Raw genomic sequence first — 137,254 nt, 5'->3', positions numbered from 1 at the left:
GCTGACCTGTGTCAGCTCCTCGCTTCAGCCGCGTTATGTGCTCAACTCAGATCTGCGTCCTCTGGACGCAGATCTGAGTTGAAACAGGACATATAATGACTGCTGCCGGCGCCAGGGGGCCCGGTCCCCTCCCATTTTAAAATTTGGCCGGGCCCCTGATGCCAGTAGCAGTAGTACTGGCCTATCGGCGGCCCTGACTACTGCCTCCAATAACTACTATACTACTGCCCCCTATGTGCAAGAATATAGCTACTAGAACACTGCCTTCTATGTACAAGAATAGAACTACTATAATATAGTCACCTATGTACAAGGCTATAACTACTATAGTACTGCCCCTTATGTACTAGGATATAACTAATTCTAAAACTGACCGCTATGTACAAGAATATAGCTACTATCATACCTCCCCCTATATACAAGAATATAATTACTGTAATAATGTCCTTTATGTACAAGAATATAACTACTATAATACTGCCTACTATGTACAAGAATATAACTATTCTAAAACTGCCTTCTACAGTGTTGGCCAAAAGTATTGGCACCCCTGCAATTCTGTCAGATAATACTCATGTTCTTCCAGAAAATGATTGCAAGCACAAACTCTTTGGTATTAATATCTTCATTTATTTTGCTTGCAATGAAAAAAACACAAAAGAGAATGAAAAAAAGTCAAATCATTGATCATTTTACACAAAACTCCAAAAATGGGCCGGACAAAAGTTTTGGCACCCTCAGCCTAATACTTGGTAGCACAACCTTTAGACAAAATAACTGCGAACAACCGCTTCCGGTAACCATCAATGAGTTTCTTACAATGCTCTGCTGGAATTTTAGACCATTCTTCTTTGGCAAACTGCTCCAGGTCCCTGAGATGTGAAGGGGGCCTTCTCCAAACTGCCATCAAGAGATCTCTCCTCCCCCACAGGTGTTCTATGGGATTCAGGTCTGGACTCATTGCTGCCACTTTAGAAGTCTCCAGTGCTTTCTCTCAAACCATTTTCTAGTGCTTTTTGAAGTGTGTTTTGGGTCATTGTCCTGCTGGAAGACCCATGACCTCTGAGGGAGACCCAGCTTTCTCACACTGGGCCCTACATTATGCTGCAAAATTTGTTGGTAGTCTTCAGACTTCATAATGCCATGCACACGGTCAAGCAGTCCAGTGCCAGAGGCAGCAAAGCAACCCCCAAACATCAGGGAACCTCCGCCATGTTTGACTGTAGGGACCGTGTTCTTTTCTTTGAGGCCTCTTTTTTTCCTGTAAACTCTATGTTGATGCCTTTTCCCAAAAAGCTCTACTTTTGTCTCATCTGACCAGAGAACATTCTTCCAAAACGTTTTGGCTTTCTCAGGCAAGTTTTGGCAAACTCCAGCCTGGCTTTTTTATGTCTCTGGGTAAGAAGTGGGGTCTTTCTGGGTATCCTACCATACAGTCCCTTTTCATTCAGACGCTGACGGATAGTACGGGGTGACATTGTTGTACCCTCGGACTGCAGGGCAGCTTGAACTTGTTTGGATGTTAGTCGAGGTTCTTTATCCACCATCCTCACAATCTTGCGTTAAAATCTCTCGTCAATTTTTCTTTTCCGTCCACATCTAGGGAGGTTAGCCACAGTGCCATGGGCTTTAAACTTCTTGATGACACTGTGCACGGTAGACACAGGAACATTCAGGTCTTTGGAGATGGACGTATAGCCTTGAGATTGCTCATGCTTCCTCACAATTTTGCTTCTCAAGTCCTCAGACAGTTCTTTGGTCTTCTTTCTTTTCTCCATGCTCAATGTGGTACACACAAGGACACAGGACAGAGGTTGAGTCAACTTTAATCCATTTCAACTGGCTGCAAGTGTGATTTAGTTATTGCCACCACCTGTTAGGTGCCTCAGGTAAGTAACAGGTGCTGTTAATTACACAAATTAGAGAAGCATCACATGATTTTTCAAACAGTGCCAATATTTTTGTCAACCCCCTTCTTATGTTTGGTGTGGAATTATATCCAATTTGGCTTTTTGACAATTCTTTTTGTGGTTTTCCATTGAAGACAAATTAAATGAAGATAATAATACCAAAGAATTTGTGATTGCAATCATTTTCTGGAAGAAAATGAGTATTATCTGACAGACTTGCAGGAGTGCCAATACTTTTGGCCAACACTGTATGTACAAGAATATAACTATTATAATACTGTCACTACAGTATATACAAGAATATAATAATTCTAATACAATTTCTATAATACATCACTGTAGGTATAAGAGCATAACTATATAAATCTGCCCTATATACAAAAATATAACTACCATAATACCATCCCCTATATACAAGAAGAACATGCTGCAATACTGCCTCCGATCTACAAAAATAGAAGTACTATAATATTGCCATCTGCATACAAGAATATTAGTACTAAAATACTGTCCCCTATGTACAAAAACATGAGTACTCAGAGGTGTAGCTAGCAGAAGGGCAGAGGGGCGGCAGTCCCAGGCCCACCAATCTTGTGGGGCCACTCTGAAGCCGCTTGAAATACACAAATATTTCATCTGCATTGGCCTCTCCATAGTAGAGCAGGAAAAACAACTTCCTGCTCTACTATTCTGTTAACCTGGAGGCCGCAGGCCTGTAGGAGCTTGTGGCCTCCAGGTATTCTTGCAATGCTAAAGACGTCAGCGTCCTGACCCAGGGCGTACTGACACCACTACTCCGTGCCTCCTGAGCCAGGACGCTGACGGTACCTGGATGAAGTGACGGTGGCAAGTCCGTGCATCAGGAGATTGAAAGCAGGTATTTTTTTTATTTCTTTATTTTTGGTGGGGTGTGGGCAGGAGAGGAGACACCGGGGACAGGTGAGTGTGTTTTTTTCTTTTTATTATTTTTACTATCCCTGGCCTCCTTGCCAAAAATGATTTATCCTGGTCAACACCTTTAAGGGGATATGCAGACACTTCATTAATTGATGGGCACTCTTAATTTAAAGGTGTCTTCCCAGATCATAACTTTTAATGCAGACAACAGAGGAGGGTTATAATGTGTCGTTCCTTCTATACCTGTGTTGGGTCGACTGTCACTTTGTATGAATACAGAACAGCTGTAGTGGTGAAGTTGTCAAGACCAAGGACAGCCAAACACTGTATGCTGCTGAATTCCTGAGCGCAAGGATTGGCTGTAGTGGTCCCATTGGTGTCACTGCTGCAGCCGCTCCGTATACAGCAGGGGTAGGGAACCTTCGGCTCTCCAGCTGCTGTGAAACTACAACTCCCAGCATGCTCCATTCACTTCCATTGGAGTTCCAAGAACAGCAGAGCAAGTATGCATGCTGGGAGTTGTAGTATTGCAACAGCTGGAGAGCCGTACGTTCCCTACCCCTGGTATACAGAGTAGTGAAGGTGACACGTGGTCCAGCACAGGAACAGGGCAGAGCATGCAGGTCAGTGTCAGTGCATTTTTATTTTCTAAGTCTCCTCTGCTGCTTGCATTATAATGTCTTTTCCGGTCAAAACTCTAATAGGGCATACAGGAGGCATTATTAACTGAGGGGGCACACAAGGGCATTATTCATTTACAGGGAGTTTTTGCACTATATATTTTAGAATTGGGGCTAATAGCAGGATGGGGACTTTATGTAGGTGAGGATAATGTGGGTAAGGTGTCTGGAAAAGTGAGGAGCCAAAGATGTCTGTGCTGCAAACTTAACAGAGACAAGTCACAGAAGTAGTCATGGTGGTCCAAAGGAAAGAGAAGGGAAATGTGAACGATCAGTCAGAGACGTCACCTGTAAGTCAATAAATGTGACTGCACTGTATTCACCTAAATGTTCTGTAGAACCCTGTGTAGAGCCGATATCTACCACCATATTGTCACTGTATGATAATAATATCTGTATAACTGCATTGGGGGGCCCACTTGGATAGGTTTGCCCCCCCCCCCCATGCCGAACCCCTAGCTACGCCTGTGAGTACTACAATAATTCCTAAATACAAGAATACGCATACTACTGTATCATTTTGTGCCCTGTGTACAAGAATATAAATACGATAATACTGCTCCCTATGGATACAAATGAGATTGAACTAATTCCTGCAGTCGTAGAATTAATGCTACATTGAAGATTATCAATTATCATTAATTAGTTTATATTTTATGTTTACAGCAGAAACAGAGAATTATTTCTGTACAAAAGAAGAAAATTGTTCTCATCTATCAGTCGGATTCTTCGGGGTTGTCGCTGTTTCTTGTCTCATTTATCTGCGGCTTCAGCCTGTAATAACTGTTTTGCATCAACTGCACTTTGCATTGGGGAGATGTAAAGTGTTTGTGCATTGGGATGAGACAGTAAGAAAATAAGGAGCCAGGAATAGACGCATAACCACAATGGGGTCACATCACCCTATAATGAGATTTGGAATGTACCGTGTACTCTAATTTAAAGGGACGGTACACTTAATATAAAATGCATAATTAATTAGCAATTCCCTAATACATACCTGTTGTCGTAAAAATGCTGTCTGCAGACATTCCTACTTTGTAATTGCCCCCATAAAAATATTTGTGGGTGCACCTCTGGTTCCCTTTACAAAAATGTTAGCTTGGCACCTCTACTCCAATTCACTTTACACTGGCATATCCGCTTTAATTTTGATCTCTCCTCTATTCGCTGTATTTAGGAACTGGACTTTCTAAACAAGTGTACATAGAGGAGTCTATAGGGAGGTTGTCCAGGATAAGGGAAGGGATGCTGTGTATCATCTCATACAGCATACTCAGCTATTGGCTTACCTCTGGTTCACACTGTGCCGTTCTGGATTCTCCATGCTGCTGCTCTTGGTTCAGCACATAGGACGGACGCGCCCTCGCTCTAAGCAGTTTGAGAGTTTAACATGCACATGTGCGGATTCTGCAGCCAATCCTATATTGCACTGGTCTATTTCTACCTGCTTAGTCATTTGAACTGTGCCTGAGAAACATAGGTTCGTGGCTAGCCAGTTTCTGCATGGGTGTTGTGTTTCTGATTGATTATCCATTATTGACCTTGGCCTGTTTCCCTACTCTACTACTGATTCTGTTGTTGACTTGCTGATCTTCATTGTATGTATCTCTACTGCCTGCTCCTGACCTTCAACTGGGCTCAACTTTTTTCTTGCTTAACCCTCTGGTGCTTCACACCAGCATCTCTGGCCTTAGGGTCAGATGCCACCAACAGTGGGACTACTCTAGAAGTAGTGACCTGGTGGTCTCATTCAGCGAAGACCAGATCACTATATAGGGGTAATGGGTGAAAGCCAGGAAACACCATCATAGCAACAGCACTAGTGAGTTATAGGAGAAGAGATCTCTGAAGCATAGTTTAGTTAGATTTAATCAGTTTTATACAGATAAAGAGGCAAAAGACAGAAAAAAACTATTGTCACTCCACAAAAGCAGTCTGACTGTAAGAGTGTGTGTTACACTAACTTTCACTGATCACCCTTGCAATGCTAATTTTCATCTTCTTGTTACCTCCACAGGTAACCTCCACAACACTTGTTCCTCCTATAGGTCCGTGGTTATACACAGTCCAGTCATATTAATGTGACCACCGCCTACTTTTGACGTCAACGTTAAGTAACCAATCGCAGAAGGCACATGTCATCAGCCATCTGAGTGTACTCATCATATTGGAAGGCACGATGGATCAACACAAGTATGCATCTATCCTTGCGGACCATGTTCACCCCTACATGCGAATTGTTTTTCCTCAGGAATCTACCAGCAGGACAATGCGATGTATCATAAAGCTCACAATGTATGTGCATGGTCAGAGGAGCACCAGGATGAGTTTACTGTACTCCCTTGGCCAGCAAATTCCCCGGACTTGAACCCAATCGAGAATCTATGGGACCACCTCAATCGTGCCATGTTCGCGCCATGGATGCTCAACCGCGTAACCTAGCACAGCTGGCCACGGCACCGGAGTCTTCCTGCACGTCTCGCAGCGGCCCGCTCTGCCAAAGGTGGTTATTCTGGATTTTGACAGGTGGTCACATTAACGTGATGGTGATGTGTGTCAGGGCTCTTTATATCACTGAAAGCAATTGCAGATGCCTGTGCTAATTAGTTTGGCAGGTGTGTCCAATTAAAGGGAAACTACTTAAGAAGGCTGTCCCACATTATTAAGCAGCCTACATTTTCTGCCAAAATGGGAAAGAAAAAGGATGTGTCGGCTGCTGAGAAGCAACAAATTGTGGATTATTTAGGTCAAGGAATGACTACAATCAACATTGCCAAGACACTTCATCGTGATCATCACACAATCAAGAAGTATGTAGTTGATATGGGAAAATTGAGGACTCTTTCCAACAGACAATTACGTCAGGTTAAAAGAGCAACTGCAAAAATGCCTTGTCATAGCAGCAGACACATTTTTGAAGCTGCTGGTGCCTCCAACGTCCCCCGAACAACAAGATGCAGAGTCCTTCAGAGGTTTGCAGCTGTGCGTAAGCCATCCTCTCGACCTCCTCTATCCACTGCACACAAGCAGAAACGGCTCCAGTGGGCCAAACAATACATGAAGACTGACTTCAAAACTGGTTTGTTCACCGATGAGTGCCGTGCAACGCTCAATGGTCCAGATGGATGGAGTGGAGGATGCCTGGTTGATGGACACCCCATGCCAATACGGCTACAGCACCAACAAGGAGGAGGTGGAGTAATGTTTTGGGCTGGAATCATGGGGAGAGAAATTGTTGGCCCCTTTAGGATCCCTGAAAGGGTAAAGATGAACTCCATAATGTATGTGGAGTTTCTCAAACAGCACTTCCTGCCATAGATTAAGAAGAAGAACCGTGCATTTCGCAGCAAGATCATTGTCATGCATGATAATGCACCAATGTCTCATGCTGCAAATAACACATCTGCATCTCTGGCTGCTATGGGCATAAAAGGGGACAAACTTATGGTGTGGCCCCCATGCTTCCCTGCCCTCTATCCCATTAAGAACCTCTGGAGCATCATCAAAAGGAGTGTCTATGATGGCGGAAGGCAGTTCACATCTAAGCAACAGCTCTGGGAGGGTATTCAGTCCTCCTGCAAAACAATTGAAGCAGAAACCATCCAAAACCTGACAAATTCAATGGACAAGAGAGTTCAGAAGCTCCTTTCGAACAAGGGGTCCTATGTGTAAATGTAACATCACCTAGAATAAAGTTTTGACTTGAAAACTGATTTCAGTTTGTAATAACCTGCTAATGCTTAGAATTTCACAAATGGGCATTTTTTTTGTTCTTTATAAAAATATAAAGGTTGAAAACTCTGCTGTGCATAATAATTTAGAACATGCATTTTGAGTGCATTTTGTGTTTTTTTTTTGTTTAATTAAAATATCCTGTTATCATAGGCAGTTTGTTCAAAAACCTTTCAATTGTACTCTAATAGTTGATGACTGGAAAATTACAATGACTGCAATTCATATATGTAATTTTTGAAAATATGAGAAAATATGATTTGCATAATAATTTGGAACACAGTGTATATCGTGTATCTCTTCTTTTGTACATGAGAGAAAAGCGGCAAATGACACACTGTATTAAAAGGTAAAAACACATTACTCCAAGACATAAGTACAGTGGTCACACATGGAGCAGCGAACTGAGTGTAACACTGAATGTAACTTGCTACATGAATAATGCTAACCACCCACAACAGGACAGTAACACACCACAAGTTTTTCCTGTGCCTTTTGGTCTTTATAATTGAAACTCCTTTGAGAATGTTGCAACTACCTAACCATGAAGCTCAATTTAGAGCCCGGATTGTATTCAAAGACTAGCAGAGCAAACCTAGCATGGAATAAATCTCAAGACACTGGAATTAAAAATTCTAAGCTTATGCATAGCCAGTAGTAATAAAAATAGTCTTTATTAAGAGTTAAAGGGATCCTATCTTTAAAACTCAATTTTTTTCTCACTAACACGTTGGAATAGCCTTAAGAAATGCTATTCTTCTCCTACCTTTAGATGTCTTCTCCATGCCGCTGTTCGGTATAATCCCAGTTTTCGTCAGTATGCAAATGAGTTCTATCGCAGCATTGCTCAAACAGCACTAGGGGCATCTTCAATGCTGCGAGAGAAATCTCCAGCGCCGCCTCCATCTTATTCAGGAACGTCCTCTTCACGCGTCTTCTTCCAGTGCAGTCTTCAAACTTCTAAGCCTCAGGCCTAGGGCAAAGCTTACTGCGCATGCCCGCTGGCCACAAGAAAATGGTCGCTTATAATACTGTTTGAGCGCTGGGGCCCGCCCCCAGTGCTGCGAGAGAATCCATTTGCATTCCAACGAAAACCGGGATTTATACCAATTAGCGGCGCAGAGAAAACATCTAAAGTTAGGAGAAGAATAGCCTTTCTTAAGGCTAGTCCGACGTGTTAATGAGTAAAAATTGAGTTTTAATGATAGGATCCTTTTAAGCTGAAAACACGTATCAGGGTCAAGCCCTTTCTTCAGATCAAAAATAAGACATGGATAAAACAGGTTAATTTCAATGAAGACTATTGGCAGCACATGAACCTAGAATTTTTAATCTCGGCGTCTTGAGATTTATTTTTATGCTTTGAAGTTGGATATTATTCCAAGATGGACTGTAACACCTGCAGGAGATCTAGATATTCCTAAACACTGTGTGTTTTTTTTAGTGTTTGGAGTCCATCCAACATCAGGTGAGAGACACATTTACAGAGCACACACAGTTTACCTGGTCCTGCACTTTCCTATGGTGCACTTGGCACAGTTTTTTCTCTTTCTATAGACAAACCTAAAGTGTCTTATCAGGACCTGCAGGAGCTGGGCACAAACCCCTGTGAGATGTGGACAATCTCTGTGTGTTGCCTCTAATGCTGGGAATGGCTGATGTGCATTCAAGTGATTTTACTGTCACTCTGAACTGCTATTGTTGATCCTTGCTATAAGTGAGAAACTGCTGGTGACAACTTTGTGGCTGTACAACCTCTACCTCAGTAAGGCGCTTGTGACAATAAACCCTGCAGAAGATGAGGTTGTATCTTTAGCACTCAAGTAACAGGGATCCAGCTGCCCTGTCCTTGGGTAGGTCAGTGTGAGGGTGCAAAAAGGGTGTACTTGGCCTTCTACAACCTTGTGATGTTTTCAGTTAGTGCCCCGACTTCTTACATATACAGGGTGAATATCACACATCATAGGTTTAGTTACACACGTCATAAGCTTAGATACACCAGGACTGTATTGCACATAATAGACTTATACATGTGAGAAATAGATACACTGCAAAGCATCATACTCTCAACAGAGATTATTATATAATACTGCATGTTGTACCTGAAGCTTATTCACAGCTCCCCGTGTTACATGAGACCTTCAGTTTGTGACGGTTTTATTAGACGTAGTAAAATGTATGGATGCTGTATTAAAGGACACTGCCCAGCCCTGGCATTTATAAGGGGTGAGGCCTACTTCTGGCTGGGAACCTACTTGTTGTATGATAGCTAATGAATGGTGCAGCATTTAGTGCCTCTATTCACAGTATTCAGTATAATAACTCCCAACTTTCTAAGAACTGAAACAAGGACAAAATGTCTGACGTGCTATGCGCACCGTGGCAAATTTAGCTCCACCTACTTCTGTGTTGACCGTTGACTGTGTCCGCCCATTCTCATCCATTTTTCTTTGTGCCCCCACACAGTATAATGCTTCTACAGTCACCCTAACATCAACCCTAACATGCCCCCACATTATAATGTTCTTCTCCAATTTCCGCAAGGTAAGAAGTCCCTCTCCTTGTGCCCCAGTTTAAACTGGAGAAAATACGGGGAATATTAAACTGGGGCATCTGGAGGGGGACATTAACAATGGGAGTAGTTGGAGGAGGACAATAAATTAATGTCAGCTCGTGTGGGACATTAAACTGGGGGCAACTAGAGGGGGATATTAAACTGGGGTAGGTGATAGGGGACATTAAACCTTGGGGTAGCTGGAGGGTGACATTAAACTGGGGGCAACTAGAGGCGGATATGTTGTCCCCAGTTTAATGTCCCTTTCCAATGGCCCCCAGCTTAATGTCTCCGTCCAGTAACCCCCATTTTTTAATGTCCACCTCCAGCTGTCCCCAGTTTAATGTCCCTCTTAATCTCCCCCTATTTAATGTCCCCACCCTCTCCATTTGCTACCAGTTTGATACCCCCATTCATCTGTCCCCAATTTAATAACGCCCCTCCATTTGCCACCGGTTTCATGTCCCCCTTCATTTGCCACCAGTTTAATGTTCCCTCTCCATCACTGCCACCAGTTTCATACCCCCCTTCATCAGCCTCCAGTTTAATGTCCCCCCTTCATGTTCCCCCTCAATTTGCCCTCACAGTTTAACATAAAAAAAATACTGATATTCACTTTACCTCGCTCCCCTATCACTGTGTCGACGGTCTCTTCTCCTGGAGCGTTCTAGGAGTTGTAGTTGTGATGTGAGTGACGTCATCACATTTCGCCTACAGCAACCCGGGACAGAGTGCACGGGAAGCACAGCGGAGAAGCAGGAGCTGTCCATGGATAGCTCTTCTTCATTCGCTTTTGAAGTCCCTACATCCTCCGGATGCAGATGAGTTGAATCCGGGGCATACCTCCCACCGACTGGGACTTTGGGACACAACCCACAATCCAGGATTGTCCCGCAGAATCCTGGATGGTTGTGAGGTATGATCTGTATATATGCATATAGCTGAGCCATATTCACCTGAATGACATTCGGATCCCTCAGATTCTGCTGACCCTGCACTAACTGCACTTGTCTTCTCATTTACATATATACATATTATATTATACTGTCCACATATCTCAGCCGACATAATATTGTCTTCACCTCTGAGGCCCTCTCATCACTCCTGAGAATCAAATCTATGTCTTTAGATATGTGCATAGATTTACAGAAAATTAATGCATGCCGTCTCTTCTGTCTTTTGTATTATTAGAAGATGATGCTTAGATTATACCAGCTGTACATATATAACTATGTCCCAGAAAAAGCACAGCTTATACCAGCATAATTCATATCACTATATACAAAGGGCTATAGAACTTATACCAGCTGTGTATATATACTGTATAACTATATACCAGAAGATGGCCAGGTGATACCAGCAAAGTGCGTATCATTTTATAGAAGAAGCTTTATGGGAGACTTGGGTGCGACCCCAATGCATAAACCAAGGTCCATAACATAAAAGCCCTGACCTCAATCCAATTGAACTACTCTAGGATGAACTTCCACAAAGATTACTATTATGGGTAGTCAAAAAGTCTCCTGTAGGTGTAATGTGTAGGTGCCTCAATACTATATAATTATATACTAAAAGATATCCAGGCTATACCAGTGTGATTCATATATCTATATATCACAAAATGCATAGCTTATACCAGCTGTACATATATAATTATATACTAAAAGATGTCCAGGTTATTCCAACATGATACATATATCTATATATCACAACATGCATAGCTTATTACAGCTGTATATATAATTATATACCATATATTCAGCATTTCTCTATATATCAGAAGACGTATTTCACTGTATACAGGAGGATTTATAGCCTATATTTTACTAGTACTAGTGATGACTCTGTAATAACCAGTGTTATTTTTCACACCCGCCTTACACCAAATAAAGGACACATCTCGTATATAGGTCATTACAGCAAATACTTCATCTTTCCAGCAATTGCGTTTTTTCTTCTGACAATGTAACTCACTTTGTGCTGGATACCCTGGGGGCAATGCCAGGAAAAGATGAAGACACGGCAACTTCATTACTGCTGAGCAGCGGCTGAGGGGAGATGTTGAGGTCGCTTAGTGGATCGTGCTTGAAACCTGTTGCTGCATGAACTTTACCCCAAGTCATTCTGTCATAGTAGATTCCTCTTAAAGGGGGTTTCCACACTATGGGAGCTTTTCATTGTAATTGTTCTACCTTTATTACTCCTGGAGGCCTCCATAGTTCTCAGCTGCTAATTCAGTATTTGATAATCATATGGTCCCATAAGAAAAAAGTCTGTCCTATTTCTGTGGGAAGGACCTACAACTCCTCAGTGCCCCCTAGTGAGTGGACTTTGACAGGATGAGCAGGATATTGATGCATCCATCAATAGGCACAGCTCCATTTATTCCGCCATTGTTGCAATTTTTCTCTCTAGCTCCCACCATTCATTTCTGTTAGTTTTAGCACCCAATATGCTAATTGGACTCTCTGCTGTCAAGTTGGCGGTCCTTGTCATTCTGTTCCAGACCAGAACCGCCCACCTGACAGTACAGAGCTGAGCTAGCAAGCTGGCAGTTGAAATTTACGTAAATCCTCAGGAATGTAAGAGCTAAGAAAAATTTCAAGTGCCCTGAAATTGGTGGAGCAGAACCTCTTTAACTCCTGCAGTGGGAGCCATTGGTGGTTGCTTCTCAACATTACTAAATACAGAGAGAGACATGGAACGGAACCTGAATCATCTTGGACACTATGACGCAAAACTCCATGTTTTAAAACACTATATAGATATCATTTTACATCAAGTCTTTTGTCAAGTCTCTCCAGTCACATCCAGAGCTGCCGTTACATTTCATCTGGTTATTCTTGGAAACAGGCAGGGATTAGTAGCCACCCAATGAGAGATACCGTATATGACTTTACAACTTTACCAGGATCTAAACTCCCCAGCCCATGTTCTCTATCAAGCATAAATCAGATGAATTCTTAATGCAGCTTTGTATGTGACTGGAGTGTAAAATAATAATCTCCTTATGAATAGTTAAGCTGAGGAACATCAAAATGTGAACTGACTCTTTAACTGTTCATCAGAGGTGTGATTCTTGTTTTCTATCACTCACAGCATTTTGCTGCCTTCTCCTTCCCAGGCTAATAAATTAATAATCTGAGGATGGCATCAAGCGATGTACATGGAATTCAATATTAGACTATGCGTCTAGCTATAACCGCAGTAGTCTGTAACCTTTGGCTGTTCAGCTGCTGGCTGACTACAACTCTCAGTATGCCCTACCAGCTATGGGCTATAAGAGCATGCTGGGAGTCGTAGTCTCCAGCAGCTAAAGAGTCAAACTTGGCAGGCTACTGATATAAATGAGGCACTGGCTGTATGTATGTTAGCCACGACAATTCAGATTATTTGCCAAAAATAAACCTGTCATCTCCATGCGATACTAATTCCTTTTCTTGGTAAGGACTTGAGCATTGATGAAGATGACAGTTTATAAGAAACACAGAATTATCTCTTCATTTATTTTGAAAATGTCAGATCTGTGCTACGATACTGCGGAGGAAAAGTAAAAGCGTGACAAATACGAATTCACATGGCTATACATGTACAGGCTGTCCACACACTCATGGTTTTGGGTTAACCTGAGCTGATATGTCAGCTTTTAGTAACAGTTATAGCCTATAGCAACATATTGAGTCATATAATTTCAGGCTTGACACAGCAGAGCTGCAGTGTAAATCATAGCGGTGGCAGATTGGCTGTCTGACTAAGACGACGTAATTTTAAGACTACCTCAGACTCCAACTGAAACTGCAGCAAAGCTGGAGTCACTGATCAAAGCTGTGTCTGCAATGAAAGTATACTAGAAGGATAGATCAGTGGTCAACATTGAAGAAAAGAAACCGCTGTTACAAGGAATGTATTGTCATTTTATTTCAAATCTGCTAATATTTTCTGACTATAGATTTTTTTAATTCAACTTTTGTTCGTGGGAGCTGCCATCTTGCTTCTCCTATGCTTTGTTCACAATATTTAGTGATATGCTTTCTAAAGGTCTCATATCCATAGGCTGCAATCGACTGGAGCCGGCTCATAAGTCTATGGGTAAGTTTTCTAGACAAGCTCCGTGCAGGGACAGGGAGTATATAAGCTTTGACATCATATGTTTTCAGTAGCAGATACAATGATGGGTCTGTGGTCTTCCCTACAAGAAGTATTACCTTCTACTGTAATTCTGTCTGTCTTGTCTGTAATGAAAATAAGGGGACAGAAAATGTTTTAAAAAGTATCAAAAAATATGTTTAACATTAAAACCTGGCTTAAACATAGGCCATTTTCGGGTAATATATTCACTTTGAGTATTGAAACCTCTGTGGGAGAATAAGCACTAAAATCCTACAGCCAGCATTATACTCAGACTCAGTGCTCCGTACTCACACTGTATAAACACTGACAAACAAAAGGGTAACAATGTTTACAACTTGTGACTTTCAGGCTCCATATATCACCATCCACTACAGCGTCAGCGTGAGACTACCATCATTTTATAGACAACCATCTTGGCTATCTCATACATAAATCTCACTTACAACTATTTAGCATAAGATTAGTTATGCAGATATGTGTCATGTAACTGCATTGTTACTCTTTTTCTCCTAAAAGTCTAAATTTTATTTTGTATTACATTGTAAATCCACCTTTCAACACAGCCTGAATCCTTCTGGGCATGTTCTCGATTAGATTCAAGCAAGTCACATCCGAAATCTGATCCCAGGTCTGTTCTACATGTTCCCAATGTTGATGTATACTGGTTGACTCACTTGGGTACAAAGCTTTTCCTTCAACTCTACCCAAAGAATTTTGATCAGGTTAAGGTTTTGGGACGGTGGGGGCCAATAAAGCACCTTTACTTTATTGTCGTTGAACCATTTAGGTGCTAATCTCGAGGTATGCTTTGGGTCATTGTCTGGCTGGGGCGCTATATCGTCTTCTTCATACCCATAGTGCTCAAATGTAAAAAGTAACTTGTCTTGTAGGATATTCACATATATCCCAGCATTGAGACCACCATCAGTCTTGATCAAGTATCCAACATCTTTGGCTGTGAAACAACCCCATATCTTCAGGCTTCCTCCACCAATCTTGACAGTTCATTCAATTTCTCAATCGATTTGACCTCTTTCCCCTTGTTTCTTCCAGACCCATTTTGCATCAGAGCCCAGTCTATTAACTTTCCTCCCATCACTCCAAATCAACTGTTTCCAATTTTCTACTGTCCACTTTTTGTAAACTTGAGTTGGCGCTTCTTATGACGATATTGAAATTGAGGCTTCTTCGCCTTTTTTGGGCCATTCCAGACTTGTGTAATACACATCACACGGCGCCTTCATGGATGTTTTTGATCTCACTATTATGAAGCATACGAGCCACCTCCATTGCCATATTTGTTGCATCAGAACTGTTAGACTTTGTGATGAGCCCATTTTGTGACTCTGATATTTTGCCAGGACATTCCCCTCTTGACTCTTGAATGGATAGACAAACTTCATTTCATATTCTTCCAACTATCATGTCACTCATATGATGCAGTTTGGCGATTTTCTTGACCAAGGGACTGCTATCATTAAGCTAAATGATTTTTCTCTTTTGTTAGGAAACCTTCTTCATGGCCGATCCTCTCTTTGAACCAGTGACCTTTTGCTTGGGAATCAACTTAACAACCCACTGAGCTATTAGAGAATGTGAGAAAAGCTTGTAATTTGTGGTATACAAGAAGAAAATAATTTTTCCATGCTCCAGGGACAAAGCAGTAACAATGCAAATGTATGTATGAGATAGCCAAGATGGTTGTCTATAAAATTATGGTAGTCTCACATCAGAAACTGTAGTGGATGGTGGGATAAAGAGCCTGAAAGTCAAAAGTTCTCAATATTGTTACCCTTTTGCTGGCCAGTGAAAATGTAAAGTTAAGTGTCAGCTGCATTAAATCTGTATGAGGTGAGCTCCCTCTAGTGGTGGCTTCGGGTGGCCAAGTAACTCTACACAGAATACCTGTCATATAAAAAAAAGAAAGAAATTGTCTTCTTTCCTGACATATTTGTTTTTTTATAAGTACTTCTATTCCCCAGGAAATAGCAATTCCAGAACATATTTTCTTAGATATTTATCTTGTGCCGTTCCTCTGTTATTTCTCTGAAAAATTCATGAATAAATTGACAAACTACAAGAACACTCTTTGACAAAAAAAAAAAAAAAAAGAAGTTGTTGGAATTGAATAAAACCTTCTATGTGTGAGTGTAATGGTGATATATGCCATTGAAAGCTGTACAATTGAAAGGAGGCTCTAGTACTCTGCTGGGTTGCCTCTAGCCTGAATGCAAGATAACATACAGTTGTTCATGGAGGTATACGGGTTCTGTATGGTATCCTGCAGCACATTTGTACAAAGATGTTACAGCTCCTGTAGATCTTGCACACTTGTAGGTTGCCAAAGCTGGTGTACCAACCAGTCCCAAAAATTCTTGATTGGCAATAAATTTGGAGACTGGAAAGGCCAATGAAGTGTTGCAATTGGGGTGGATACATTCATGGGAATCCTTGCTGTGTAGGGGTGAACACTATCCTGCTAAAAAATGCCAATTGAAAACTGTGTCATAAATGTGGCCAGTGGATATCTTGCACATATCACTGGGCTGTTAGTGTCCCTTGTATCGCTACTAGGGGTGATTGACTGTCGTTTGTGATGGCTCCCCAGATCATCCCATTCCAAGATGGGGCAGTCTGTTACTCCTCAGCAAAAGCAGGATAAAAGAGCTCACCACAAGGCCTCCATAGTTAAACCCAACCATTGCTGGATCCCAAACGTAATCTGGATTAGTCAATATAGACAATATGGTTTCAGTTGGTAGCCGTCCAGGCTTCTAGTTCAAAACATCAATGCAAATTAAGGCGACAGACTGGCTGTCAATAGCAGGACATGCAATGGTACCAAATTTACTTCTCCTAAGTGCTTGGAAATCGCAGAGAACGGGTATATAATGAAGGAGGCACCAGTGTCTGAAAGGTGGACAAGAAATTGTGAGAGATTTGCTGATTCTTATTGGTGAATCAAATGCTTTTCTCTATCAATGGCTTGTCAGGGATCTCCAAAACCTGTTCGCCATGTGTGCATGCTCCCACATCATCCCATCATCCAACTTCTCTTAGTTCAATGATTTGCACCCTCTAAGGGTCCATTCACACAGAGGAAAATGGCGCTTTGTTTGGTGCAGAATTTTCAGCGCTGAAAAAAGCCTCCCATTGATTTCAATGGGTTCTGCTAGCTTTTTTTCCACTAGCAGAATTTTCTGCTAGCGGAATTTTCCACGCTGAAAAAAAGCGTCCCATTGATTTCAATGGGTTCTGCTAGCTTTTTTTCCGCTAGTGAATTTTCCAATATGGGAGGCTTTTTTTTTTTTAGCACTGAAAATTCAGTGCCAAATAAAGCGCCATTTTCCTCTGTGTGAATGGACCCTTAAAGTCTGTCAACTGGGCAAAATGTCTTTGAGTGCATCACAGGGCATTTGTAGTAGTCAGTGATCTCTCACCAAGAGGTACACTAATCCAAAGAAACCTCTAAGACCTGGTTCACATCTGCGTTTGGTATTCTGTTCAGGGAGTCCCCCAAACGGAATACAAATGCGTTGACAAGAGGTGAGCTTATGAAAGCACACGGACCCCATAGACTATAATGGAGACCGCGTGTTATCTGCTCAGTGAACGCATGGAACATGCGTACAGAAAAGTACTTCATGAACTACTTTCTTGTCCACATGACTTGTGTAGACTCCATACAGAAAGCACACGGACCGCATTATAGTCTATGGGGTCTGTGTGCTTTTAGTGCTCACCGCTTGTCAATGCGTTCGGTATTCCATTCGGAGGGTCCCCATGTGGACTCCCAGAACGGAATACCGAACTTAGATGTGAACCTGGCCTTAGGGCCTATTTATAGGGCAGCAGAGGAAGCACTTTCATTCCCTACACCACACCTATAATAATTTCCATATATAGCTGAGACAAAACTGCATGCAAAATTTTGATGCAATCCTACATTACTATTGGGGTGCGTTATTTATTTATTTATTTTTGTCAATGAGTGTATTACCTCAAATACATTATAAGAGTGATGAGAGGATATATTTAACCCCTTTCTGATATTCATAGATTTATTACAGAGGATGTCAGGTATTTAAATATAGAGGCACCTCAGAAGCTGAGCAGCCGCCGTAGTCGCCGTATCTCTGCTGTACTTTACTGCAAAGACCTGGAACTAATGCCCACGATCATTGCCATTTTGAAGAGAATTGCCTTCATCCAGAGTGAGATATGGGACCATACATCCATTGCCATGACAGCCAGGAACCTATTGAAGGCTCCAAGGCTTGTCTGGCATTTACTTCTATTACAGACTGCTCTATACAGCCAGTAATAGAAGCGTCAGTAATTTGCATTGCATTAGTGATCAAAACCTCAAGGTTCAAGACCCATAGGGGGTCTAATAATTAAAGGTTAAAAAAATATATATATGAAAAGAATTTAATTGAATCACGCCACTTTCCCAAGAACACATAAAAAGTGCTTAAAGGATGGGGCCACACGGTGGCTCAGTGGTTAGCACTGCAGCCTTGCAGCGCTGGAGTCCTGGTGCTCAAATCCCACCAAGGGCATAAATCCATCTGCAAGGAGTTTGTATGTTCTCTCCGTGTTTGCATGAATTTTCATCCCATATTCCAAAAAGACATACTGATAGGGAAAAATGTACATTGTGAGCTCTATGTGGGGCTCACAATCTACATTTAAAAAAAAAAAAAAGTACTTAAAGGGGTTGTCCAGGCAAAAATGGCCAACCTTTTTAAAGTTTAAATTAGCTGGGGTCAGTGGAAAAAATTTGAAAAATGCATACTCACCTGTCCTGTTGCACTGGTGTCCTCCCACCGTAACACAATCATTGTACATTAGTACAACCTGTACTAGAGGACTAGAGGTTATTGCAGTTCACTGGAATAGGAATTTAAGAAATCAATCAGTGAAAAATTGCGGACCAAACTGTAAAATAATGGTTTCAAGTTACCTTGTTTATAGGGGCGTCACGATCACAGTCACAGGGGGTGTGATCATGACTGGACCTGCAAGGGGTAGCGGGAAAACGGCATCATGACAGTGGACAGGGAATGCCTAATTACCAGACCGTTGTCTCCTATATAAAGCTAATACACCTTTGGCAGTAGAGACAGACAGTCTTCTCTACTTATGGAGGTCACTGTACTGAACTCTCCGGGCTGCAGAGATGAGTGCCAATCTCTGTTACCAGAGCTGTATTAGCTTCACATAGGAGATATAGAAAACCATTGTCATGAAGAAGGAGTGGGGACCCCTCAGTGAATAACCCCATTAAAGGGGTATTCCAGTGACCTGTTATCTACCCTCAGCATAGATCATCAATAAAAATTCAGCAGGGTTCCAACACTAGCGATTCTTGCTGATCAGCTGTTTAAAGGGAACTGTGATATGTGTGTGAGTGAAGTGAACCCTTCATTATTTACATCACACACCATCTGTTTTAAAGTGATCATGGGACATTAATTTAGATTTTATTTCATTGCATGGTTTCTATAAAATAAGATGGCATGCAATAAAAATAGTGAAGGGGTCACGGTGCTTACACAAGTGCTGCTGTCCCTTTAAACAGCCAATCAGCAGGGGTCCTGGGTGTTGGATCCCCACTGATCTCTTATTGATGACCTATCCTAAGGATATAAATACAAAAGAAATAAAAAGGATCAATACAAAGAAACTAGAATAACCCTTTAAAGGGGCTATCCAACTGTTAAAATTTGATGGCCTATGATTTAGATAGACCAATAATTTTAACTCAGCGAAGGTCTAACTGTTAGGAACCCCAAAGATCAGCTGTTTCCCAGAGAATGCAGCTCCCAAAATTGTTTACATGCCGTGCACTGCACTGCTCGCTCATTGTATTCTTGATAACAGAAGTTATGAGTACTATGGCTCTACAAGTCTTTTATGCAGTGAAAACTGTGGTCACATAACAATCTAATAGAGAGCAGGAAGTAGCTTTGAACGTGTCCACCTTAGTGTAAGTTGACATCCCCCAAAATTCGTAGCAGAATCCACTACAAAAATTCTGCCACTTATCATAGAAAAGATGTCCAAGAGTTGGGAAAAGTTCAAAGGAGGGCCACAAAATTGATGAGGGGCATTGAGGACCTCAGTTAAAAGGACCTTTCATGGTCCGGGGTACAGGCAATTCTATATACTGCTGGAAAGCCAACAGTGCGCTGCATTCAGCGCACTGTCGGCTTTCCCGATCTGTGCCCTGGGTAAAGAGCTTTCGGTCCCGGTATCGTAGCTCTTTACAGTCAGAAGGGCGTTCCTGACAGTCTGTCAGGACCGTCCTTCCGTACAAGCAGCGCCAATCGCACTGTACAGTGTGAGCGGGGAGGAACGCCCCCTCCCCTCCTGATAATACTTATCTATGGGCGAGCACTGTGAGCAGAGGGAGGAGGCGTTCCTCCCCGCTCACACTGTACAGCGCGATAGGCGCTGCTGTGGAGAAGGACGTACCTGACTGACTGTCAGGAACGCCCTTCTGACTGTAAAGAGCAACGGTACCGGGACCGATAGCTCTTTACCTGGGGCACAGATCGGGAAAGTCGACAGTGCGCTGAATTCAGCGCACTGTCGGCTTTCCAGCAGTCTATAAAACTGCATGTGCCCAGGACTATGAAAGGTCCTCTTTAAATCTGGAGTTAAGTCTGGAAAAGAGGTATTTAAGGAGAACTATGATAAACCTATATAAATATATAAATGACCCATACAAGTGATATGGGGAAAAGCTGATCCATGTAAAATCTCCTCAAAAGATAAGGGGACACTCCCTCTGTCTGGAGAAACAAGGGTTTAATCCCAAGAGTTAACAAGGCTTCTTCTCTTTAAGGACTGTGAATCTGTGGAATAACCTACCCAAAGAGCTGGTTGCAGCAGTCTCAACTGACAACTTCAAAAAAGGATAAGATGCCATTTTAGAGCAAAATAGCATTGATTGTTATGGAAATGTGTAGAATGTCATGACATTTCCCATCCGCTGGTTGAACTTGATAGACATATGTCTTTTTTTCACCCATGCTATGTAACTATGTATTCATTTCCACAAAAGGTAGATGCTTCATTTTCTGCTAACTGAAAAAATCAAGTAGTGAAAAAAAAGCGCCTTTTCCAATCTTAGGGTGAATTTCATCTGATCTTCTCATTGAGGTGAACGGGAGCAGGAAATCTATCCACCGATAACAGGAAGATTTCGGCAACAGATATTTCATGGTGGATACCGTTTCAAAATTGGTCACGGGAAATTACTTGAAGCAGCTACAATTGTTGCACATATGGTGTGTCCATCCCTAGAGACACATGCCATTAGGACTATAGCAAGCTGAGTGACAGCTTTGCCCCTATGACCCTTATGGTTAAGGTTTTTTTTTTCCCAGAAATGGTACATATAAAGAATTGTAAGAGACAAGATAGGATAAAAAGGGTTTATTTTATTGGGGTCTTGTGTTTGTGGCAAGGGCAGATGACCCTGATAGGGCTGAGGTGAGCAGTATAAAGCAACAGATGAAGAAAAAGATGGGTTGTGGGGTAGGGTAGTGGCTAGGTAGATATCAGAGAGGATACATGTGAATGAGAAGTGGTGAGAACAGGGGCAGGTAGGCACAAGGCATGGTTGTGGACATTTTCCTGTCAAGTGTGTTCACAGTGTCTTGGTGGGGGACATGGAAAGGGATAGAAAATAAATGGAAAGAAATGGGCATTTTGTTGGGACAGAGGGTTAGTGTCCAGGTAGACAGGCAGAGGTGTTGGGTGGGCACTATCTAGGTAGGAGTGTAGCTATGGTGGTGGTAGCAAGGTAGCAAGCACTACCGGCCCTGAGTTTCATGGGGCCCAAAAACCTCTCTAAAACATAAAAAAACACTGAAATTACAAATGGCACATGGTAAGTGGGGGCCTCATTACATATTTTTTTGGGGGGACAGGAGCATCATTTTACTCCTATGAGTCCAGGTAAGATGGGAAGGCAGGGAAGACACCTATACAGGGGTACAGTACAGGTATTGCTGGGCAGGGTACTCGGGGACATTGTGTCAGGTGGACACAAGGGTAGAGTATTATGGGAGCTGTCCTGGTCACATCCAGTTACTGAGCAGCTTCCTGACAGGTGAGCAGGGTACACAGTAAGGGGAGGACTGTTGGGACTTAAAACACCATTCAACCAAGTGATGACTACCTAAATGTATAACTTAACAATAAAGGCACAAACACTGTTTTCTGGCTAAAGCTGAGATTGGCCACAGCATTTATTAACACTTTTATAAATAACCAGAATTTGTAAACATTAAACAACAAAAAACAGACCATCTCCATGTCCCGCCTCTTCCGTCTTGACCTTTGACCGTAGGTTGCCCCGCTGCCCCCCAAAATTCCTCCACGGGGCATGGACCTTCCGCCATGGAAGAGGAGGTGTACCACCTACACCTCCCTCTGACCAACCCCATTAGCCAGAAACAACGCCCTCTCAATTCCCTCTCAAAAACCAGCCAAAAGCATATCCAGACCTATCGGATTAAGGTGCACGCCGTCACGGAGCAACAAATTTCCATTATCTCCCTCCAACTCCGTATGACGAATCACAATCCTTCCCAAGGCCTGAACATGCCTAGACACTCGCAGGTTAAGAACTGTCCGGGAACGCTTCAAAGCTGCCATATCCCTAGCACCCCTCCAGTACTTCCTCACCACCATATCAGACCAAACAAGGACCACTCTATCAAAGAGGTGAGCAAAACGTCCGAAGTCCTGTTTCATAACAGCTATCAAATCACCAAGTTTAACTTTGCCCAAATCGTTTCCCCCACAATGCACCAACAATACTACTGTACCTGACACCAAGCGGCTCATCACCGCAACCTGCGGCAGGATATCCAGCCAGCAGAGACCACAAATGCTACACCAGTGAACTTGTACACCTGTAACGCCCATACTCGTTCCACCAGGGCGCACCAAGGCTCTCCGTTTGGCCCGATAGACATATGAGTGACCCACGATTAGCACCGGAACCACCGCATCTACAAGAAAGAAATACAAAGGACATAAGGATGGGGATGGGGGGTGAGGAAAACAACAAAAACAAAACAAAGCTATAAACAAATTAAGAGGTTAGCAAGTCCGGTCTAATATACGACCGATAACATTCCGAACGCCATCGACCAAGTCGCTTCACTTGTTCCCCATTGAGGCCACAAACATCAGCCATAGTCGCAGCACCTATGCGAAATGAATGAGACCCAAAATCAAATGGATTAAGACCAAGGTTCACCAAACAGGACTTAAAAACCGAGCAAAACTGAAATCTAGTGAGAGGAAAACCCGACTGATGCACCAAGAAGCGATCACCAACCGCTCTGACTTCCAAAAAGGAACCCACAACCTTCACCGGACAACACTCCGAACCAACAATATTCAACGTGATCCAACAGCCTCTCCCATACACATCAGTCTTGGACCTACGTACGCACACCTTAACGCTCGCACCACACCAAACCACATCCTTATCAGACAGACCTCCTTTACCCAAAGAACTAGGTGGAACAACACGTAAAGCAGCGAAGAAAGAAAGAGCAAAGGCAGCACGAAAAAGTCTCACCTCATAAACATCTTTACAAACCACTTCAGTCACTGCAACCAAGCGTTCCAACAACTGCAGCGAAACCGTCCTACGCATATCACAACCCACTCTTTCTTTCGACCATCCTTTCAAAATCTGTCATATCATAAACAACTTAGTCACATCCGGACGTCCATACAATTTCAGCATAAAAGCCACTCCCGCTAAGTTCTTTTTGGCCATCACAACCGACACACCCCAGAGGTGCAAGTGGCTCAGAAAATCCAAAGTAAGAACCAAAAGGCGGCCCTCCTCTGCGGGTACAGAACCGCCAGAGAAAGAAAGCCATTCACTCCACGCTTTCTCATGACACTTCCACGTAGCCGACAACACTGATCCCCGAAGCAAACCAATCAAGCATCCTCTACTATCTTCCATAAGTATGCTGGGCACTGGATTCCTTCCACTTCAGCGGTCAGCAACAAAGACCGGAAAACCTGAAATTGTGAATGAGACAGCGCATCAGCAACGGAATTATCCACCCCTGGCACATGCCGCGACCGGAACCATTTGTTGGCCTGTAGACAACGCAACACCAAATGTCTTAATAAAGCTAAAACCTCCAAAGAGGAAGACGTTTGCCCATTAATTGCCTGCACGACCGACATATTGTCCGACCAAAAACAAACCCTCCGATTGCTGAGACGCTGACCCCAAATTTCAACTGCTACAATGATGGGAAACAACTCAAGTAGCGTTAAATTCCGAATCAACGAAGAAGACCGCCAAGCAACTGGCCAAGAACCTCTACATCAACTATTCGCGCAAACAGCGGCAAAACCATCACTGCCTGCAGCGTCTGTAAACAAAGCCATCTCCCCATTAGATAACTCATGTGACTGAGAAATCGCCTGACCGTTAAAAGCTAGCAAAAAACTCTGCCAAACCAACAAATCATCACGCAACGGACAAGTGACCCGTATAAAGTGCTGAGGAGAAGAGACACCTTTTGTAGCTAAGGACAATCTACGACAGAAGGCTCTACCCATGGGCAGAACCCTACAGGCAAAATTAAGCAAACCTAAAAGGACCTGCATTTGGTGCAGAGTCAACTTCTTGGCACAAACCACTTCATCAACAACACCCTTCAGACAGGACACTTTATCCTCAGGCAGACAAAAAATCATTCGCAATGAGTCAATCTCCACACCCAAGAAGGACAACCGTGTAAGCACTGACGGACGGACCCACTGTCTTGTCAGGAGACAACGGGACGCCAAAACGCTGCATAATCCGACTAAAAACACCCAACAAAAAAACGCAAAGAGGAGAATCCCTCGGCCCCACAAACAGAAAATCATCGAAGAACGGAAGAGTGACCCGACTCGTACCTCACTACCCACTTCAAAAAACAGCTAAAAATCTCAAAGAAATGGCACGATATCGAGCACCCCATTGGTAAACACATATTTACAAAGAACTTGCCGGCCAAACTACAACCAAGCAAGTGAAAACAATCGGGGTGAATAGGCAACAAACAAAAGCAGCCTCGATATCCGACTTGGCTAAGAGAGCACCATGGCTAGCATTCCTAACCAAATCCACTGCCCTGTCAAATGAAGTATAAGACACCGATGACTCCTCCCGTGGTATACCATCATTAACAGACTCCCCCCCCGAGGGAAGGAAAGGTGATGAATGAGGCGGAATTTCCCTTGCTCCTTCTTTGGAACCAAACCAAGGGGAGACACCCTCAAATTTTCAAACGGCATCTCAACAAATGGGCCAGCCATACGACCCAATTCCACCTCCTTCATCACTTTTTCCCAAGCCATAACGGGATTCTCAACCACCGACTTAAGGTTCGAACTCAGAACAGCAACCGATGATGGAACAAATGGTATAAAGAAACCAACAGAAAAACCCTCACGCAACAGGTCTGCCTCCCGCCTCCAGGGGTACAAGTTTAGCCACGGTTCCAGGGCCTCCTTTTTCACCGGGGTTCTCCGATGCACTGGAAGAGCCCACTTTGGCAAATTGCTTACCTCTTCGGGAACACTTAAAGGCCTGGTGAGCTCCACCGCAAATGGAACAATTGTGCCTAAACTTGCAAGCCCCGAAAAACCGGCAGTGACCCTCGTTGTAGAGCCAACAAGAACTGGTGGCCCTATGCTGCGCTGACCCTTGGGACGAGCCTCCCCCTGCGGGTCCACTATGAAAGGGACGCTGCGACCTCTGGGAAAGAATCAATTGCAACCAAACATCAGTCGCCTTCGTGGCCCAACCAAGGGCTGGAGTCATGGCCAAACGGCACCTAAACTCCTCATCATAGCGCCACCAAGCTGCACTTCCGTGCAACTTGTAAGCGCTATGAATTGTGTCCCAATATGTAAAAAGCTCTGGACCCTTCTGAGGATTATGCTGGCACAAAATATGTGCTATAATCGAGAAGGCTTGCATCCAGTTACCAAAAGTTTTGGCAACTCGAGGCTTCCTATCTGAACCTTTTTACCTTTTTCAAACGTACGCTCTTTATCAACTGTAACTTGATCTACAGACATAAGGGACCAAATATCAACGTAGTCACACTTCACGATCTTCTCCCGGATGTCCGCCGGCACGTGTGTCTCAAGCGGTGCCACCCCACAGAAGATCGAATCACGACACGTCAAACCCTGAGGTAAACCCACAGGAGGAACAGAAGCCGCCCCAGATCCCGTAAGCGAACCGGGGTTGCTACCTGACTGTTCTAAATGAGCTAAAGCTTTTCTCAAAACTGACGCTAAATCATCCTGAGATGCTGAAGCGTTAAGGGCAGACCAAGGTAACTCGCCAGTCGACTTGGCCCCTGTATCCAATGCAGGCGGACGACTCGGCGTAGCTGGGTGATGAGGCAGGTCAGCAGATGCACGAAATTCCCCCGGATATGTTCTGCAAGATGACTGACGACTGGACCGACTACGTGCCGGAGAAGAATCTCTTGAACAACGATGAGAGGAAGACCGAGAAGGATGCCGTGAGCCACGATGAGAGGGTTCCTTCCTTCCCCGGTCAGACCGCCAACTCGATGCCCGAGAAGGAGACCGGGAGTGATACCTCCTTGAATACCTTGAATCTCCACGATGACGACTGCCACTGCGACTTCCACGATAACAAGGAGAAACCCCCCGCCGTCGACGGTCACTGCGAACACGGTCGTCACAACGGCGGTCCACAGGACCTGGAACAGACAAGGAAGCAGAGGCAGGACAAGGGGCATGCAGAGGAGGCGACACAAATGGCGTATGTATAGAATGCAATCCCCCCCCCACACCCCCCTGTACCAACGGCAAATATGAAGCCCCCCCCGCAGGATCAGACGACACAGCAGACCCTTGATTCTCCGGGGTAATTACCTGGGACACATTAAATACAGCTGCAGGAACATCAGCAGAGACAGAACAGAGGGCACATTAACAATTTCAGCATCAGCCCTCTGCACATACAGCGTATTCACTTGACCATTCTGTGTGCAGATAACATCCCTGGCTTGCCCCCCTCCCCCACCAGGCTAGCATGCACAGACAAACCTTGAGGCAGTCAGCAGCTAAGAGCTGCCTCTGGATCTAACACGGCAGCAGCAGGACTCTGTAGATAACTATCTGTAGATAACCATAGAATCTATGCAGGGCCAGTGTTGTGGGCACAGCTGGCAGAGGAGGCCGGGCACACGTGGAATCTCTCCTCCTCCTGCCCACTCGGGAGGAGGAGCCGCTCTCCCTCCGCTCTGCTCTCCACTTCCTCGGTGAACTTGTCAGCTGGAGAGTCTCTGTTGCTGCTGGGTGCGTTACACACATCGGAGGGACCCTCTGCTGCACCCCAGGGGCTGACCCCATCAATGGCCGGCCACGAATGGGACTGGTTCCAGCGAGAGGAGCTGATAGGACAGATCAGTGACATCAGGGTACAGAACCTGCAAGGTACAGACCCCCTAATCCGCAGGGTGGGGGTGAGGGGCTGGATGGAAAGGGGCACATTATCCCGCCCCCCAATAAATGACTGATCTCATGCATTAAAGGGGGGAGGGCTGTCCACCATCATCATACACAGAACTACACAGAGTTCATGGGCACAGCTGCTGCAGAACATTCATAGACACCGACCTGTCAATCACCCTGTCACTGCCACTCTCATCCTCTTCATTCATTTTCCTTCTATCGGTCTTACAACTCTGTAACTTCTGTATATTGCCAGGTTATGGAATAATCAATTGAATACATATATCATTTTAATCTTTGGCCACCTGTGGCTCTACAACTTCCAGCAGTGCAATATTGTCATTCTGGGAGTTGTAGTACTAGTAAGGGAGGCTGCCCTCTCTACTGATACATATACATGTGTGAGTATATATAGTTACATTGTCTTTTGTTATTAGGTTATCCGTCAGCCACAGGTGTCTGAATAACTTTTACACAACTTTGTTGTCACCTGGGACTGGTCATGGTTTCTGTTCAGCTTAGCAATAGCTGTCCATTAGCCCATAGTTAACCTGTCATTGAACTACAACTCCCATCGTGGCAAAGAGACATGATAGGAAAATGTGGCTGTCTGTTTCTAGCTCGAGGTCTGGTCTTTCTAGCTGCCATTTCTATCACAGTGGTACCTGGCATCACGTTGGCATACCCACCTGTGACTGGTGCTTCACATTACTACAATGAGTCACATATATTGTGTTATATCTATGCCATGATGGGAGTTGTAGTTCCACAGAAGTTTAATAGCAGCAGGTTTCCTAGACTGATTACAAAGTCAGGTGCACAGACAGAAGTCAGTCAGCACATTTGCAAAGTTTCTGCCCCCGGGCGTCGTGTTTACATGAATCTGATGCCAAGTCTATAATGCAGGTAAGGAGAAAACATGAAGTTATTCTAGAGACACCAGCAACTGCTTACAAAGCGCTGATAAGATGATATCATGTGATCTTCAAGTCCAGAGATGTCTCCGATGGTGGAGTCATCTGATTCTGTCAAGCTGTTAAACTGTACTTTGAATAATTTCTTAGTTATATCTTTGCATGGGAAAGTTGAGTGACAACCAGTATGGCCACCATTACAAGGGTTGCAACTTTACATTCTGATACCCATCAAGGGAAAAAAATGTATGAAAGCCAGTATAGCCTCTATTAGAGTTCATAAAGGGGGTAGACACCGGATCTGGATATTTTCCTAAATAGGAAGTGATACGTTATGTGTTTCTTTATTTCTGCAAAAATATATAAACTTGCTATTCAAACATATGGAAAAGCTGGATGATAACTCCCATAGATGCTGTACTGATGGCCATGACACTGACCACTCTACTTTTCATGTGCTACACTGGCTACTACTGCGTTCCATGCTTACCCAAGGACAGTGGGCAAGAAATTGTATGGAAGCTGTAATGGTGACCCAGCTTTCCTAGAAGCACAGACAAGTTGAATGTGTAATAACTTAGTTAGTATTCTATTATTTTACCAATGAATATGTGGTGCATTGTTGTGTCATCTGCTCCAGACCTTGCTGCAAAGGGTTAACCAGGCCAGGACCTTTACTATCTATTTGGCATAGCTTGTTCCAAGAGACATCAAAGAGCAGAGGGTTGTGGGTGAATGTTACAGGCTGGGTGTAGAGGGATAGACATCCCACACCTAGAGTATTACTGTCTGACCAGGGTTATAGGGCCGCAGAGAGACCTGCAAGTGTCTGGGCTGATGAAAACCGATCATGGATGTGAAGGTTTTACTCCAACGAGATGACACTTGTTAGGGGACATCATAAATTGTATTGTACTTAATATTGACTCATATGATGTGCATTGCATAAAAATTAATTGCCATAGTGTACTCAAGATTCTATAGGAAAGGAAGAGGGCGTAGTCTAGTTTGGGGCCTTGTTTTCACAGACCCCAAAGCATCTGGATGGTCTGAATGTACTCTAAATACTTCTGAATGTAGTTGCTGGAGTATCATGAACCATATACAACCTTCTTCATAAGGACATCTTAGGTTTCCGCTCTGTGACTTTGTCACCTGGTGTGGGGTCCCTTCACCTTCTTCCCCTGGAAGTCACGTGATATTTGTTTCTGGAGAAGGTCAGTGTTTTCCATGTGGCCCATTACTCTTTTTACTTGATGTCCTTGGTATTTTATCTTTAGGCTGATCTTACATGACCGTACGGTCCACAAGTTGCTGATCAGCAACACTAGTTACTGATCGGCAACATAGACTCCGCAGATGTCCGTGTCCTGCCGCACTCGCCCATAGAGTTCTATGGGTGAGTCTGTGCAGTGCCGCAATTCATGGCCATTACGGACATGTCCTATAAATTGCGGACCACGGTTGCGGCCCGGCCACACCACAGATAAAATATCCAGTGGTGTAAGAGGTCACATTGAATATAATGTGTCTGCAAATGGTCCGCCATTGAAAACCCTCAATGGCGGACCATTTGTGGACTTACATTACGGCCGTGTAAGACCAGCCTTACCTGTGCAGAATTGGTCTCTGGCCCATTCACTTTTGTAAAAAGGGGCGAGCGAGGCTCAGAATCAACAATTTGGTATATTTTTTCCACAAAAAAGGACCATGTGCCAAAGATGCACCACAATTACACCCATTAAGAAAACTGACATATGCTAAGGTCCCATGTTGCAGAATAGTAGCTTTTTTGTTGCAGATTTTGCTCCGTTTTTTTAAAGGCAATATTGAATTTAGCCGAAGGGAGAAGTATAAGAGCTTTCTATATATTTCCCATTCCTTTTATAGGCACTCTTGGCTCCAAAATATGCAGCAAAATCTGCAGCTAAAAAAGCTGCATTACTGCAACATGGGGCCTTAAAAAAACCCCAGTGCAAATCAGAATTGTGCACTATACCACCCAACATGTCAGAAAGGCTGAAGATGGTTTGTGCACACTGGGACTTGTAGTTCTACAACAGGTGAAGAGGACACACTGCTAATTCTTTCTGTAATTTTAGTGTTGTGACTAGTGATGAGCGAGTAGTATTCGATCGAATACCTCGCTGGCATAGGAATACGTGTAATCGGCCAAACACCAAGGGGTGAAACGCATCGAATATTTGAAGCGTTTAACCCCTCGGTGTTCGGCCGATTACACGCATTCCTATGCCAGGCGAGGTATTCTATCGAATACTACTTGCTCATCACTAGTTGTGACTTTTCCAACCACAGACCAAAAAAAAGCAAGGTGACTCTGTGACTGTCTAAGACCCCATATTGCAGAAACTCAGCGCTTTTGTCTGCTGTGGAAAACACAACAGAAAAAAAAAATGTTGTGAATTCTGGTTAATCTCATCCACACATTGCGGAAAAAAAGGCTGCGGAAAACCTATATTTTCAAAAACGTAATATGTTAGATGTAGCTGCGGAAAGTGAGCGTTTTCCCTATAAATTTAATAAGGGAAGATAAAACAGCAAAAACTCAATAACAATCGCTGTGTTTTCACTGTAGTTTTTTTTGTTCTGCAGCGGTTTTTAGTTGCATTTTGCTACTTGTGTCCTTAGCATAAAGATTAGAACCATAACACATAGAAATGCAACTGTAAAAGTTAGCTACCTACTAGACCTCATACCTGGCACAAACAGAGATTCTGTATTACCTTCACTATGTTGGGAGGGGTTTTCCACTCGCTATCAACCACTGCTGAAAAATATAGAAGGAATGAGGGATGGGAGGTGACAACTTCTCTGAACACATTCCAAGCTCAATAAAAACCACACTTTATGGCAGTCTGTACTCTGCTAATTCTGTACTGAGGATTACAATGCATTATGGGAGAGCAAATGTTTTATAGGCTGGTACAATATAAAATATGTGAGTCATGTTGAGCCTTCTACCTCATGTATGTTACCAGTGCTCCCCAATTAAGAGGCAAAATTTCAGTAATGACTGTAACCCCTTCATAGCCAGACTAGTTCCATTATTACTCTGGAATAACATTATGTAATGGGTTTCCTTACACAGAGGCTTCTTTTTGTATTGGAACTCATCTTATTATATTGGGTATAAAAATAGATGGCATCACGTAGGAGCTGTTCCTTAAGATTACAGAGGCTGAAGAAGCCTGACTTCCTTATAATTACCTATAGATTAAAGTGTACACAGTGTAGCACTTTGCTTTCCCTTCCAACCAGCTACATCCCCTCCATGGCCTGCTGGATTCTGCTGGATCTTCAGGGTAGGAAACAGTTACCTAAGATAGACATCCCTCTCATCTATCTAAATCATCCTCGGGGTTTAAAACCCAATACCTCTCCTATATTCTAGTGTAAACTAATTTTATATTAGGCTGGATTCATACATTTGGTCAGATTTACTATTGTGGTTATGATAAGACTGGAGTAAATTAAGCTGCATCTTGCACATCTTTGTTGCATCTTTGTTGATCTGGCTAAGATTAAGGCCAAAGCCCCACATGGCTTCTAGCGAATCCCTTCCACACATCGCAGAAAAATACCCACAGTGGAAATGCTGCGATTTCCAAAACCATTGCGTTTTTGGAAATCGCAGTATGTCAATTATACCTACAGAAGTGCTAGCAGTTTCCCTATACCTATAACTGAGGCAGAAAATCAGTATAGGAAAACTGCAGACTTTCTGTGAAAAGCGATGCGAGAAAAACCGCAATGCATTTCCACTGCGATTTTTCCTGCCCACTATGAGGGGCCTTAGCCTAAAAGATTTCAAAGCTGCTAGTAATGTGGACCTGGATTCTTGGAAAAGGGGCAAGGCTTAAAGAGGACCTTTCATCAGATTGGGCACAGGCAGTTCTATATACTGCTGGAAAGCTGACAGTGCGCTGAATTCAGCGCACTGTCGGCCTTCTCGATCTGTGCCCTGGGTAAAGCGCTATCGGTCCCGGTACCGTAGCGCTTTACAGTCAGAAGGGCGTTTCTGACAGTTAGCCAGGGACATCCTTCTACCCAGCAGCGCCTATCGCGCTGTACTGTGGAGCGGGGAGGAACACCCCCTCCCCTCCTGATAATACTCGTCTATGGACGAGCACTGTGAGCAGAGGGAGGGGGCGTTCCTCCCCGGTCACACAACATAGCGCGATAGGCGCTGCTGGGCAGAAGGGCGTCCCTGGCTAACTGTCAGAAACGCCCTTCTGACTGTAAAGCGGTACGGTACAGATTCGGAAAGCCGACAGTGCACTGAATTCAGTGCACTGTCAGCTTTCCAGCAGTATATAGAACTGCCTGTGCCCAAACCCATGAAAGGTCCTGAGTCAAAATTTTCCCAGTTTGCGCCAACATTTTGGTGTAAAATTTTGGTTCAAAGTAATAGGTGGTATAATCATAGTCTAGGCAGTCTAACTATATGCTGGGCTTATTATTCCACATCAGTCACTGGCGTATTTTACACTGCTTGTCTGAGTTTACACTATCTATTAATACATGTAGGCCATGTTTTTTAGTGGTAAGTTTGCTGCTATTTTTGACACTTTTTTGCAGCATAAAAAAATTATACATCCCAGTGAAATATGGTAGGCAATAGAGAATTATAAAACAGAGTACAGGCTGTGATTTTCAGAATCTACCGTGTTTCCCCGAAAATAGGACGTACCCCGAAAGTAAGGCATGGCAGACATTTTGCTGCCTTGCCTAATATAAGGCGCTCCCCCGAAAGTAAGACGCAGTGAATAGAAATGAATGGAAGTAGCCGGCAAGTGGGGGGTTAATCGGCGTGCCGGGCGCTTCCATTCATTTCTATGGGAGCGTGTGTGGGCACCGACTGGAGGCATTAGCGCTGGATGTCTGCTGACACCAGCAGACACCAGGCAGCTATGGTGTGGGCATTAACCCTTCTGGCGCCGGTGATCGCCGGCACCTGGAGCATGCTCCAGGGCCGACGTCACGGCATGACAGCCGGGAGCCTTGTAAAGGCTCCCCGGCCTGTCTGCAGTGCTTTTCTTTTGCAGGATGCTCTATGCAGCCTGCAAAAGAAATTACGATTTTTTTGCAATGCAATGCAATTGCAAAGGTCTGATCACTAATGCATTGCATTGCATTAGTGATCAGACCTTTGCAAATGCAATGTAATTGAAAAGATCTGAACACTAATGCAATGCATTGCATTAGTGATCAGACCTTTGCAATTGCATTGCATAAGACACCGTCTTATTTTCGGGGAAACAGGGTATATGTCCACTCTCCAGTCATTTTATTATTAATATTATCATATTTATTTGTAGAAAACCATTAATTCCATGTACTTTACATTTGAAGAGGGTTTACGCACAAAACACAAGTAAAAGCATCGTATGCAAGCTGACATGGCAAAAAAACCTGTCTAAATCATAGTCCTGCGGCCATGGTGGGATTTGTGACTGTAATATGGATTTATTATAGTCATGTGAACTCAGCTTTAGTTTCCTTCTGGCTCTAAGGGCTTATTCTCATAAGTACAGGTTAGAATGAACTCTATATACTGTATATTTCCTGTATGATTCTGCTGCTTAGTGAGAGAAAGAGAGTTGTACAGCAGATTCTCCTCTACGTTCTGTGTACAGAATGTGGCAACTAGTCTTACCTTACCAGCATGGAACTAGAAATTAGAGACAGCACCTACAGCCTATGGAGAAATCAGTAAAAATACAGAATATAAGTCATATGGCCAGAAATAGTGTAATTCCTCATGTATATGTTCACTACTCTATTGATTTATGCAGTTTGTTGAAAGGTTAGGTACGCTTTACATGCAAATGTAATTGTTTCCTGTGGTGCTTTTACTTTACAGATGATGTGATCCAAAATAACACTATAAAAAAAAGATAAAAACGGAAGGTTACATTTTAGAAATGCTGACATTTGGAAATACATTTGTTCACGCATTGTAAAATGCCAGAAAATAAGACTGTTAGGAAGGCTTAAATCTGGCATTAAGTGATTAGCAAATATTCTAGGTTATTGGATGGCCATAGAAAAATCTATCACATTTATTTTTTAGCAAAGAGAACATTGTGAAAGACCAGGAAGCCAGAATGGTATCACTAAATTGTCTGCAGTCACAATGAACTTTTTCTATTAACCCGCTGCTACCTCTTGTGTCACCCCCTCTTCCTTATAGATTGTAAACTCTTACAATCAGGGCCCTCAATCTCATTGTGTGGATTACTCTGTAATGTCTCTTTTTGTCTGTACTTGACCCCTACAATTTGTAACGTGCTGCAGAATATGTTGGTGCTATATAAATAAAATGTATTATTATTATTATTATTATTATTATTATTATTATTAATAATAATACCTGTGGTCTTATTCGTCAAAGGATGAGAGCAATGGACTAATGCTCGGTGCACATTAGCGTTCGGGTTTCCGTTTGGGGAGTCCGCTTGAGGACCTCCCGAATGGAAACCTAATCCACATAAAAAAGCGGTTACATTATGAAACCGGTGAACCCCATAGATTATAATGGGTCCGTTTGGTTTCTGCTCGGTTTCCGCACGAAAAAGCAGCACTTTTCCCTCCCCATTTTTCATGCGGAGAGGGAAACAGAATGGCCCGAATGCAGATGTGAACCAGGCCTTAAATGGTGCTGGAATGACTGATCCAGATAAAGCCCCCTCTGTCTGCTTTCACTCCAGTTTAAAAAACATGAAGAAAAAGTCATGCGGGGCTTTTTTTCCATCTGAAAGTAAATAAACATTACGAAGTAAAGCTTCCATCATGTTTTTACATTGGAGTGAATGCAGATGGAGGGGAGGGGGCTTTGCCTGTTCCAGCTGTCATTCCAGCACCATTTAAGTTCATTGCTCTCATTCTATTATGGATAAGAGCAACGCTCTTCATTAACGTTAACCTTACTGTGAGGACTTTCTCTATGGCTTCTCTCTGTTCAGTCTTCTGCTTCCCGTCTTGGGGCAGTCCACATTATTACTATTATTATATTACAGTTCTGTGCTGGATTATCAGTCTTTCTGGATGGCTGATTAAAGGAATTTTCATCAAGTCACAAGTATAATGTAAAAATGAACTAAACGCGTCTGCACTACAAGTCTCTCTCCTGCAGGGGCATAACTTGAGGGGATGCAAAAGGTATTGTTGTACCCAGGCTAATAAGCCTTAAGAGACCGATAAGGTGTATTTCCCAAGATAAGAAGACCATTCAGATCTATCATTATAGTTGAGAGGCATGGTTCAGATTTTGCACCAGGGCTCAGAAGCTTCATGTTATGCCTCTATTGTCATGTCCCAGTTTGTTACAATGTACCAGTGTGGGTAAGACTTTGTGCACATCAGCATTGGAGCCTCTGATACAGATATTTTTTTTAAAAAATCATGTATAAAAAATTCCTGCATGTATGACTGTTTGTTCAGGCAATATGATACCTATATATGCCACTATAAGGGAACCTGGGAAGAATATGCAAATCTGACTTCCATGATGTAATTAGAAAGCCAGTGCCTCAAGTATGCACACCAATAGAGGGCGCTAACTGAGAATGTGCAAGTCTATCTTACATGATGTAATTAGGAAGACAGAGTCTCAGTCAAGCAAACCTATAGAGGGCGCTCCCTTTAACATCATAAGGAGTGACTCCACACACCTAAATGGTGGTTCTCTCCCTATGGAGTGACGATATCCCCTCAACCCTGTCTAAGCCTATCACCTCTGCTGGATCAGTCCTCTCTGCGCCAAGCTGATGAGATGCAAGTACATCGAAACAGCTGTCCTTGGCTGAGAGACTGTATCTGGTAAAATCCCAACATCATTGCAAACAAAGGCCTCTGAGAAGGTCGGCATGATGTTAAAGGGAGGCCCTCTATAGGTTTGCTTGACTGAGACTCTGTCTTCCTAATTACATCATGGAACATAGACTTGCACATTCTCAGTCAGCGCCCTCTATTGGTGTGCACACTTGAGGCACTGGCTTTCTAATTACATCATGGAAGTCAGATTTGCATATTCTTCCCATGTTCCTTTGCACAGTGGAGCGCTCATGGCTTAATAAGACTCCACACACCTAAATGGTGGTTCTCTCCCTATGGAGTGACGATATCACCTGAACCATATAAGGGAACCTGACAGACTATTACATTCAATGGGGCCCATAGGGATCCTTTGTATTTGTCATATACCAGATATGTCCCTGTGAGGATTTTAGTTTTTTTGTTCCTATAAGACATGTATATGGCAGTGTTGTACATGACAGTGTATCGGTTTCTGCTTGCATCATGTTGTTATTCCACTCCTGTATTGTTTCCTGGGTGGTTGCAGAGAATGTTTGTATAAGACAGAGCTGACATCAGTCTGGGCCTGGAGGTCATGAAGGAGTCAGCAGTCCTCTCTACTAGGGGATCATCCTTGTCTGCAACCTCACAGTACTGCACCAAAGCGGGAAGTCTATAGAAGTCAGTGACCTGTGACCCCAGCGTCTATGGAGGAGGAAAGAATGAGAGTAGGAGTAGGAATGTCCCCAGTAACAATGGAGTCTGTCTGTGATAGAGGAAGAGCATGTCCTAAATAGTTCCCATTGTTCTAGACCCCATGGCATACAGTAACTACAGGTATCAGCTCCTCGATCACTCTGTGACTTGTTTGCAAATCAGATCCAAAAACTTCAGAATTCATTAAAAGCTCATTTGTCGAGTAATGATGGGATCTGTACAGGCGGCATCATGAGCAGGAGGCCCAAAATGTGCCAAGGCTTGTGGAATTTTCAAGTATTCTGCATGCTGGTTTTTGGGGGATGAGAGATATTTAGCATGGCATTAAAATGGGTAGCGTTTACCTTCATGAGCTATCAGTGAGTGGCATTATAAGTGGGCAGCTAAGAAATGCAGTCACACAATATGCTCAATGCACAATGATGTTCTTAACCTGCTAAGGGGAGAAAATCCCCTTATACCTAAATAATAATAACAATACATTTTATTTATCTAACGCCAACATATTCCGCAACACTGTGCAATTTGTAGGGTTTAAGTACAGACGAAAAAGATATATTACAAAGAAATAGTCAATTCACACAATGGGACTGAGGAACCAGCTCGTAAGAGCTTACAATCTATGAGGTAGAAAGTATGTGCACCCTCAAACATTATTTCACTTATCCTGTACTGATACTGAGTTACATACTGAATTGTGCTCCAGAGCTGCAATCAGTATTCTGCTGGTGGACTCACTTATAGATACTTTACATAACTTATCTTGTATTGATCCTCAGGTATATCATATTTTATACTTCTGCATCTCCATTCTATAGGATAAGGTCCCACATAGCGAGCCACAGCAAATAAGTGAAGCAGGAAAAAACGTAGCAACAATGCATCGCAATTTCTCTCGCAGTGCGTTTCACAGAAAGTCCACTAAGGTTTCCTTTGCGGACTTTCTATTTCAATTATACCTATAGTGAAACCGCCAGTATTTACGTAGGTATAATTGACATATTGTGTTTCGCTGCGTGTATTTTTCCGCAATGTGTGGATGGGATTTGCTAGAATCCCATCCACTTTGCAGAGACTGTAAAATGCCACAGATGCTTTTGCCACATGGGGCCCTGGCCTTATAGTCAGTTCCCCTTTTCCTGTAGTATATGATCACTCAATGATATTTGGCATTGTAAGTGTTGCCTGTAATTATTGATCTGATTATTATTGATAGTCTTGCTGTATAGTTGAAGACATCAGGATAGTATTATCACACACAGAGGTCAGAAACATGGACTAGATGCTCGTAAAAATGTTTCATGTAATTAAAAGGGTTGTGTTTTTATAGATACTTATCCCCTATCTACAGGACAGGGGATAAGTGTGTGATGACTGGGAACCAGACTGCTGGATGCCCAACCGTTGGGTGCCCCAGTGATGAGGTGAATGGGGGACCAAAAGTTCAACAAAAGCCTCTTTGTGAATTAGGTACCAGTGTGCTTGCATGACCAACTATCCATTAACTGGTATAGGGCCACCCAAATTGTAATGTCCGTCAGTGCCCACAGCCCCATAAAAGTGAATGGAATGAAACGACGTTCATGCAAGTACATTGACATTCCATTCATAGGAAGGCTTTCAGGCAGTCCCCTCACCTCCTGATCACTGGTGGACCTGACAGTGTCTCCCAGTCATTGGTAGATAGAGGATAAGTGTCCTTAAAATGGTCGACCAGGAATTTTATTATATAAGTCTGCGAAGGTGAAAAAAAAAACCCAAAAAACATACTCGCCTTTCCCCGATGTCCTGGTGTCTCCCAGCATGGTCAGGTCCTGCTACTCCAGTGTGTGTTTTAGCGGAAGTCCCTCAGTGGCTTAAGGAGCGGAACTGTTGTGTAAATCTAGCCTAAATTGAAGGAATAGGAATGTGCTACTTAGGACTGGACTAAAAACCTTATGCAATTCTTCAACAAAAACGTGCCGTGTAAACCCAGCCTTAACAGGAGTACAAACAGCACATATAATACCAACCTGAGAGATCAGGGAGGGTTTTCAACCTGTGGATCTTAGGCCAGCTGAAGAAGACTGTGCTGCAATCGGCCGGCTGTGAATTAAAAGCATGTGCGGCATATGGGGACACAGGGATGTTCCAGTGTGCCACCCGTGCACGGGCCATGTTTCTGTGGCTCCTTTCATTAAATGACTAGGAGCCACTGAAGCAATGGCCGCAAAATTGGATGGGAATAGGATCTGTTCTATATTTTGCAGCCTGGACTGTCACGGTCATGTTTATGGGCCGATTGAAATGAATGGGCCAGTGTGCTATCGGTGAAATACACGGATAGCACACTGAACACGGCCACGATCGTCTGCAACTGGCCTAAATAAGATTGCCCCATTCACTGTCATCAAGCAGAGACCCTGATAATTGTATTAAAACACAGAAAAAAAACAATTATTGATCATATATCTAAAGTTTTCTGGCGTAAAAAAAAAGGGTCACTAACAGCTCACCATTACATTGATTCACTTGTAGACCCAGCGATACATCCATTCCACCAGTGTCCTCGGAGCTGTTTTACTGTTTCAATAGTTTTTATTATTTTCAGAATTAAGAATATGAACTAAGTTGAACATTCAAATACAGTAAAGCAAGTATAGCAAACCTTTGTTTGACAAAGTGGAAGGTTGTAGCAGGTTACGTTGTGTTAAGAAATACCACATATGGTACATACAGCAGATTTATATGGCTCACATTAGTGTTACCTACAAGGATAAATAGTGCTCAAATGTTTGACAATGTAGCGTGTATAGCAATCATAAAACAATCTAGTTAGTAACACTAAAAGAAGAAAAGGGGGAGGGGTCGGATGTCTGTGAATGAGAAATTGACATTGTTTTAAGGTCGGGGCCCCACGTGGCATAAACATTGTGAAAAAACAAAACGTAGAATTTTACCTCTGCAGACTTTCTATGAAAGGCGCTGCAGAAAAAAATACGGGGTATTGCTGCCATGGTTTTTCCTGCATCACTTTTTTGCTGTGGCCCGCTACATAATGTCTTAGCTTAAAATGGTTTTAAAATGTTTTAAAAAGTTTTAAAATGGAAGAGAAGAAGCAAAGTTGGATGATTTCCAGCAATACCAGTTGACTAGGAATTTCTGGTGTCTATGTTGGTTACAAGCATGTATATATCCTTAAGGGTAATTTATGTTGATTTTCTGTACTATACTTGTGAGGGGAAGGATATGACTCGTTTTCCAATTAGAGGATGAGGCAGATACATGGGATAGGAGTGAATGTGATAATGCTTTTCTATAGGGTTTCGGGATATCGTCTATCTCCAGTCCTAGTAGCCCCAATTCGGGTGGAATTTTAATGTTGAGGATATTTAGTTTTGAAACTAAAAGGTATACAGTGCGTGAAAGTGGCTGAATTATTGGACATTCCCAGAAAAGATGCAAGACAGTACTCACATATCCAGAACCTCTCCAACAATACAGGGATGAAGATGGGTAGGTTTTGGACTGTACGTAGGGAGTATGGTACAATGTATACAGAATCTTGTAGTGGAGTTCATGGTGGTTGGTTCATGATGTCACATTTGGTATAATTTTAAGCGCTGCCAACCAGTAACGTTGAGATCTCTGTGCCATTTTGCTTTATTACAGTGTCTTTCAAGGGGTTAAAAGGAACAACCCAAGAGCACATGTTGCGTGTGTTACTGTGAGCAGCCTCCATGGCTTAAACATAACTCCTTGGCCTCCAGACTTGTCACCCATCGAGCATATCTAGAATGTCATTGGTACACAATTGCAAAGGGAGTGGCCAGTAGCCAATCTTGATGACTTGCGTGCCCAAGTGCCTCCAGTGTGGCATAATATTCCTCAGACAAGTATTAAGAACCTTACTGATACCATGGCTAGGCGTGTAATTGTGTGTATTTCTGCGTATGGTGCTCATACTTGATACTGAACAAACTGAGATGTTTTCAATATTATTTTTTATCATTTGCATATCATTAACATGTCCGTCAACCCTGTGATTTTCATCAGTCTCAGGCTTTCTTTCTTGGTCTTGCAGTTTCAGTGTTGAGGAGTGTATATTCTGTGTACATCTTATGAAGTTGTGGTATGGTATGTATGCGTGTATATTATGTAGCTGTGTGTATGTATATTATGTACATTCTCTTGTGTATGTGTGTAGTGTATGTATCAGTTATGTACAGTATGCATATATGATACACAGTTTCCTGCAGAGTGAATTCTGCTCAGTGATTTGGAAGTGAGAGCAGCCCTTCGGGGAACGTGTTTATTTTTAGTCTGCCTCTGGATCAGTCACTATTGCCCAGCACCGCTCTCCTCTCAGCCATCACTATGCTCTGTAATCCTGGGAAAAGACAGATTCACAGGCTGGGAGCAGCACAGGCAGAGCTGACAGCCGCGGAGGCCGCCGTTAATTGGAATATATTTAGGAGAAGAGCTTGAATAACATTTAAGTCAATAGGAATAAAACTGCAGAGAAATAATAAACTGATGGGCTAAACAAGGTCATCCGCCTATGAGAGGCAAAGGGGAATCTGGTGGTCATCTAATTTCTGTTGGGGTAGTCAGTTTCCTAAAAATAGCTAATCGGACTGGACAGACTGGACCTTTCTTTTCTGATCCTAATGTTCTCTAGGACATAAGTGGCAGCAATGGTACCTGAGTCAACTTCCCCTCGAAGCTAAACAGGCATGTAAGTTGAGTAGGGGGCTATCTACCTAGATACATAATATATTAGTGGCATGACATGGTTAAATGCAAAAGCCAAGTCAGTGGCCTCTCCATCAATTACATAACAGTAAAAAATCATCTGTTCCCCCCGATTTCCCAATCCTCTATGCCTATAGGAGGGAACATTTCTCCATAGATGGAGATTGTGTGACCTTCTTGGGGAGCGATTTCTAATCTGTGGCTCTGAAATTGCTGATAAACTACAACTCTCAGCATGCTGCCAGAACATACTAGGATTTGTGCTTTTACACAGTTGGAGAGTAACAAGTCTTTTTTAGTCTACCCTTTGTCTGTCCCTCTTCGCTCTCCTATAATAATGCAATTTTACCATGGCTGAGCGGATCAATATTTGCTTCCAAAGTCCAATCCGGCTGTGCCTTTAGATACATATTTTGTCATATAGTCTTTTTTTGCCTAAATGGCTGTAAGAAAAGAACAAATCCTGTAAAGTCGATCAGGTCTTCTAGTAATGTTGTAATGTGGAACAAAAACAGGACATTGTAGGTTATATGTATGCAGCTCCTGTGCAGACCTTAATGTTTCCATGGTTCCAAACTACTAACAAACCCCTATGTGTGATCTGATTATGCAGTTATGGTTTACCCTAGTGTCTGTGCTACCCTCTTCTTTATATCCTACAGAAAGTAACTTAGCACAGGATGGTAGAAATACAGTCTACAGTCATGAAGACACATAGTGCTGCATAGGAGCTGTATCCACAAAACGGTAGATTTTCAACATCTTGCCGCACTGCGTTGTATACTATTTAATTACATTAACGCTCAGCTTTATATGATGCATTGATATAGCAAAAAAGGAGTTCTATTTCAGACTTCCATGACACTTTCCCAAAAAGAGAGCATGTTGAGGGAGTGCTGGAGGTGGGGCCATTTTCCCTGCCAGAAGTATAATTATGCTGGTAAATTTAAAAACCCATTCTGAAGGATGCATAATTATGTACAAAAGGACACATAGGGTAGAATTCTAGGAGGAAGGGGGGGGGGAGGTAGAGGGTTATTAGTTATTGGTAGAAACAATGTAAACAATTCCAGGTTCTTATAAGTTCTCAGGGTCTCAGGTCACTGATTTCTGTAAGATGCCATAAACCCATGTGACAGATTTAACCCCTTCTCTTGTGTTTGAAGCAGGTTCATAAGTTTATACTCATAAAAAAACGGTACGAGAACAAACATTTTCCTTACACTATGTGCTGGTGTAGATTACTCTCTAGGTGCAGGACCCAGTGGAGGGTGTATCTCGTAAATGAGGCTTACCCTCCTCCGGCTCAGGGGTTATGAAGACTGGTATTCATAAATCTTCACCTTAGGCAGATTAATCCTTCAGATGCCACTTATCAAGACATCTGGGTGGCTGGAAGAGAGAGCCCCTTCTTAGCCCCTTCACCCGCGCTGAGATTGTAGGGTCCAAGGGGTTTCTGTGACAGTCGGGAGGTCAATGAACAGCCTCCTAACTGCCATGTACAGATGTGTAATAGACCTTAGCCTAATACACATTAGCAGTAATGTGCAATATGCTGTAATACAGAAGAATTGCAGTATATTGAACATGGTATCAGGCTATACCAGGTTCAAAACCCCTGTTGTGGAACAGTTAAAAAAAAGATTAAAAAGTGTAAAAAGTTTGTATAAAATATACAAAAAATAAATAATGAAATTTGAAAAACATCTTTTCTAGTTTTAAAGATAAATAGTGTAATTAAAAAATAAGCAGACATTAGGTATTATAGTGTGCATGAGAGTCCAGACTATCCAAATATATTATTTATGCCAATGGTGAAAATTAGAAAAATATTGCAGCTCACAAATATTGTGTTTTGGTCACCTTGCCTCCCCAAAAAAAGCAATAAAAAAAGTGACACCAATAAAAAAACGACAACTTGTCCTGTAAAAAAAGAATCCAGATAAAAATAAAGTAAAACACATATGGAGATCAGAATATGGAGCGATATGGTGCTGCATTCAGTAAAAGTGGTAAAACATAATAAATCTCCTGTAATATCACATAATCATAATGATCCACCGAAAAAGTTAGCGTGTCATTATGGTCATAAAAACAAAATGAAAAAAATAATGACAGAATTGTAGTTTTTTTCACGCAGACCCAACTTTAACGTTAATAAGGCTAATGAAAGTGTTACATGTACCAAAATGGTGGCAACTGAAAATACAACTTGTTGTGCAAAGAATAAGAGTGTTATGACCCGGTCTCAGCAGTCTCGGCCTGTTAGGTTCAGGCGCAGAGTGTCCGGACGACATTCAGTGCGTGAACCACCTGATGCACGGCAGGGGAATGTTCACACCAGACATGCAGTTTCTGCTCTGGCACTCGGGCGTGGATCACGTGGTGAGTGGCCTGATGGATCAGTGCCTGGTGTGTCTTGGCCTCTGAAGGGGTTAAGTTCTCTGCAGTGCTGAACACTTTACAGGCCATGGGCGAGGCCTTCTTCTTACTATATAAGGTTGTTGCACATGCTATCTGATGCCGGTCTTAAACGTCTGTTCCTGTTCTCAGTGAATGTCTGTTGTCTGAAGCTGCTACCATCTGCATCCTGGCCCATCCAGTTTCTTGCTCCTGTTCACACAGGACTGGTTCGCTAAGTATTGAGCTTGTATCCAGACATAGTGTTCCGGGCGCAGCGAGCCCTAGGTATTTTTCTGTTTGGAAGTTTGGAATTTTGGTAGGGGTTTTTTGTGTGTGATCCTAAGTTCTGTTTTTCCCTATCCCTTGCTTAGTTCAGTTATTCTGTGTTTCACGTTTATTCTCTTCCTCTGCTTTGCGTTACTCACGTTCACCGTTAGTCCAAGTCTGGACATCCGTGGGGGGCTTGTTCTGTATCTGCCTCTCCTTCGTAAATGTGAAGCTAGACAGGGGCTCTATTTCCCTTTGCAGGTTAGCTACTTCTCCGGCTGTGCTCGTGCCCCTTCAGGCAAGTTAGTCGGGCCCACGGCTACTTCTAGTTGTGCGAGGCAGGGTGTAGGAGGATCCACACTAGAAGTCCAAACTGCTCATACTTATTATTGTTGGTTTTTATATATGTTTTTCCTGTACCGTACTGAGAAGTTATCAGTCCGGGGCCAGTCCGTGGTCAGGGATCCCCAAACCATAACAAAGAGCTTGTATGGTTATGTTCACAGAAAAAATCAAAAAGTTCAGAATTTTTTTAAGGCGGAGAAGGAAAATCTAAAAAAGTAAGTTGTCGAGTCTTAGGATAAGGCCCCACGTGGCGGTCCACAACAAAAAAGCGCCACGGCGGCAACACATCGTGGTTCTTCCTGCTGTGATTTGAACAGAAACTTTGCAGATGTTTTCTCTGCGGACTTTCTGCTTCAACTATATCTATAGAGAAACCGCCAGCATTTTTGTAGATATAATTGACATGCTGCGATTTCCAAACAGTTTTGGAAATCGCTGCCTGTCCGCACCCTGCGAGAATCCCATCCACTTTGCTGTGACTGTAAATCCCCCGTGGATTTTTCCACGATGTTTCTGCTGCAAGCCAGTCGCGGTGTTTAAGTAAGAATGTTTGCACAGAAGGTTTTTTCTTATATTAGATATATAGGCAAATAAATTGGTTGCGAAATTCTACATTACCAAGAGTAGGTTCACGCTACTGTTAATAATGCTCGTTGGTCTCATCCGTCATAGGATACAGACGGAGACCCTTTTACTGGTGTCCTTCTGCATTCACTCTCATGTTAAGAAACACAATAGAAACTTATTTTTACTTTTGACAGAAATAAAGTCACTTTTTGTTCTGTTACAAAAGTAAAGAAACATGACAGAAGACAGCGTCCATCTTGTTATTTACATAAGAGTCAATGGGAAGACGGACAACTGTAGTGTGAACGTCCCCTAAGATCAGGTCCAGTAGATTTTAGTTGTTACTATGTTTCCTGCTTTTATTATTTCTATTCCTTATAATCATTATGTAATCTTGGCAGTTTCCTCTGCTCACGTGCCATTTGGCTCCTTTCCTTTATAATAAGTACTAGTGACACTTCGTCCCCTGCGATGCCAAAGATAGAAGTTGGCATGGAGTGGAGTGAACCCTTCTACACCCACTTAATGAGCGGATAACACAAAGAGTAGACATATTCCGTGTCAGCAGTTCATCCCCTAGCGCTGACAGAAAACTGTAAACGGCTCCAAGTGTCAAGTGCTGAGGAGGGGACTGTTTATTTATGGGGTGGATAGCCAGTACTCCGCCGATAATAGAGGAAGCCGGGGAGGGGGGGTAATATGGTATTTGTCAATTATGGTTCAGAGGTAAGTGGGTGACATTGATAAAATATGGCCACTGGGGTCTTCTTCAAGATTTCCCAATACCTTTAATATCATATAGGAGATTTCCTGTCCAGAGGTCTGATAGATGACAACCCCTGGAGCTGTAATAGCGGCCATATTGCTTTTCACCCAGATTTCACTAAATTTGTTACATTTCCAACTGCGTGGGCAATGTGCTATACTAGTGGACTACAACTCTCAGCATACCCAGACAATCTGATCTCAGAGACTAGGCAAAGACTGGCAGTGAACAGTAAACTACTGAAATGTCACTGGAAGAAAGAAAAGATTTTTTTTTCTGACACATTCTTGGTTAGTAGTTCAGCCAAGCAGAAAGTGAACAGTCCAAAGGCTCTCTTACAACAATGGCCTTTTCAGCTTTCTTAAAGAGACACCATGCAGCCTTGCAGCCAGTCAGTAACCACAATTTACTTAAGGAAGGGGGCAGGGGGGTTAAAGGGGTCCCCATTTGTTTTTTGATACTGATGACTTATCTACATGACAGGTCATCAGTATCTCATCTGTGGGGTCTGACTCCCGACCCCGCACCAGTTAGCTGATTCAGCTGCCTCGGGGTGCCTGAAGCCACTGCACTGGATGAGGCCAGAAGCAGCCATTACTTGAATAAGAGCAGCTCTGCTTCCAGCCTGCTTCAGTGCAGTATCTTCGGGAGCCTCAAGGCAGCCTGATCAGCTGATCTAGTTGGGACCTAGAGTGTGGACCCCTAACGGATCAGATACTAAAGACCTATTCTGTAATAGGGAGCCAGAAAACCTTTGTAAAAAAAACAACCTCTAAAAACACCAAAAACATAGTTTCTACCATAGTATCAGTTAAGTATGAGTTTTATCCTGAGCTTTCTGGTGCATGAATAGAATGCTAAAACTACAGTGAAGACTGCAACATTGGCAGAGCTGTTTGAGAGAATGAATTGCAGGGAAGTAGATGTAATTCTGGATAGGCCAAATTGTGATGTTTTCGCAAAGTAGGGCCCCATCCTTAAAGGGGTTGTCCAGGCAAAAATGTTATATGTTAATTACACTAAAGGAAGAGAAAAAATAAAAAACTAAACATACTCACCTGTCCCTTTCTCCAGTGCCTGCCCTGCACTGTCTAGTTCTGCAGCTTTGTTGTTGTCTTACAATGGAAGCACAAGCCACATCTGACATCACAGCCGGCGAGAAATTCCACAGCAAGAAGGCAGCTAAGCTGCAGGACACCGGAGCACCAAGGACAGGTGAGTATGTTTGGTTTTTTCCATCTCTCCCGGCCTTATTAGAAAATTATGTTTAGACTGGACAACCCCTTTAAAGAGAACCTTTCAAGTCCTCATGAAAGTGTGGTTTTATATACTGCTAGAACACCAAGTGAATTCAGTGCACTGTTGGCTCTTCTGGTATGTGCCCCAGTGGTGGAGATATCAGTGCCGTTAGTTTTAGCACTGATATCTCCCCACTGTCAGAAGTGCATTACTCATAGCTCTGCGTCATCGTTGGGCTGTGAGGACCGCCCCCTCCCCCCTCCTGAAAGTACTCGTCCTTAGACTTGTACTGGGAGGGCATTCCTCACAGCTCGGCGTCATCGTAAGGAACATCCCCTCTGACGGTACGAGGCTATGTTAGGGTATGCTAGTCTATGGACGAGTACTGTCACGAGGGGGCATTTGTCATCGCTGGGCGGTAAGGAATGCCCCCTCACAGTATAGCACTACTTACAGTACTATTAGGAGGGACTTTCCCAGCTAGACTCTCAAGAACGCCCTTCTGACAGTGAAGAGCTATTGATAAATGCACCGATATCTCTTCCATGGGGACACATACTGGGAAAGCTGACAGGGCACTGAATTCAGCGCAGTCTTGGTTTTCTAGCGGTGTATAAAACCACATGTACCTGAGGACATGAAAGATCCTCTTTAAATGCAACTAGATAACAGTGACACCTGCAGGCTACATGGAGTACTACACCCTTGGTTTTAATCATAACATTTATAATATCTGATGTTCCAGGAAACTAGTTATTTTTTATCCACCATTGACAGATACTTCCTTATTTGTACATTTACTTGTACTTAGTTGTGTCACTTATAATGTCTCGAGACTTGTAAAATGCAGAATTTGTTTCCACAACAGGATTTGATATTAGCCTGTTACAATGTTGCATCCCATTTGCTTTATCATTTACCCAGTATGGGCCTGGAATGTGACCTTGAGTGAGCGGCCATTTAGCTGAACAAAAACAGGATTAGTGTGTAAAGCGTAAAATCAGATTATGTATTATTATGTTATTTTAAGATATTTAGTATTGGACTAACCCCGCCCCCCACAGCTGGCTGTCCTTTTATTTTTTTATTTTAAAGATAAGCTAACCTAAGCCTAAGGCCCCATATAGTGGGCCACAGCGAAAAAGCGCCACGGAGACACATTGCAGTGTAGTTGTCCTCTGTGGATTTCTGCCTCAGTTATACCTATAGGGAAACCGCTGGCAGTGCCATAGGTATAATTGACATGCTGCAATTTCCCAAATTGTGACAATTTTGGAAATCGCAGCATCTCCGCTGCGCATACTTTTCTGCAGTGTGTGAATCCACTAGAATCCCATTCACTTTGTAGTGACTGTAAGTTGCTGTGGTTCTTGCTGTAGTGTTTCGCCACATGGGGCCTGGCATAAAAATGTTGAGACTTTTGGAGTCTCCAGGAGCAATTTTTCATTACTGAGGGCTGGTTCACATCTGCGCCCCGGCCTCCGTTCTGCAGGTTTCTGTTTCCTGCCCGAACATGGGCTGTAGATGGAAACCTGCAGTCATTTTTCAAACTCATTCATTTGAATGGGTTTGAAAAGTGTCCGGCTGTGAGCGCCTGTGAGCGTTTTATGCTCTCCGCGACACAAAGTCGGACATGTAGGACTTTGTGTCCGGTTAAAAAAAATGGTTTCGCCGCAGAAAGCACAAAACACTCACCGGCGCTCACGGCCGGACACTGTCTGCCAGGTTTCCATCTTATGTTGGCAGAAGACGGAAACCTGAAAACGGAGATCGGGCGCTGATGTGTACAGGGTAATACTTATGATTAATACAGCGTGCAGTCATGTGTCGGCCAGATACTGGATTACTGAATATTCCAGACTATCAAAGGGAGACACAGAAATCTGCACAGCTACCTTCACACAAAATGTTGCAGTAAAAAATGCAGCGAAAACATGTTGTGTTTTTTGTCCACAGTGTTTTTTTCAGTGTTTTTTCTTCTCTTCAATATATAGGGAATATGCTCACAATTCAGCGCCTGAAACTACCATGCTGCGTTTTTCAAAACTGAGTTTTTCAGCAGTTTACCCCCACATTGTGTGACTGAGATTACACAAAATCTTATTAATTTGCTGATACTGTAAAACAAAGTGTTTTGGGTTTTTTTATGCTGCGTTTCCACTATGTTAGGTCTTGGCCTTACATGCCTTATTTTGGCTAAAGCCCCACATAGCAGGCGCCAGTTATTATTCTTTACACCAGAAAACTGGCAAAAGTGATGCTGGAAATCCGCCAGGGGTGCGATTCATTTATTAGCAGGCGTGGGATTCACAATAAATGAGTCGGATCCTCCTCCACCTGCGCAAGGAATATGCAGACTGTTCGTGAAGAATCTCGCCCTATGAGTTTTTCAAAAATGAGTGTGTGACAAAATGGTGGTCGCATCCGATTTATGTTTGTTTGTCCATTTTTGATAACCAGGGTTCATCTGTTTCACGCCCATTTTTAACAGACCGCATTTCATTGTTTTTTTTTATGTCGCCTATTGATCCGTTTTTAACTGCCGTCACTGGCATGCTAATCCGTTTGTTTATGTCCTTTAAAAAGGACCCTTTGATGCCTATTAAGTCCATAGAATATGTCAGTTCTATGACAGTCCAAAACCAGACTTGTGAATACACTTATTCTCTGTCAATGGGGTGGATTTATTGATTGCCCATAGCAACCAATCACAGGGCAGCTTTGATTTCTCAGGAGTAGGATACAAAATGAAAGTTTTCGTTGCAGATTTTGCTGCGATTTTTTTTTTTTTTTTTTTTTTTTTTTTTTTGCCAAAGTCAGGAGTGGATTAAGCAGAAGGTAGAAGTATAAGAACTTCCTAAATATTTCCCATTCCTTTTGACACTGTTTCTTGAAGCAAAATTTGCAACAAAAAAACGCTGCGTTTCTACAACGTAGGGCCTCAGCCTTAAGAACGTTTTAATAAATTTGCCCTAGTAGTTTTAAAAATGGCCATACATCTGCTGTTGAGGAAAAACTGTGTGAATAAGGCCTTACACTATAGGACCCTGCGTAAGCTGTGCAGATGTAGCCATAAGTATAACTCCCAGCTGTCACACACGTGTACCTGAATGCCTATATTGCCTAGTTATGCTGTTCAGCATCCGCCTATCCCATATATCTAGTTTGCGAGATATAGACAGATTTGATCAGGAGTGTGGAAAAGCTGGGTACCAAACTCTCTTTTAGGGTTGAACTTGTCACCCAGATTTCCTACTAACAAAAGAGGACAAGATAATTCTTTAAATATTCCTTAGCATCATACCAAATGCACAGACAATCCTCTATGACAAATGCTGGTCATTTTCCGACACAAAATAAGAATCTGCCATGAAATTACTTTGCCATTTTTTTTTCTCATCTTCTGTCAGATTTTCCAAGAGTTGTAAAGGGATGGAGCCCATGGCAGCGAAATCCGTTTTTTCCCAATAATTCTTGGATATGTGTATTATTTTCCTTCCCAGGCTGGGTCAGGACCTTCATTCTGACTGTTTCCATGGCAACACATGTCTTGTGAGCCAAGGCCCGAAGAACGAGGAGAAAACGACAGCACCAGCCTTATAGGGACATCTGTCCGTGAATTTTCCCTTCCAATGTGCTTATAAATGGCAAGAACCTCCTGCCTATCATCATCATCATCATCATCTATTAGCTCGTACGCTCCTGGAATCTATGAGGGCTTAGTTCCTACAAATGTACTTGGCGCACATTGTTATCGCAGCACTACGTGATACGGTGGAAACATTCTTATATCTGTCACCCATCAATTATAATGTAATGGGTAATCATTAACTCTAAAACAGTGGAGGCTAAAATGGTGCTACAGTGACTTCAGTGCCTGTGAAGGGTTAAATCTAAATACATGCGACCGTGTTGTCCTTTTTGAGCAAACAACGCTTCAGTTCTAGTAAAACATCCGGCTGCAGTTTGCAAACATTGGCCGCAGCAAAGCATTGTGGGAGAGCAGTGTAAACAGATATCAATTATGCAGAGTCCCAGTGTCTGATATTTACTAATTTAAGGGAGTCACACACAGAAAATGGGGAAGGTGATAGTAAAAATCTGTTCTACGTGACTGAACACTTTGCCTGTTTTTCATACTCAAAATTTACCAACAACTGATAAATCCCTTAACACCTTAAGTATAATATCACTTTATTATTTTATGTTATATTGTCTTCTATATTGATACTTACAAATTCAATTAACTAAAGAGTAACTATGATTACATATGAGCATTATACTATTGGTATAGTCCATAGAGAGCAGTATTAGGGCCAGTTCACAAGGGGGTTAACGCGCTCGCATTCTGGCACGTATACACGTGTCAGAATGTGAGCGCTCAAAACAGACCACATTCATTTCAATGGGTCGTTACGGGCGTATAACGCGCGTAATTTTGCAGCTGCAAAATTATGCGCGCAAAATTACATGCGCTATACACCCATAACGACCCATTGAAATGAATGTGATCTGTTTTGAGCGCTCACATTCTGACACGTGTATACCTGTCAGAATGCGAGCGCGTTAACTCCGTGTGTACTGACCCTTATAGTAGTTATATTCTTGTACACAGGAGCACTGTTATCGTTATATTCTTGTACATAGGAGGCAGTATTATAGTAGTTATATTGTTATATATAGGAGGCAGTATTATAGTAGTTATAGTCTTGTACGTAGGAAGCAGTATTAGGGTCCAGTCACACAGAGGAAAATGGTAAGGAATTTGGTGTGGAATTTCAGCGCTGAAAAAAAGCCTCCCATTGACTTCAATGGGTTCCTTTTTCTGCTAGAAAAAGGAACCGATTGAAGCCAATGCGAGGCTTTTATGGACCCTTGCCGCTGCGGGCAAATCGCGGCGTTTCTGATCCGTGGGTCCCCGGCCTAACGCTGCATTTTTTGGTGAAGATTTTGCTGTCATTTTTTTAGCCTAAGTCAGGAGTGGCTAAAGCCAGGACCCACGTGGTGGAAATACTGCGGTTTCCCCAGGTGGAAATGTAGCAGAAAAAATGTGGCATTTTAGAGTCACTATGTAGTAGAAGGGAATGTAGCAAATCCCATCCCCACAGTGTGGTAAAATACTTGCAATGGACAAGCTATGACTTCCAAAACCATCACGGTTTTGAAAATCACAGCATGTCAATTATACCTACAGAAACGCTGGTGGTTCCCTATGGATATAATTGAAACAGAAAGACCGCAGAGGAAACCTCTGTGAACTTTCTGTGCAAAGTACTGCAGGAAAAACCATGATGTGTTGCCGCTATGGTTTTTCCTGCAACACTTTTTGCTATGGGGCACTATGTGAAGCCTTAGCCCCACATAGGGATAGAAAATATAAAGGAAGCACTTAGATGTTTCCACTTCTGGCTTTGACTGAAAAAACCCTAGCAAAATCTGTAACAAAAAACGCTGCGTTTCCGCCACATGGGGCCTTAGCCTTATAATAGTTTTCTTGTACATAGGGGCAGTGTTATCATTAGTTATATTCTTGCACATAAGGTAGTATTGTAGTGGATATATTTTTATACCTAGGAGGCAGTATTTATCTTGTACATGGGGAAGAACTTGGCTTTATTCATAGTCCATTTGAAATCACGAATGTCTATGAGTCTATTCACGTCTTTCTTTCTGATTGACCAATTTTCACATCCTTCATAAAAACTGATGTGTTCTTTCATTGGCCATAGACACTCCTTGAACGGGCATCAGTGGACGAACCTGGCAATTTATCATGGATGTTAGGACCAAGTAATTGGCACTGTCATATGAATAAGGCCTAATAGGACGTTTACTCTTATGTATAGGAGGCAGTATTATAGGCTTTATTTTCTTGTACATAGGAGGCAGTATTATAGTAGCTATATTTTTGGACAGAGACACAGTATATTAGTTGCTATATTTTTATGATCATGAAAAAGTATTCTAGTGATCATGATTCTTTTTTAAACTTTATTTATACAATTTTGACAAATACAACAATATATGAGAAAAGCTACCAAAGACATGAATTAGGGACAAAAAGACATAACCAGTATGAAGGTACACACTTCATGAGCACTGGAAAAGAGGGGTGCCCCAATATCAAGAAAGGCAGAAGTGGCCATGGTGAATGATGAGACGTACCAAAGATTTTCTGTGCAATCTTTAATGTTGGGCACACAGTCAGATGAGAAGCCCCAGACGGAATGGTCTCCGACAAGGGTGGAAAGAACAGGGGTATATTAGGACGCTGATCCCTTTTGAAACCACAGTTTTGTCTCGCTGTATCTAACACATTCAACTATCGGAGATAGGTGAGCAGCCATTTTATATGATCATATATATGATCTCAAAACTTAGATGGGTTGAACATTGATTTGACAATCCTTGCTACTTTTCCAATCCAATAGAATTTAATTATCATTGAGGAGAGCTTCATAATGAAGGCAGTGCTTGGAGGAGGTGTAAAATACATGGGAGGACATTCATCTTAAAGATGGAACACCATCCAAACCACATAAAGGTGTCCAAGGACTATTGGTCTAAATCAGTCTTGAGTCTAGGCAACAGGGTCTGCATGTTTGTCTGATTGTTTGTTTGTCAGGGACGGAATATTCGTTTGATTGTTCATTTGTCATGGTCAGAAAGTTAGTCTGATTGTTCGTTTGTCATGGTTGGAAAGTTTGTCTGATTGTTTGTTTGTCTGGGTCTGCATGTTTGTCCGACTGTCAGGGTCGGAATGTTCGTCTGATTATTCGTTTGTCAGGGTCGGAATGTTCGTCTGATTCGCTTGTCAGGGTCTGTATGCTTGTCTGATTGTTAGTTTGTCAGGGACGGAAAGTTCATGTGATTGTTTGTCAGGGTTGGAATATTCGTCTGATGTTCATTTGTCTGGGTCGGAATGTTCGTCTAATTGTTCGTTTGTCAGGGTCGGAATGTTCGTTCCAGTTTTGCTGTAGTTAAACCCCAAGGTAACTCAAGGTAGTGGTCCAGCAGAAGAGATATGCCTGTAATTTTAATCTTGTATACATGAGGCACAGGAGAAATTCTCTCCCTGAGTAAAGAGTAATTGCAGTCTGCTGTTTACTGAGGCGTGATGGGCGGAACATTCAGAACACTTTACTGAAATTTAGTGAGACTCATAGTGCCTCCTCTGTGTTACTTAGGAATGATTGCTTCCCTGTTGATGTTGTAACCAGTGGCACTTGGAGCTGCCCTTTTATAGCCAGTTCAGCTCTGCTGTGTTATCTGCACAGCAGCAGCTCATTTCCTGTAGCTATGTGACAGCTACTATCAGCCAGTTTGTCCCCATTGCACTAATTACTATTACATAAGAGATGAGTTACTGCACCATTTATAGAGCGGAGGATCCTGGGAGCTGCTCTACTTTATTAATGTGCAGAAGTAATATTGTCTCTACTCATTAACCCTGATGTATAAACGTGGGACTAGTGTTGGCTGCACATGTTCTGTGACTGGTGTCGCACACCTATAGTGTATCACAGGGTGTGGATGCCCTGATTAAAAGCACACATCTCTGTGGGCAGGGTTACAGCAGGTGTACATTAATGTATGGTATTCACCAGGCTGACAACACCTTCATTCCAGGCACATTACCTGTGCACTGTGACATTACAACTCTGATCTGCTGCCTGCCTGGTTATGGAGCAAGGGAAAACTCGCTGGGGTAGGAAAACTCCCTTTTATTCTCTGCCTGACTTGCTTGAGCATTTTGGGGGGGCTTGGTTTATATATACAGTACACCAAAGTAGAAATGTTACTTGGCTTTTCAATTTATGTAAAAATATCAGTCTAGCTTTAATAAGCAACATTGGAGTTGTGGTTAGGACACAGTAAAATCGCTGCGTAGTTCAGACACATGCAAAAGAAATCTCATTTCTTAATGGAAAACTTTGTTGCAATTGAGTATCTACAGATTGAGCTGGAGTAAGAGAGCACACTATCTAATAGCTGGCTGACTTGTCTAAGCTTCATAGGAGTTGTAGTTATGCACATGTAATACATGGCTTGTTAAGCACCATAGGAGTTAGTGTAAGAACTCGAAACAGTGAACTAACTTCTTGTCTAAACACCATGGGAGTAGCTATTTGACCCTGTGTAAAAGTAGATACAAAACTTGTAGATTAGACATATGTAACAGATATGTGGCTTATCTACACATCATAGGAGTTGTAGTAAGGACTCTTGTAATGGATTGCTCGCCTAAGTGTCTTAAGAGTTGTAGTAAGAACACATGTAATATTACATAGATGGCTTGTTTAAACATTATTGATGTTGTAGTTACAGTAGATCCCTGGCTTGTCTAAGCATCGTGGGACACGTATATAGCACTATATGTATAGAATGTATAATGCAGATTCTTTTTTGAGAATTTTGTTTCATGGCGTTTATGTATGTGGGGAGAATTTTTGCAGTTCTGTTGATACAAATTATGCTGCATGAGTAATGATGATACATAGAGGATGGAGTAGGGAGCAGACAGCTGCGTTCTCTGTGTAGTGGCCAGACCTGAATGGGAACTAAGCTGCAGAGACTTTGTTCAGCCATTACACAACAGTGCTGTCTGCTTCCTGCTCCATTTTCTGTGTATCACTAACCTTTTCAGAAACCCTAATGGCATAATCTGGGAATTTATATTGGAAGAATTATTCTGGTTGGGTTATATTCCCAGATTATGCTATTAGATATTATTAAAAACCATGCATTGATCTACAAGGACGTACCTTTAAAAAGGAGGCGGTAGAACAAGTTCCTCTTTTCCACCAAGGAGGTCTTATTTGCATATTCCTTTCCCAGAAATCTTAGCAGGGCACGCATGGTCCCTGTGCACCTCACAGTGGCATCTCACTAATGAGACATAGTACCCTTTCTAAATAAAGTAATATAGCAGCAATTTTCAGATTGAAAGTCAGTGTAGGAGAGCGAAGAGGGAAATGGGCAGATAAATGCAGAATGGAGCATATAACTCTGATAAGATATATTTCAAAGTTTTCTTTTATAATCATCTGTACTATTCTTCTATGCAAAGTTTGATGAAAAGTGAGTGCCCATTTAACAACAAAGCTGATCTACTCACTGCAAACCCCCCCCCCCCCCCTCAATATAAACTGATTTGCAGCTTTTGTGACTTGCTATCTATGCTTCGGTTTTTCACTGCAGATTCAAAGTACGCAGCAAATCACCAGCCATAGAGCTATGTATTCCACCATAAAAACACAGGATTTGGGCAAATCTACTACTGATTTTCTGCAATGGGTAATCATCTGTGGACCCAACCCATGTGGAAGTCACATTCTTATGCTCACTGGATAGGAGAAGAGCTGGCAACTAGAGCATGTTTCATGAAGGTCACATGTAGTTTGGGCTACATACATTGTGTACTAGCCTCTACCCGTGACTACGTCTGCGTGTTGTTGGCGTCGATGACCTGCCTATATTCAGCAAATTGCTGCTGTCGATGGTTTGCCTGCTCCGGCGTTTTGGCAGCTCTTAAGCTGGCCTGCTGCTGAACTCATTCCTCACGCTGAGCCCGTGATTGTTCCAGCATCTCAGCAGCTCGCTGGGACGCCATATAATGAGCGTGTTGTTGGCATTGATAATCCACCTACTCCGGCGTTTCGGCAGCTGTTAACCTGGCCTGCCGCTGAATTCATTCCTCGTGCTGTGCCCGTGATTGTTCTGGCATCTCAGCAGCTCGTTGGGACACCATATAATGAGCGTGTTGTTGGTGCCGATGATCCCCATCAGCTCTGCTTGAGGAGATCTCTGTGACTTCTGGCTACCTTCATAGCTGTCGTTTTAGAATTTTGCATTTTGGCATGTTTAAAAGTAGCAAACTGCCAATTTGGATTAAAGGTGTTTTCCCAGCCAGTGTGTCAGCATGTTGCCTGCATCAGATAATATGCAAATGCACGTACAGAATCCACTGAGGGTTAGCTGAGTGTTTACACAGAGAGATAACAGACCTGGCTTTATCAGAAGCTGAGATAAGCTGCTGCAAGAACAGTGTGATATAGTATGTGAACATAAATTCATAACAGTCGTGAAGCCATGTCATTTACTGGGATAAAAGGTAGCCAATGGTATCTATGTGCCAAATTTCATCCAAATCCATTCAGCCGTTTTTGCGTGAATGAGGAACAAACACACAAATATACAAACATCCAAACACACAAACTTTCACATATTATAATATTAGTAGAATATATATTTCATCTATTGCTAGCTTCTAAGATCCCAACATGAACTGTAGTGAAAAGCAGTCATCATTTTCTGGATGCCAAGGACTTTTCATGGAAATTACGGAATGAGGAACTCATAAACTGGAAGAAGCATTAGATATTTCTGAACATAAGTGAGCGAGGGAATAGCCTATAAATCTTCATACATAAAAAAATATGTATGAACCTAAATAAAAGAGTGAACAGCCTATAGTTGGGGAGAGTCTCCGTGTTGGGATCTCTACCATTAGCCAGAAAGTCACTACATTGGCTTTCATTTAGTTTCAGGAGTGAATAATCTATAAAATGACAAAAGTAGTAACCATTCCTGAATATTAAGGAGCAGATAGCCTTAAAGTATAAGTCATACTTATTCCCGTAATAATAAAAGTGAACAGCTGAATACCTGGCATCAGTACTAAATATTCATGAGCATTAATACAAAGTGAACAGTCTGGGAGATGGTAAGATCGTAAATATTCCTGTATATTAATAGGAGATTAAACAATTATAAACTGGCATCAATAACAAATATTCAGTAAAAGAATGAAGCTCATGTAACATTCCTGAATCAGCCTTTATACTGGCATCATAGTAAGGAGAATAAATACATATATTACATTTTAATCCCTGTCATATTTATTTACCATGATATAACATGCATGCTGACAGTTTCTTCACTATATAAAGCATAGGTTATTTACATCGGTATATACTAGCTTTGCAGTTTCTATTTATTCTCTGCAGTCAGCACCATACTCCAGTGTACACAGTATATACCTGTGTTTGTATCTCCCTGTTGTTCGGGAGTCCCATAGTGAATTACTTCCCACTAATGACATCCCTTACAGTACTCCTGGTGAGTCACAAAGCTCAGTACAACAAGATCACAGGAATGAAACTGCTCGGGGTGTGGAAATGTAGGTGTATCCAGAATATTTAATAATGTCTAAACATAACTCTACTATAAATACAAGTATTGCACAACAATCAGCATAACCAGCCAGTGCAGCACCCCATTATTATCATTGTATAATATTGTATTTATCTTGCTTATGTGTTACCATGCTCTATCCCTAACCACCAATTTTAGAGGATTAAAAGGACAAACTTGGCTAGATCATTTGTGTTAGGCTGGGGCCCCAAGTGGTGGAAACGTCACAGTTTGGGCTTGGTGGAAACACTGTTGCCAAAACTGCTGTGTTTTAGGCTAAGGCCCTATGGGACGTCCCACACCAAAAAAGTGCTGCGGGAATAACCACGGCAGCAACGCATCATGGTTCTTCCCTCAGCACTTTAGACAGAAAGTTTGTGGCGTTTTCCTCTGCGGACTTTCTGTTACAATTAAATCTATGGGGAAACCACCGCCATTTCCGTAGGTATAATTAGCATGCTGTGCGCTAGTTTTGGAAATCGTGGCATGTCCACACCGTGGTTTTTACCGTAGAGTGGACATGGGATTCACTATAATCCCATCCACTTTGCCCTTACCGTAAAATAACGCAATTTTTTTCCCACAGCAGAATCCCATCCACACATTACAGAAAAATATCCACAGCTGAAAATCTGCAATTTACAAAACCGTTGTACCTACAGAAATGGTGGTGGTGGTGTTTTCCCTATAGGTATAATGGAAGTAGAAAGTCCACAGAAGAAACCACAATGCGCTGCTGCATTTTTTGCTGTGGCCCGCTACATGGGGGATGTAGGACAGATGAATACAGTTTATTGTTTCCTATTATCAGCCATTTCAGTCTAGTGAGTGGCTGACTTCAGTATTCTTCAATACCCTGCAAGGTTACCTCTTTGCGTTTCATATTTTTTATATCAAATATACCTAAACATTCAAGAGTGCAGTAACAGAGAATATTCCTATGACCAGCCAGACTATTTTCTCTTCAGGATTCTGGAAAAGCTGGGTAGTAACCTTTTGGAGGCTGCAATATAGGTCACAATGATTGACAACCAGCTTTACTAAAAGTGACATAAGGAAGAAATATGTGAACAGAGTGAAGATCATGCAGGATTTAGCAGGTTTTGGTGTTTGGGTAAATGCTCTTTATTCATAGTACATCTGTGCTGAGATCTGGATGGAGACATAGAATGGCTTGGAGAGCGGTTACTGTAATGAGTGACAGCTTTACTACACATTCATCTCCGCTGTCTCAGATGAACATCCTGAAAGTGACGGATCCTCTGCACTGCTGTGGCCCCCAGCAACATAATCACAAGGCTCAGCTTTCATGTCGCCTGTGGGGACACTCACTGTATATACGTTTACATTCCTTTTTCTTGCAGATGATATGTTTCCCATTTTGTACTGTAGTTACACATTATACGTATAGTCATTTTCTTGTTTCTGTTATGGCCTTGTCACCCTTCTTTCCAAGCAAACTTCCTTACTCCATTATATGCTACCATGAGGGAGAAAAAAATCTATACAGGACCCTGAAGATTGTTGTCTAGGAATCGTAATACCTGTGCCATCAGTTACCAAAAACACTTGGGTCCTACATTCAGACAATCCATATCCAAGTCCAAGTGGACATAATATTGGGGAGATCTTCTGGTTGACACCCTACCATTATGTGGAGTTTAGTGAGTGACTGGCCAATTTATTTCTGGAGTGAGATCTGCCTGGTTCTGAAACATCTAGGGAGGCCCTTTGAAACGAAATTGAAATCAACGCCAAAAAGGGACATTCAGAGTTACTTTTTTACGTCACTTTTTGCCGAATAATGGCACGCAAAACAGGACAAAAGTCACACATTTCTGTACACCAGAAAACTGTGTAATAAATTGGCTCCACTGACTTTCACTCTGGAGTATTCCATCCAACATCTATCTATTTCAGTGCAGGGGAAATACTTGGTCACCTTCCGGTTTTTGTAGCTGTCTCTTGAAAGGAACCTATCAGGACCTTTTACCCACCAGAACTGTCACTACTATTTTATATTGCAGGGGACTATATTGCAAACCTCTCACTACACCAGTTTTGTGCTCCTGCATCCCCCCCCCCCCCCACACACACACCAAAAAAAGTGTTTAGACATAGAGTTTCCAGCATGTACATGCCTATGAAGCCGCCAGTACACATTGATTAACTACGTACAGGGGTGAACCTAGGCTTTTCGCCGCCTGAGGCGGACGTCAGAAAGCTGCCCCCTCCCCCCCCCCCCGAGGAGGGGGCGGAGCGGAGGGGGTGGAGCAGAAGGGGCGGCGGGGCGGAGCGGGCGGCGTTAGCAGGCAGAGAGCAGGCAGGGAGAGGACCTGCTCTCTGCTAAGCGTGAGGGGCGGCGGCTGGAGCAGCGCTGCGTCCACAGGGCCGCCCCAATCCACCGCTCGCTTCCCGTGCCGGGCTGCCGAGACGGTGACAGCTTGTCCTGGACTGGCTTAGGTCAGCAAAAATGCCGCCCTCCCCCAGGGCCCCAGCATAGCGCTGCCTGAAGCGGTTGCTTCAGGTCGCCTCATGAGAGGTGCGGCGCTGACTACATATGTGCCAGAGCTCAGGGAAGACAAATCCTGACCAGAGCAACATCACTTAAGCTGAAATGGGGACAGCCTGCCTGCCTGTCCCTTACTCCACCAATAAGTGATGACTATTTCCCATAGATTTAGTATTTAGCTAGATATCTAATAATATGATTTTGCATATATAGTTCTTATATTTATATGTCTAACTAGTTTTGCTTATTTATAGAACAAAACCTACTAACCGGTTGTCATCTTTGCATATTGCATCAGTCAGAATGGTCTCCTATATTAAACATTGTCATTCATTCTCCAGCTTTATTTGGGTCGGGGGTGACAGGGGTCATTTTAATTACTGTCTAGTACTTAAGAAGTTAGCAAACATGAACCCTTTACCGTCAAAATATGCCCATCAGCCCGCCGCCTTGTTCACCTTCAGATTGTGACATTTACAGTGCTGTACCTTTAAATAAAACATGCAGCCTGAAAGCCAGTGGGAGCGAATTGTTCAGGCTCCCTATTAAAACCATCAATTGTGAACAGCCTGGCAGCCGGGGGTTTATTTTCTCTTCAATTTAGTTGTTTAAATCTGCAGTTCTCCCTGGCACTTGCGATATGGAGGAGAAATAAACACCCCCTTGTGTTTATTTGTGCTACGCGCTGGCAACGCTTTCACTTCAGATTTTACTGAGGCGTCAGCTGGGGGGGGGAGGGGGGGGATGGTGCACACCTTTTAATTTGACTTCATATTATTTACCTAGTGTGATATGTATCTTAAATGTATTTACGGAAAGAAAGTTCATCTAAAAGTATGGCGTGCGGTGACTGTGTTTTACATTCAATGGCTGCGAAAAATAATGGTGATAAGCGGTGAAAGCTTCCTTCTCCACTCCTCTGTAACATTTAAAGATCCATGCTTGTTGTCAGGGAAGAGGAAATCTTATTACATCTAGAGGCTGTAAATTTCTAAGGAATTAATACATCTCACAGCTGAGCGTTTGTTACAATTTCATCCAGTGTAGACAATTCTCTGTGAAGTATATGGTCTGGCCTCCAGGCTGATATATATTACCAGCACTGATACATTGCAGCAAACTATCAGGATAAGGCTAGGTTCACATCTGATGCAGAAACCGCTGAAAATGGATATAGACAAAAGTCCTGTATAGTATAAAAATGAGGGACACCTGACAGACCCCATTATAGTCTTTGGGGTCTGTGGGCAACCGCTGCTTTAACGGACCTGCGTGCAGATGTGAAACTAGCCACAGAGAGAGAGATTTGTGCCAAGCAGCACAGAATTTGCCCAACAATGTGCGCAGGCAATAGAATCTTAGATAAAAAAATCCTTTTCAGCAACTAAAGAAAGAAGAAAAGCACTTCAGGATTTCAACATGCAAAAAAAACCAACGTCTATTCCTGTGACATGGAATAAAGAGTTCACTTTGTTTTTTTGCATCCTGAAATCCTGGAGTGCTGCTATTTTTTTTTTTTTTGTATCTACCTGTATAGTTCTGCCCACCTCCTTACATTTTTCCGTTTTGCACCACTGTTCTCCGCAAATGTCTTCTGCCAGGCCAAATACCTTTTGCTAGAAATGACACCTTTAATGCCATTGCAAGGCTTAAAGGGACATGGCATGACAGCAGGAACACCTGGCAAAAACAATTACATGACCTTCCTGGGCATTTACCTGTTGATAAATTAGAACGTCAGATAGTCATAGAGACGGAAATGTATATGGGTACCATCAAAATTCAGTGTGGGTGGCATCATCAGGGGTAGCGTTGTAAAGAGTTTAGCTTTGAGCAGAAGAGGGTAGTGTTAAAAGGATGCGTTGAACCAAAATGACCTTGCCATCTATGAACCTACAAGACGCCTGCACAAAAGAGCTTTTGACTTGACTGGTCCTTTATATACAGACATAGTATTTGCTTTATATATATATATATATATATATATATATATATATATATATATATATATATATATATATATAATTGTTTCAATATATCTTATTCATTTGCAGTTTGTTATTTTTTCTACCTTTTTGTTTTCCCTGTGTAGTCTTCCCCAGTCACATATTCTGTGCAGCGGCTGTGACTGTATCAGTAAACTATGGGTAATTATATGTAGAAATCAATATTGTATGAGATTAGTGAGCGCCCGGCGCCTGTCTTGTTCTACCTCTAGTGATATCATTGAGAATAACAACATAAAACCTGCAGCAGCTGCAGCCGATGGCAAGTCACACAATATGTCATAGAGTGTAAGCATCTGCCCCTCACCCACCATCATCGGATAAATAAAGCTCAGCTCAGCGGATCCCAGAAACGCAACTAGAAGTTTCTGGACCCCAATGTAAAAACTGTAATAGGGCCCCTACATGTTATAATACAGAATTATGTGACAGAGGGGCCGTTGAGTGCCCTCAGGCACTAGGCCTCATGTATGACTTCTACCTCTCCACCCACCAGGTGACTACACAAGGAGTCACATAAATAAGGCAGTTAGGGCTCATTCAGACAGCTTAGTGTCACTTCCATGGTGCAGAATATACTTTATGTGTTTACTTCTCCAATTATTACAATTCTTTCCTTATCTTGACTGTTTGTTTATATGGAATCCATCTCCATATTTACTGCACTTTGGAACTCTATGGAGAAGGTAGGGGGGAGGCTGCTTATCTATTACCACTCTCTATGCAGTGGTAGGGTTTTATCTTGCAGAAACAGCAGTGTAAAAAGCTCCATAGTTGTCAAAGTAGTAGAATTTAGCAACTACAGCTATTAGTGAGTCTATTCCAGCAGCCTCCCCCTTCTACTTCCCGTCTCCATAGGCTTATATGTAAAATGTGACTCTTTTTGCGTAATATCAGCGACGTAACGAGGAATGGTGGGGTCCCAAGGTGAACATTTGACATGAGGCCCCACATTCCCCTGACTCCCCACGTCCCTGTACCCCCCACTCCACCCCCCCACCCCCCGCACAAACCACATCCTGCACACACTATTATGCTCCATAGTGGCCCTACACATACACTATTATGCCCCATAGTTGCCCCTGCATACAGTATTATGCATCATAGTGGCTCCTGCACACTAGTGGCTCCTCAACACTAGTGGACACCCATGAACAATTATTATACTCTGGGGTCTTTTCAGACCCCAGAGTATAATAATTGGAGACCCAGGGGAAGATACAAACATAAAAAACATTGTTACTTACCTTTTCCTGGCTCTGGCACACTCCCCTCAGATCTTTTCAGTGTTGGACCAGGCATCACCTGACCCAGGCCAGCTTCACAGCGCATTATGATGCTGGCCTGAGCCAAAGCCTTTTGGAGCGCAGGAGAGGTAAGTAAGTGTTTTTTATGTTCCCTCATCTCCCCTGACCCAATGATCATTATATACCGGGGTCTGAAAAGACCCCAGAGTATAATGATAGCAGTGTTTGTAGGGTTCATGAGCCCGTGGCCTAACCTACTGATAACCGATCCTGCTCACAGACGCCTCTGCAGAATGGGAAGCGCAGGTGGCTGTGAGCTGGAGTGAGGATAGGTAAGTAAATAGGGCCTGTTACCTGCTGAAGTTACTCCAGAAGGTAATGGCCTATTAAAAAAAAATACACATCAAGGGCCCGCCGGGCCCCCTAATGTCCTGGGCCCTGTGGCAGCTGCTACCCCAGTAGTTATGCCCCTGAGTAATATCTTTAAGAAACCACATATCCAGGAATTATTATAACTTATAGCTAAGGCTGAGTCCAGGAAACTAATAAAATGAAGGATGCAGATGGAGCACATGCTGTCTGTATCCATCATCATTTAGTGTAATTTAAAAAGCAAGATGTTTGATATTTTTTACATAGAGGACTTTATTTTCTGTCTGAAAAGTTAAAAACAAGATGGAATCCAGCGTCTGTGTTGTTTTTTACATTACACTCAGTGATGACAGATGCAGACAGAATGTGTTGTGTCTACATCCGATATTATATTAGTTTTACAGTGCGTTGTTCTGATCCTGTGACATTACAAAGCAAGTGACGAAAGTTAAGCTGATGTGAACTTCACCTTTTCCTCTGATACATTTTACCTGCACCAGTATATTATAACAAACTATCAGGATAAGAGAGATTTGTGCTCACAGTGTATTTAGCTGACAGAGGATTGCCTAGACTGAATGTAAATGAAATAAAACTGCAAAAATACTACCAAGAATGGTGGCGGTATACAATTATTTACACCATAAGGTCAAAATCATGTCCCAGGTAGCAGAGTTGAAGCATGATACCAATGACATGGTTGATACTGACCCCCAATGAGACTAGGGCCAACCCTTGACCTTGTTAGATGGATTTATCCTCCGTTCTGTCAGACGCCACTTCCTAGAAGGTATTCAGTGCCGCTTTAATGAGCGCATCCTGCGTCTGAGAAGAGCTCAGCTTCTAATCTCTGGAATTGTGCAGGCGCCATGACAGCTAGTCAGACCAAAATGAGGGTCAAGCGAGGCACGCTGTGCAAATCCCGGATTGTGGGGAATTTAAGCAGATGGATAAAGATTAACACAAAAAAAAAAGAAATAAAAAGATCTTCGCAGCTGCAACAGTGTCTGCAGGGTCTGGCTATTTCATAAAAAAGAATCGCAGACGACTGTCCTGAGTCACCTGAAATCACCGTCACACAGACCACATAGGCATTGCTTCCAGGTTGCACTTTGGTTATCATTTACTAAACATGTTGAGCAGAGCTGAGCCGACACTGGAAATATTTCCCTCTATTTTCTATATTTATTAAAATGATGAATTCATTATACATTTCAAACATCATTATAGAAGGAATTCTATAGATCTGAACTCAATTATTTTCTTACTTATAATTTCTTGCCTTGTCCTTTCCTGACTGCTTTGGGGAATTCTGTGTCACCACATAGCTGGGTGACAACCCTTGTGGAGGACACAGTGGAAATGCATCACTTTTTTTCTGCAGCTTTTTCCATTACATTTTCGCCGAGTTTTCCATAAATAGCAATGTCAATGTGAATATAAATACAGCCTTAAGCTAGGGCCTCATGTTTTGGGCTGCAGCAAAAAAGCACTGTGGCAAAAACCATAGCGGAAACGCCAACATTTCAACAGGTATAATTGACATGCTGCTATTTTCAAAAATGTGATATTTTTTTCCTTCAATGTGTGCATGGGATTAGCCAGAATACCATCCACTTTGCAAGTATTGTAAAACACTGCGTTTTCGTAACATGGGGTGTGAACCTAAGGGTTAGATTTGATGCAGGTTGTGAATCCAGGTCTGTACCTAATGGTGGTGTATAAGCCACTGCCTCAATTAATCACTATGGGATGGGTTTCCTCTTAATAAACTTCAACTAACCGTCAACTCCCAGGTTGATGTCTCTGCACAGGTTCATATTAAAACAGAGGAGACAATTATTATTATTATTTTTTTTTACTGGAGTGATTCCTTAAAGGTTTGTATGGATTAGACCAGTGACTTAATCATTACTATTAGAAAATGTTTGCACTGCTTGAGAAGCCATAATGCCATTCCTGCCTCAAAAAAGCTTGGTATAGGGTCAGGTAAAGCCAGCCCCATAGATAGGGAACGATCACTGGTTTTGTCAGTATGCAAATGAGCTCTACGAAGCTAAGAGAGTATGGCCCTTGCTTATAGGAGATAAGTGTTAATGCACAAAGATTTTTTCTAAAACTGTGATATATCAGCAAGAGAAACACTGATTCACAAGGGGATAACAGTGTTTGATTCAGGTGACCCTAACCTATCTATCTGCAGGGTTTATATGCTGGGTTCTATCTAGAAGCATGCTTCCTTTAAACTGACGTCAGTTTGCCATTTATTATAAAAATGACAGGTCTTGTCAGAGTATTTTAGAAACCCCTGATCAAAGTTTAAGAAGGAGGCCTGGTTGAGTAACACAGTGTGAACCTGGCGTCAGACTGCGAATGTTACTGTTCTGTCCAGAAAGCAGGAATATTACACAGGATAATAGTCGTGCAGTGACTCACAGTATCATCAATTACTATGATACCGGGTGCTAGAAATACAACACTATATGATCAGACTAAATAAGTCTGTCTGCAATTGGCCTTAGAAAAGACTCCCTGTGTTTATTAGCTGGGGTGGACTTTTACTCTCAAGGATGACCCTATGTGATGCCCTTCACCTCTGAGTAATAGCTAATCCTTGGAGATGAACTGGTGGACTTTGGGATGAAACATTGTAACAAGCTATCAGAACAGACAGCAAGGTGGCTCAGTGGTTAGCACACTTGACTATCAGTACTAGAGTCCTGGGTTAGGTTGCCCTCTCCCCAACAGGTTGTGTGAGTTTCTTCCCACACTTCAAAGATATACTGATATGGAGATTGTGAGCCCTACTTTGGACAGTGATGACAATGTCTGTAAAGCGCTCAGAATATGTTGGCTCTATATAAGCAGAGGAATTAAACATACAATGGATGGTTGCAGAATTTTTCAGTTACATAAGCGCAGTTGTGAGGACATTCAGTCAGCATATCCAGAAATGGTCTAAGTATACTTAAACCTTATTTCTAGCAAATGCTTGTGACAGCGACTCGAATGGATTGACTTGAAGGTTCATGAAGTAATTATTTTGAGTTGTTACACTACAACTCCCAGCCTTCTTTTCTTTGCCATCATTCCAAAATCTGGAACACACATGTGACTTAGAATCCTCACAAAATTTAATCCACCCCTCCCCTCATGTTCTCATAGGTGCCAAGTGCAGTAAAACCGTTATAGGATCCTATTCCCACTAATTCTGTTATTTCAGGTGTAGTAAGAGGCGGAATTTTGGTAAAATAAACATTCTGCGTTAAAGATTTACAGTGGCAAAAAACTGGACACGAGGGACTCTTAAACCGGACTGTGTCTGTCAGCGACCACATGGCAGGTGTAAGGGTGTGTGCCGAATATTAATGGTGGTCACAGTAGGGTTCAGATATTTCCTAAAGTCAGGTGTTACATTTTTTCATTAATAATTACTTTTTGTGTAGTATTATTTATTTAATTTTAAAACAATATTTTATAATTTTTAATTCTTTTTTTTTGTTTAATTATTTTATATTTCAGTTAATTATCTTGTAGTATTTATTATGTTATATTTATGTACAAGAGTCACTATCACCTCTTGTAAACTATTTTAATATTCTATTCAGAGTCATTTTGATCACAGGTGTTGGGTATCTTCTATTACATTGCTCATGAGGACTGTCATCCACCTTTCCACAGACCCTGAATGCCAAATAAATCAGTATAGAATAAAAAGTATTTCAATTTCCTTTTCTTTGATGTAGTTAGAGCTACATTATGACATTTGTCACTCAACAAAGTACAATGTATGTGCGTCTCCCTTTTACAGATGCTTTGAGTCACCCATTTAGTATGACCCAATACCTGACCATTGATTATGATGGGTAGTATAAATCAATGTCTAGCCCAGACTGGAATGTCAGTGTTCACTGTAAGTTCTGGTATTCTATTCAGCCTTTGGGAATTTAGCATGAACCATACTGTAAATTGACATTTGGTGGTAGTGCTACACAAAGCTGTGCCCAAGAGAAGGGTTTTACTCCAAGCATAATACATTAGGGGAATTTAGAAAGGCTCCAGCTAGTGCGAGGCGTGCCTGAATTATCTAGAGGCTCCAGTCTCTTTATAAATCACATGTATGTCTGTGCACCAGTATGGAAATTTACACCAGATTTCCTGTATAATTCTCACCAGTTTTCGGGTGTGATTTTTAATAAATATAATGGGCACACTTTGCACATGAGGTATTTATTTACCCATCCTTAGTTTTCTGGCGTAGATGGGTGTAAATTTGTCGCATCTTTGATGCAACAATGGCCAATGCCACAATTATACCCATCTATTCCAGAAAACTGCGGTAGATAAATGTTCTGTTCCAATAGTCACAGTTGGAGCATATGTTTTTCGGTTAGGTACCTCTATGTTAACTGTGACTACCTTCACGGCTCTGTCTTATCGGTTTACGTGGAATGTGAAGGATTTTGTGCGTATTTTCTATGCTCTGTATTAGCTATGGATGTAAGTTTAGTAACACATTCCAGGATTATGAATAAACAGAAATTCTAGACTAATGTAGGTCACGGCATAGTCACGAAGCTAGATAAGCAGAAATGTAGAAAGATTTATCTACAGTGTTTGCAGTGGCGGATCTAGGCTTTGTGGGGCCCTGGGCAATTGACTTTGGCGGAGCCCTACTTACTGGGGAGTCTGGGGGATAGTTAGCTGTGTTTGACCAACTTATAAAACTGACCTTATTTGTGTACTATTAGCTGCATTGGGAGCGCGCACGCAAGGCCAGCGGCATGTAAGCGACGTCATCTCACCGCTGGCTTTGCATTTGAAACCCCGCCCACCAATTGACGCAAGAAAATCAGGAAGAAAGAAGAGTTTACAGCAGTGAAGACTGGTGAGTAAGGGACATGAGAATACCCCTTTAAGGGCCTCGCGCTTCTAACCCATACCTCCCAACTTTTAAAGATTAGAAAGAGGGACAAAATGTGCGGCACGCATAGTGCGCTGCAGCAAATTTGGCTCCGCCCACTTTTATGTTGATTCCGCTCATTCTCATTAATTTTTCATGTGCTCCCACACAGTATAATCCTCCTACAGTCACCCGTAAATTATATGTCCCCCCTCCATCTCTCCCCAGTTTCATATACACCCTTCATCTGCCCCTAGTTTCATGCCCCCCCAGTTTCATGTCCCCCTGTTTCTTCCCAGTTTCATGCCATTCTCCCCCCTTCATCTGCCCCAGTGTCATGCCGTTCTCCCCCTTCATCTGCCCCAGTGTCATGCCGTTCTCCCCCCCTTCATCTGCCCCCAGTTTCATGGGCCCCCTACATTATGTTCCACCTTAATGTTTAATACAAAAAAAACCACTTACACTCACCTTCCAACGCTCCCCCGCCGCTCTCTCCGCTCTCACTCCACTCACATAGTTGTAGCCGCGATGTGACTTCATCACATCGCAGCTACAAATGCCAGAGCGCAGCATTAAAGCAGGAGCTGAGCTGTGACAACTCCTGCTTTAAACGCCTATGTATTCAGCTCATCGGCGTTTGTAGTACGCCGATGAGTTGAAATCGAGACATACGTCCAGCTGACCGGAACTGTTTTGTTAGGTCCGGGCCCAGCGGGGCCCCGGTGCCCGGCTTGCCCGGCCCTGGATCCTCCCCTGAGTGTGTGTATATGTGGCAGCTTGTCAGCTGCTATCATGCAGTATCACAGTGGCAGCCTGCAACATTCCCATATGGTAGTAGTACGCAGCCTCTAGAGTGGTGTTCACATTATTACTGTTTCTACATGGAATGCTGGGGCCAAGTGAACTACAGTAGCAAAATAACCTTGTAGATGTTCAACTGCCATCTAAGCTCCCACAATACACTGCTCTTTGGTTACTGGACTCCAGCAGAATCGGAAGTGCAGTTCTGGAGGTGACTGTGCTAAAGGGGTCCACCTAAGGAAATAAGTAGTGTGGTGGCTATATTAACATTGTCACCAACTGATCATCTACAGCATAGACTTCATTACAGGACATGCTTCATAAACACATGGCGTTCAGGGTCACCGGGCACCTTATCAGCAGTGCAGTGTCCACCGTAGTTATTTCTCCAATTCACTAGGGACACATTGTGACAGATATATAAGACTTTATATGGAAACCCCAGACAAACAATGTACTCATATTGGAATATCGGTGTCATGATGTCATCACATGCAGCTGGGACTCTGAGTCAGAAAGGGACTGTGTCATATATAGAAACAGCTCATTGTATTCTCACAAATGACAAAGGCAAATTCTAAATGATCATTTGTTTAGGTGGCACACAGAGAGAAAATACATATTTATGCCTTTATATACAAGACCAAAGCTACCATAATACTGTACCTATGTACAAGAATATAATATTACAATACTGCCCCATGTGCAAGAATATAAGTATTATAATGTTGCCTCATGTGTACAAAAATGTAACTATTTATTAACTATAATACTGCTCCCTATGTACAAAGATAAAACTACTATAAAAATGCCCTCTATGTACAAGAGTATACTTACTATAATACTGGCCTCTATATACAAGAATATAACTACTACAATAATGCACCCAGTGTTGGACTGGAATGTCTAGGGCCCACTAGTGGAATTGTTTTTAGGAGTCCACCACTGGGACACCTGCAGATCAGCTTCCTGAGATAGTGCAGCTATAGGTAATAACAATGCCATGCTGCTCACCCACCATACGATGTGCAACCCTGCACTACCTAAACCCACTGCTACATTCTGTATTGCAAGTGAGCAGCATGGCTCCTGGAATTGTTAACATTACCTGTAGCTACATCTTTAAATAGGTTGTCCAGCAATTAGAGCAATATATGTGGGGGGCGAAGAGTTGTCCACTGACAGTGTCCATTTATTCGAATGCCAACTCGTTCTTGCTGGGAGTCCTGTGCCTCGTGATCGCTAAGACCAGTTAGTCACAAGAGGCACAGGATTTCCAGAAACGAAGCACCACCATGGGACATACAGTGGCCTCTTCATTGGTCCCCCTTATAGCAGTATTAGGTCAGTACTTATTTGTCTGGTCCACAGTCCTTCTTGCTCTGGGACACTGTTATGATGTCATGTGCCCAGAGCAGGAAGGAGGGGGAGGGGCCGGAGTGCCGACAGGTTAGTAACCATACTCACCCCTTTTCCGACATAGCTTGTGGGCCACAGGTTTAATGGCTGCATCACTTGCATCTAAGCTTCAGCCTTCAATGGTCCCTGAAAATGAATGTAAGTTAATAGGGGCCATTACTGGAGCTCCACTGCCTTTAAAAAAAAAAAAAGCAGTGGGGGTCTGTTGGGGCTCTCTAAGGTAACGGGTCCACCGAGGGATTCACCGGTAACCTGGGGGGCCAGTCCAATCCTGACTGCACCCCATGTGCAAGAATTTAACTACAATGTACTGTCTTCTATGTACAATAATACAACTACTATAATTCTTCTCCTATGTACAAGAATATAACTATTATAATAATACTCCATGTGTACAAGGATATAACTACTATAATACTGTCTCCTATGTACAAGAATATAACTACCATAGTAATACTCCATATGTACAAGGATATAACTACTATAAGGCCGGGTTCACACGGAGTTACGTGCCGCGAGATTTGGCACGTAGACGCCGCGTGACCCTTTGCGTGCCGTACACGCTCCCATTCATTTCAATGGGAGCGGGGAGCGTATGCGCCGCGCTAGTTTGCGGCCGTGCATTTATTCACGGCCGCAAACTAGCGCGGCGCATACGCTCCCCGCTCCCATTGAAATGAATGGGAGCGTGTACGGCACGCAAAGGGTCACGCGGCGTCTACGTGCCAAATCTCGCGGCACGTAACTCCGTGTGAACCCGGCCTAATACTGCCTCCTATGTACAAGAATATAACTACCATAGTAATACTCCATATGTACAAGGATATAACTACTATAATACTGCCTCACTCTTCTCTGTATTTGCACAGTTGGTTTATTATAGTAGAGGTGACACAGGATTCCTTGGCTTATGTAGGGCATGTATTTGGCACATGCCTCCTTTTTTGTACATTTTATGATTTCTGGGCTCTATACGGGCAGGTTAGAAATGTATGAAGTAAGATTTTTCAGGGCAGATTCTCCAATCTGCTTTACAGAATATTTATGGCATTGGATGGAGGTAATTAATGGATCATGGCGGGCATCGTCTGGCTTTTATGTAGTGCTGGATTATAAAAGTTGATATTGCTCCAGCTTCAGTCTCTATATGGTCCGCCATCATAAACACTACTTCACCCCCTGAATGGTTGGCTGCTTCGGGTGATCACTACTCATATGAGCCATTTCTAAGAATCATAATAACATTGTGTGGTCCTCTGAGTACTGCGGGCACCGATGGGCACTTAAGGCATTGTCGTCTGTATATATTTTTCCTACTTTATGAGATTTTTCTTGCCATAAAGTTTACTGCCATCTCCAAAAGCAGGTTCCTCTGGTATGGCGCTGCCATGCACTGTGCAATGTGTGGGACATAAAATATTACAGCGTGATATTCCCTGTTGGCTTCTAATACTCCATCCATGAAATGGAAACACATTTGTGGGAAGTTCATGTTACTAATGTTACCGTAATATCGGAGGTTGGAAGCGGCGTAGCGCCTGAACTAATCAGACTTCTCTGCACCAGGTGGACTGTCTGTGGGGTGAAAGATGTGGGTAGAGCCTCCATTATATAACCAGGATTATTAATGGAATGGTGAACAAGTATTTTTTGCCTTAAAATAAACAAAAAGAGTGTATCTGACTCTAGGAAAGCTGAGTAAAAGCTGGATACCATTATTGCCCCATTCCTTCTAAAAGACTGTAGATTCCAAAACATGAAATCTGCTCAAGTATGCCATATTACATCTCATACTGAATTCTAACAATGGGTATTTGCCATTCAGGGAGCCAGAAATGCTAGGTGACTATTTCTGCCTGTTACCCAGATTTCCAAAAAGGTCATTAAAGGGGCTCTATCATTGGGAAAAGTCATTTTTAACTAATCACATCCTTGCATAGCCTTTAGAAAGTCTATTCCACACCTAACTTTAGTATGTAAATTGCCTCAGTGGTTTCTGAATAAGTCCATTTTTATTCATATGCTAATGAGCTTCCGGCCAGCACAGGAAGTTCCCAGCAGCACTCGGCCCTGCTATTATCTCCTATGTGTGTGTGCAAACAGGAAGCTGAGTGATCATCAGCAGCAGCAGTAGTCTGTGCCATAGGAAACAATTGCAAAGAGGGTGCACGATGCATCGTGCACCAGTATAATTAGCATATGAATAAAAATGGACTTATTCAAAAACCACTGAGGCAATTTACATACTAAAGGTAGGTATGGAATAGCCTTTCTAAAGGCTGTGGATGTGATTAGTTAAAAATGACTTTTCCCAATGATAGAGCCCCTTTAAAGCCTACACTATTGTTTAGTTGAAAATGTGTATAGACATAATACTTCCAACAGCTGAGGGTTCTCTACAGCCGTACTAAGCAGTCCTCTCTGATCTCAGCACTTGGCTATCTCTGGCACTATAACTGGGGAATAACTTGCTTTTGGGGCAAAACCTTTTAAATATAAATGGGGAAATTTTGTAAGACTAGCATTCTGTATTCCAGTCTTCATCCATGCCCTTGCTGATGCTAACTGCACCTGAATTATTAATAATCTATGGCCTCTTAATAATACAGGCGCGCTGCAGGGTGTCAAAACTTATCTGTGCCAGTAAGAAACTTTTTCTATTGTAGTACAGGGCCTTGGTCTTGTCTTCGCTCTTCCCAGTTTAATAAAAATTGTTGAGCGGGATGCAGAAAGAGATAGGGAATGAATCTTTACCACAAAAAAGGTGCATGTGCCAAAGATGTGAAACAACTATTCCTATCCGTTCTCGGGCAGAGAGGGAATAGAAAATGCTCCCCTTAATCTGTCAGTGCAGGTAAAATGCAACATGGACAGGGGCAAGGTTTTGCTGTTGGTGTTTTAACGCTCTGAGAAATGTGTACACTGGATGCAAGTATAAGGGTATGTTCATTTAGCAGAATTTGCCATGGATTTGGAGTCTGATTTCACCACCGAATCTGTGGCAGATTCCGCCTGGAATCTACTTTCCATTGTTTTGAATGGGAGGAAGAGATTGCAGCAGGATGCGGAAAACAGAAGCTTCCTGCTCGATCTTTCCGTGGATTCCATGACTGACTCAGTCACGAAGTCCGCGGTTTATGACCTCCTGCTTATTAGGCCCATTCATCTGGGCCTAATAAGCAGTGGGAAGCTGCAATGGAATGCCAATACACTTCATCATATCTGGTCATGGGCAAAAATGCCAGCGGCAGAAAATTAAGAGGAATTCCTCTTCATTTTCTGCCATGTGAACATACTCTAACAAAGCCCTAGCTGTAACTTTAAATGAAAAACATAGTCTACTAGAAAGTTGCAGAAGTTGTCATTGCACAGTGAATAAGATATATCTACGTAAAGCTGGAAAACTCCTTTAGGCCGGGACCACAGATAGCGAAAACTATGTGATTTGGCCATCCACACATTAGGAAAAATATCCACAACAGAAATGCTGCAATTTCAAAAACAAGGGTTTTTGCAAATCGCAGCATGTCATTTATACCTACGAAAACCCTTGCATTTTCTGTATAGGTATAATAGAAGCAGAAAATCCACAGAGGAAAATGCTGAGGACTTTCTTTAAAAAACTGTGCAGAAAAAAATGTTTCCGTCACAATCTTACACAGCGTTTTTCAGCTGCACCTGCCTACGTGGGGCTTTAGCCTTAACCATTTAGGTGGTGTTGGGTCGCCTCACTACAGGACACTGCACATCTGATATGGCCACCCCTTCATAGGTCTGTGTCATTGTTTATTCCTATAGAAACAATTCTGTCCTAGTTCAGTCCTGAGGAATCACAGGAACAAAAGGTGTAACTGTGCCAGGCTGGTATGCAAGTCTCACAAGGCGGGTAGAGCTGTACTTTAAGGCAGGGTCAGCAGCGTGCTGCGGTCATAGGTGATCAGTGACAGCTACACAGTGTCCTTGTGTAGGGAATGAAAGCTTCCATTGTCTGGAGTTGTCTAGTGTCAACATGGGCTGGTATTGTGGGTGCAAACACTTCCCAAGCTGTAATGCTTATCACGCAGGGCACTCCCAGTCCTCCCTGTTTCTGACACTCTGCAATAGTTACCTGTATTTAAAGGAGCTTTCTACCATTTGATATGTCATAAGAGTGCTATCCTGTGGACCACCACTAATCTCGCAAATAATGGGTTGGTTAGCAAAGTAACTAAACTCATGAGATCCATGACCCCCTATGGGCCTGCATGTTTTATAAAACCAAATTTATGCTGCTTTAAGTTTTTTCATGGTAACAGTAAACTAGTAGTATTCTGAATTTAGCTTTAGACTTGACTGGAGAAGAAAATCTCAGGTAACTCCAAATCATGGATTGCACCATCAAATCTATGATATTTTGCACTAGTAGATCATATAGCAGTTTTCTACTCCATATGTAATAAGTGTATTGATAAAAAGATGGTCACGACAGAAACCAAATCTCTTCTCTGTAGTCAAGCAGAACCCTCTCCCCTATCACCCTTATGTATCTCACCCTCTACAGATCAAATAACTGTATTTACACCGAACCATTGTCACTTTTACACAAACACCAGCTTTGGTTTCGCTGTTTTTGAGACGGAAGTGTGCACCGTCCTACAGCTATAGGGGACTATTGAGGGGTAAATACAGGTATGGCAAAGCTAAACAGGGAGTTATGGATTTTACATGATCTGTAACCAGTAGTTTAATATCCACAGAAGGTTCAGAAGCGGTAAAACCACATAGTGTTATTCTACCGACAGCTTGGTTTTGCTACATATACATAGTTGGCCAGAATTATTAAGACTGTCGTTTTGTATATCAGTCTTAAAGGGGCTGTGCAGGATTAGAAAACATGGCTGCTTTAGGCAAAGTTCATACGGAGTTTTTTGGTCCGCCTCAAGTACCGGCATCCAGCCACACACTCCGCCCTGGATTAGGCCCAAATGAATGGGTGAGGCGACTCGGCCTGAAGAATGAGCATCTCGCTTTCTTCCAGCTCCCGGAAAAAACACCTGATCGGCTCCCATTGATTTCAATGGGAGCTGTCTTTTTGGTCAGGATTTTGAGGCGGATACGGCCTCAAAATCTTGACCAAAAATCTCTGTGTGAACTTACCCTTAGGGTGCATTCACATGGAAGAAAATGGTGAGGAATTTGGTGTGGAATTCTCCACGTGGAAAAAAAAGCCTCCCATTGATTTCAATGGGTTCTGCTAGCTTTTTTTCCACTAGGGGAAACCTCTGTGGACTTTTTGTGAAAAGCGCTGCAGGAAAAACTGTGATATGTTGCTGCCACGCTTTTTCCCAGAATGATTTTTGCTGCGGCCCACTACATGGGACCTTAGCCTATAAGGGTTTCCTACTTCTGATAAAGTGCTGCTTTCTCTTCTCTGGCCAGCGATGCCTGCATTTTCATGGAACAAAGCTTCAATGCAGGTGCGTAACTACCGTGGTAGCAGCGGAGGCAGCTGCCACAGGGCCCGGGACACTAGGGGGTCCGGTGACAGCTGCTACCACTGCAAATTTTTCTTAAAAAAAAATAGGTCATTACCTGCTGGTGTAACTCCAGCATGTAACGGGCCCTATTTACTGCAGCGCCGGAGGCTGCGTGAAGATGGAGAGGAGCTGCCTCCTCCACAGTCCATTTTTTAATAGTAGTAAAGTCAGCAATTGCTGCCTTTATTACTGCACCTAAGCAGGGGCAGGCTGTGTGTGACCTCCAGATCACCCTCTTGCTTGCACACAGCTTGCACCCCCATTTCCCCTCTTGCTTAAACACACCCTGCAACCCACGTCACCCTCTTATTCACAAACAGCCTGCACGCCCATGTACCCCTCTTGGAGGGGGCCCCATGTCAAAAGTTCACCATGGGGCCCCGCCATTCCTAGTTACGTCACTGCTTCAATGCCAAGCACAACTGTTATACAATGTTTGGGGCTATGTTTGGTAGGTGGTGAACAGACCACGGTGCTTTTTTTGAACATCGATTTGATATTAATGCTCTATCCTAAGTATAAGACATCAGTATCATAAGAGATGAAAACCACTTAATGCACTGACACCTGGTGGCCATTATTGGAATTGAACTAATGTTTTGCTCACTATGTACCGATAACCTTTAAGCATATAAGGCAACGTTCAGATCTGCGCTGGGCATCTGTCTGACACAGAACCATATGAAATTGACGGGCTTTTTTGCCCGTGAATTTCATTAAAAAAAAAAAATGGACATGTGACTGATCCCATTATAGTCCATAGAGTCCCTTGGGATACACTTGTGTCATTATTTCTGTTTTCAGATGGACCCTTTTTCTGTTCTTTTGATCTTTGAACAGACCAGAATAAGTGACATCCCAGCACATATGTGAACATAGCGTAACAGTGATGTGAATTATGTACAAAGAGAATGCATCCACCCCCAACCCCTGCAATAAAAGGGGACAGTGGTCACAAAAACCATCCTGTGGCCCAGTGCAGAGGTGTAGTTACGTTAGAGTAGATGTAGACATAGGTTACGCCTGGCCCTGGAGCCTGAGAGGGCCCAAAGGCTTCTCAACCACCTCAGAAGATCTCAGTATTATAAATGGCACATGATTATAAAGGGTAGTTAGTTGTGAACACATGAACCAACTCTAACATGTGGATCCCATAGATTTGCCCCAATCACATGACCTAGTATGTAAGATTGGCATCCCATATTAAGAGAAAAGACATTTATTGGGAAATTGCTATTATTTAGGAAGATACTGGAGTTCACCCCCATAGTGTTAAGGGAAGTGTATATTCCCTTTTGTAACGCAGCCGTTGTCTAATATTGCAGAGGTGTGTGTATCCCTTTAAGCCCGTATATTCAGGTGCTGACATTGCTGACACAATTCACTATATTAGGTTGTGCCGCGACATGAACCAATTTGGTTTCAAATGAAAACACATTATCAGTTTGTTCATCTTCATGAGGAGATTTCCGCTGTGTTGATTTCCTTGGAGACGCTCATAACACAGGGTCAAGAACAGAAACTCATGAGATTCTGGGTAGGAAACCCCACAGGTCTGTTCTAGAGTGGCCTCTTTAATTGTGCTTAACTCTTTCCTGCCTAGCAAGTCAGTCCTGATGGCTGCTGCCTCCTGAGCACAGACACGTATGAGCATATATACCAGATCAGGTATAGAAAGTCAGATTTATTGAGTCGCCATTATGTTTGCAGGTTTTATATAAAGTCCTGTATGTGCAACATTTTCTATTCCAAAATACTAGTAGACAAAATAGATATAAGACTGGCTTAGTTGCCCATTGCAACCAGTCACGGCGAAATTTTTATTTTGTGTTCTACCCTAAAAAAATTAAAGCCGTGCTGTGATTGGTTGCTATGGGCAACAAAGACAGTTTGTCTGAGTGTTTTAAAAACATCTTTTCCATGGACATTTTTGACATTCATGTGAACATGGCCTTAAATCTTTACTCAGGCCTAATAATGAGTAGTGCGGCTGGATCTCCACTTCAGACGTCCACAAAGTGGGGATCTGCTTGTGCCATTTACACCGGCTCCTGCTAGGCAACCACCTCACTCTACTCACTAGTGCACTGCTCCGCTTGCAGAGTACGTGTGTACCATCAGTAAACTAGATACAACCCCAATATTGTCCCTGCTACACCTCAAGTTCCTTAGCTGTAGATGACCCCAGATTTATAATAACCCCAGCCACTAATGTCCCTTTAATTGCCCCAGTTTGAAATGCCTCCATGACAGCCACAAATCCCTTCCATAATATCCCTAGATATAGATGACCCCATTAGTCTGGTGTCACTGGGGCAGACATGATGCTGAATTTCAGTTCTGGAAATGTATCACGTGTTTTCCTAAAAATCAATGCTGCAAAAAATGGCAAAAATCAGGTAGTTTTTATGATGACACCTATTGAAAATCCACTGCACATGCCAGCTTGATTTTTTGTGTTTTTGCAGCATGTGAATGAGTTACTGCTGCTGTTGTACATTACAGTAGGATAGGTGCCAGTGGTTATGTGGCTGCGAACCCGCTGCGAGTATGCCCATCCTGACCCCAGCCTAGCATTTCTGCAGCTAAAAACCTGTTTCATACATGTTGTGAATGGGGTTGTTTCTGCAGCAGGTGAATTCATCTCTGCAAGGTCCATTCAAATACATGGGATTGTCTAGGAAATTCCTGCACTAAATCTGCGTCATATGAATATTCCCTAATAGCCCCAGCCACAGACCCCTCTGTATTAGCTGCAGTTGTAGATATTTTTCCATATTAGCCTGTTTTAGGCTTACCTTTATCTCATGATACTGTATATTGGAGGCTTCCATTTCAGTTGTTACATTGTATTCTTCACATAATGTAACTTATTTGTAAATTCCCTATAAAAGTGACGACGAGCTGGGTGAAGCAAGGGCCTGAGACTTATCCTACGGCCTAGCGATGTGCAGTTTACAGTGCCCAGTGGAACCTGTATCTACATCCTGGACTATAATGTGATTTATAGGAAGGAAAGAGGTTTTCCGCACTGGCGGCTAGACGGCGTGATTCCAGCTGCGTCTCTGACACCCCTACTTAAGAGAGGCGATGACATCATTGCGTAATGAATGCTACGGATGTATGAGGACCCAGCTTTTAAACTATATTCATCACCTCTATGTGACTAAGACCAGAGCACAGGACCCTGGGATAAGCAGAGTATTATCCCTTAACTGTGATGTTCTGCAGCCTCAGTCAGTGCAAACCAGTAAATATAAGCTTTCCAGGTATTAGAAATCTCATGTAATTGTTTTATCTATCTGTTTCTGGGAAAGCTGGGTGACCAACTCACATTGCTGTTTACCATTAAAGCCACATCTAAGGTTGTCCCCAACTTTCCTGGAAGTCCTGAAAATGTAATTTAATTAGATATACTGCAAGGTAGGTGGTTTAATACATGTCTAATCAAATATGTAATTTAGGCACTTGGAGAAGTTGGGTGTAATACATAATGCTAACAATATGTAGAAAAATTTGTTGATCAACAGTGTGTGTAAACCTAATATAGAATAAATCTGATTCATCATATCTTTTTGTATTACCAGTTGAACGAGAGAATGTGCAGAAGAGAACGTTCACCCGATGGATAAACCTGCACCTAGAGAAGGTAAGAAACACCCCGACGTAGAGCCAGGGGGGGGGGGGGGGGGGGCAAATATACCCTTGGTATACGTGACCTCTGCAGTCCTAGCTGGTTCAGTGTCCTGCTGTTGTGCACTCAGTGATATTGTGTTAGTGTCTGCTACAAATATTACATCTGCTCTTAATACAAATACAATACAAATACAAGACTCTTTTCTGATACATAGCTTTAAAGCAAAATCTTCTAAAATGACGTATAATATTTTGTATTCTAGAAAAGATTCCACATAGAATATTCAATGCAGCTTTGGTTGTAATGGGAGTACAACCATTGTCCAGTAGAGTACAAAAAAGGAATTAAGTTTTTTCAGCTCACCCCTCTCAATGTCCTTAAGTCCTGAGTCGGTGTGCACGGAAGCTGGTGGACTCATCCGGCTGTAATATCATTGAATATCATTGTAGTATGCCATGAGGAAGGGACCAGATGTGTCCCGAAACGCGTAGCCATATATTTTTTTTCACCCTATGATGGTTGCCATGTTTCAATTTTAATGTATTGAAAATAAAGATTGGAAGTTTTTAAGACGTCGGGAAGTGCTGGATCTTCTTTCTATATTGTCCAGTAGAGGCCCTATTTCATCTTATGGCTACATCAAGATTTGGTTTAAAAACTCAAAAATTTTATGAATTTTTACATTCTTTATGTGACCCTATTCTCTTAGAATGAACGCTGATGGCTTTACTGTATAAATCATACACTGGATGAGTTGTCCTTTAGGAGCAAACCCTTTCCTAGGCTTCCCCGCCTCATAGAGCTTGGAGGTTTGAGGCCTTACGGTGAGCAGGCCTGTGCGCTGTGTCTACCTGTTGCTGAAGGCTGTCAGAGGTTTTATGAAGTATTTGGCTTCTGTAAAAGCCATTAGTGAATGGATGATAATTAGATCATGCAGAAACACTTTGCTCTGCTCCTTTTCCCATACCAGGCCCGTGACGTCTCAGGAACATTGCAGGCACAAACCTTGTTTTGTTTGGATACCAAAAAAAATCTAAACTTTTTTTTTTACTCAATGCATAGCCTGGTGCCCCTCCCCCCTCACCTCTGGTACCCTTCAGCTGTCAAGTGAAATCATTTATTGGAACTTCTACACTGGGGATCGGCCAGAGCCAAAAATCCTTTGCTTCTCTTGGCCGTGGTGATGAAATGGAACATAAAGAAGCATTGAGCATCCGTTCAGAATTCCATTGGGACAGGTTGTTAAAAGGTTGAAGGAGTTAATAACGCCCCGGGACCTGTGCTGGAAGAAACGAAGCAGCTGTAGGTTTGTGGGGTGTATGAGTTCCTATGGCCGCTAGTGCTAATATACCAACACTGCACTTGTTCAGTGGTGTTCAGTCTGAGGTCTCCGACTGTGGCCAATCTATTATTGTAACTACTGTGATACTGAAGTTGGAGACCCGCAAGTTGTAATCCACAGGGGTGTTTATTACATTGTGTTTCAGTTCTCTGTCAATGCAGATGCTAAAACCGCCACCTTGACCCAGTCATGATGAGAAGTCATGTTACAGTCTAACAGTGCAGTATATGGGACTTTTCCTATACATCCACATACTTTTGTTCTCCTATGGAAGTCCACACTTGGACCGCGTATAGATCCACTGTTCTGGCATTATGGGGTACCCACGGATCACTTAGTGAAAAATCCTTCAGGGGCTGGAAAAACCCTTTGATAAATCTGATGCATCTTGGACTAAACACTTTAGCCTTTTTAAGGCTGAAATCTGCAATTTCATCTTTTTGACACGACTCCCACGTTGCTTTTCACTTTTCAAATTTGTCGAAGTGCTGAGAACAGTTGCAAATTTTTGGGCAGATTTGTCGCCTCTCATAATTTTTAACAGTTTTGGCACAATTTACCAGTTATTTATGGAGTCCTGAATGTATATTATTATTTCCTTTCTCTGTTTCTGTGTCGGTGTATAACAAAAAATAATTGCCATTCAGGACTCTAGAGAAGGCGGGTGACAACATTTTGTGGTGGCCACGGTTGTCACCCAGGTTCCAGGCTCTTGAGCCTATCAAAGACGAAGGACAATCACCAGTTGTAATGGCAGGCCATATTGGTTGACACCCAGCTTTCCCAGAAGCATGTTTCTTGACAGGCAACATGCACCTGGAAGACTTTTAAAGTTGTAACACGTTTTCCAGTGTTCCTGTGAATGGAGCTTGTGATCTGCGGACTGTCATATTCACTAATAGCTTTCTCTCCTGCACAAGGATACAGACCATGGCCTCCTGGACTGTGTCATCTGCGTGGACTCTGTACTAAGACTCATTTACTCAGTGTTTACATGAGTGTCACAGGACATTATCGGAGGCCACGCTCTGCGCCAGCGGACAGTGATTGATCACATTAAAAGCTGCAGTATTTAAAGTGATAAACCGACCATGTCAGCGGGGGCCTGGGATATGTGAGAATGTTGACATATCTGCGGCTGTGATGGTGTCATATGTTATAACTGTTTACATCACAGGCGCACAGGTATATCCCGGAATTTATGCCAAATGTAAGGAAAACATTAGTAGGTGTGTAATAAACCGCCGTTGTATTATGATGAATGACTAAAGGAGCAGATTAACCCCTGTCTTAAAGGGGCTGTCCAGTCTTATGTAAATAAAACTTAGTCATTGCATAATGAAAAGTTCTAGTAGACTTTGTAACAGATTTCTCAAAACAGCCTTGAACTGTCTTTGTTGCCTTTAACAACCAATCACAGCATAGCTTTCATCTATAAAGTTTCTATAGAAGCTATGCTGTGATTGGTTGATAAAAGAGTTTTGAGAAGTCTACCCCTTTATGTTTCAATTTCTTACCATTTGTAAGATCTCTGCCTGCATTCTGTGAATGGAGACATTCTTCTTACAGCTAGAGGCTGAAAATCCATAAAGGCCAAATACTTATAACATGGGAGTGTTTGTTGCGCTTATATCAAGTCTTGGACAGTCTTGAGCTAAACAACCTAGACTCCAGGTTAAAACTTTTTTTGGCGGTGATCATATCTGTGATCGCAGTGAGGATTTATATGCAGAATATCTGCGCTGAAATCCACATATATACTCTACACACTGGCATGGATTTTGATGCAGCTTTTTAAACATGTACATGTGGATTTTGGTGCAGAATTTGCCGTACTCATTTTGAAATCATTTGGGGTTTGTCCAACACTTCCCATGACAGCGCAGAACAATGGAATTGATCAGTGCAGATGTGAACATGTCCTTACCTGCACTGATATAAAGTAACAAACTATCAGGGCAGGAGAAGGATATATGCTGCCGATGTGTTTAGCTAACCAAGGATTTTTTTTTACCTGATGCTTGGTTCAGGTCCACCCTAGTGCCAAGCTCTCAATCATTCAAGGCTAATGGGGGGGGGGGGGTGTCTGTTGGGTTTCTTCCATTTTAAAACTGAAAGCAGCAGAGAAAAAAGACCAATGGAGACTCTGACGTAGATGTGAGCCCAGTGTAAGCAGAATGTTAGCAAATCCTGTTCTGTAATAAGAAATACTTCAGGATGCGAAATGACACAAAAAAATACGTAGTAGAATAATATACAGGAGAGCCATTAAAGGGTCAGCACATCATCAAGGAACTTAAAACCTATTTAAGACAATAAACCAAGCCGATGGGGGGGGGGGGGCATAGAATATTCCATGACGAGGGTCAAAGGTCAGAGCTCTGCTTTTTGGGCATTTGTGTCCTTTTCTGTATATTCTATTTAGAGACACAAACCTTGCGCCAGTAGTGTGGCCCAGCCCGGGGCTGTTTTCTTATACTCAGTGAAATAAAGCCGGATGCCAGAAAAGAAGATGATTTATTCCGTCAACATTAAAGGGAATTTGTCATCAAAGGAGGAAAAGGCTGATTAAGACATTAAGTCAATAGTGAGGCTCTTAAGTCACTTCCACTAAAGTTTTTATCAGCTTCTTGGAGAAATTTTGAAGGAAAAGAAAGCACTTGACAATTCTGAGTAAGAGCTGATGACTACTTGAGATTACTGTACCTCAAGCCACATGATCCAGTCTGTGTACCCATTATATGTCTATGGGACAGAGGCAAAAGTTGCCTCTAAGGCAATATCTGCACCAAGACCCTCCATATACCTAGTGCTCATACAACATTCTGCCATATTGTATTTTATAGTATGTATGAGATCTCTCTGTATTACAGGTTTACTGTGCAGGTTTTATAATGGGTTATCTTATACAGCACAGTGGTCTATGGGCCCCCTGGAATTAGATCCCTTATTGGTACTTCTCCCTCTGTGTAACCTGTTGCAACTGCTAGTGGCCAGAGGTGGACCTAAACATTTGGACAGAGGCCCACAGGCCAATTTAAGTGTAGGATCTTCAAAACGTCAAACAGCATTATGGCCATAGCAGTTGTCAGATGGCACATGGTCTTTAATACCAAGGGGCCATGATCACTTTCAATCTGCCACCTCAGGTAGAAGCTATGCACTTGCTCTACTGGTACAGTTGTCGGTGTCATCCACAGATAAGTGAAACAGAAAAGTAAAGAGGCGGACAGTTCTAAGAAGCTTCTATGGACAACAAAGGGGTCAGATTTGAGTGTGCATAGGGCATTGCTAAAAAGACACGGCGATAGAACCTGGCAAACTGTGTCTCATGAATACTGTCTTATTTGTAAGGACAAAACCAGAATGCCAGTTGGAAATAGAGAGTCTCCAATTATGCAGATTTAGGAAAGGATTTAGAGGTCAAATCTACATCCAAAACAGATGAAATATGTAACAGTATAATTCTGCAATGCCTGTATTATAATGACATGGGTAACCCTGTCTCCATTGTTCATACAGTGCAGTCCTCCTCTCGAGGTTAAAGATCTGTTTGTTGATATCCAAGATGGAAAAATCCTGATGGCGCTACTGGGAGTGCTGACGGGACAAAGTCTGGTGAGTGGTCAGAGATATTGGGGATAAGACTGGGGTACTATGGTGATTTTGGTGACTGCTCTTGTTGTGCAACGAAAGATCACTGTCTCCTTGTCCCACCTACACTAATGCAAGTGAATGAGGTTGAAATGTGACTCCGATGTTGCCGTGACAAAAAGATCTAGCAACTACACTCGATCACACCAACATCGGGGGTCACAGTGCAACCCCATTCACTTCAGTTAGCAGAGTTGCATCAAATTTGAGCCAGTACCATATTCACTTCTTTATAGTGACCTTATATATCAAATTCTGCTTATGATTGGTAAATGGAAATATTCAGACTAGACTAGAATTAGGGATCTCACTACTGGAATGTAAATGTAGTTGAAAGCTCATAGCATTGTATCATCTTCATGTAGCACCTTTCCCAGGAGCAACATTGTCTGATATGGCTGTCTGATATGCTTTTCAGCTCCAAGAATACAAGTCATCAACTCATCGGATTTTCCGCCTGAACAACATAGCCAAAGCATTGAAGTTTTTGGAAGACAGTAATGTAAGTACTGGATTTACCATTATCCTTTGCTGGATGCCTGGATTTAGCTCTAAAGCTGGAGAACAGCAAGTGCAGCTCCGGAGTATAATACAGGATAATAAGTAATGTGATGTATATACATAATGACTTGACCAGCAGAATAAGGAGTGCAGCTCTGGAGTATAATACAGGATCAGTATAGGATAAGTAATGTGATGTATGTACACAGTGACTGCACCAGCAGACAAAGGAGTGCAGCTCTGGAGTATAATACAGGATCAGTACAGGATAAGTAATGTGATGTATATACATAATGACTTGACCAGCAGAATAAGGAGTGCAGCTCTGGAGTATAATACAGGATCAGTATAGGATAAGTAATGTGATGTATGTACACAGTGACTGCACCAGCAGACAAAGGAGTGCAGCTCTGGAGTATAATACAGGATCAGTACAGGATAAGTAATGTGATGTATGTACACAGTGACTTGATCAGCAGAATAATGAGTGCAGCTCTGGAGTATAATACAGGATCAGTACATGACATGTAATCTAACGTATGTACACAGGATGTACACCAGCAGTATAATGGATGCAGCTCTGGAATATAATACAGGATATGAGTCAGGATCAGTACAGGATAAATAATGTAATATATGTACATATAACCATTATCAGAAGTATATTCAGCGCAGCTCTGGAGAATAACAGAGGCAGTTACTTGGGGACAGTAATGTATACATTGGGGGAATTCACTAACCTGGTCATTCCAGTTTCCTGGTCACACCAGTTTCCAAAAAATGCACCGAAAATGTGCCACTTTGTTCATTTTCTAACCTGCTAGGCATGGTGGGTTCACTTTGGCCTTACAGATGTACTGTAACCATACCAGTCCCTTACTATTGTAGATTTCAATTCGCAAGAATTATTAAGATGCTGGATTTTCTTAATAATTCTGGCACATCTGCTGCCAGACTATATCAAGACTGACCTGCTGGTTTTGATAAATTGTGCTGTTTCTGTATACTCCTTCTGTATATCAGCTGTATATTATTGTATAAAGGTGAGGCTGCACTTTCCTGAGAGGCCTGGTCTGCTGTGTAACATTCCCCTCATAGATTACTCATTGACTTCATGCTTTCTGTGCACTGAGCCCCTTGCTGTGAGCGCTGCTGACTTTTCAATCGCTAATCGGATTTATGAGGTTTAACGGCCTCCTTGATTCTGAATAAATTTTTAAGCTGGAGCCGGTGATGTGGATGTGTTCCAGATTACGGCCACATATTGAGGCGGCTCTGGGCTTTGTAGTTTGTATTTTGACTCGCTGCATGTTATAAAGCTTCATTGTGAGGCTCGGGGCCTGTGCTGGTGTCACAGGATACTGTATATTGGGTTTGGTGACATCATCTACTCTAAGGATTTTCCATGAATGTTTGTCTATCACTTGCAATGACCTAATAGACTATATTTCCCGTAGGTGAAACTGGTCAGCATTGATGCTGCTGAAATCGCGGATGGAAACCCGTCGCTGGTTCTTGGCCTGATCTGGAACATTATCCTGTTTTTGCAGGTAGATCTATGGCTGCGCTCTATACCTATTATATTTCATCCTTAAAAAGACTTTCCACTGTTCTATAAATAAAGTTTTTCCATTCTAAGAGAAGCTTTGGAGACTTATAATAGACTTTGGGAAGGATTGATCAAGAATGTTACACTGGTTTTCATGTCCCCCGCACCAGCAAGAGGGTGTTTTTACTCCATCCACTTTCAGAAAAGTGACAATGCAAAGACGCCACTTGTGCCTGTTTTATGCCACTTTTGTGTTGTAGGGGATTTGATGAATCCCCCCCACCCATCTGCACACTTAGTGTTTCAATTCCTGATCATTTTCAAGATCTCTGCTTGCTGCCATTGAATGAAATTATATCCATGTGCGGTAAACACATCAGAACAAATCAGTTTCCTGTGCTGGACGTTTGTTACAATGTATCAGCGCAGGTCACAACAGCCTGGAGTCCAGACGGTTTACGTTACAGAGAAGCGTCTAGACTGCATAGAATTGTAACAAACCCCCTAGTATAACAAGTATTAGGTCAGGTTAGGTTTTCCGTCATGGTTTAATTCACTGACAGTGAACAGATCTTGAAAACTGTGAAACATTGAAACACAAAGTACATTAGAAAGTTTCAGAACTTCTCATTGAGCAGTAATTGAGCTTCTTAAACATAAAATGGAGACCACAATATAGAAGACCCTTCACCAATTCCAATTTTTTGCATCCTTCAATACGTGGAGTGTCACTGATTCCAACGTCATTGTAAGTTGTTTTTTTGTTTTTTTTCTCTAGCCCCAACCATTCCTGAGGGTTCAGTGCAGTTTGAGCCTCCAATATGCTATTACAGCTCTCTACTTTTAGGCTGGCTGCCCTTGGCTGGAGCAAAAAGTTTAGAACTGCTCACCAGACAGTAGAGAAAATACTTGTGCTGGAACTAACAGAAGTGATTGCTTGGGAACGGTGTGCGCTAGAGAAAAACTGCAGCAGAATTACTAGAGTGGTATAGTGGTTGGTATAAGTGGTGAGGAATGGTCCTGCTTAAGCTCCATGTTGTTTTTTAACCATTGGCCAGCCACTAAGAACAAACTTGATGCTGTGTGGTATTGTCAGCCTTCACTCAATGCCCTCTCGCACACCACTACATGGGCGGGGCATGACAGGGTGAATCTGGGAATCATGGCAACTCCCCCTCAGACCCTGCACTAAACTTAATATATTATACACAGTGAAGGGCACTAACACGGATACTTCAGGTAACTGTATCTATCAGTAAATTAAAGACCAAAAATGCGTTAGTACACTTCATTTTGTTTAATGGATGTTTTGTGCGTTCCTTTGCTAGCAAAGTGGATTAATGAATCCAAGACTTTAATAGGAACAGTACATGCTTTTTCCCACATAAGCTGGGCCCCCCACCTCAGCAGCGCCCATCTGTCATGATTTTTCCCTTCACTTTTCCAAAGGACTTTATGCCACTCCACAAGTGTAATTCTGGTCTGTATACATTAAGTACTGTTGTTGGGACAGAAACAAATACACCATAACACCCTATAGTTGCAGATATATGAAGTATCTGAATTGTATTCAATGATACACACTTGCACTTGATGGGTTGGTGCACTTTTTCAGTTGTCGACCCATAGGGTACAATGGAATGTCAGTGACTAAAAATGCTATTGTTTATGCCCCTGAGCCCAGACTATGTGAGTTTTCTTAAATTTTGGACATGTTATAGTGTATCACTTCTGTGTTGAGTTCATGCAGGAACAGTGATCACCTCTATTTTCTCTTGCAGATTAAAGAACTCACAGGAAATCTGAATAGAATGTCGTCCTCTTCCAGCCTGTCCTCCCTGCCCAGTGGGACCGAGTCTGACACGTCTCATCCCAGCACGCCGAGCACTGAGAAGAGCTTGTCTGTTTCAATTAGAGATCAACGTAGAACGATCAAAGCTCTTCTGAACTGGGTTCAGCAAAGGACGCGAAAGTAAGAACCGAGCACTGGCTGCACTGTTATTATAGAGCGACAGTGACTGCAGCGCCTCTCCACAAATCATCAGATAACAGTGGACATTACTAGTCCCAATTACGCCTGCAATCATCAGCAGATATAAGATTTCCAAGTCAATAAGGTTCATGTCATATAACGACTTGTGTGACCATACAAAGACATGATACCTCTGGGGAAAGCCTAATGGAAAATGGATGGAGGACATACTGTATATTCCAAAGGCAGAGATTATGGTCATAAAAGGGGACAGTATTATAGTATTTTTATTATTGTACATAGGTGCAGTATTATAGGGACCATTAGTTATATTATTCTACATAGGAGGCAATATTAAAGTAGCTAAATTCTTGTACATAAAAGGCAATATTATAGAATTTATATTCTTGCACATAGTCGGCAGTATTATAGTTAGTGGGTTGACAAAAGACCTATGTCCATTAAGTTTAACCATTTCATACTTAAAAATTCGTGTTTATATTCCTTATATTTTTGTGTATAGGGAAAGTGTTATAGTAGTTATATTCTTGTACATACAAGGCATTACTATAGTAGGTACGGTATATGCTTGCGTAAAGGTGGAGGTATTACAGCAATGATATTATTTTACATAGGGGTGAGTATTATAGTAAATATATCCTTATACATAGAAGGCAGTATTATAGCATATATGTTATTGTATATATGGGTAGTATTAAAGTACCGGTAGTTGCATTCTTGTACTGTAAATATGGATGATATAGTAGTTATATTTTTATACATATGGGTAGTATTATAGTAATTATATTCTTGCACATATAGTAGGAGGCAGTATTATAGTTGCATAGTGGGTTGCAAAAAGACCTATGTTCATTAAGTTAAGCTGTTTATAATAGTTATATTCTTATATACAGGGGCAGTATTATAGTAGATAGATTAGTCTAGTATTATAGTAGTATATTCTGTTATAAAGGAGGTAGTGGTATAAAGGAGGGCGATATATAGCTGGCAGCATCATAGTAGTTACACTTGGCACAGTATGATAGTATGTATACTTTTGTCCATAGGTTCAGTATTATAATATTTATACTCTTGCTCATAGGGAGCAGAACGGACCTTCAGAATTTAAGTTTCAGAATATAAGTGTAGTGCAGCATTGAATTATGGATGGAGCGTCTTTAACCATTATAATGATATCCTGGAGTAAGATGAATGATTATTATCTATGAGCAATTAGCAACTTCAGAATCAGTGGTGTCTCATATTATAATATAGGCAGAATAATAGCTGTGTCTCCTCTGCTAAAGTGACTGTTCCGCTTCCAGCCTAGAATGCAAATGAGACTTGTACAAAGGGTCGAGCTTGTAATATTCACTTAGAAACTTGTTCATTAAATTCTTTATCTTACTTAGAGTCAGTGGAACATAGCGATCAGAATTTGCTGCAGATTAGTGCTGTCAGCGGGTGGCCATGGAATATCTTAGTGCTGCAAGATCTTGTTTTAATTATTTCCCAAATCTTCTGCTATGAATGTGGTGTTCAGTCATTAGTAAATCTATGTAACCCCCTCCCTCTCTTCTCCAACAAGGTATGGGGTTGCAGTGCAGGACTTTGCTGGTAGCTGGCGAAGCGGACTTGCATTCCTTGCTATTATTAAAGCCATAGACTCCTGCCTGGTGGATATGAAGAAAGCACTGGAAAGATCTCCTAGGGAAAATCTCGAAGATGCATTTAGCATCGCGAAAAGGAGTCTCAATATACCGCGTCTTCTGGAGCCAGAGGGTAAACTGAAACAGTAAATATACGAATTGTGTGTTTCCCTATCTCCCATATAATACAATGGGTTATGTCCATGAATATTGAGCCAGGCTGCATCTCCTCTGCAAATGAGGAATCTCAGTTAATGAAATGTATTGTCATATTATCTCTTTGACTAATGTATTACCGTAGCATGGGGCCTCAGCCTTAAGAGTTTTCCAGGATTGTAATATTGATGACCTAGCTTTAGAATTGCTCATCAACATCTGATTAGTGGGGGTCCAAAACCTAAGATCCCCATGACCCTCACAATCACCTGCGGCATTTTCACTGAATTCCAGTGTACCTTGCATTGGGGATTTACTTGGTATTGCAATTCAGCCCCATTCACTTGAATGGGACTGATCATGCAAACAGGCCATGTGACAAATCACTGGTTTCATTAGCCTGGAAGCAGAAGCTCTTCTGTAGGGCTTATCACTGTTTGTACTCCACTGGCATAGAAATGTTACATATTTTTGCACAATTGAGTGGCTAGAGGGCGGAGCTTCTTGGTCTGATAAATTTAAAGGGGTTGTCTTGGATAACTTAAAATCCCTGCTCTAGTGTAAACACCCTCCCCCCTCCTACTTTCTAAATAACGTTGTTATCAAAAATGTTACCCATATTACCAATAGTTACCCATATCCCTGGGGCGGTCATGTGACTGCCCCAGGGACATAATCCAAATGTCCAGTGATGATCCGTTACTCCATTTCCGTAAACGGATCGTCACTACTACTCCCCCCCCCCCCATCCACTCCAACCATACTTACCCATCCATGGCTTCTTCCGGTGAGACGGCTCCTGCCGTCTGTGTGGTGCGTGCTCTTCTACACTGTGTACGCTGCTGCCTGTAATTCACCTCTACTGCGCATCCACACATGCGCAATACAGGTGTCTCATCACTGCTGAGGAGGAGTGCAGGAGCAGTACAGAAGGAGGGGCTGTCTCGCCGGAAGAAGCATGGAGGGGTAAGTATAAAATATGGATCAGGGTTGGGCTGAGCAGATAGAAAAGCGTGGGATAGTTAGAGAGACAGGGAGGGGAGAGAGGAAGGAGATGAGGGAGTGAGGAAGGAGGGGGACAAAGGTGAGAGGGGTAATGAGGAACGCTGGGTTCACACCAGCGTCTGGTCTCCGTTCTGAGGTTTCCTGCAGAAGACGGAAACCTGTCAGACTGAGTCCGGCCGTGAGCACCAGTGAGTGTTTTATGCTCGTGGCGAAGCTGTTTTTTTTAAACCGGACACAAAGTCCTGCATGTCTGACTTTGTGTCCGGTTAAAAAAAAACGATTTTACCACGAAGAGCACAAAACGCTCACCGGCACTCACTGCCGGACACTTTTCAAACCCATTCATTTGAATGGGTTTGAAAAATGCCTGCAGGTTTCTGTCTCCAGGAAACAGAAACCTGAAAGCGGAGACCCCAGGCGCAGATGTGAACGAGCCCGAAGTTAGAGAGCATGTAAACAAAAGCAGAGATACCAGAAGCCCCGAGAGACACCCAGAAATCACCCAAAACACGGATATAGTTTTCAATGAAATGGAAAGACGGCGCTCTCAGGTCACAACAGGATTTTATTCAAAAAGACAATGATGCACAACGCTAAAAAATCGCCGCGTTTCGGGCACACCTGCCCTTTCTCAAGTGCGTAACTAATTAGAAAATAGATAAAACAAGTATTCACTTCAACGTTTTTTTGGCCAGAGAAGCACTTAGGCCTAAGTTAAAATATACAATGAATTCAAAAAATAATAATACATGATTTATAAAATAATAGTAAAACAAATCTCATATACCAACCTTATCATTTAAAATATAAAAAAATCTATATATACATAATAACAAGTAAATGTGCCAAATCATCTCAATCTCATGATAGAAAGCCATTGCATATCAAACACTGATCGTTAGCATGCATCATTGTGTTGTTATTTATATCAATGTGGCTACCAATAATCCCTAGTTTACAACTACAGCAAAAAAAGGGGGAGCATAGAGAGTCTTACCTTCACACAAAGCTCGGTCAGTCTGGAAGATGTATACAAATTGTATGCCGTGTGCTCCTAGGTTTAAATATAGTGGAGCTCGTTTGGCTCCCTACATTCCTTGGAGTGTTGCCAGATGGTGCGATTCAGGTTGGAGAACATATATGTCCGCGCAAAATATTAAAGCTACACAACAATGTGCTCTAAGTTGTAGCGCATACGTGACTCACGCGTGCGTGGTATATTTAGCATTACTAAGCGCATAGCTAAGTGCTCATACGTGATATGCATATTCGTGGTATGATTACCATTACGGAGCACGTGACTGAGTGCTCATGCATAATTCGCGCATGCGTGGTGTATTTAACATCGCGGGACACATGACTAAGCGCTCATATGGTAAATAAAAGGTATTGATGTTTTTTCGGATTTCTCCCTAATATTACAAATGAATTGGAGCAACTCATAATGAAAACAATTGTTCCAAAAAACAACAGATATAGTAAGAAAAAATATATATACATACATATAAACACATATATACACATATATACATACACACACACACACATATATATATACATATATATATATATATACATACATACACACATACATACATACATACATACACACACACATACATACATACACATACATACACACACATACACACATGCTACAGACTGGGACTTATATATTTTCAGCACATATATAATGATTAAACAATGTAGACCTTATTACTATGTGATTACATTTGGGTAAGAAGTATTGATGGTCCTTAAAAGTGCAAAAGTAATAAAGAGCTAAATCTCCAACTATATTTTTGAATACATATTTGGGATAGGAGTAGATAAACTCTTTAGGTATTTGGAGGGAAAATACATTAAATACCTAAAATCAAACACAGACAAAAAGTAAGATATGGAGTTAGATTAAAGATTGGATTACATACATTTATTTATTTATTAACGTCTTCTGAAGCTATATTAAGACCAAAAGGATGTAATGTATTAAACTTAAATAACCAAAACATTTCTCTCTTATTTAATGTACCATGCCTATCTGTAATTCCAGGAGGGATCCAATCGATGGGTGTTACAGTGAAACCACTAAAGCTTTTGTTATGATGTTCAGCTGCGTGTCGTGAAACGCTATGTTTAGTATATCCGTTTAGAACATTCGAGCGATGTTTATTGAGACGTTCACTCAATTGTCGAGTAGTTCTACCAATATACTGGAGGCCACAAGGGCACTCCAGTAAATAAATAACAAAGGTAGATGTACAATCCAAATGATGTCTCAATTTAAAGACTTCGTTTGTGGTAAAGCTGCTAACTTCACCAATTCCATTCTTAATGGATTTACAGCATTTACACCTATTACGATTGCAGCAAAAGCTTCCTTTAGGCAATGTGTTTGTCGTCAGGACAGTTGGTTTTGAAGAACGTAGTTTACTAGGGGCTATTAAACTTTTCAAAGTTCTTGCCCTTCTAAATGTAAAACCTGGTTTTGCGGGAAGAACTTTCTTAAGAAAGGGATCGTTAGATAAGACTGGCCAATATTTACTAATTATATCCTTTATATGTTGCTGGGACGAGCTAAAAGCTGTAATAAAATTTATGTCATAGTTCTTAGAGGTTGAGGTACATTTTGGAACTAGACATTCTGTTTGTTTTAATTGACTGGCTCTAGAGCAAGCTGCTTTGATCAGTTTATTAGGGTAGCCTTTTTCTCTAAACCTATCAGAGAGAACCATACTCTGAGTCTGAAAATCTGCATCATTAGTACAATTCCGTCTGATGCGGCGGAATTGTCCAAAAGGAACATTTTCTTTCCACCTCCTATAATGGAGGCTACGAAAATCTAGCAGACTGTTACAGTCGACAGTTTTAAAAAAAGTTTTTGTGCAAATTTTTCCATGGTCATTAGTTAATATAAGATCTAGATATTCAATCGAGATGGGATCTGATTTTCCAGTCAAATGAATCCCCCAGGTGTTAGAGTTAAGATAATCTGTAAAAAGTTCAAAAGATGCTGCTGGTCCGTCCCAAATAAAAATTAAATCGTCAATGTACCGTCTAAAATAAATAAGGTGATTGGCCCATTGATGATTCTCATAAATCCATAACTTTTCAAACTGGCCCATGAAGAGATTGGCATAACTCGGGGCCATCCTGGTCCCCATTGCCGTTCCCTTATTCTGGATAAAAAGTTGGTCATTGAATTCAAAAATATTATGTTTTAAAATAAATTCAATACTTCTAAGGATAAATTCCCTTTGTGCTGGCGGAAGTTTGTTATCAGATTTCAAAGTAGTTTCAATTGCCATAAGCCCTAAATCATGGGATATGTTGCTGTATAGGCTAGTGACGTCTAACACTGCCCATCTATATGAACTCTTCCATTCAAGAGGGAGTAGTTCACGTATTAGCATTGCTGAATCTTTTAGATAGGATGGCAGATTTACTACATATTTTTGTAGCAATACATCCACATAGTGTGAAAGATTACGAGTTAGGGCATTGAGACCTGATATGATAGGCCGCCCTGGTGGATTATCTCTGTTCTTATGCACCTTGGGGAGGTGATAGAAGAGTGCAGCTGTCGGATTCTTTATATCCAAAAAAGCTTTTTCTTTGTCTGTTAGTATACCTTGTGTATGTGCTTTCTGAATGAGAGATTTATACTCTTCATAATGTAATGTAGAAGGATCATAGGGGAAGGGGGAGTAGTACTCTTTGTCAGACAGGATACGACCTGCTTCATTCAAGTACGTTTGGCGGTCTTGTACTACTATTCCTCCTCCCTTGTCCGCTGAGCGAATGACTATTTCATTATTTTCCATCAGGCTTCTACAGGCTTGTCTTTCTGCAAATGTCAGATTATTTCGAGAGGGCTGATCTCTTTTATTGAGTTCCCTAAACTCCGATGCAACAAGTGAATAGAATGTTTCTATATTATTTCCACGATGGTGGATTGGATGAAATTTGGATTTAGGTTTTAGATTGGTATGGATGGCAGACAATTTTATGTCATTAGTGGATAGGGTCGAATGTAATTCCTCAGTGTTTTTATTCAAATGGGTTATATCTGGACCTTCAGATCTCCCCATATTCACTATCGAGAAATGTCTCTTTAAGGTAAGTTTGCGAGTAAAAGCATTGAGGTCCAGAAACAAATCCACTTCATTTGGGTTTTGTGTAGGGCAAAAGGAAAGGCCTTTGGAGAGAAGGTCTATTTCTGCACTACTGAGGATATGTTTGGAGAGGTTAAATATACAGCTAGGGAGCCTTTGTTCTTTTTTCTGCTGGGGCTGATCAAATTGGGTTCTGATGTGCTTACACTTCCCTCTGGTTCCCCGTCTACTTTTCTTTCTAGTGGTGGTGAATCGTTGCTGTTCGTTAACTTTCGTTTCTGTTGTGTAGGTGTGAAAAAATCCGATATCTTTGTTAGAAGAGGTTTCTCTTGTACATGATAAGAGGTTAGCGGAACAGTTGGAGTGAGTTCCCGAGGTAGGGCTAAAAAAGAGACCTTAGTAAGGGTGTGATTATGGATAGTGTTATTATGGGAAATATCTTGGATGGTGTTATTATAAGATATCTCTTGGATATTTGTTTCTGAAGTGGTAGGTATGGGACTATCATGAACAGAAATAAGTGAATCTTCTAATTCCAAGGGGGTAGAGGTATGACTGTTATCAAGAGGTGGGGAGATTTTGAGGAGATGCGTAGGTGAATTATGAGTAACAGACACATAACTAGATGACGGATATTCAGCTGGTGTGTGAAAGAGGTTAGGAGAACTAGGTTTGGGAGATTGAAAGGTGGTAGCTGGAAGTGACAGGGATGTGGATTCCCTTGCTTCCGGAAATTTAAATTTTATTAGATTTTTTGAGGTATTTTTACTGGAATTTAAGACCAGAGGGGGAGGGATTGGTCTACTGGGTTTGATGCTAATATGACTAATAGATTGTTTCGTAGATGTATTAGTGGAGATTTTCGAGTTATGATGACTGGACTTAGTGTTTGGATGATTTTTAGCTGTAGCTTGCCTCACATAAACCGAGGAAATTACTGTGCCTTTTGGAGCACGATCAAGATTGTCTGGTCTAGACAGTTTACTCTGGGCTCCAGTCTTAAGATGGTTTTTCGAGCTGTTGACAAAGGTTAATCCTTGATGATTAGATATAGATCGTTTTCTATACCTAGAAGTATTAGGAGTTTTGGGGGTTTTGGGCGTTCTAGGAACACGAGATCCTAGATTACGTTGTTTAGTGATTTTTTTTAGATTTTTTATCCCAAAACCTAATGTTATCATTTCTGAAATCGTCTCGATCTCTTTCAAGTTTATGTGTCTTGTACTCCAGAATCTCTCTTTCAATATTAAGAGACCTAGTGCACAAAACCTGATTCATTTTGGTGAAACTTGGGTGTTCACTATGTATTTCCAGGTCTGCTGTTACAGTAGTGATTTCTACACTCAAAGCATCCGCTAAAGCTTTACGTTTCTGGGAGAGACGTTGTAAAAGTCCCTTGCTGCATTGTTTAAGATAGTTATTCCATTCTTCAGTAAAGACAGAATCATTTGGAAATGGGGAATCTATTCTCAGTCGAAGTCCCCGGGGTACAAGCTCCTCCTCCAGATATACAAGAAGGAACCGGTGGTCCAAGGAATGTCGGGTTTCGTCAATCAGAAGCCTCTCTAGTGTCCAAAATCTTGAACTCAATTCCTCATGCGAAATAAGTCCCCTTCGTGGGTCTAGAGGGATCTCTTCTGGGGAGTTGGTTTTTCTGGCCGCAGATGACTTAGTGTAACGGCTTACCAAACTTTCCCTTTTTTCCATCCTAGATTTGATATAGTCCATATTGCAATAGGTGCTTCTAGGTGTCCAAAATGGAGAATGGGGTGGAGACCTCCCTCAAACTTCCACTACAACCCGTGTGTCACTGGATGTTGGACTAGAATAAAAAACAAAAGAGACACCGAGCACACTATATAGTGTAGAATGTCTGATAAATTTTGGTGGAAATAACCAGAAGATTTAAAAGGACCAAATGGCCTCTCACCTGATGAGGTTGTGACAATCGCTCACAACTACGTTTGGGGTTTACCGTCAGGTGGAGGAGGCAGCACGTCTGATGGACACCGGCCAAGGCCAGGGAAGATAGAGTTTTCAATGAAATGGAAAGACGGCGCTCTCAGGTCACAACAGGATTTTATTCAAAAAGACAATGATGCACAACGCTAAAAAATCGCCGCGTTTCGGGCACACCTGCCCTTTCTCAAGTGCGTAACTAATTAGAAAATAGATAAAACAAGTATTCACTTCAATGTTTTTTTGGCCAGAGAAGCACTTAGGCCTAAGTTAAAATATACAATGAATTCAAAAAATAATAATACATGATTTATAAAATAATAGTAAAACAAATCTCATATACCAACCTTATCATTTAAAATATAAAAAAATCTATATATACATAATAACAAGTAAATGTGCCAAATCATCTCAATCTCATGATAGAAAGCCATTGCATATCAAACACTGATCGTTAGCATGCATCATTGTGTTGTTATTTATATCAATGTGGCTACCAATAATCCCTAGTTTACAACTACAGCAAAAAAAGGGGGAGCATAGAGAGTCTTACCTTCACACAAAGCTCGGTCAGTCTGGAAGATGTATACAAATTGTATGCCGTGTGCTCCTAGGTTTAAATATAGTGGAGCTCGTTTGGCTCCCTACATTCCTTGGAGTGTTGCCAGATGGTGCGATTCAGGTTGGAGAACATATATGTCCACGCAAAATATTAAAGCTACACAACAATGTGCTCTAAGTTGTAGCGCATATGTGACTCACGCGTGCGTGGTATATTTAGCATTACTAAGCGCATAGCTAAGCCCCGAGAGACACCCAGAAATCACCCAAAACACGGATATAGGTATATGGGTGCATTTATTAACCCATTAGTAGCTTTAACAGACATTTTTTAGTAAAACTTTTTTTCCCAGAAAACCCCTTTAATATTATTTTCACCAGAAACTGGTGAAATAATGGATGAAATCTATGTCATCTTATAGTAAATTTCAGCTTCTGGAGCATGGACCACCTGAGATGTGCAAAATGTATTAAGGGGCATATGATTTTTGTGTTTTTCAATATGTTACCATTTTCAAAATGTCTGCCGGCTGTTAGGGAACGGAAACCTTTTCCTCTTGCATGGTCTCATAGACCATAATTCTATCGGCGAAAAGTTTCCGCTGGCTAGATATGACATTGATAGGGATGTCCAGGTGACCCCTCAATCACCTTTGTGTTTGCTCCTATTGTAGATGTGATGGTAGACTCTCCTGATGAACAGTCTATAATGACCTACATCACGCAGTTTCTCGAGCACTTTCCAGAACTTGACCCGGTGAGTATTTATTCCAATTTCTGTTTTGTTTTTTTTTTACAAAAAAAATTCTATAAAATGTATCTTTAGGGATATATTCACATGCAGACATTATTTGCAGACATTTCTGCAACTGGAAATCAGTTCTATTCATCTTAATGGGGTTATTTTAGCAAGTAACACAATTACCATGAATTTACCATGAATGCCAGAGAATAAATCTGAAGAAAATACCCCATCGAATCTGGCGTGTGTGAATAGAAACTAACTGCAATAACATAGTACTTACGTCACCCACAATACCAAGCACAGCCACTGGTAATAGACGGTAAAAGAGAGACAGCTCTCACAGGGTTTCTGTGACCTCTTCAGTCGGCTGATTGACAGGGTTGCCCTGCAGGGCTGTAGCTATAGGGGATGCACATATAGCAAATGCTACCAGGCCCTGGAGACTCAGGGGGCCCAAAGCCCTCTCTACAACATAAAAAGATACCAGTGTTATAGATAACATATGGTAATTGGGGTCTCTGCTACAGATTTTGAATAGTTACAATATGCCTCTAGTTCCCAGCGTGATATTGCTGGTCTGTCCTAAGAATAGGCCATCAGTATCAAAGACATGAAAACCCCTTCCTTTTTAGGTAAATCTCATCCTGAGACTTTGTTATCCATTCTCCACTCTGACTTATACACACACAGTGGCTGGCATGTAATACCACATTTTCCCTGTAAGGAGAGTTTATAGGCTAGCCACTGCTTTCCTTGGGGATGCCTCATTTTCAGTGTCCTATTAAAGCAATTTTCTGGAAATTTGTAATAGGATACTTTAAATCTAGGGATATGCCTATACTTGAATTAATCTATGAAGAGGAACTTGGAGACTAATTCAGTAAGTTCTTTGACGACAACTACTACAAAGTCATCTGACAGGCCAATAATATTGTAGCATTTAAGGGAACCTGTCAAATTATGTCTTCTGGGCTATTCATGAATGGTACTCACAATGAATAGTAAAGGGGTATTCCCATCTCAAAGATCCTATTTATACTGGTAGCTTATGTAAACTGAAGACTTTTCCTAAATATATTGCTTTTGCAATGCTACTTTGTTTTCCTGCTATGTAAACTTATTCCACCCGTAGTTTACACATCGTTTCCATAACCACGGACCTGTATGATAGGACAAGTGACATCACTCACTGTTCTGCCAGCAGGACAATCAGTTCAGCTAATTGCAATTTGCTGATAAAGCAAAGTCTGTTATCTCTCTATGTAAATACACAGGTATCACTGAGTCTACAATGCATTTGCATATTGTCTAATCTGCATAAGTATTGTGATACTTCATAGTGTCCTGTTTAGCAAATTGGGAGGTGGAGAATACAGGAAGTGAGAAGAAGAGACAGCAGACAAACTGCTGAAATAGTGATTTGGGAAAACCCCTTTAATATGACGCTATTGAGATAAAAAAAAAATCAGATGACTTCTTCAGAATCACATAAAAGTTCATAACTATAATATTTTTCTCTTGATCCTCAGAATGATTTTACAGCGCAAAATGAAGAAGTTCCCCTGGAGATGACCTATGTTAGATATAAAGATGGGCCAATGGAGGAAGAGGGTAAAATTATCACTGTGAATAGAGATGAAGATAAAGGCTATACAGTAGAACTTGAGACAAGGCCTCTTACTCCACCAGAAATACATGCCTATACTAAAGTAAATACCCCAGATGAGGGCAAGCTAAATTTGGAGAAAAGTGAGAAGAATCCATTCCAGGCTCCACCTGAGAAAATGCATAGTCAAGAGATAGAAGCTGAAGGTGGTGGGTTCAAGTTAGACACTGTCTTACAGCGCCTACAAAGGTCTCCAAGGAATTCTGATGTAACCAGACACAATTCTGGTGGGCCTGAAATAAAGGCTGTAAATAGTGCAGGAGATAATAGAGGCTTAGGAGGTCACGTTGACACCTTCAGAATACCGAATGGAAAAGATGCTCTTCCTCATACAAACTCTGCAGAAGATGTTCAACCCAACTCAGTTTCAAGCCTTGGGGATACCAATAGCAGTGTATCATCTTCATCCTTTTCATCTATTTCTGATAAGGAATCCAATGACATATTTTATCAAACCGAGGTGGACTATAGTCAGCTAAAGCCACAAGTGACAACACAAATACTGTCTAAGACAAGTGAAAATGATGATTCCTACAAGTATGTTCCTCACCAAGATCATTCAATAGACAATCACACCAAGCAGTTGACAGTCTTCCAAGCCTATAAGGCAAGTGATGTTGATGTTCATGCCCAGTCTTCAGACAGTGAACCAGAAGGAGAAGATAGGACTGACAGTACACCAAAGATTTCAATTATCCCTCATGATTTATTCTATTATCCTCATTATAGTGTGCCCATTGCAGATGTGTTGCATGCCTTTGCAGACACTTGTCCAGATAGCCTCATGGAAAAGACCTTCACTTTTGAAGTCTCACCTGAGGAACAGGCAGGTGACAATGAAACGCTCAGTAGTGGAATCTACTTGGATACTGAATCAACGAGAAGTGATACTTCAGTAGAAGAATGTCATGAGATGATATTAGGTTTGGAGGACTCTGTACAAAATGAGAGTCATGCAAAAACAGGTTCACAAGAGTCACCAGTGAGATCAATGGCAAATGGAATGATAGCTCAAGCTGCCCGTGATGTATCAAGCAGTGGTTCTATCTTTCATCCTGGTTATAACCATACATTTCAGGTAACAGGTTTATTTTATGTTTGACCTTTATTAATTTTCTTGATTTTGCTCTGATCTTTGGCATTACAAGAAACTACATTTTGATCTTCCAAGGTAAAAGATCAAACGCAATGTGAACCTATAACAGCACTTGGCAGTATGCTGTGAGAAATGCACAGTGGAGTTTATTCCCTGCATCCAGGGTGGTTTTCAACCATTGCATTGCAAAGGAATCTACAGCAATAATGACAGCAGATGGCATACCCGCAGTGTAAAACACCTTGTGCTGCAGATTTTTTTCTACAGTGTGTTGATGGGTTTGTTGAAATCCCATCCATTTCAGTGCTACTGTAATTTGCATTAGATTAGTTGTCGGTGGTTCCTCTGGCACCTAACCCACTGCGACGTCGCAACGTGTGGCGCTGAGCTAAAGGGCTTTTTATCTCTTCACTATACAAATAATAAGTGGCTGATCACTGAGAGTCCTACAGCTGGAACCTTCATGGACACAAGAAGGGTGTCCTGTGTTCCCCACTTAAATGGTGTGGCAATCAAAAATGCACATAGGGGCTCTATTCAAATTCTATGCAACTTCTGGAGGTAAAACCTCTATAAGGAATTACCCAAGCAAATTCTATGATTGAGTACCCTATTTAGTAATAGTCTCATGGATTCATTCACATTTTAGGATATGGTCAGTGGCACATTGACCTAGTCCTAGTTTAGGTTGTACTACTGATAAGACTATGGAGGTGGATCCTGGGACATAATACAGGTACCATAAGCCAGGGACTGTTCAAAAAGCTCAGCTTCCCAACCCTTCACACTAGGAATCCTTGTGACCTTACAATGTCCCATAGTGGATCTCCATGTAGTATAATGTCCCACAATAGCCCCTCCACTCAGAATAGTGTACCATAGCAGCTCCTCCACACAATATAATGTGCCATAGCAGCCCCTCCACACAGTATAATGTTCCATAATGGCCCCTCCACAAAGTATAATGTACCATAATGGCATAGATATGGTAATGAATGAAAAGGTTCTTGTTACAAATTTGTCCATACATGAACTTTTTGGGACTTGCCACGCACAAACTACAATTATGCCCTGAGGAGATGAGCAAACAAGAGAAACTATTTTACTCACCTTCCCTGGGCTCTGGCGTGTCCTCTTTCTGCCTCTTTCAGTCTCGCCTCTTGTATCAGTGAATGCTGATACAGTTGGTTACATGGTTAGATGATAATGGTGCAAATGTGCTGTTACTTGCCGCTTGTTCCCCTTATAGCCTCAGACTCTGGGCAACCACCCATTTCACACATATTGTCATCCACCTAAGGTAGATTTTAGAAAATCCTAACTACCTAAATGTCATAGTCCTAGTACCAAATTGGCTCATGGATGGTGCTGAACTTGGTTCAGGGGGGCTTACCTGTCCTAGGGTGTTCATAGTAGTAGCTATTGCCGATTATGTCATGGGGACCAAAGTGACTTCCATGCTGGGTGTATGTCCCTCTTATGAACAGATCAATATGTTTAGAGTCAAATGACTTTTATATATGGATTTTAATATGTGTTAATACAAATTAATATCTCTTCACATGATACTGTATCACTTCAGTTCTGCGTGTATGTTGGTTGTATTTTATCAGGATGTTGGTACAGATAGTTCAGAGGAAGAGCGAGAAGATGACTGGTCAAGAAGTGAAGAATTTGTATGTAGACAGTTAGATCTAGAGGATGATGATGATTTTCCTGAGAAAGAGGATAAAGCAGACAAGCAAGCTGTAGAAACTGAAGAGTTCTGGCTGACAAGGTAACATCCTATGCAGTTACAGCTTATGTTTCTGTGCTAAATATTGGGGAACTTCTGAAGTTCTGCTGAAAGGACCTTATTCCATCTATTATGTAACACCCATTCTGTGACCACAGAACTCCTGTCCTGAAATACTCTGTACTGTTGGAACAACCGTGCTACTTACCCCATGTAATTCTTAGACAGTGACCTCCCGCAAGTTCACCATATTCCCCTAGTCATTTTGTTCTCTAGACTCTATGAAGGTTTTGCATCTGTACCAAATAATAGCTACAGTATTCCCAATCTCTCTCTTGCAGGGATATACAGAATGACAGCCGTGCATACAGCAGGGGAGAATTGAATACTCCAGAACAGTCAGTGAGTAATGCTGGAACACTGGAACTATATGTAACCATAGATGGCCATGTTTTAGAGTTTTTTTTTGTTTGTTGTTTTAGGGGGGAGGGGCAGAATTAACTCTCCAATATTATATGTATAGATCAGATCTTACTCAATGGATCTGAAATCAGATTACATGGGCTTTACAGTAATATCGGTGCCAGCCCATCATCACTTCTATATTATTATAAGTATATTATAATATTTATATTGTATTTTTGTTACATTGTAGTCACTACTGTTGCATGAAAATAATATTAATTTCTCTTCATTTGCCAGAATTATGGAGCTTATCAAAATGTTATTGGGGAAGGTGATCGTCTTCTAGGATTTGGGTAAATGTTTTTCATCTACATATGTTTCTCAAGTACGATTATGTTAGCACCCCTGTCTATGAATATTACTTCATTTTCGATCTGTGCTGGTAAATGTGGTAATATATTGTAAGGATTGGAGTCAGGGTCAGGCAGTGCAAAGTGACACAGCTGGAAAAGCAACACTGTGCAACTAATGACAAAAGGGGTCACAGGCCCTGCAGCTATAACTATGCTGTAATATCTGAGATGAGGCAGACCAATGCACTTCCTAATTGAAGTGCGCCTACCACGACTCTTTACGCTTCTATCCCGGCGGCTAGGATAAGGGAAGAGGAGGCCCTGAAAGTCCTAGGGACTGGAGTCACGGGGTCACACCTAAACAGAAAGCACAGTGTAAATGCAATGCAAAATAAAAGACTAAACAGCATGGAACCAGGGAGGACCACAAGTCCCAGCAAGACACAGAAGAGAAGGTGAAGTCAGACGAGCAAGAGGTCGAGCCAGGAGATATAATAAAGGTACCAAATCAAAAGACAAGGGATAGTCACAAATACACGCCGGGTATACAAACCAAGGAACAGACCGAATACAAACAGACAGGGAATCAGACTGAGCAGGGGAACCAGGAAACACAAAGTGAATGGCTGGCAAGGCTCCATGCCTGGGTGGGGTTTAAATAGCAACAGAGAACACACCTGATGGCTAATGGCATGGAGACTGAGAGCAAGGAAAAGATTAACCCTTAATGACCTAAGCACACCCAATAGAACTCCTAACACGTCTCCCAGGGAGACGCCGCGTAGCAAGGAGACCGCGGCGACTCCGTATCCTGACAGTACCCCCCCTTTGAGGAGGGGCCTCCGGACCCTCAAGAGGACCCCCTGGCTTAGTAGGGTAAGAACGGTAAAACCTCTCCACCAATCTAGGAGCGTGAAGGTCTCTGGCTGCCACCCAAACACGCTCCTCTGGTCCATACCCCTTCCAATGTATGAGGAACTGAAGGGAATTCCGCACTCTGCGTGAATCAATGACCCGTTCCACCTCATACTCTAGTTCCCATTGTGACCATTGCCGGAACATACTTTTTGAGTAGGGACTTATGAAAAACTGGGTGAATATGGAGGGACCTAGGAAGTGATAATTTGAATGACACAGGGTTGATTATTTCAGAAATGGGATATGGACCAATAAAACGCGGGGCAAATTTAATAGATGGAACACGAAGTTGGAGATTTTTTGTGGATAACCAGACCTTGTCACCCACCACAAAGTCAGGTCCAGGGCGGCGCTTTCTGTTGGCGAAATTGACTTGATTAGCCTGGGCTTTTCTCAGCGATGCCAGGCTTTCAGCCCATACAGTACAGAGAGATTTAGCAACGTCCTCTACTGAGGAAAAGGCGAATTCATTACCTGTTCCTGAGGAGAATCTGGGGTGAAAACCATAGTTAATGTGGAAAGGAGACGACCGAGTCGAAGAGTTGACATGATTATTTAGTGCAAATTCATCCATGGGCAAATATTCACTCCATTTATCTTGGCAATCAGACACAAAGCACCTCAAATACTGTTCCAAAGATTGATTCAATCTCTCTGTTTGACCGTTAGTCTCTGGGTGGAAGGCTGAGGAGAAAGAAAGAGAGACTCCCAACCTGTTACAAAAAGCTTTCCAAAACCTGGACACAAACTGTACGCCCCTGTCCGACACCACATTTGAAGGAATACCATGCAGATGTAAAATGTGACGGATAAACAACCAGGCCAACAATTTAGCTGAAGGCAATTTTTTCAAGGCAACAAAGTGGGACATCTTAGAAAAACAATCTACTACAACCCAAATTACCGATTTCCCTTCAGACAAAGGGGTTAGATCTGCTCCAGATACCTGAAATGGGTATTTCAAGGGAATTAATTCAATTCCTAGAGCTTGCGCCACCACTTCATGGATGAAGTTCATGGCGGCACCTGAATCCACCATCGCCTGACATGCAAAAGTTTTATTACCATTAACAAGAATAGCAGGGAGTAAACATTTCTCAATATTATTAGGAGGTGCCTGAGTGACCCTCCCGGAAATCACTCAGGCATTGGCGTTTCCCGGCGGTGGTTTAGGTCTGGTTGGACAGTTTCTCAGGATATGTCCAGGCTTGCCGCAATACAGACACAGAGCGTTTTCTAGGCGATACTTTCTCCTGGAGGCGGATGTGGACCCCAATATCATTGGTTCTTCTTCAGGAATAGAACAAGAAGTAGGAACAGCAGAAGGAGGTATAGGTTCCAAAAGGACAGACCAAGATTTAGCTGAGGACCCAGGTTTGCTTAATTTCTCTCTACGCCTTTCCCTAAGCCTCCTATCAATAGAAATAGCCAAGGACATAAAGTCTCCTAGATTTTCAGGGACTGGATGACTTACTAGAGCATCTTTTACAGAATCAGATAAGCCTTGTCTAAAAAGGGTTAACAAAGGTCTGTCTGTCCACCCTGACTGAGAGCTCCACTGACGAAACTCCGTACAATAGCCCTCGGCAGTTCTAACTCCCTGCTGAATAGACAACAGATGGGAGTCGGCCAAGGCAACTCTATTAGGGTCATCATAAATCTGACCTAATGTTTGAAAAAACTTATTTAATGAATTCCATTCAGGAGCTCCAGCAGGTAGAGCCAAGGCCCAGTCTTGTGGTGACCCTTGTAGAAGGGACACCACCAGCGCCACCTGCTCTGCTTCAGAAGAAAGGAAATTAAAACGAAAAAATAAATGGCAAGATTCCTGAAATGTTCGGAATCTGTCTGGTTTACCATCAAAACGGTCAGGCAAGAGCATTTTAAGATCCTGACGGGTATTCAATATGGGAAAAACTGGCGTTTGAATAGAAGAACCTGCAGCGGCTGATGCTGGATCAGGCAAAGCCTCCAGACGCTGCGAGACTTGGTTAATTAACCCAGCCATGCCCTGCACCTGCCTTGACAGTTCGTCCAGGCAGTCAGTTACAGAGTGTTCGGCATCCACACTAAACCGCCGGGCGGCCTGTCCAGGGTAAGGGCCAGCCATTATGTAAGGATTGGAGTCGGGGTCAGGCAGTGCAAAGTGACACAGCTGGGAAAGCAACACTGTGCAACTAATGACAAAAGGGGTCGTAGGCCCTGCGGCTATGACTATGCTGTAGTATCTGAGATGAGGCAGACCAATGCACTTCCTAATTGAAGTGCGCCTACCAAGGCTCCTTACGCTTCTATCCCGGCGGCTAGGATAAGGGATGAGGAGGCCCTGAAAGTCCTAGGGACTGGAGTCACAGGGGTCACACCTAAACAGAAAGCTCAGTGTAAATGCAATGCAAAATAAAAGACTAAACAGCATGGAACCAGGGAGGACCACAAGTCCCAGCAAGACACAGAAGAGAAGGCGAGGTCAGACGAGCAAGAGGTCGAACCAGGAGATATAATAAAGGTACCGAATCAAAAGACAAGGGATAATCACAAATACACGCCGGGTATAAAAACCAAGGAACAGACCGAATACAAACAGACAGGGAATCAGACTGAGCAGGGGAACCAGGAAACACAAAGTGAATGGCTGGCAAGGATCCATGCCTGGGTGGGGTTTAAATAGCAGCCGAGAACACACCTGATGGCTAATGGCATGGAGACTGAGAGCAAGGAAAAGATTAACCCTTAATGACCTAAGCACACCCAATAGAACTCCTAACACGTCTCCCAGGGAGACGCCGCGCAGCAAGGAGACCGCGGCGACTCCGTATCCTGACATATAACTTTAGAGGGGTCAGAGCTCTATTCCTCTAATACAGATCCTAATCTCTTGCTTCCCATCAAAAAGATTTACAAATTAAAGCCCTGACTGCCTTTAGTCACCACTGGTGGCAGGGGAGCTTAAATAAGACATCTGTATACATGTCTCTGAAGTAAGCTCCCCCTAGTGTTCACAGAAGACAAGCATCATTTTATGTTTTATCGCTATAGCTGCTTGTAGCAATGGGGTCCTATATATAAAAGTGATCAGAGGAAGCATCTTGCTGAATTTTTTATCCTAAGTTTCCAAAACTATCAACAGGTCTACTTTGCTATAAAAATAGCCAGTGTGTGTGTGTGTGTGTGTGTGTGTGTGTGTGTGTAAGAGAGAGAGTTTAGGTTGTAAGATGAGGAAAGAATCAATGCTGCTGAAAAATGTTATTTGCCACATGGAGTCTATAGGTGTCAAGTTATTATAGTGTAGCCAGATGCATCCAAATGCTGCTTAGTTAGACATGCCTAGAAGACAAGAGAGTAACCATGCAGGAAAGATGAATTAACATGGCCAAAAAAACCCTGATACGAATGGGCAGAAAGAGCAGCTATTCAACTTTACTGTATTTAAGTGATGATATAGTGATCCATAGAAATCCAGTTCATACTCCTTATTCTAGGGGTTATTATACAGTTTAGAAAATCTGTACTCTAGATACATCCCAGTCTTCTCTACCAACACTCATTCAGAAAATGTTAGAAGTTAAACGAAGTCATGTGATTCAAATTCACCATTGTTTCCTTCTTACCAGTAGAAACTGGTTTATCCATTTTTCGGAGCAACGTGTAGCTCTGATAGAGAATTCCCCTGTAGCTCTGATAGAGAATTTTACACCCAAATGATAGTGCTCCACCTTTCCAAATTTATTAAGACTGGGGTATTGTACATCAGTCTTAATAAATGGCCAGACTGGCACAAGGAACCAGATATTTATGAAGAGACTGCGGCCTGTCCATAAATCTATCGATGTCCCCGTGCTAGATTCGAAATCTAAGATGATGTATGTACAAATGACTCTACCAGCAGTACAGTGAGCGCAGCTCTGGAGTGTAGTAGAGGATTAGTAATGTTATATGTGTACAGAGCGTCTCAGTATAAACTGTGATTAAAGGACAGGTTTTATAGCTTCAGTAGTTGCATTGTTATGAGGTGTTAGGTGTGTAATGGTTGGTTTGGTGTAAAGTCCCACCTTCCGCATGAGATTTTTACTTCTGTAAGCATAGAATACATAGTGGAGACCAGGACTCGAACCTTGTGCATTGCAATGTTCATTCTAATGCAGTATGTGAAATGTATTATAATTAATAGATTACCTTACATTGTCTACAGGAAACAAGGGACCAATGATGCCACCATTCTTGGAAGATCTTCTGAGAACTCTACACTTCCTTTCTCCGGCCACCAGTCCCCGAACACCTTCTACTTGCTCATCTTTCTGTGGATCCTCTGCTACTTCCTGCTGATCCTCCCTGAGTTGGATATGAGCAAAGTTGAATTTTTAGTACACAATGACTAAAGACTGTCCCCATGGTGACGTCAAGTCATTTCACATAGACACATGGGTGCATTGAACTTGTTCTCCAGCAATAATAACTCAACCTGCTTCTTATATTATACTGATGCAAAAAATGAGCAGGAAAGGTGCATAGGTGAGGAAAAGAAGATTGGTTTGTGCCTTTTTGGGTAAAAAAAAATATTGTTATGGTCATTTCTGAATGCTTTACCTTTATATGTTGCTAGTGGATCTAGCTCTTTATTTATATGAATGATCCAAAATGACCTGCCTCCAATGGGTCAACTAGCAATGCAGGAGGCATAGAGGAAAGAGAGGACCCTATAGCCAAATACAGAATAAGGGGATCTCTTACCTCATGCCACCACAAAATACTGCCAATCTTAGAAAGAAGGACCCAATTTATATTCACCTTCCTACATTTTCAGTTGTAAAGGAGATTGGCATGACCCCCAGGCTGTTTTTTTTGCCCTATTTCGGACATTGCATTGCCTGCGTTGGTGTAGAGCTATGTGACTTTCACCATATTTGAAGCAGTATAGATAAAACCAGAGGCTCCTTACCCTCCACTTGAGCTGTGTCTATGGCACAAAGGGCTTACATGGTTTCTACTCAGCTTCTTCAGTATGTGGCAGCTCTTATATGTCTTCCCAAAAACTGCCACCGACAGATGTATTATGTGTGGTAAGCTCTGATAACAAATCTTACCAAACTACTGAATTTTTAATAGTCGTTGACTACTTAAATACTTGACTACTGTATTGAGGTGTTTACCCAAAAAGAAAGGGGGAGTTTACTTTCCAGTGCAATACCAGCATCTACGTCTCCAAAATATTTCCATTGTGTACCATGGACACAATACAGAGGACCATTGGTGACATTGCAGGGGACAGTAATGGAAATGTTGTGGTTCACGGGTCACATTGCTAATTCAAGGGATTTCTACCCCCTGTATTCAGCTTCTAGTAAGCAATGCAAGTCATGACATTCATTGTAAAAGTTACACTACGCACACTTCTCCTGATAAATTCTGACAACCATCTATCACTCTCTGACTACCATAACATATTGTAAACTACAGAAAAGAGGTGAAAAGAACTTGATGGAGATATTACTATAAATGCTGTATACCTTCAAATATCATTTTACTTCTAAAATAACTCTACAAAAGAATTTGAATCACTGTATACATATCGTATACATTACATACATATTAATCCTGCATTACAACCTGTAGTATACTGCATGGCTGCACTCACTATTCTGCTGGTGAAGTGTATACTCATACTAGGGACATACATTACTTATCCTAAGGTGCATACTGTATTATACTCCAGAACTGCACTCGCTAAAGTATTTCATGACTTATCCTGCACTGATACAGATGAAGTTACAGCAAGTAAGTCATTAGACAGTAACCTGAGCTCCTATAATGCAAGTTATCTTGTCCTTCATGACTATACAGTGTCAGAACACAGATCACCAGAGAAAACTCTGTGCTTACACTAAAGAATTATGGCATAATTCATGTACTATCTTCAGAGACTCCACCAGCAGAATAGTGAGTTCAGCTCTGGAGTATAATACAGGATATAACTCAGGATCAATACAAGATTAGTAATGTATTTTACTCAATAACTCAAGTATAATAATATAATTATAATGTAACGCAGGATCACTAGAGGATTAGCAATGTTCCTACACAGTGACTCCTACAGAATGGAGTATAATATAAGAGGTAACTCAGGATCAGTACATCATAACCAATGTAATACCCAGTAAATTTTCTTTTTATGTAGAATAATTCTGTCAGGTTAATAATAAAATGTTTTTGGAGGTATGGCTTTAAGCATAAGCAATGCTGAAATTTCCTTATAAGATAAAGGGATCCTATCATACAAACCCCTTTTTTTTTCTGAGTAACACGTAGGAATAGCCTTAAGAAAGGCTATCCTTCTCCTACCTTTCATTGTCTTCTCCGCGCCGCCGTTCCATAGGAATCCCCGTTCTTGTTGGTATGCAAATGAGTTCTCTCGCAGCACTGGGGACGGGCCCCAGCGCTCAAACAGCACTGGGGGCGTCCCCAATGCTGCAAGAGAAATCTCTCCAGCGCCGACTCCATCTTCGTCAGCAGCGTCCTCTTCATCCTCTTCTTCCGGCGCAGGATTCCGACTTCTAGGCCTCGGGCCTTGGGCAGGGCAGACTGCGCAAGCCCACAGGCCACAAGAAAATGGCCACTTGCACAGTATTGTAAGCTGACAAAAATGGAGGCGGTGCTGGAGAGAGTTCTCTCGCAGCATTGGGGATGCCCTCAGTGCTGCGAGAGAACTCATTTGCATACCGACAAGAACCGGGATTCCTATGGAACAGCGGCACGGAGAAGACAACGAAAGTTAGTCGTAAGAAAAGCTATTCCTACGTGTTACTCAGAAAAAAAGGGTTTTCTATGATAGGATCCCTTTAAATATTTCAGTAACACGAATAATACATGTAAAAACTTGATGTGACTGACTAACATAAGTCAATGACTTGCTATATGAATTGGACTCTTACACTAATATGTTAGTGTGTAACCATTTAAGGAAAGGTAAAAAGCTACAGGATCTGGGGATAGTAGGGATCTACAGAATATATATATATATATATATATATATATATATATATATATATATATATACTCACCGGCCACTTTATTAGGTATACCATGCTAGTAACGGGTTGGACCCCCTTTTGCCTTCAGAACTGCCTCAATTCTTCGTGGCATAGATTCAACAAGGTGCTGGAAGCATTCCTCAGAGATTTTGGTCCATATTGACATGATGGCATCACACAGTTGCCGCAGACTTGTCGGCTGCACATCCATGATGCGAATCTCCCGTTCCACCACATCCCAAAGATGCTCTATTGGATTGAGATCTGGTGACTGTGGAGGCCATTGGAGTACAGTGAACTCATTGTCATGTTCAAGAAACCAGTCTGAGATGATTCCAGCTTTATGACATGGCGCATTATCCTGCTGAAAGTAGCCATCAGATGTTGGGTACATTGTGGTCATAAAGGGATGGACATGGTCAGCAACAATACTCAGGTAGGCTTTGGCGTTGCAACGATGCTCAATTGGTACCAACGGGCCCAAAGAGTGCCAAAAAAATATTCCCCACACCATGACACCACCACCACCAGCCTGAACCGTTGATACAAGGCAGGATGGATCCATGCTTTCATGTTGTTGACGCCAAATTCTGACCCTACCATCCGAATGTCGCAGCAGAAATCGAGACTCATCAGACCAGGCAACGTTTTTCCAATCTTCAATTGTCCAATTTCGATGAGCTTGTGCAAATTGTAGCCTCAGTTTCCTGTTCTTAGCTGAAAGGAGTGGCACCCGGTGTGGTCTTCTGCTGCTGTAGCCCATCTGCCTCAAAGTTCGACGTACTGTGCGTTCAGAGATGCTCTTCTGGCTACCTTGGTTGTAACGGGTGGCTATTTGAGTCACTGTTGCCTTTCTATCAGCTCGAACCAGTCTGGCCATTCTCCTCTGACCTCTGGCATCAACAACGCATTTCCGCCCACAGAACTGCCGCTCACTAGATGTTTTTTCTTTTTCGGACCATTCTCTGTAAACCCTAGAGATGGTTGTGCGTGAAAATCCCAGTAGATCAGCAGTTTCTGAAATACTCAGACCAGCCCTTCTGGCACCAACAACCATGCCACGTTCAAAGGCACTCAAATCACCTTTCTTCCCCATACTGATGCTCGGTTTGAACTGCAGGAGATTGTCTTGACCATGTCTACATGCCTAAATGCACTGAGTTGCCGCCACGTGATTGGCTGATTAGAAATTAAGTGTTAACGAGCAGTTGGACAGGTGTACCTAATAAAGTGGCCGGTGAGTGTATGTATATATATATATATATATATATATATATATATATATATATATATATATATAGTAGTTCTATGCCAGTGAAACATTGTTCACAAATATCTTCCTTTATTGCCAAAAAAAGATTCAAACCATTGCTAAAAGTTTAGGATTTCTTTCTTTGCAACACTTTTATGGTATTTTATATATAAAGCAAGGAGTAGGGCAGAATTTTGTGTATATTAGATTGATTTATATTTATAGATTTTTAATGGCCATGCACATAGTATAGTTTTATTGAAGAAATACTTAAAGGGACAGGCTCTTTAAATTGAGGTAATCTGAAGAGCTGATGACCAGAGGTCATGTTATATATAATTGAATAATGCTCTCTCACTGGGCCCATTTTGATGGCCAGAAATGTCAAGATGGCTATTGTGCAATTTTCAATAACCTAGCTGCGAAATGTCATCATGTGATCCCTATTGGATTACTTTGGGTTTGTCATGGGGATGTCTTTCATGTCAAACTTGGAGATTACTGTTTATGTGTCTAGTTGAACTTATTATGGCATTTTTTGATATATTGTAATTTGAAGGGGACAATTTACCCTTAAAAGTGGATCTTTTGCCCATGTACATTATGAGTCGCCATTCTGATCTGGCAAATTTTTAGACTGCCTGTCTAAGTTTACACTATCTAACTATTAGTAAATTTGTGCCAGAAAAAATCTCCTTGTACCGTGTTAGCCAGTGGATATGAAATGAAAGAAATTTTTTGAGAGAAGTCCTCAGTAGTTGATACCTTTTTTTAATGGCTAACTTAATAAGTTTTTTGATGACATATCGAGCTTTCGAGACTATAGGGGTCTCTTCATCAGGATAGTATCACTATCCTGATGAAAAGACCTCTATAGTCTCGAAAGCTCGATATGTCATCAAAAAACTTTTTAAGTTAGCCATTAAAAAAGGTATCAATTACTGAGGACTTCTCTCAAAAAATTTCTTTCATTTTAAATCTGTGCCAGTGTAAGACTACCACTGACTTCTTCTGACAGTGCAGCTGAGCTGAAGTCATTGATCATAATTATTAAAGGGGTTGTTCAGGATAAATGGATATCCCTACACTAATCTAAACACCCTCCTCCCTCCTACTTTCTAAACAACATCATTATTCAAAAATGTATATTTACCCATATCCCTGAGTAGGTCATGTGATCGCCCCAGAGGCATTTGCTGGTTATCCAGTGACGATCTGTTTCCTAATTTCCGGAAACAGATCGTCACCACTCCTCCCTCCCCCCCCATCCACTCAATCATACTTACCTTCAAGGCTTCTTCCTGTGGTACGGCTCCTCCCTTCTTTTCTGACTGCTGGCGCTTATCCCAGTGCTACTTTGCGCTCTGCTGCCAATAATCCACCTCTACTGTGCAGCTGCCAAGCCTTTGCAGTAGAAGTGGATTGTCGCTGTAGAGAACAGAGCAGCGCTGGAATGAGAGCACACGCCAGCAGTCAGAAATGAAGGATTATTATTAAAGGGTAAGTTCACACTGAGTTTTTGGTCAGGGTTTTGGCAGAAATCCGCCTCCAAACCCTGAACCAAAAAAACGCCTCACCATTCAAAGTATACAAAACGCTAGCGGCAAAAAAGAAGCGAGATGTCCATTCTTTTTGAAGCCGTGAGCATTTTCCCGGCTCACAGCTTCAATGCAAGTCAATGTGAACCGGTTTTTCCTGCTCGTGGTTTTTTGGTCAAAAACCTGAAGCGGAACCTGAAGCGTTTTTGGAAAAAACCTGATCAGGAAACGCGTTTTTTTAAAAATATAATTCATGACCAGATCCCAAGAGCAAACGGATCTGGAAACTCCTCGAAAAACGCCTAAAAAAATGCTTCAACTCTTCAAATGGCAAAAAACACCTCAGGAAATGTCTCAACGACAATGCCAAAACCCAGACCAAAAAACTCCGTGTGAACTTACCCAAAGATAGGAGGGAGATAAGAACAGGGAAAGTGAGGTGAGAGGGGTTAGGGCTAGTTCACACGGGGACAAGGAGGCAGATTTTGACAGCGGATTTTGCCTCAAAATCCACCTCTGTACAATGGTGGTCTATGGAGACCACTAGCGTTCTTTTTTTCCGCTAGTGGCATGTTGCTGCTAGCGGAAAAAAGAAGCGAGCTGCCCTTTTTTCAGGCGGATTCGCTTCCGCCTGGTGGCAGCAGCCTCTGGAGTCGGCCCATTCATTTGAGCTGACTCCGGAGGGGGAAGCCGCGACCATGACGTTCGTGGCAGGCAGGTTTTGACCCGAGAGTGACGCGGCTCCCCGCGTCACTCTCGGTGCCAAAATCCGGCCCACCGCCCCCCCTGTGTGAACGAGCCCTTAGTGTGGAAGTTACATAGCAGGAAGCTGAACCATGTAAATAAATGCAGAAGATACCAGGAGCTCCCTGAGACATCCAGAAATCACTCAAAACATTGCTAAAGGTATAGGGGTGCATTTATTAACCCATTAATAGCACTAACAGAACTTAAAAAAAAAAAAAAAAATAACATTCCGGAAAACCCCTTTTAATAAAACAGGTTCATTGAAGCTGACACCATATAATAAATATCAAGATATTCATCCAAAGACTAATAGAACTGGATACTGGCTTTAGAAGAATGGATATGGATTGGGCCCATTGACTGCCTCTAGTCCATGTAGTTGAATGATCCACTGTAACATGAAGTTTATTACATATGTGCAAAAAAAACAAAACCTGAATAAAAGCTATTTATTTATTGTGTAATTATCAGAATGTATGTAGAGGAGGTGTACAGTGATATTTTTCTACAACAGAGGGTGGATGTACGATTTATATAATAGTTTAAAATATTGTGTGTGATGAGGGGACATGTGACAATAAGGGTGACCTGTATGAATGGGAGCAATGTGTAATGAAGATAATGTATGTGAAGAATGCCACGTGAGGCGGCTACCATTACTGAGGTAGTGGAGATGGATCAATATAATACAACGTATTTGTATGGGCTTTGCAGTCATTCATCTTGCTGCACATGGTTACCTATAGAATACAGATACTATGTAGCATTTTCTTCTGTCTGGCTACAGTAAAATGTAATTACGATAATCCACAAAAATCGGGGATGAAAGGAATGAACATTTTCACCATTTCCTATAGGATACAGTTGAAATTTATTGCAGATTTTTAGATGCTCTATATTCTACCAGTAATACAGCAAAAATACATCCAGGGTTCTGTGCTGTGTAATTTCATAACCTATCTTTATGGGGACAGAGTTCTATTTTTCTGTTATTGAGCACCAAATCCTGTGCTTCCCATTGCAGAGACATACAGTAGAGCTACATAATGGGATATTGGGTGACTACAGCCGCCACTAAACTAAGTAATAGGTCTATATAGAATGAGCTCCCCCTACTGGTGGCTGCATGTAGGCAGATTTTATTTGATATAACTATGGCTGTATGATGGGAAGACCTATAATAATATAACATGGTATAGACACACTGAGGACCTTCATTGATATATTAGGGTATATAAAGGTAACAGAGGTGCTCCTTTTTCTGCCCCCGAGAATGGTGGCTAGGAATGTTCTTACTGATCATGACACTGAAAAATATGTGGTTGTCATACAGTGTTTCTCTAGCAACTAGACGGGATTGTTCATCCACTCCCCATCCAAGATGCACTATTATTCAGATTTTTCTACCAAATTATTCCCTATAAATTGTTGTACTGTCAGCCCCTTTAAGACTGTTTCTGTCCTTGTGCACTAAGAAACGTAATGTGCTATGTAAATATGATGTATAGACAAGCCTGACATTAATAACAGATCTATTTCTGGAGCTAACTGAAGATTGTTTTAAAGAAATTGTATATTATATTGTGTTACTAAATCTTAATAAAAGACACTACTGAAAAACATCATGTCTACGTGCCTTCTTTGTTAAGCCACACTTAAGGTAGCAATGATGGCCAAAGGAAAACCTCCATTTTTTTTCACTGCTGGTAAAGCAAAAAGAGACAGTAGATATTATATGTCATCTCAGGCCTGGTTCACATTTGCGTTTGGTATTCCATTCGGGGAGTCCACTTCAATACTGAATGAATTGACAATGGTGAGCTTATGAAGAGCTGGTGGAGGTGCATGTGACATGTAGTAGTATGAAGGTGGACAAACTTGTATAGACAGGATATAGTGAGAGAAATGGAATATGGAAGGGACTTAGGCCTAGAATTCATACTGTGGTTACAACTAAATACTGCCATAAACGTGGTGCATGTTTGCTGCATCTTGGGACATCTAGTTTGGACTAATACTTTTCAACTTGCTAAATATGTGTGTGGATTCTTAGAAAAAGTAGAGTGACACAAATGTGTCATGATGCACCAAAATTGTGTTGTAAAAACTCTAGTTCAAAGTTATCCAACTAAAACGTGGTATAAACTTAAAATAGCAAAGTCACAATGATAGACTCCCTCTAAGTAAATCAATGCTCAATGCCTTTAGAAAGGCTGTTTTATAGGCATACCTTTTATTTGCAGATCTGGATTATTGTTATGCAAATTAGTATGCTCTGAGCACACCGTGTCGTCAGCCAGGACCTGCATTGCCACCCACTTTTTGGTAGACGTACTCCCTCTTCTTAGCTTCCTTCTCCTGTCCGTGCAAACAAAATCTTGCGCATGCATTGCATGCTCAGCCACTTCAGCTTCAGGCCGAGCGTACAGTACAGCACATACTCCCTATGCCATCTTGGATTTCTTCTTACACAATAGCCCCCTCCGCTCCGAGAATACTAATTTGCATAACAGTAATCTGGATTTATCTGGAAAACAGCTTTGACAATTTGCAAGTAAAAGGTATGCCTACAATAGCCTTGAGCGTAGGATTAGTTAAAATAGTAAAATTGCAATAATAGACTAAAATAAAAGGTTACGTTGGGTTCACACCAGCGCTTGATTTCCGTTTTCAGGTTTCCGTCTTCTGTCAGACTGTTTCCAGCCATGAGCGCCGGTGAGTGTTTTGTGCTCTCCGCGACAAAACCATTTTTTTTTTTTAACCAGGCACAAAGTCCTGCATGTCCGACTTTGTGCCCGGTTAAAAAAAAACCAAAAAACTTTTGCCACAGAGAGCACAAAACGTTCATGGCTGGACACTTTTCAAACCCATTCAAATGAATGGGTTTGAAAAATGCCTGCCGGTTTCCGTTTCCTGCCGAGTTTTGGGCAGGAAACGGAAACCTGCATAACGGAGACCCGAGGCGCAGATGTGAATGAGCCCTTACCAAGTTTTCATTGAAAGTTGAAATATGTGCAGGGTCTTGCTGGACAGTATCTTCTGTCTGTGACTAATATCACATCAATGCCAAAACAAGCAGCAAAATATGATAGAAAGTTGCTGACACATAGATATACTGTAGGTAGTGTACAGTGGTATTGAGATGGAGACAGGTGCAGGCAGGGTACACTGGTATGATGGATAGGGAACACAATTATAAGCAGGATTTTAATCAGGTGAGCATAAAATACAAACAGAAGACTGTGGTATGAGAAGAAACAAACAAGTACAGAAGTAAGCAAGCAGTTACAGGCATTGTATAGTGTCATGAAAGTGGGCACAAAGACACAGTAGTTACATAGAGATGAGCTCACAGGTACAAGTATAGTATAGTATAGTATAGTATAGTATAGTATAGTATAGTATAGTAGAGAAATGTGCAGACCAAATAATATGGCAAGTAAAAGTGGTAAGGAGGTGGGCACAGTAGTTTGAAGGCATGCACAAGGAAGCAAGTAGGATGCAATGATATGGCAGTAGGTACACAGGTACTGGTAAGGTATAGAGATGGGCACAGAGATTCAGGAAGAGTATGGTGTTCACATGTTGCTGATAAGCCTAAAAGTCATCTTTATTGACAGTCAGGATGCTCTTTTTTCTTAAAACTTGGTGCAACAATTATATACTAGATTTTTTAAGGTCCAGGAATTCTAGTTACTTAAAGAGGATCTTCTACCACCTCTGTCAAGTTCTGTCCTTCATTTATTAGTTGCTGCTCCAATGATTCTAGCACAGTTGGAAATTTCTCTGTAGCCCTCATTGATCCAAGCATAAGTGCTGCTAGCTTTGGTGCCTGATATGCTATTTGGGCTCCCTACTATCATGTGGGGGGTGTCAAGCAGGAGCATGCAAGGGTCGTCATAAGATATCACATGTTCTACACATTTCTTATGCAGAACTCCCGCTATCATGAGAACAGTCTTCGCTTTTATCTTAAGTGACAGGCGCAGTGCTGGAGTCCGGGTATATCTCCCCCAGGTTTCTGACTTATGTGTAGTCCAGTGCGGGTCTTGAATAGGCCTCAGCTCAGGTGTAGGCTCATTACTGGGCCATAAAAGGCTACAGAGCCTGCACTTCATGGCAGATCCTGGCAGTGAGAGGAAGTGCCTGGGTCTGTCCTGACACTGTGAATCTGGTAAGATTGTACTGCACCCTTTTTGTTAATTTATGTGGCTGGTAGTAAGTCACACCTGCAGTTAGTACTTTCTGTTAGTTAGCACTCAGACGAGCAGGGTTTTGTTTCACATTGCTTTTGCCTGAAGTTAAGGCTGTATTTCATTTTGCTCATTTTTGTGCCTAATGTGAAAGCTCATTTATTTTGCTGGGTTTTTTTGTTTTGTTTTTTTAAATAAACCTGCTTACTACAGTTTTTTTGTCCCTGACTCTGACTGGTTGAGTCCGCACCATTGCTGCTACCGAGCTGTCTTCCCCATACCTATCACACATAATATAGAATATGGTCAGAAGTGATGGATGTGATAAAGGTCTTCAGCTTCCCTGTTATCCCATTTTTATTTCTGCAGATACCCAATACAGCTGGTTTATCATGGCTGGTACATTGACCTACAGACCATGAAAACACAGTGGGATTTTTTTTGCTGCTTTGTGGGCCTTGATCTTTTTAAGTTTTATGCCTGGCACTCCACTTTCTTCAAGGGTGATGTGGCAGGGGGACCACACGGTGGCTCAGTGGTTAGCACTGCAGCCTTGCAGCGCTGGAGTCCTGGGTTCGAATCTTGCCTAAGGTAAAAAAAAACATCTGCAAGGAGTTTGTATGTTCTCCCCGTGTTTACGTGGATTTCCATCCCATACTCCAAAGACATACTGATAGGGAAAAATGTACATTGTGAATCCTATGTGGTGCTCACAATGTACAAAAAAAAAAACAACCAAAAAATACCAGTGATGTGACAAGGGAAGCAAATCTTCAGATTCATCATTTACACCAGCTCCTGGGCCCTAAATCTGTACCAACTATAATGTATTGTTTATAATACTGGTCTTCTCACATTGGGAAGAGAAACGTTATGGGTCCCCTAAGTTTCCTGGACCCAGATGCAACCACAGCATCTGCACAACCTAAAGTTTCACCTCTGGACAGAAATCTATGCCAGCATGGAGCTGAAACTTCTATTTAGGTGCAGAGACTCTGGAGGATGAGCCTGATGTTAGCACCACATCTGTCACAGTTGTGTCAATGCCCGACAACCGTGGTACTGAATGGTGCTAGCACTACTAGGGAAATTTGGTAGGTAAGCTGTCTCTAGTTCTACGACGGCTAACTAGGCTCTGCCTGAGCGCATTGGTCAGCTGATCCCGAGCTAAGCTCGGCCCCGACAACTACTGGCTCTCTAAACTCGAAGACCTAACAGACAGGTAGGATGAGAGGTGAAAGAAGCTAGGGACCGGGAAACTAAAGGCGGTCACCCATAGCGAAAGGTTAAGTGCAGCTGCAAACAGTACAAGCTAGGATGGGACGTACTGGAGATCTAACAGGTGCAGCACAACCACTAAACATGCAACAGGAATTGAGGAGAGGAGGAGTGGAGTAGTGAGGAAAGGTATAACAGGACAGGGGCAAAGCAAACCTGGAACCCAGAACAGAAACTCACCAATACCAAACAGTGACAGGCAGCCAGAAGTGCAGGACAGGGGTCGAGTAGGAATGTTTGAGGGAAAACAGATTCTCACACAGAACACAACTTACACCACTTCCAATTCAGCTCCAGAAACTAAACAACTCCAACTAAACTCTCCTTCTAGACTGGGCCAAGAATCTTAGCTGGTAACCACAAAAACCGGCAAGGACTGAAGCCAATAGTCAGCCTTTTACAGACCCCAGAAAGACCTGATAGGTTGACAACAAACCAGAAACTAAGGCTGTGGTAACAATTTTCATATTTTCTATACAGGTCTGATGTTCCCAGGGGTCACTTACTACTTGTCACCTGTAAGTTCCATGTTAACCAAATATTATCCTGGCCCACAACTGGACGTTTGTGGTTATCATAAAATCCCTTCTTTAATTAATTGGGGGACACAGTATAATGGGTAGAGGCCCTGCCACCAGAAGGCTGACACTGGGCATACAAAATTAAGTGTTGGCTTCATGTAGGTGAGCTATACGCTCTCTATTGAAGTTGGCTATTGAGATTTGTAATGAAAACAGGTGGAGCCAAAACAACCAGAATAAAAATTACAAATAATCTAAGGGAGCAGGAGACAGAATTATTATTATTTCTCTTACTTATATAGCGCCATCATTTTCCATAGCACTTGTCAGTCAGGGACAATACAAAGAACTTTCTAAGGATCTTTTTACTCCTAGGCCAGTGACTTTGACAAGAGGACATCCTCTACGTCTGAGGAGAGAAAGTTTCACAGCAACATAGAAGGGGGCTATGGGACTCTCTGCCCCAGGAAGTGGTGATGGCGGATTCATTGAGCAAGTTCAAAGAGGGCCTGGATGTCTTTCCTGAAAATAAAATTTTTACAGGTTATGGACTCTAGATTTTAAAGACCTTTCATCACTTGGGGCACAGGCAGTTTTATATACCGCTAGAAAACTGACAGTGCGCTGAATTCAGGTCACTGTCGGCTTTCACAGTCTGTGCCCCGGGGAAGAGCTATCGGTACCGGTACTGTAGCTCTTCACTGTCAGAAGGGCGTTCCTAACAGTCAGTCAGGAACGCCCTTCCTCACAGCAGCGCCTAAAGCGCTGTACTGTTAAGAGTGGTGAGGAACATCCCCTCCCCTCCTTCTGATAGTACGCGTCCATAGACAAATACTGGTGGTGCGTTCCTCCCCGCTCTCACAGTATAGCACTATAGGCGCTGCTGTGAAGAAGGGCGTTCCTGACTGACTGTCATTACCGGTACCAATAGTTCTTCACCTTGGGCACAGATCGTGAAAGCTGATAGTGACCTGAATTCAGCACACTTTCAGCTTTCTAGCGGTATATAAAACCACATGTGCCCCAGGTGGTGAAAGGTCCTCTTTAAAGACACGTTGATCCAGAGTTTTTATACTGACTGCCAGACTGGAGTCGCAAAATAGTTTTTTCCCATAAAATGGGGCAATTGGCTTAAGCCTCATGGGTTGTTTTTTTTTTTGCCTTCTTCTGGATCAACACTGTAGGGGACTGTAGGGTTATAGGTTGGACTTGATAGATTGATCTCTTCATCCAACCTAATCTACTATAAAGAAGAGGCCAATCAGGGGCCTTAGCACAACTCAGAGACCCGTTGGAGCAAAATAACCGGGAGGTGCGGGGAGACACCAGGGACAGGTGAGTATGCATTTTTATTTTTTTTCCCTGATTTAAACGTTGTGTTATCCAATTTTCCCTGGACAACTCCTTTAATGCAGTCAGAAATGGTGCGGGCTAGAAAAAAAATTAAAACTGTGCCAGAATCAGTAAAGAGGAGAATATAAATGACAAAAAAGCTGAAGGAGTTGGTAAAATCTGCTGTTACAGGAACAGCTATGTCAGCAATTACTCCACAGACAGACCGATATAAGTTGTGTGTATAAACGGCCAAGTGACCCGACAAACATACATCTGTCCTGCATAAAATGGTTTCTAGCAGTCCCTGAGTGTAGTGTGTATATGGAAACATTAGCTGACACACAGTATGATTGTAGAAAGCGCGTAACAGACGAGAACTAGCGCTAACCTAACAACATTCCCGTGGCCGACTCACACCAATTTCATCTCCTGTATTATCGGCCAAAAATCGGCTTATAGCCACGTATGAAAGTGAGTGGCCAGTCTACCTGGTGTGCCGCTCAGCGCTACATACTACCACTACTCCTCAGCTCACATAGTTCCCACTTTATGGTCGTGACTAGAGTGGAGTTGCTCCTGGTAGGTATGATGTCAAAGGAAGGGCGTGGCCTCTCAGAGGAGGGCGGAGTTTCGGCCATCACTGCTCTGTGCTGTGTAGAGGAAGCCGGAGCAGAGCACATGGAGCTGGAGAACAGAAAGCAGAGGGGATTGTAGCGTGGTAATGGAGGATGGAAGGGGAGAGACAGGTTTGTTTTACATGAGACGGCATGTTGGATGAGGCTGAGGGGAGAGAGTGATGTAGTTACATGGGACTGCACATTCAATGAGGCTGAGGTAAGGAGTGATGTAGTTACATGGGACTGCATGTTGGATGAGGCTGAGGGAAGGATTGATGTAGTTGCATGGGACTGCATGTTGGATGAGGCTGAGGGGAGAGAGTGATGTAGTTACATGGGACTGCACGTTGGATGAGGCTGAGGGGAGAGAGTGATGTAGTTACATGGGACTGCGTGTTGGATGAGGCTGAGGGAAGGATTGATGTAGTTACTTGGGACTGCACGTTAGATTAGGCTGAGGGGAAAGAGTGATGTAGTTACATGGGACTGCACGTTGGATGAGGCTGAGGGGAGAGAGTGATGTAGTGACATAGGACTGCATGTTCGACGAGGCTGAGGGAAGCAAGTGATGTAGTTACATGGGACGGCACGTTGGCTGAGGGAAGCGAGTGATGTAGTTACATGGGGCTGCATGTTGGATGAGGCTGAGGGAAGGAGTGATGTAGTTACATGGGACTGCACGTTGGATGAGGCTGAGGGGGGAGTGATGTAGTTACATGGGACTACACATTGGATGAGGCTGAGGGGGGAGTGAGTTAGTTACATGGGGCTGCACGCAGGGGTGAGCCTGCTCCTTTCGCCGCCCGAGGCTAACTGCGGAAAGCCGCCCCCCCCCTGCCGGAGGAAGGGGCGGATCGGGGGCGTGGTCGGGCGGATCGGGGGCGTGGGTTTAGCCCCGTTCGCCGGCAGAGAGTAGGCCCGGAGACTGCCTGCTCTCTGCCTGAGCGTGAGGGGAGGCTGCTGGAGCAGCGCTGCTCCAGTGGCCTCCCCAAACCACCGCTCGGTGATAAGCCAGTCCAGGACAGCTTGTCCTGGACTGGCTTAGGTTAGCAAAAATGCCGCCCTCCCTGAGGCCCTGGCATAGCGCCGCCTGAAGCGCTCGCTTCAGGTCACCTCATGGGAGGTGCGGCACTGGCTGCACGTTGGGTAAGGCTGGGGGGATGAGTTATGTAGTTACACGGGACTGCATGTTGGATGAGGCTGAAAAGAGAGTGATGTTTTATATGGGACTGTATCCCGGAGGGTCTGGGGGATTGGATTGATGTTTAGGGTAGTATAGGAGTCGTTGGCATGGAGGGAGACAGGGTTCTTTGGGTGTTTCTGGCATTTAAGGGGGAGCAGGAGATCTTTGGGGGTACTGCTGCATCTAAGGGGGAGGACAGTGGCGTGCACAGTATTTCATGCTCAGCAGTGCCCCCCCACAGTATTACATGCCCAGCAGTGTCCCCCACACACACAGAGTATTTCATGCCCAGCAGTGTGTCCCCCCACAGTATAGCAAGCCCAGCAGTGCTCCCCCATACAGTATAACATGCCCATGCTGCGACCTGTGTCCTTGTTTGGAGGTCCCTGGGGTGCGTTTACTATATGGAGGTCTTCCCATAGATAATTAATATTTTTGTACTATGATAATTCTATGTTGTATTTGCACTCTAAAAATTATGGATATTGTATATATCCTTATATGTATGCAATGAGAGTGTCATTTACTTACTAATATATAGTATTAACTCAATTGGGCCTCCATTTTTTGTATGGTTGTACCACCTCATTATCTCTTTTCTTATATATGTTTTAACATGTATTTAAATAAAGTCTGATATATTTTTGTTAAACATTTTTTGTGGCATTGCGCTTTTTTAGCATAGTGTTTCAAGATAGAAAGAAGGTAGTATAACTATAGCCTGATATAAATGGTGTCTCTTTGTATTACCGTATTTTTCGGACTATAAGACGCACTTTTTTTCCCCCAAATTTCGGAGGAAAATGAGGGTGCGTCTTATAGTCTGAATGTGGGTTTGCAGCATGGCCGCGCTACTGCCACCGCTGGTTTTCTTCAGCGGCAGGAGCGTGACTATACTGCAGGTCCCGGCAGCTAAGACACTCCCCGGCATCCGCCGGTCTATTACAGCAGATGCCGGGGACTGTCTTAGCTGCCGGGGCCTGCAGATTGCCGTGCTACTGCCGCTGAAGAATACCAGCGGTGGCAGTAGCGCGGCCATGCTGCAAATCCACTCCTCCTCCACAGGTCCCGGCAGTCAGTTAGCCCCCCCCACCGGCCCCATACCTTTAGTGATGCAGGCCGGCTCCTGCACGGCGAGGTCGCAGGAGCCGACCTGTTCCGATGACAGCCGGGAGCCTAATGAAGGCTCTGAGGCTTGTCATAGCTATATATTACTATCGCGGCTGGTCTATGACCCTCCGCGATAGTAATGTATAGAATCTCCCATAGACGGCAATACACTTGTATTGCCATCTATGGGACTTGCAATCAAATGATTGCAGGTTCAAGCCCCCTAGGCGGGGGATATTAAAATAGTAAAAAAAAAAAAAAAACACTTAAAAAAAATATAATAAAAAATAAAATAAATAAAAGTTCACCTCCTTTCCCTAGAATACATATAAAAGTATAACATTACTGTGAAACATACACATTAGGTATCCCTGTGTCTGAAAATGCCCGGTCTACTAATATTTTTATGTACAGTGAACGTCAAAATCAAAAGTGCTAAACTGCCGGGTTTTTCTCTCTGTTTTGCCTCTGAATTAAATAAAAGGTGATCTAAGCAATAAACATTTCCCAAAATGGTATATCTAAAAAGTACACCTGGCCCCACAAAAAAAACGCCCTATACATCCCCGTACAGCTGCAGGGTCACCTGTCAATGTGGCCTTGCAGCTGTTCCAAAACTACAACTCCCATATATTAAATATTTTACCATTTTTTGCCTGAAAATTTTTTTCCCCTATTTTTCTCCTCTAAAACCTGGGTGCGTCTTATAGTCCAGTGCGTCTTATAGTCCGAAACATACGGTAATATTCCCCCAATATCCCCTGATACCCCCATGATATAACCAATCCCCCCAATGTGCTCTAAGACCATCAATGTCACCTGCTGCCACCATGTTTTTATACCCTCCTGTAATGTAACCTGATTCCCCCAATAATATAATCCCCCACAATGTCCCCTTATTATAACCCCCCCGATGTCTGAATATTATACTCACCTCCGCCATCCCGCGGTGACGCTGCTTCTTTTTCCAGATTGTGAGCCACATACAAGGTACCGGGAGTTCTGAGAGGACATGAGTGACCCGACACGGGGGACACAAGGCAGTGATTATTCCACCACCTGCACCAGGACACGTAACTTGTCTGTTTTCCTCGCACCTTGTAGACCGCAGGATACTTTTAACCTATATATCAGAGTGGTAGGGCAGGAGGCCTATGGCTTCCTGCTCTACCGGAGGCTCAGAATCACATCGGTGGAATCTTTTATCACTGTCTTTGCAAACCTGCCAAATATTTAACAAGTAGATCAACAGAACTGGGGAGAAGCGGCTTCATCCCACCCCTACAATTGACTCTATAGGCCGTTTTTGGCGGTGTCAGGATCACCACTTCCACCCAGGGATCTCCAAATAAGTGCAGTGTCTCTGCTGTCTTTGCCTCTGGTCTTCAACCCACGGCCTACAAGCTGGTCTCTTACGTTACAAGGACAAACCCAGGTTTGTCCTCCAGGTTCCAGGCTAACTCAGTCTCTTGATAAGATGACGTCTTCCATGTTGTTGAGGGTTCACAACTGGATCTGTGCTGTACCTATCCCAACTAGCAACATGGACTCTTTTCCATTTTTCTGTCTGCAACATTGTCTAGCCTCTCCAGTGGTAGTTCTGTGGCTCAGCCCCATTGTCTACGTACTGGACCCTACTCGGTTCAAAGGTGCCATACTGAAGACCCTGCCTCTGTCCTACGGAGACATCTTGGGGCTTTTTGAATCTATGGAACCAGCTACCCCCAATGGCCAGGGGCGAGACTTCTGCACTACAAATACAGGAGGAAAGTACTGAAGTACATTTACACTCATAAATAATGATTCTGGAAGGGGGCAAATACTTTTTTTATAATGCTTACATTGGACGTGACTAGAAAGAAATAATAATAATTGTGGCTCCTGCTGGGTTGTCAATATAATTGGGTGATGGTTCTGCTGCGGATTGTGTCCTCTGGGAGGTAGAACGCCGAGCATGTACTGGGAGATGGTAATAATTGACCTTCCCGGGTCTGAAGCCTCCATGATATGTACAGTATATATATATAATATATACAGTCCTATGAAAAAGTTTGGGCACCCCTATTAATCTTAATCATTTTTTGTTCTAAATATTTTGGTGTTTGCAACAGCCATTTCAGTTTGATATATCTAATAACTAATGGACACAGTAATATTTCAGGATTGAAATGAGGTTTATTGTACTAACAGAAAATGTGCAATATGCATTAAACCAAAATTTGACCGGTGCAAAAGTATGGGCACCCTTATCATTTTATTGATTTGAATTCCCCTAACTACTTTTTACTGACTTACTGAAGCACAAAATTGGTTTTGTAACCTCAGTGAGCTTTGAACTTCATAGCCAGATGTATCCAATCATAAGAAAAGGTATTTAAGGTGGCCAATTGCAAGTTGTTCTACTATTTGAATCTCCTCTGAAGAGTGGCATCATGGGCTACTCAAAACAACTCTCAAATGATCTGAAAACAAAGATTGTTCAACATAGTTGTTCAGGGGAAGGATACAAAAAGTTGTCTCAGAGATTTAACCTGTCAGTTTCCACAGTGAGGAACATAGTAAGGAAATGGAAGACCACAGGGACAGTTCTTGTTAAGCCCAGAAGTGGCAGGCCAAGAAAAATATCAGAAAGGCAGAGAAGAAGAATGGTGAGAACAGTCAAGGAAATCCACAGACCACCTCCAAAGAGCTGCAGCATCATCTTGCTGCAGATGGTGTCACTGTGCATCGGTCAACTATACAGCGCACTTTGCACAAATACAGTCCTATGAAAAAGTTTGGGCACCCCTATTAATCTTAATCATTTTTAGTTCTAAATATTTTGGTGTTTGCAACAGCCATTTCAGTTTGATATATCTAATAACTGATGGACACAGTAATATTTCAGGATTGAAATGAGGTTTATTGTACTAACAGAAAATGCGCAATATGCATTAAACCGAAATTTGACCGGTGCAAAAATATGGGCACCTCAACAGAAAAGTGACATTAATATTTAGTACATCCTCCTTTTGCAAAGATAACAGCCTCTAGTCGCTTCCTGTAGCTTTTAATCAGTTCCTGGATGAAGGTATTTTGGACCATTTCTTTCTACAAAACAATTCAAGTTCAGTTAAGTTTGATGGTCGCCGAACATGGACAGCCCGCTCTCAAATGATCTGAAAACAAAGATTGTTCAACATAGTTGTTCAGGGGAAGGATACAAAACGTTGTCTCAGAGATTTAACCTGTCAGTTTCCACTGTGAGGAACATAGTAAGGAAATGGAAGACCACAGGGACAGTTCTTGTTAAGCCCAGAAGTGGCAGGCCAAGAAAAATATCAGAAAGGCAGAGAAGAAGAATGGTGAGAACAGTCAAGGACAATCCACAGACCACCTCCAAAGAGCTGCAGCATCATCTTGCTGCAGATGGTGTCACTGTGCATCGGTCAACTATACAGCGCACTTTGCACAAATAGAAGCTGTATGGGAGAGTGATGAGAAAGAAGTCGTTTCTGCACGTACGCCACAAATAGAGTTGCCTGAGGTATGAAAAAGCACATTTGGACAAGGCAGCTTCATTTTGGAAACAAAAATTGAGTTGTTTGGTTATAAAAAAAAAGGCGTTATGCATGGCGTCCAAAAAGAAACAGCATTCCAAGAAAAACACATGCTACCCACTGTAAAATTTGGTGGAGGTTCCATCATGCTTTGGGGCTGTGTGGCCAATGCCGGCATCGGGAATCTTGTTAAAGTTGAGAGTCGCATGGATTCCACTCAGTATCAGCAGATTCTTGAGAATAATGTTCAAGAATCAGTGACGAAGTTGAAGTTACGCCGGGGATGGATATTTCAGCAAGACAATGATCCAAAACACCGCTCCAAATCCTCAGGCATTCATGCAGAGGAACAATTACAATGTTCTGGAATGGCCATCCCAGTCCCCAGACCTGAATATCATTGAACATCTGTGGGATGATTTGAAGCGGGCTGTCCATGCTCGGCGACCATCTAACTTAACTGAACTTGAATTGTTTGTCCAAAATACCTTTATCCAGGATCCAGGAACTGATTAAAAGCTACAGGAAGCGACTAGAGGCTGTTATCTTTGCAAAAGGAGGATCTACTAAATATTAATGTCACTTTTCTGTTGAGGTGCCCACACTTTTGCACCGGTCAAATTTTGGTTTAATGCATATTGCACATTTTCTGTTAGTACAATAAACCTCATTTCAATCCTGAAATATTACTGTGTCCATCAGTTATTAGATATATCAAACTGAAATGGCTGTTATAAACACCAAAATATTTAGAACTAAAAATGATTAAGATTAATAGGGGTGCCCAAACTTTTTCATACGACTGTATATGTGTGTAACAAAGAATGGACTGAATGAGACACGTGCGGCACCGCAGCATCACACAAACCCCTGACAGATGCACTCCATGAAGGTTATATGAAAGTCTGCTCTGTCACTTTAAGCCGTCAGCATAGAATCGGTGCAGAATATGGATAATAACATTCCTATGGGGTCTGACAAATGTAGCAGTGCTGACTACTGAGTCCCCGCTGTGTGAGGCTAGGGATAATGCATGCTCAAAACACTCTGACTATAGATAATATTAGATCAGGAGTATACGGAGCCCAAGACAAGACTAAGAAGCATCCAAAGACCAGGCTAAACAGAGCCCTAGGTCAGAACTAGATACAGCCAAAGACAGGACTAGACACAATACAGGACAAGGCCAGACACAGCCCAAGGATAGGTCTAGACACGGCCCAAAAGCAGGTTACACCAGGCCAATACAGGACTAGATACAGTCCAAGACAGGACTAGACACAATCTAGGACAGGGTCAGACACAGCCCAAGAATAGGTCTAGACACGGCCCAATACAGGACTAGATACAGTCCAAGACAGGACTAGATACAGCCCAAGACAGGACAAGGTCAGACACAGACCAGGACTAGATACAGTCCAAGGACAGGACTAGATACAGTCCAAGGACAGGACTAGACTCAATCCAGGACAAGGTCAGACACAGCCCAAGACCAGGACTAGATACAGTCCAAGACAGGACTAGACCCGATCCAGGACAGGGTCAGACACAGCCCAAGAATAGGTCTAGACACAGCCCAAGACCAGGCTACACACAGCCCAATACAGGACTAGATAGAGCCCAAGGACAGGAATAGACACAATCCAGGACAAGGCCAGACACAATCCAGGACAGGGCCAGACACAACCAAAGACCAGAACTGAACACAATCCAAGACAGGCGAGGACTTCAGCGAAGACTAGGACCAGATCAGGACAACCAAGAACTTCCATCATATTAAACCTCAAAGAGAACACAAAACAAAACAGCACCGAGCAAAAACCGATGATAGTGTAGTAATTTTTAAAATATGGTTGGTACAAAAAAAGTATAAAAAGTAATAATATCTATTTAGACCCGATGGCCTCTCACCTGTTCAGGTTGTGAAACTGACGTGCACAACCATGTGTAAGGGAACATTCACACAGAGTAACGCCAAGCGTGTATCACAGCCGTACATGCCGGCGCTACGGCAGGCTGCCGAACACTTCCCTTTAACTTCAATGGGAGCGCTCGTAATAGGTTCAGTCTGTAAAGAAAGAATAAATAATGGAGTTATCAGCTGCTAAAATGTGTATACATTTTTTTGGGACACCCTGTATATGTGCGCGCATATATATGGGACACCCTGTATATGCGCGCGCATATATATGCGAGATCCTGTATATGTGCACGTATATATATGGGACACCCGCGCCCATGCACGCGCACGGTTTTTTTGGACACCCTGTATTTGCGAGCACATATATATCTCAGACTGAATCTGGCTCTGACCTCTCATACCGATTCTGGCTCTGATCTCTCATACTGATTCCGGTTCTGACCTTTCATACTGCTTCTGGCTCTGACCTCTCAGACTGATTCTGGCTCTGACCTCTCATACTGATTCTGGCTCTGACCTCTCAGACTGATTCAGGCTCTGATCTCTCTTAATGATTCTGGCTCTGATCTCTCATACTGATTCCGGTTCAGACCTTTCATACTGCTTCTGGCTCTGACCTCTCAGACTGATTCTGGCTCGGACCTCTCAGACTGATTCTGGCTCGGACCTCTCAGACTGATTCTGGCTCTGACCTCTCAGACTGATTCTGGCTCTGATCTCTCATACTGATTCTGGCTCTGACCTCTTATATTGCTTCTGGCTCTGACCTCTCAGACTGCTTCTAGCTCTGACGTCTCATACTAATTCTTGCTTTGACCTCTCAGACTGATTCTGGCTCTGACCTCTCATACTGATTCTGACCTCTCAGAATGATTCTGGCTCTGACCTCTCATACTGATTCTGACCTCTCAGAATGATTCTGGCTCTGACCTCTCAGTCTGATTCCGGCTCTGACTTCTCAGACTGCTTCTGGCTCTGATGTCTCATACTGCTTCTGGCTCTGACCTATCATACTGATTCCGGCTCTGACCTTTCATACTGCTTCTGGCTCTGTCCTCTCATACTGATACTGGCACTGATCTCTCATAATGATTCTGGGTCTGACCTCACCATACTGATTCCAGTTGTGACCTTTCATACTACTTCTGGCTCTGACCTCTCAGACTGAATCTGGCTCTGACCTCTCATACCGATTCTGGCTCTGATCTCTCATACTGATTCCGGTTCTGACCTTTCATACTGCTTCTGGCTCTGACCTCTCAGACTGATTCTGGCTCGGACCTCTCAGACTGATTCTGGCTCTGACCTCTCACACTGATTCTGGCTCTGACCTCTCACACTGATTCTGGCTCTGACCTCTCTTACTGATTCTAGCTCTGACCTCTCATACTGATTCCGGCTCTGACCTCTCATACTGATTCTGGCTCTGAACTCTCATACTGATTCTGGCTCTGACCTCTCATACTGATTCTGGCTCTGACCTCTCATACTGACTCTGGCTCTGATCTCTCATACTGATTCTGGCTCTTACCTTTCAGACTGATTCTGGCTCTGACCTCTCATACTAATTCTGGCTCTGACCTCTCAGACTGATTCTGGCTCTGACCTCTCATACTGCTTCTGGCTCTGACCTCTCAGACTGATTCCGGCTTTGACCTCTCATACTGATTCCGGCTCTGACTTCTCAGTCTGATTCCGGCTCTGACCTCTCAGACTGATTCTGGCTCTGACCTCTCAGTCTGATTCTGGCTCTGACCTCTCATACTGATTCTGGCTCTGACCTCTCAGACTGATTCTGGCTCTGACCTCTCATACTGATTCTGGCTCTGACCTCTCAGACTGATTCTGGCTCTGACGTCTAATACTAATTCTGGCTCTGACTTCTCAGACTGATTCTGGCTCTGAACTCTCAGACCGATTCTGGCTCTAAACTCTCAGACTGATTCTGGCTCTGACCTCTCAGACTGATTCCGGCTCTGACCTCTCAGACTGATTCCGGCTCTGACCTCTCAGACTGATTCTGGCTCTGACCTCTCAGTCTGATTCTGGCTCTGACCTCTCAGTCTGATTCTGGCTCTGACCTCTCATACTGATTCTGGCTCTGACCACTCAGACTGATTCTGGCTCTGACCTCTCATACTGATTCTGGCTCTGACCTCTTAGACTGATTTTGGCTCTGACCTTTTTTACTCTTTCTGGCTCTGACCTCTCATACTGATTCCGGGTCTGACCCTTCTTACTGATTCTGGCTCTGACCTCTCATACTGATTCCGGCTCTGACTTCTCATACTGATTCTGGCTCTGATCTGTCATACTGATTCTGGCTCTGACGTCTAATACTACTTCTGGCTCTGATTTCTCAGACTGATTCTGGCTCTGAACTCTCAGACCGATTCTGGCTCTGAACTCTCTGACCGATTCTGGCTCTGACTTCTCAGACTGATTCTGGCTCTGAACTCTCAGACCGATTCTGGCTCTGAACTCTCAGACCGATTCTGGCTCTGACCTCTCAGACTGATTCCGGCTCTGACCTCTCAGACTGATTCTGGCTCTGACTTCTCAGTCTGATTCTGGCTCTGACCTCTCATACTGATTCTGGCTCTGACCTCTCATACTGATTGTGGCTCTGACCTCTCAGACTGATTCTGGCTCTGACTTCTCATACTGATTCTGGCTCTGACCTCTCAGACTGATTTTGGCTCTGACCTTTTTTACTCTTTCTGGCTCTGACCTCTCATACTGATTCCGGCTCTGACTTCTCATACTGATTCTGGCTCTGATCTGTCATACTGATTATGGCTCTCACCTTTCAGACTGATTCTGGCTCTGACCTCTCAGACTGATTCTGGCTCTGATCTCTCATACTGATTCTGGCTCCGACCTCTCAGTCTGATTCCGGCTCTGTCCTCTCATACTGATTCTGGCTCGGACCTCTCAGACTGATTCTGGCTCTGACCTCTTATATTGCTTCTGGCTCTGACCTCTCAGACTGATTCTGGCTCTGATCTGTCATACTGATTCTGACTCTGACCTCTAAAACTGATTCTGGCTCTGACGTCTAATACTACTTCTGGCTCTGACTTCTCAGACTGATTCTGGCTCTGAACTCTCAGACCGATTCTGGCTCTGAACTCTCAGACCGATTCTGGCTCTGACCTCTCAGACTGATTCCGGCTCTAACCTCTCAGACTGATTCTGGCTCTGACCTCTCAGTCTGATTCTGGCTCTGACCTCTCATACTGATTCTGGCTCTGACCTCTCATACTGATTCTGGCTCTGACCTCTCAGACTGATTCTGGCTCTGACTTCTCATACTGATTCGGGCTCTGACCTCTCAGACTGATTTTGGCTCTGACCTTTTTTACTCTTTCTGGCTCTGACCTCTCATACTGATTCCGGGTCTGACCTCTCTTACTGATTCTGGCTCTGACCTCTCATACTGATTCTGGCTCTGATCTGTCATACTGATTATGGCTCTCACCTTTCAGACTGATTCTGGCTCTGACCTCTCAGACTGATTCTGGCTCTGATCTCTCATACTGATTCGGGCTCCGACCTCTCAGTCTGATTCCGGCTCTGTCCTCTCATACTGATTCTGGCTCGGACCTCTCAGACTGATTCTGGCTCGGACCTCTCAGACTGATTCTGGCTCTGACCTCTCAGACTGATTCTGGCTCTGATCTCTCATACTGATTCTGGCTCTGACCTCTTATATTGCTTCTGGCTCTGACCTCTCAGACTGATTCTGGCTCTGATCTGTCATACTGATTCTGGCTCTGACCTCTAAAACTGATTCTGGCTCTGACGTCTAATACTACTTCTGGCTCTGACTTCTCAGACTGATTCTGGCTCTGAACTCTCAGACCGATTCTGTCTCTGAACTCTCAGACCGATTCTGGCTCTGACCTCTCAGACTTATTCCGGCTCTAACCTCTCAGACTGATTCTGGCTCTGACCTCTCAGTCTGATTCTGGCTCTGACCTCTCATACTGATTCTGGCTCTGACTTCTCAGACTGATTCTGGCTCTGAACTCTCAGACCGATTCTGTCTCTGAACTCTCAGACCGATTCTGGCTCTGACCTCTCAGACTTATTCCGGCTCTAACCTCTCAGACTGATTCTGGCTCTGACCTCTCAGTCTGATTCTGGCTCTGACCTCTCATACTGATTCTGGCTCTGACCTCTCATACTGATTCTGGCTCTGACCTCTCAGACTGATTCGGGCTCTGACCTCTCAGACTGATTTTGGCTCTGACCTTTTTTACTCTTTCTGGCTCTGACCTCTCATACTGATTCCGGGTCTGACCTCTCTTACTGATTCTGGCTCTGACCTCTCATACTGATTTCGGCTCTGACTTCTCATACTGATTCTGGCTCTGATCTGTCATACTGATTATGGCTCTCACCTTTCAGACTGATTCTGGCTCTGACCTCTCAGACTGATTCTGGCTCTGATCTCTCAGACTGATTCTGGCTCGGACCTCTCAGACTGATTCTGGCTCGGACCTCTCAGACCGATTCTGGCTCTGACCTCTCATACTGATTCTGACCTCTCAGACTGATTCCGGCTCTGACTTCTCAGCCTGCTTCTGGCTCTGATGTCTCACACTGCTTCTGGCTCTGACCTCTCATACTGATTCCGGCTCTGACCTTTCATACTGCTTCTGGCTCTGTCCTCTCATACTGATACTGGCACTGATCTCTCATACTGATTCTGGCTCTGACCTCACCATACTGATTCCAGTTGTGACCTTTCATACTACTTCTGACTCTGACCTCT

At 42.5% G+C, this 137,254-nt stretch overlaps 1 protein-coding gene across 1 annotated transcript; it reads left to right on the top strand.

Annotated features, from left to right (window-relative positions):
• The first annotated feature begins 27,159 nt into the window (after positions 1-27,159).
• Positions 27,160-111,035, top strand: CLMN (calmin). The gene is made up of 13 exons (XM_075282443.1): positions 27,160-27,437; positions 80,785-80,846; positions 85,699-85,794; positions 86,249-86,332; positions 87,789-87,881; positions 89,662-89,852; positions 91,441-91,634; positions 99,972-100,054; positions 101,572-102,786; positions 104,418-104,581; positions 104,881-104,941; positions 105,242-105,297; positions 110,405-111,035. Exons 1-13 carry the CDS (start codon positions 27,356-27,358, stop codon positions 110,589-110,591), a joined length of 2,568 nt encoding a protein of 855 aa, XP_075138544.1. The 5' UTR covers positions 27,160-27,355; the 3' UTR covers positions 110,592-111,035.
• Positions 111,036-137,254: the final 26,219 nt, after the last annotated feature.

Source organism: Leptodactylus fuscus, chromosome 7 (assembly GCF_031893055.1).
Source record: "Leptodactylus fuscus isolate aLepFus1 chromosome 7, aLepFus1.hap2, whole genome shotgun sequence".
Classification (NCBI taxonomy): Eukaryota; Metazoa; Chordata; class Amphibia; order Anura; family Leptodactylidae; genus Leptodactylus; species Leptodactylus fuscus.
The sequence above is the reverse complement of the archived record's forward strand: the minus strand, read 5'-3'. Positions and strand labels throughout refer to the sequence as shown.

Excerpts from the sequence above, each read along its gene's own strand:
- CLMN (XM_075282443.1), top strand. The coding sequence starts at position 27,356 with ATGGCCGGCCACGAATGGGACTGGTTCCAGCGAGAGGAGCTGATAGGA. Across the intron at positions 86,333-87,788 it reads AGTTTTTGGAAGACAGTAAT|GTGAAACTGGTCAGCATTGA; the intron begins GTAAGTACTGGA and ends TATTTCCCGTAG. Across the intron at positions 89,853-91,440 it reads GTTCAGCAAAGGACGCGAAA|GTATGGGGTTGCAGTGCAGG; the intron begins GTAAGAACCGAG and ends TTCTCCAACAAG.